Source organism: Equus caballus, chromosome 10, assembly GCF_041296265.1.
Source record: "Equus caballus isolate H_3958 breed thoroughbred chromosome 10, TB-T2T, whole genome shotgun sequence".
Taxonomy (NCBI): Eukaryota; Metazoa; Chordata; class Mammalia; order Perissodactyla; family Equidae; genus Equus; species Equus caballus.
This window is the reverse complement of record NC_091693.1, coordinates 75,274,431-75,418,609: the sequence shown is the minus strand read 5'-3', so window position 1 is coordinate 75,418,609 and position 144,179 is coordinate 75,274,431.

The window sequence follows — 144,179 nt, the reverse complement described above, 5'->3', positions numbered from 1 at the left end:
AAACCTTGTCCTATACTATGTTATAGAATAATTTACTTGTATTTTCTTTTAAACCTTATATAGTTTCATTTATTGCAATCATATCTCTGATTTATTCGGAATTCATTCTTGTGAGATATGGATCAAATTTTACCTTTTTCCAATGCTATCCACTTAGTCAGCCAACAACAATATGAATTAAAAAGTCAATCTTTGCCCCAGTGATCTGACACATCTCTTTTACAATGTACTAAATGTGCGCTAGAGTGTATTTCTCCTGGCCTGCACGTCTATTTAAGCCGCTGTACCAAGTAGTTTTAATTCTGAATTTGCACAATTCCTTCCTTATAGCTTTTCTTTCTTGATGTTTCCCTGACTACTCCTGAATATTTATTTTACCTTGTGAAATGTGGTATCAACTAGTTTTGTACACAAGCTTGTGGATAATTTTTGTGGGATAGCATTAAATATTTAATATTTATGGAGAACCGCAAGCTATATGATGTCATGTTATCTAAGAAGAAGGAATGTCTTTACAATTGTTCAGATCTATATCTGTGTCTTTCAGGAGTGTTTTAAAGTTTTCTCATATTGATTTTAAATAAGGAATTTTATTCCTTATTTAAAGGAATAAAACTTTATTCCTAAGTATTTTATCTTTTTCTGCTATTGTAAATAGTGTTTCTCAAACATTATATTCTATACTAACTGGTTATTTGTGTATATAAAGGCTATTGATTCTTCATATTAATATTTTATACTCACTGAATTCTCTTATTGTTTGAGTTAATCTTGCCACTGATTCTCTAAGCATTTCAAGTATCCTAACACATTGTCTGCCAATAGTGTTTTTCTTCTTCTTTTCAAATTCCCATGCTTCAAAATTATTCCTTTTGTTTAATTATATTAGCATCTACTTGCAGCACACTGTGAATAAGTAATTGCAAAGATTTCACAAGTGTGGGTATTGAAAGGACTCACAATCATCCACTTTCCTCCTCACTACATTCTAGCATCGCTGTGGCCTACTGTCTGCTCTTAGTGATGTGGATTCCTAGATGAGGACTTCCCATGTATTCTTCCCTCTGGATAGAATGGTTTCCCACTTGTTATTCATCTGGTAAAGTCCTATTACAGCCTTAGGTTTCAGTTCTAATGTTGGTTCCTTAAGACAGTCTTCCATGACGCCCATGATTCCATGCACATCTTAATTGATTGTATTTTTTTCACATCCCTGTGGTGTTCTTCCATTTATTTTCCCGTAAAAAATTTATAATAATTTTATTTCACTTTGTATACATATGCTGTGTATTGATTAGCTTAATGTCAATCTCTATCTCATTCTTTACTCATGAAGATAGGATCTTGGCTCTCTCATATACAGTTGACTCACCTGTGCCTAAGACAAGTTTACACTTTGTTGGTGCACAATAATTTTAAGTTGTTAAACTGTCCAGACTAAGCCCAAGATGGAGTCTCTTAAGCTAAGCCCCACACCAGCAAACCAAACTTAACTAAGGTTCTATGCTTGGCTCTCCCAGAAAAGGAAGGCCTAGGTCAACTAATTAGCACCTGCCTGCTCAGCACAAGTTCCTTCAGCTGGCTCCATACTTCCCTTTTCTCTGTATACGGAATGGAACCCTTCTTTAACCAATCAGCAAATGCCAGTACAATTCCTTGTTCCTACTCACTTTGGTCTATAAAACCCTCTTGCTTTGTACAATTCTTTGGAGTTCCTATCTATCTGCTAGATTGCACGCTACCCGATACATGAATTGCTGAATGAAGCCAATCAGATCTTTTCAGAACCTGTGATTGTTGGATTTTTCTTTTAACAAAGCAAACGAACAGACTAAACATGAAATTTACATGGTCATTGGTGATACATGCCAAAACTTCAACTGAAAATTCAACAATTATCCTTTTAAAACTTTTAAACTTATTTGCAGATAAAAATAGTGACAGTGCAGAGTTTAAAAGAAGGGACTCTGGAAGTAAAACATTTGAGTTTGAATCCTTTCACTTATTAATTGTGTAAACATAGCCAAAGTACTTATTTTTCTTCCCTTATTTTTAATAACAATATCTGTTCCGTGTGGTTTGTATAATGATTATATGTGTTAATACATATAAACATTCAGAATCCAGTGCAGAAGGAGCTCTCAAATCTGTTGAATTTCTTCCATTGCAAGCTGAAAACTTCTCAGACTGATTCAAAGCAATACTCAAGGTTTAGCTTTCTACTTTCTGTATGGAAAGAGATGGTTAAATATATTGTTTTAAGAAGCATATAAACTTTCTAACCTTAAGATTTAGTCTGCTTTAATTCTGTTTGTCTGTAGTTTCCTCTGCTATAAAAGACACACAGAAAAAGATGTGGTAAAGTCAATAAAGCAGTTAGACAAAATGGAATAAGGGGCTGGCCCTGTGGCCAAGTGGTTAAGTTCATGTGCTCTGCTGCAGGCGGCCCAGTGTTTTGTTGGTTCGAGTCCTGGGCGCAGACATGGCACTGCTTATCAAACCACGCTGAGGCAGCGTCCCACATGCCACAACTAGAAGGACCCACGACGAAGAATATGCAGCCGTGTGCCGGGGGGCTTTGGGGAGAAAAAGGAAAAAAAAAATAAAATCTTAAAAAAAAATGGTATAAATTGAAATCTCACCAGAATAAAAAGCAATAAAGGCAAAGCTAACCAGATGTGGCTGATTCATCAACACTATGAATTTGAAAATGCACGCTAATAAAGTTGGATATGAAATTCATTAACGTTTTGCCAACTATCCATCATTCTTCACATATATATGTATATATATATATACAATTAATGTCATTCTCCTATTTTCAAGTTTTTAACCTATGGTAAACATTATCAGCTATTTTTCAGGAAATTTATCAGGACATTTAATTCAAATAGTATTTACATGGATTGTAAACGTCATAACTAAGATTTGAACCTGTAGGGAATATATAATTTTATGAAATTAAATTAACTCAAACATTTCAAATTGTGAATCAACTTTAAAGACTGTGTTCTCTTTAGAAGACAGCATAATCTAACAGGATGAAAATGTTCTCTTTGCAGCTATTTTACCTTTAATAAATGTAATTATTGCAAATTATTGCCTACCCAATGTTCACTCTCCCTTCCTCATTTACTAACAAATCTTTAATTTTGACAGTATGTACATCTAGGAGTAACAATGTGGACAGAGTAGCAACAGAGACACACTTGTGCCACAGAAAAGTAAGCAGAAGACTTCTGGTTTCAGCTCCAATATCTAAAGACCTTAGAAGTTGTTACTCCCATCTTTACAACAACAACAACAAAGTCTGAACAAATTGAAAAATCAATGACTTTTCTTTATCAGAGAATTGAGATCCCATGGAAAATTGCCACCCCAAAATCTGACAAGATAGACAAATCAGAAAATTGCAGCTCAGAACTGCTCACCTGAAGCAGAAGTCACTAGAGCCATCACCTGGTAAAAATATTTAAATGGTAACATTGGTGATCTACTGGAGGTTGAATATGGACAAACTTGAGAGTGAGAAACTCCTGGTGACCCAGTCATAAGAAGGACCCCATACCTTCATGTGTTTCAACTGCATGAAACCCACCAGGTTCTCATGGTAAAGATTTGAGAAAAATCCCCTCCTGTTTCCAGCAGCAGGAGGAGTAAAGCAACCAGTTTGAAAATTTGCCATAGCATTTCTCATAACACAACCCTGATCTCCAAAAGAAACAACTCTATTGGAGCTTTTCCCAGCCCTCGGGGAAAGGGCAATTAGCCAAATTCAGGTCCCTGTAGCCACCCTGTCTCACCTAAGGGGATGGAGGGACACTATGAAGCAATTTGAAGGTCAGAACCCAGGGACTCAAGCCCACTAAAAGGTTTAATTATAGTCTTATAGAATGCTTCCTCTTTCTACACCTTGTCACCACAGCATCAGGGCTCCAGTATAATAGTGGATCACAACTAAAAGAAATACAAGGCACAGACTCTATTTAAGAAGGAGTACTCAGGGAAAACCAAAGACAATAAGGTTAAAAAAAAGGGCATTTGAGGAGCCTGAAGCCTCTGGCAACTACAGCTGCAGTAACATTAAACACAGCACATAACCTAGCCAGATTAACATAAACCTCATATTATATGCCTATTTACCTCACTTCCCATTGCATGACACATGCTCATCTTTCAACAAAATGTTACAAACCATGCTAAAAGGCAAGACAAAATACAATCTGAAGAGACAAAGTAAGCATCAGAGCCACATTCATACATGATAAGGATACGGAACAACAGGAACTTTCATTGCCCATAAAAACACAAAATGGTACAGACAATTTGGCATAAGCTAAACATAGTCTTACCATATAACCCAATAATCATACTGCTAGGTGTTTACCCAATTGAGTTGAAGAATTACGTCCACACAAAAACCTCCACAAAATTTTACAGAAGCTTTATTCACAATCTTCCCAAACTAGAAGCAATCAAGATGTTCTCTAATAGGTAGTTAGATAAACAAGCTATGGTACGTTCATACAATAAAATATTTTTAAGTGATAAAAAAATGAACTATCAAGCCACAGGAAAAGATGGAGGAATATAAATTGATACTGCTAAGTGAAAGAAGCCAGTCTGAAACGGTTGCAATTATATGATATTCTGGAAAAGGAAAATCTCTAGAAATCATTAGATTTCATTATTTGCCAGGGTTTCAGGATAATGGGAGTAAAACTATTAGGTCTGCTATTGAAATGGTGGATACATGACGTTTTGCATTTGTCAAAACCTGTAGAAGTTTGCAACAGAAAAAGTGAACTTTCAAGGATGCAAGTTTTAAAAGATCATTTAGGGGGTTGGGGACTCCAAGGAAAAACCATAGAGTGTGACAAGAGAATCCATATATATTGCAAATGTATGAAGAGCCTTACTGAAGGAGATAGGGAATAAGGTGATGATCTAAGTAACTTTCAAAATGAATGCAATCTGTAAGACTAAAGCTAAAAGGAATTGCAGATAAGCATTGTATTCTAGTTGATAAAACATTTACAGTGGAGGTATGGTTTAACAAATCTGGTACTGTTGTACATGTATGATGTAAGTCAACAATTGAGTAAATGGAAGGCAGATGATAGAAACCAGGATTCTCACTGTTGGAGTGAGAATATGCAGGTAAGCAAATGGAGGAGGCTAGAATAATTCATGTGGTAAAGGTTTAAAGTTGCAGACATCAGGAAGAGCTCATGTTTGTTTAACACAGATACAGATGGCTACATATAAAAATATAGAGAGATAGCTGTATTTACAAGGGCTAATATGCACACATATTGTTTTACTCTGGCAGGTGAGTGTTTCTAAAGGAAATGACACCCCAGGGGCAACAAACACACCCAGTACCCAGATCTTGATTTCTAATACCATTCTCCATTAAAAGGGACCAAGTTTTCCTGGAGAAATGGCTGATTCCAAGTCTAGAGCAAGGAATATACAAGATAAGCCTGGAGCATCATGTAATGCCAGAAGGCAGAAAGTGTTAAAAAATTGATGGAGACTTGTCAAAAGGGTACAGAAGCCAACTGAAAGAACTCCAATGGCCAAAGCTGGCATAATTCGAGCAACAAAAGGAAGAAAGTAGCATTGGATTATAAGTATAAAATAAGTGTTCACAAATCCTTCCTAATATAACAAATGATTGAAAAAATTAATATTTGGAGAAGAAGAGACAAATTTCTCAAGCAGAAGAATTACAAATAAATTATTTAGATACTCCATCCTGAAAGAGAAGGATCATAACTAGCCACTCCTTAAGAATGGGCTGTGTGTATGTCTTCCTTCCAGGGTATAGCATAGAAAGAGCGAAAAAGAAGGTAACTTCACTGTGGAGAAACCTGATGAACACAGTTTCAGCCAGGTGATCAAAGTCCACATCAACAGTCAGACAGCAAGTGATGAAAATGGCACCTTAACTCTGTGATCCCCAAAGCCCATGACCCCAGCCTAACGGTGAGATGAAACAGACAAATTCCAGTCCTGCAATATGCTTGACCAATAATCCTCCAAACTGTTAAGGTCACCAAAAGCAACGAAAGTGTCACAACAAAGACGAACCTGGGAGACACAACTGCCAGATGCACCGTGGTATCGTGGTATCACACGTGAGATTCGGGGGCAGAAAAAGGACATTACGTCAAAACTAAGGAAATTTGAATTAACTATGGACTTCAGTTAGTAATCATGTGTCAATATTCACTCATTAAGTGTAACAAATATACCACTGTAATGTAAGGTGTTAATAATTGGGGGGACTATGTCGGGGGGAATATGTGTGAACTCCGCACAACTTGCTCATTTTTCTGTATATCTAAAACTTCTGAAAAATAAAGTCTATTCATAATAACAAAAACAATGTGAGCAGAGGTCTACTAAGCGGGGCTTCTAGGAAAGCTATGGGAGGTTTCGATAAATAGGGAAAGACCTTCCAGGCACCACCTGCCTTTTACCTTGAATCCTATCTTACATCCTGTAGGGCAGAGATGCTTTTTAAAGTGAAGCAAACTTCTCAGGACAGTGACAAAGACAACTGGATGGACAGACGAGGACACAGGAAGGACTCTGTGCTCTCAGTGACTTTGCTGAACAATAGTAGCTATGGTTATATGGTGCTTATATGTTATATGGTGACATGACACTGCTTACAGCCATGAAATGTAAATGTTTTTAAGGGGAAAAATCGTAGTGTTTAATCCTACATGAATTAGAATTCTGGGGGTTCATTACTGGTATATTAGTGCACTGGAGCACAATCAAAGCAATGTTTAAGAATAATTTTTGTCCCATCTTGCATCTATCTAGACCATCAGTTTATTTCCTTGGTGTGGTAAAAGACCAGGAACTCCTCAACCTTCACAAGAAAATATTAACCTAATGCCCACCACTTTCAAACATCTCTGAGATAAATTCTTAGTACTCCTAAAATACATTTCAAATTCATACAAAATGTAAAATGAAAGAAACAATGTTTGGAGAAAACCATTTGAAGTACACCTGTTTCTCTTTCACATAATCTGATTTGATTCCTGATTCAAACTATAGCTCAACAGAGAGATGGTACCTGAACTTCTAGGATTGTTTGTAGGCAAAAATAGCTTTTATTGCTTTGCTTTTGGTCTGATGCCTTCAGCCCATGTTGAGTATCAAGGCAAGGGAGAGCCTTGGCAACTCCTTGTTGCATCTATCATTTTAAAAGCCATTGTACAACATAGCAAACTGCGCACACCTACGAGGATTTCAGCAGAATGGTTGTCTGAGAAGTGTTGTATTTCTTCCGAGTAATTGGATTATTTTTATGAACACTGTGAATTGTGCAATTATGTAGGTTTTCACTTTAACATTAGCTAGTAGAATGCCTTCAGTCAAAGTTTTGGATTATCTTAAGCAAGTACATAAATACAAAACTGCCAACTATGTGAAACCCTTTTGCCTCCATTCTGTCCTACTATATCCACAGTTTATACTAAGAACTTATCACAGCACCTATCCTGCTGAGAAACTATATGGTTTCTCAGCCAAGATGTATCACCAAACTATACGTCAGCCAAGAGTTTCAGTCAGTTATAAAAATTAATTAGACCAATTTGATGTACACCCTGTGGATCATTATCTTGTGCATATTGACTTTCCTGATTTCTGGAGGATTTTATGTTCCTGCGATTGTTTTCTTTCTTCTTTCATTTTTGCTTTTAATCTTTCACGTTTCAGCTAAGTAAGGGTGGTTTCTATTTGTTTCTGCCCCAAAACTGGACTTTAAGAACAAACAATACCCGCTAGTTTCAAAAATCCTCCTCATCTTATTTCAAATGAAACTCGTTTTTCTTTCTGATTGCTGTGATTGGTCTGAAGAAAACACATTGAAAGACAATCTCCAAGAATTATTAAAGAATATTTTTATGAAATGCTGAGTTTGCACAAAATAATACTTATAAAATATGTGTAAGAAATAAAGCATCACAACAGAGCTCTCCACCTCCTCCTCGTGTCTTGCCATGCACCGGGGTGAGAGGTTCTCTACCCTGTTTAAATGAAATGGAATCACCGGATATTAGAGCCTGCACTTTTTCAACTCTAGGAAGTAAAACCACATGTTTTTTCCCCCAAAGGGGCTCTACCAATTTATGCTCCACCCAGCAGTGTATTTCTATTCAACTTGTTTTACATCTTTGCCAACCCTGACTACTGCTAGGGCTTTTTTTTTCTTCCCCCCAAAATCTAGAGTTTGTGTAATGATAGGTCATTTTGGTTTTGCTGGTTTACCCCTTGTTGTTAATAAATTTGAGCATCTTTTCTTATATTTATTAGCCATCTGGGTATCTTCTTTTGCATACTGCCTATTCATCTCTTTTGCCTGTTTTCCTATTGAGTTATTTGTATTTTTCTTATTGATTTATAAGTTCTGGTTACTAATCCTTTGTCAATTTTAGGTATTATTCATAAAATTCTTCTCAGTTTTTTGGATTGTTTTTCATTCCCTTTATTATATCTTTAGATGAGAAAAATCTTTTTGATCTTACTGTACTCAATATAAATTATTTCATTTTGTTTTTGCTTTTTGTGTATTTTAAAGAAATATTCCCCTACTTTGATGTTATAAAGTTTTTTCTCATGTATTTTTATAAAAGTTTGATGCTTTTTCCTTTCACATGTAGGTCTTTAATCCCACTAGAATTGATTTTGTGTATGATGGAAGTAAGGATCAGTATTAATTTTCTATTGCTGTGTAACAAATTGCCATAAGTTTAGTGGCTTAAAACAATGCTCATTAATTATCTCACAGCTTCTGTAGGTCACAAGTCCAGGAAGGCATAGCTGAGTTTCCTGCTCAGGGTCTTATAAGGCATTTTCAATGTGTTAGCTGGGCTACATTCTCATTTGGAGTTCAGTATCTTTTCCAAACTCAGTGGTTGTTGGCAAAATTCATTTCCTTTAGCTGTCGAGGTGAGGTGAGGTGCCAGTTTTCTTGCTAGCTGTCCACTAGGGACTGCTCTCAGCATAGCACTTTACCTCCTCAAGGCAGCAGGAGAGCATCTGCTACTGCTTCTTGCCTCTTTAAGGGATCACCTGATTAGGCTGTGCCCACCCAAGATAATCTGTCTTTTGATTAACTCAAAGGCAGCTGATTAGGGACATTCATTACATATGCACAATCCCTTTTGCCAGTTACTGTAATATAATATGGGAGTAATATCCTACATATTCACAGGTTCAGCCAGCACTTAATGAGAGGAGATATTCAGCGTGTGTGCACCAAAGGGTGAGAATCTTTGTGGCATCTTAGAATTCTGCTACCACAGGGTCTAATTTCACTTTTATCCTTTTGGAGAGCCAAATGGCCCAGCCTCATTTTGTTTAGTTTATTTCTCACCACTGTGCGCTGACAGACATCTCATAAATCAAGTTTCCATATTATCTGGGTGTTTTTCTGGACTCTCTATTCAGTTTCATGGTCCAATTACTCTTGACTATACCATCTGAATTACTAAAGCTCTATAATAATTCTTAATATCAGGTCAGCAAGTCATCTAAGCTTATACCTCTTCAGAAAGGGTCTTAACTATTCTTGGCACTTTTCTTTTCTATTTAAATCTTAGAATTAACTGACAAGTTTTCAAAAATATTCCCATCAGGATTTGGAAAGAATTAACATCTTTAATAACCATAAATATTGTATTTAAGTAATTTTTAATTTATTTGAATGTTTTTAAATATCTTTCAATAAAGTTCTAAAGTTTTCATAAATATTTTTGCTAAATTTTTTTCCTATTTACTTTATATTTTGATGGTCTTGTAAATAGCATCTTTAATCAAATTACATTTATAAACTACTTTTTTATGAGTAGAAGGAAATACAATCAATTCTTACGTATTTATATTTTATCTTCTCCCTTGCTAAGGATTCAAAATAATTCTAAGACATTACAGGTTCTTTGGGGTTATTTACATAGACAATTATATAGTCTATTAACAACACGCTTTTGTTTCTCCCTTTATTTTGATGTATTTTATCTTTCTTTGTTTTCTAGGTAGAACTTTAGTAAACTGTTGAATGGGAGTGGTGATAGCTTGCATCCTTGTGTTGTTCAACTTAAAGCAAAGACTTTCAGTTTTACCGTCAACAATAATTCCTGCTGTTGTTTTATGGCCATACCTGATACTCCAGATGTTTGCTAATACTCGGGACCATCTTTATCCTTCTTAGATCATCCCTGACTCTCTAGGCTATAAAACCTTGAAGCTACATTTTCCAGACTTTCCTGTCACTAGAGTCCCAAATGAATTTCACCACGAGAGGCACTGGGATGATTTGCAGAGGATGGAAGAAAAAGAAAAGTTGGCAGCGATGGACAGAGGTGGGTTTGGGGTTTTTAAAGAAGGTGTTGGGTATTCTCGTGAGCACTAATCAGTTCATTGTTGATAGAAACTAAGACTCTTGGTGACAATCTCTCTGTCATCTCAACACATCTAGAATTTTTTGTAAATGGCCTTGCTGACATTTGCTTCCTCAGGCTTCAAAGTGTTGCCTAAGTTTTTGATACTCTGCACTAAGTGTCATTTTATTTTAAATACCTAGTATGACTTCAGTTTCCAGACTGAACTTAACCAAATCAACATTCGTTACCAGTGGTGATTCTAAAGAAACAACCCCAAATATGAGAATCTGGGATTCGTTTCTGATCTAGACTTGAAAGCAATAATGATCTCATTACCAGTATATGTAAGACACTGGTATGTAGTGGCAAAAAAAGAAAGGTTTAAATTTACATTAGTTATTGTTTGAAATGATGTGGTAATTAAAACAGGATTTGGATGATCATGTTACTGTTGCAATAAACCATGATAGTGGGAGTAATGAGTATAACGACTACGGATATAGGATGGCTGTCATACTGTAACAAGGAGCTTATAGAAAATTGTAAGTCCAGGGTTTAAATTCTCAAGTGAAGGTATAGCCAACAACCAGAGACCGGAGATCTCCTGTGTTTTCCTTGAGATAATTTTTCCTCATGTAATTGCAGACCAGTATTGCAGAAAACCAGAAATAAATTTTGATCTGTGGGTTGCTGAATTGCAGTACAGGTTGAATTCATAGCCTTCTCAAATGTCTATCCTCAATGTTAGAAATTGATTGGAAAAGAATAGTTCACTGAACTTTGAAATAGCGACATTTGTTTGGATTCCCAATAATACAAATATCTTGCAGTCCAAGATCCCGCTGAGCCTGTCTTGCCAAGGTAAGCATACCTCTTCCACTGCGTCTCCTTTCTAAAGACCCTATAACGATCTCATTTGAGCAAGTTGCCTTGTAAGAAAAGCTGATTCCTCTCAGGACCCATGACACCCACTCTCAATACTTATAGATCCAGATTTTCTGTTATATCCTAGCAACTCGCGGAGAAATTAAAGTCTGCCCCAGGGGGAGGTACACGTATACCAAACTAATTGCAAAATTTTTTCCGTATATATTGACAGAAAGCTTTGGAGTATGTGAAGCGATGGATTCTAAAGATATGAGATCAAGGAGGAAGTAGATAACTTTGAATTTGTCCAAATTTATTAGTTATGAGTAGACTTTCTAGAGATTCTGAATTTAATGTATAAGCTTGAGCAGCTGAGATTAGCACTCACAATATGCTTGGTTGCTCAATGAAACACCAGCAATACACGAAAGTAAGCTGAAATACCAGAACGTCTTTGCTATGATGTAGAAGAAAGACTTCTAATGGAGTAGAAATGCATTGGTGTTGGGAGAGCGCAGAAACAGGTCTTTGCCAGCAATTTCTGGACATCTTTCTGAGAAGAACCCACTCCACTTAGGTGCAGTAGGAAGCGGAAACCATCAATATTAGCTTTTATGTAATTCTGGCCCGTCTGAAAGTCGTCTATTCTAATCTTTGTTCTGTGTTACAAAAGTTTTATAAACCTCTATTTCCTAAAATAAAGTTCTTCTCCTATTGATTGCCCTGGGGAGCTTCTGCTTTTCTTATGCAGTTGTGACGATTTCTCCTTCCAAGATGCACCTTCACCTTGGAGCAGAGACACCAGCTTCTACCAGATGGTGAGCATTCTGATGTGTGAATATTTGGTATCCCAACGGCCATGTGTCCTGCCTAAGTAAAAGAAATTTTTGGTAGTAATAGAAAATTATTTCAGCACTATTAACCACAGAGCTTCGGGAAGGCACTAAAATCTCTGGTTTCAGCCATCCCTGCATCACAGCTGCACCCCTGCCCTTGCCATAGTTCGGTTATATAAGCCTGTGCATTCTCATTTTCCCCTAAGTCATTTTGAATAAGGTTGCTATCACTTGCAAACAAAAGCCCCAATAAACACAAACACCACACACACAAGCATATGAACAAGGTTTCTGACATATAGGCAACCTGTATATTTCAACATGTATAGGAATAAGGTTGACATTAAATTAATTCGTATCAAGGTTTATAAAACAGCTGATTCTTACCCTTTGCTCTATAAACTACATCAAAAATAGGAAATACCACTAATAAAAAGTTAATCTTATGACATAGAGGGTAGAAAAAGTCCATAAGATATAGTGAAGTTGATGATTCTGCAGTATAGAAATCTCAGAATATTTGGGTTTCTGCCAAGGATATGTGTATATAAAAATGTTATAAATATAATACACATAGTATACATGTTATTATATAACATATACATATTATATTCATACATCGTGTTATATAGATATGGACACATTTATAACTCTATTTTATATTTTGCTGCTAGTCGATCCCTGAGATGTAATTATACTTCGGATGTCAACTATGAGATTCAATCAATTAATATATTATCATAAGTTCTCTAAATGTACTAATCATAGAACACACGTATTTGAAAAACCAGTAGAGGTTACAAAATTTTCTGGAAGCTAAACAGAAAAAAATTCATATATAATAGACTATTCTGATCTCTTCAGGCATGAGCCCAGATCCCTTAGCTCTAAGGAAGAGTCATTGTTTCAGCTGCAACGTCTCGTTATCAAATGTAGGCCTAGAAGTCATAAAATGACAGAACTTTCCATTTGCCAAGTGATTCTTTTTCTACACGATGCAGTAACCCTTTAAGCTCTGTGTTCACTATGCAGAAGACAAAGCAGAACACTTCAGCATTTCTGATGATTAAAAGTATGCTTTCAATATAACTTTTAAGAAGAAAAAATAAGCAGCAATTTGCTCTGTATTTTTCTGTTTAGATAAAAAAAAAAAGTAGTAAAGTAACAAGCAAACATGGTCATGCACAACCTTGTCTTATTTTGGGACTTCCTAAACTTTTAGGAACATATACGTTTACATAATTTATTATTAATTATGCATTACGTGGGCAACAGCTATCTCTATCCAGTATAACACCTTTGAACTTAGGTTTCTTGCTGGGGAGATGATGAGAGGGACTGAATTTCAAGAGTGAAATTTGAATCTATATTCAAACATAAAAGTTGGAAGCAATTAATTCAGAGTGTTTAACAGTCTCTTTAATTTTGAATCCGTCCGTGCTACTAAAAGCAGATCACCTTATCTAGATGCACAGCAGACCAAATTAGCCTTTCTGGCCGTTAGGGCATTATCTCCAAAGCTACAGCCACATGCATTCAATGTTCTTCCAGTGACCTGAAAAGTAAATAGACTTCCAAATGACTTAATTTACATTCCATAAATTTGGCAATTTTTTATCTCTTTACTACATTATAAAAGGTCCCTTTTTACCTGACTCCTAGCTATCTTGCTTTTTATCTCTTTACTACATTATAAAAGGTCCCTTTTTACCTGACTCCTAGCTATCTTGCCCTCTTTATCCATCATAATTGCTCTCATCAGACTTTATGCTTTATGCTGTTGGAACACTGTTTACAGTTGCCTGAATGTAGCTTGTTCCTTTGACTTTTTACTTGCTCCTTTCTCATCATCCAACCACAGATATTTAGTCAGTTATTTATTCCCTCTTCTGTGATATACTGTTACACATACATTCACACACCCCCAGAATACAATAAACCTTCAAAAAATGTTGACTATATGTGATGAAAGGGATGTTTAAAGGGTTGTGTGAAATGGACTTCCTTATACTGTTATTCATATACACGTTTTATTAAATATATACTATGTGCAAAGACATGTAGGGAGTCCATGGGGAATATAAAAGTGAGTCAGAAGAGGGGCTGACCCCGTGGCCGAGTGGTTAAGTTCACACACTCTGCTGCAGGCGGCCCAGTGTTTCGTTGGTTCGAATCCTGGGCGCAGACATGGCACCGCTCATCAAACCACGCTGAGGCAGCGTCCCACATGCCACAACTAGAAGGACCCACAACGAAGAATGTACAACTATGTACCAGGGGACTTTGGGGAGAAAAAGGAAAAAAAAAAGTGAGTAAGAAGAAATGACACTGCCCTTAAGAGAGTTAGAAACTCAACCTGATGAGGTTTATAAGTAACGTTCATGTGAGACAAAATGAAATAACTTCCACCAAGCAGTTACTTACATCCATTGATCTGCAGTGGAAGGGACAATGAAGCCAACTGAGGAAATGGGGAAGACTTTGTGGGTGAACCATTTAATCCAAACCACGAAGGAAATAAAACTTCAATGAGTATATAAAGGAATAAATGACATTAGATAGCTTTTTTGTTTACTTGTTTGTTTTGCATTGTAACCAAATATTCAGAGGCATGCAAGAACACAGGGTAATATGAGAAAGCTTTTGTGGCTAGAACCCAGATGCACAAAAAAGATGGATGTGTTAGTGAGCCTGATTGTTTTCAAGTGATAGAAACAAATTGGAGCTGGCTTACAAAATAAAATTGGGATGGGACTAGGATAGCTTTGCCATAAGGAAAAAGAGTTATCTCACAGAACCCGATGGTGGGGATCTGCCAGGGAACAGAGAGACACTGTAAACGGGACATGGAAAGCCATCAAGGTGCTTTTTCAATCTCTTACCTTTTCTTTTCTCTGTATATCTGATTATTCTACTTCTTTCTCCTCCTCTGCAGCATTATGGAAGACCTAATACAATTAGACCATAGTTCCCAAGTTTCCATGTTACAGTTTTTGCCACAAAATGGAGAAAAATCAGCACGTCACTGATAGCCAAGTCTAATATTCTGGAAGATTCTGATAATCCTCCCATGATGGGTCAAGTCCACCACTGGTCTAATGGACAAACTACAGTGCATACAGTCTTACTTCATCTTCAGGATGAAGCCTATTATTATTCCTATGTTAAGAATTAGGCGATTGAGATGCCCAATGAGGTTCAGGAACTTATACAAGCTCATTCATCAAGTAATGGGGTCATTGGTACTACTAGGATTTCAACACAGTTTGATAATCAGACTGGGGAGATTGTACTTTTAACCCTTGTGCTAGACTGCCACTACTTCACAAACTTGGCCCATCACCTACCTGAGGGCAGAGCAAAGACTGTATGAAAACTGATTCCTAGAATAACCAGAGCAAGTTCACAGTCCTACTCTTTCCATTAATATCTTTTTTTAAGACTGCAATTGTCAGCCATCTCACATGGATAAGACACACGGCCACTGGTAAGAGTCACAAGAGTTGCATAGTGTAAGCTGAAGTGATAGCTTTTACTCTTTCTTCCAGTAAGTATATTATTTAAAAAATGTAAAAATAAAATAAATAGCAAATTCAGACAATTCACACTGTTATAGAAAAAAAAAAATCAATTTATGCCATGGAGCAGTTAATGAGATATCTCACCATATAGAGAGGCTTACCCCAAACATAGTATATAAAAGAGTTTAGATTCCAGAAATAGGGCTACAGACTCTCCAAATTAATTAGTACTCCAGGTGGTTAGGAGTAGGAGAGAAATTCCAGCACACAGGAGGAATGAGAAAAGGCATCTTCTCTTTATGGGAAAGACTTAGCCTTAGTTAGATTTCCATATGCTCAAGGATAAAGAACAGAATAGGTGTGGGGCCAAAAAGAGAAAAAAAATCTGCATGATGAAAGACAAAGACTACAGAATTCAAGAGGCTGTAGAAAGACAAACTTTGGAAGCCAAATACTTCAGTAAACAGGAAAAAAATAGTACAAAACATTTGTTTTGTACTTTCAATGCAATTCAGGAAAAAACATAGATCCTGCTGGACATGATATGCCCACCCGTTTCCATTTATATCTCTTCGCATTTGATGAGATGTGATGTGTCTTTCTGCCTTTTTTCAGTTGGCATTTTCTTTATGAGGAAAAAGCTAGGTTTGCCAAGAAGAAAGCTGTGAATAGGATATTCTCAATCTGGGTCTCACCTTATGATAAATTCTGCTTCCTCTCATTTATGGCATTAACTGTCTCTACCAGTCTCGGGTTTTAATATTATTTACTAAAGTTTTAATTGAGTTTTTATAATTATTTAATTGAGTAATTGGAAAATCGCAACCTGTACACTATTTAAGAAGACCTATGTGTGCTATATTTTGTGATTTCAAAGCTGGTGAAATCCTGGATGGTGTCAAAAACCGAGAGTAAACATGGGTGTAGGAGGCAGAATCCAGTGGAAGTGAAGTGAATTAAAGTGAAAAAAGTCAGAGACATGTAGCATAAATGTTAGAAGAATCATCTTCATGGATGCTGAAGCCCCATAGATCATGACAGTTGTTAGAATGAGCCACTGATGAATAGTAGATAATTAGCAGATAATATTGCAAGGAGGTACAGTTATAATCAGATGGCATGTCTGCAAAGAAAGAAGTTTTACATGAGAATGAGTATGTAATGGTCTATAGTAGTAACAAGAGCTGGAATACGCATTATCAGAGTGATAGTGGTACATGAAATAGGAAAATGAACACTGTCCACATAAGTTGGCTGCTTCAAAGAAAAGGCTTTCCTTTGGCACAGTCCAGTTAAGACAACAAAATAGACAATTATTCCAGTGAAAAGTTAATTTGTATCGATGCTGGACAGAGATTCCAAAAGACATGGCAAAGAAATTTTGAGATGGTGAATATACCTCTTAAATATTTAATGAACAACAACTCCATATCAGAAAACCAGAATTTGGCAAGTTCCCTTAAGATCTAAGCATTGGTTTCAGTGGTGAACATGGAAGGTAAAGTACCTGCCCTCAGGATGCTTAGTCTATGTCATACCTGTACCTGAAACTACGCATGTTTAAGAGAATAAAATGAGATGCATTTATTATATGTAATATCTCCTTAGGACAGCATTTTGAAAGGACTATGTTAATCCCAGTGATATCTACATCCTAAGCTCCTTTTCTTTTTCCTAAAATTGAAACTAAAAACTGTTTAAATCAGTTTCGATGGGCCAATGCATATAGACACCAGGTAAACATCAACAGTATTAAAGAACCTTAACATTAGATATTAAAAACCCAAATTCATGAGCTCCTGGTGAGTTCTAATTATTTCTTTAAAAAAAAAATTCCACAAGCAATTGCAAAGGAAAATATACACTCACATTTCTGGATTACACTTTTCCTATTACCACATTGTAGGCACTATCTCCCAAAAGATAGTGAGATAATTATTGTTAGCCTCAGAGGTGGTATAGTCAAAGGCACCATGTTGAGAACTGCATATAGAAAACAGCAAAGCAATCTCTCCCTGGAGCAGCGGTGGTCATGTGGGCAGCTCACTTGGCCTATTTTGAAGGTCAGATGTTGAACTTTGTGTCATCCTTGGATTCCAGTTTCATACCCCTGAAAATGACTGTCAGCTTTTTTATACAGGGTGTTTAAGAAAAGAGTACAATATCTGGGATACAAGAAAAGCTGGATTTGGCGGGGTTTTTTCCTCAATTGTCACTATACATTTTACAACCATACAAAACCACCATTAGCCCCTTTTACCTGAAGTAGGCTTTATAAAAGTTGGGTATCCATGAGACAATTACCTTATTACATTTTGTTTAGTTTTCACCAACACTTTTTTATAAGCAATTTGTATAGTTGCTACAGATAGAAGTTTCTATGTCTTATCTCATTAAGATAGAAGATGTTGGAGAGAAGCAACATAATTAGCAAAGGAAGAATGGTAAATGTGGACAAGAGCAGGAATAACAATTAAAGCCCAAATCTGGTGTAAAGATATTTCTCACCAACCATGTCACATAAGTCAGGACTATATGTAAAAATAAGTCTGGCTATAGGAAGAGAGTATGATTATTTTTCTCAAAAAGATCTGTAAGTTGTGATTGTGTTAACATTTCCTATGACCAGATTTTCTCAGTAAATTCATTGGCTTTTTGGTTAATGTTTCTTATTACTGGCTAATGCATTCATTAATAATTTCTTTATACGTCTATGTTGCAGGGAAACCTGGTAAGTTCCCTGGAGTGGAACTAACGCTTGGCAAATTCATTTGCAAAGCATTCAACATAAATTTTGCACACCAAACAGAAGCTCTCTGGGTCTGAATTACTGCAAAATTTACTTGCAACACTGGAAGTGCCCATTTACGGGAAATAAGAATCCTAACAACTTGTGTGTAATTGTAGTTGTCAGCAGCACCTATAACTTGAATGTAAGTTTTGAAGGACTACATTTATTATGTCAAAGGCAAATTAGCAGCTGCTCAAGTGGGGATGGTAGAATTTTAATATAACATCTGCAAAGCAGCTTTACATATCTACAATCAGCTTTTTCTTGTGCCAAAGAGCTTTCAGTGAATTTCATTGATAAACTTCTCACTCTATATGTCTTATACAATGTTTTATAGTCTCTATGGTCACAGCTATTTTAACCCGAGTGGCTGGGCTCAAAAACCTTTATGTCACTGAGACTTATCTATCTCTTTTATATCCCCTTCAAATAACCCCCAAGGTCAGTGTATTGTTTCTCTAATTCATAACAGTGTCTTACATTTCCACATTAGTCTCTTGTTAATATAGGCTTAGATGCTTGAATAAGCTGTGATCAGTTTTCTAGTCTCTAATATATTTCAAAATATATTTTTTGTTATGTTGCATTCTCTTCTCAATGAATCTCCCTTGGAATTCTAAGAAAATGATAGCCCAGTAATACAAGGTGTCCCAGCCCTGTCATGATAAAACAAAACAAAAATGAAATGAGAAAACTTTCACAATAAGGAAACTCTGGCATGAACATTGATAAATAAAAGTATTACTCACCCACATACCACAGGAAAACACAGTTTTTTTTCTAGAAACAAAGCAAAGATGGTCAAATTGAGCAAAGGATACAAGTCCCAGGCTGAGAGAATCGTTCCATTTTGTGACAAACTATAAAGAAATCTTGAAAATACATGAATGGAAATAGAGGATAGATGAGAAGCCTGGCCAAGCCAGAGCTGGCAAGCATGGAGCCACACCTGAAGAAAGCTGGCAGGCCAAGAGTATTTTCTTTCATTTGGATTTTCAAAATGTGGCAAGGTCATATCTGGCAAAATTGGCCACTCTCCTGAACTGAATGGTACTCTCCTTAGTTTAGTGGGGAAAGACTGAAAATGACTGATATGGGAGATTTCCATTTGAAGCAACTATTGTCTTGGCAGAATGAGAGTGAGCCTTTGGAGTCTACACAGTGTTGGACCAACATGTGCAGCAACAGGACTCAGAAATCCTGTGGTCTGTGCCCCTCCTTCCTGACTCTCCTTTCCCGGGCATTGCTGAGTCTTACCTTGACTTGGACAAGCACTTTTCTGAATCTCAAGGACAACTTCCAGAGAGATGTAGAGCATCACTCTGACTACAGCAGGAATGAAACCAGAACTGAGATAAGATACAGTTCCACTCCATGAGTTGAATAGAGAGCTGCCAAGCCTGAGAACACAAACTTGGTCTACAGAAGAGGGGATGCCAATGAGGCAGAGGACAGACTGTTTTCAGAACGAAGGGTGAAAACAAAAACAGGGCAGAGAACATATAATGGATAGAAAGCAAATGGTCACCAAACATACAGATCGAACAATCACTGTTCTTCTTCACCATTTCAGCTGCCAGGAGACTGTGAAGAAACATCTACAATGGCCAATGCCCCTCCCTTCCCAGGTTGACAGTCATTGGCTACCAATCCGATAATGAAGGGAGGGTGATATTGAAGTATCCTAGAATTATGATGAGAGTGAAAAGAAAACTGTGTACCAGTTTCCAAGATTGAAATGGGTTAAAGGAATGACCTAGAAATTAACAGAAGTTACCAAAAGAGGAGAGAAAAATAAACATAAAGCCAATTGGCATGAGCTTCAATAAAAGAGGTATTTTGCAAACAGATGAAAGATAAATGTTTTGGAAGCAACAACACTTAATTACAAAAATATAAACAGCTCCTGCTGTTTCAAAAAGAGGTACTAAAGGTGGAAGATTTTAAAAAGGTGTTGAGGGGAGACCCAGTTTTCAGTCAGAACAGTGATTCTGAAACCTGAATGCATATTTTATCATCTGGGGAGAACATTTTTTAAATGCTTAGATAGTGCCTGATTTAGTTAGTTGTTGAATGGACTCAAGCATCAGTAATTGAGAACCATTTAAAAGAAGGGAGTGAAATTAGGAAAAGAATCAGAGGATGTGAGCTTGCTGGCTCCAGACAGAGAATAATTGAAAGCACTTTAGGAGACACATGCGAGAAAGACCAGCATTGACAGGAGGCAGCAAGAATGGATGGGAGTCAAAAGGGCAGACCTGCAAAGGGAGTTTGTTTGTCTTCTATTGCTGTCATAAGAAATTACCACAAACTTAGTGGCTTAAAGCAACACAAATTTATTACCTTACAGTTCCATAGTTCAGAACTCTGACACAGGTCTTGCTGGGCAAAAGTCAAGGTGTCAGCAGGCTACGGGGTTTTCTTGATGCTCTAAGAGAGAGTCTGTTTCCTTGCCTTTTACAGCTTCTAGAAGCTGTCTACATCCCTCCATTTGCCGGCTCATCTTCCTTCTTCAAAGCTAACAATGTTGAGTCTCTGTGCATTTTCTTTCTTTCTTTCTTTCTTTTTATTTTTTGTTGGGAAATTTCTCCCTGAGCTAACATCTATTACTAATCTTCCTTTTTTTTTTTTTCCTCCCCAAAGCCCCAGTGCATAGTTGTATATTTTAGTTGTAGGTCCTTCTAGTTCTTCTATGTGAGCTGCCACCACAGCATGGCTACTGACAGATGAGTGTGTGGTTCCACGACTGGGAACTGAATCCTGGCCACCGAAGCAGACTGGGCCGCACTTTAACCACTAGGCCACCAGAGCTGGCTCTTTCTGTGTTTTCTTTACATCAGTTTCTCTGACTTTCTTCCTCAGTCTCCCTCTTACACTTTAACAGACCTTTGGGATTACATTGAGCCCAATCACATAATTTAGGATAATTTCTCTATTTTAAGGTCATTTGATTATTAATTTAATTACATGTGCAAGCTTAATTTCCCTTTGTCATGCAGCCTGACCTAGTCACAGTTCTGGGGAACAGGACCCAGACATCTCTAGGGAGGGGTAGGATTCTTCCTCCCACAGAGAGGTATTGTCAAGGAATAATAGGAAGTTAAGACTCATCCATGGCACCTGAGATCGAGTTGCACAGGTAGATTTTATTTATCTTATGTTTTTAGCTTTGAGGAAAACTGTTGCCATATCCGATTGAAAGCTGCCAGGAGCATGGGGCTGAAGTCCTGCAGACGGTGCCTCCCAACACAGGCTGAGCTGGTGAAGAGGTGAGTCGGTGACTCCAACTTGATATGGTGAGTGACTTCAAGGACAAATAGGAATGTGGGAGTCTCCAGTAACATCCTTGAAGGCAAAGGGGGAAAGAAGAGACTAAAACCCTAGAAAATGGAGACTGTGACACAGTTTGAAGAATGAAGCGTATGAAAGGAATAAAACAAGACATGAAAATCTAAAAAGGAAAAAGCATCTTTGGGAAAAGTTCTCAAATATAGAAAAACAGACATCATAAATGTCTCAACAGCTGGGTCAGGCAAGGCAAAATTGTCTATCCTCCTCATCACAATATTCTCCTCTGCACTCGTTAGTTAGGTAAATGATTAAATACCTCGTTAGTTAAATGGTTAAAGTTTGTCTTCTCAACTCCTCCTCTAACTCATCCCCTCATTTTCCCTGTAACATAATTTGTTAGTTACCAGTTCATAGCTCAGCTTCACTTTGAAAACTCGTCCAGAAAGGGAAGTTCTAAGTAACTTTTAAAAGCTAGAAATATTTTGGAAAAGAAGAGAGAAAAATCTAAATGAACTTGCACTTAGATTTCATAACTTGAAAATAGAAGTAAGTTAAGACCATAAATCCTGAAATATGATATTTAGAACTCAAGGTAAAAGAAGCATGATATTGGAAAAAGTTAAAGAGAAAACCAACTGCAAAGACATTAAAGAATTTCATTGTCTTATTTGAAAAAATGGTAAAAATTAATCATTTGAAAGTAAGATTTGTGTCCACACACGCGTGTTCTATGGCATGCTAACATCCAGCCATCAGGGATTGAGATCTGGAGAGCTTTTGAAGGATACTGTTAGTTGCTGTAACTTCATACTGAGTACGTGATAAATGTTATCTTTGGCAATTATTTTCCATTTTGATATGGTGTCTTCAGCTGTATTTCTGCCAGCACCTCGGTTCCCTCTAATGATGGGTCATGTATATATAAGCTCTTGGTACGTAGGCTTCCTTTAACAAGCTGCTGAGTTCCAGTTCGTATTGCCTTGGTGATTTATAACATTTATTATTTAATGAAATCTAGAGATTTAATGTAATCCAATTAGATTTAATTCATCTAAAGAACTCCTAGTGTCAACATGTAGAATGTCACTTCTTGTCAGGATGCACCTGCCCCAAGCAGCGTAATGCTTAACTAGATCTCAACCCAACCAGTGTATTCTTTAGCAAGAAACAAGAACGAGACAACTACCATCTTGCCCACGGGGACGAGTGTGCAGTATATCAAGGTATTTTACTAGACAGGGAGGAAGCAAGAATTGTAGAGATGACAAAGGAAGAGATTCCAGTGTTGGTTTTTTTTGTAAAGAACATAAAAGTAAGTTACAAATAATTACATCTAAAGAGAAAATGCATATTTTGTTTAAGCCTTTATTGAATGTTTTATATCAAGGAATCATCTTTATTCTTGCAATATTTGAGAATGGTTGTCCGTAAAAAAAGGAGTTAATCAGTTTTTTCCTTTGGGTATTTGCCAGAACTCAGTTCTCAGTAGAGAAAAACCTCAGAGTCTAAACTGTGGTAGGATTGCCCCGTCTGAGTAATATGAGGATCACTGGATGTTTATTACAAAAATAAATATTACCACTCTAAATGGGTCTTTAGAAATGGCTATTCTCTTTTATTCTGGGAGACATACAGAATAGGCTCTGGGGTCAGCCTACCAAGATTTAAACTCTAGCACCACCACTAGCTAGTATGAGACAAGGTACGTAAATTCTCATGTACAAACTGCAAATAATAGCAATATCAACCTCAAAGGGATATTATAAAGATGAAATGGAATAATACATATAAAATACTTAGAACTATACCAGTCACAAAATAAGTACTCAGGTAATTATTATTATCTGAATTTAAGATCCAGCTTATAATAAACATTTAACGTACAGTGAAGATTTTTTTAAATTACTAATGATCATACATTTATGCTTGAAAGTTTGGTTTCTTTGCCCTGAACACTATGTTCTAACACTATTGATTAGTAACCATTAACTTAACCAGCTATTTTAAGTTTTACTTTGCACAAGTACAATGTTCAAGTATGTTGCCATTTAATTCAAATTTCAAATGGAATGTTCCCTTTTTAAGAAGCAAATTAATTAACTGGATAGTTATTATATTGTGTTGTAAAACTTGAGTGATTGCTGTAATATAGCTGTACTTTTACAGAGTCCAAACCCAAAAAACGTTATATTCTGGTTGTGGTCCTTTGTCAATCCTTCTTTCTTTTTTCTCTTTATTTATGGGCTCAAGTTGATTTAGTCAATTGGAAAGTCATAAGGCCCCTAGTTAGTTGACTTTGAATTAATCAGAAGAGAGATTATCCTGGGTGGGCATGATCTAATTGGGTGAGCCATTGAAAGGGGCTGGGCTCTTGCTAAAGAGAGAAATTCAGAACCAGAAAGGTGCTCCTGCTAGCCAAAGGCTCCTAAAAAAATTGTCCTATGCCTCGTAAACTTCTGCTATCATTCAAAATCATGTCTGACTCACCTTTAGCCATAGAGACCACATCCTGCTAGGATCCAATCTCAAAAGTCTCCCCTTAAGTTTTTTCCATGCAGAGTATATGAAACTGCATATAGCCTCTGGCTTTCCATAATCCTGAGAACCCAAAATCTGTAGAGGTCCCCTTCCCAGCAGAGGGTAGAGCATTTCCACTCCACACTCTTCCCCCAGGCACTTTGCAAGACAAGACTGAAATGGTGTTTTACACTCAGAACAAAAGTCTGTTATACAAGTTTGTCTAAACTAACTAGCCTGCCGTTTCTAGAGCACACTTGTATGGTTTTCACCAAAAATGAATATATCTCTTCTTAATTACTTTAAGTGAAAGCAAAATTAGCATAGATAAATGTGCATATACACACACATGTATATCATATACACACATTGTACATATGTACAATAATTTAATACTATACATCATGTTACTATAATTTGTACATATGTAGGTGTCTATGTACACACTTATGTGCATATTGTATATTCATATATACATATTATATATACATACATATAAATACCTATATACATCCGTAAGTATATAACATACATATATATGTATACATATAGATCCTGACTGATAGCTTGGAAGCTGCAGCAATGAGTCGCACTGACAAAAAGAAGCAAGAAAATATTGGATGCTGCATGTCCACAAGCCATGCATGGCCTTTCACAAGGTGTCACTATCTGGCATTTCTGCTGACTTCCTTTCCCCAAGAGGCAGGCTTTGACCGGTCACACCTTCATATATATAAAAGAAGCTTCTCTCCCCACTCTCACTGACCCCTGGGCTCATGCACAGAATTTACTCAGAGGACATCACCCCTTGAAGCAAAACCTGGCAAGGAAGAGAACAACATTTTACATTGTCCTGTACGGCAGTTTACCTCCAAACTGATTTAAATGCTTCCAGTTCAGAAAAGGATTTTGGCTTTACTTCTAGATAATCAAAAGACCACTACAATATTTTTTCCCCAAAATAAACATTAGCCTTCTCCAAAGACAAATCAGAAAACATCTGTAGTCAATTTCAAATAATAATTTGTACCCATTTTTACTCTTACAGATTGCAAATATTGAAATAGAATCTCATTGATGGCATCACATTTAAAGTTTGATGTAGCTAGAAAGGTGTTTGAGTTCAAAAATCGAGACTGAAGTATTGCTAAAAAACATTTCTTAATTATAAGGCACTGTAATTTCATCATAACTATCATGTTATACATCTTCATTTATAGAACATAGGTGTGGGCTGTTTCTGTAATTTGGATTACTGAAGTAAAAGCTCTGTGTGTGTATAATTATATTTAATTAGCTCAGCTGAATTTGATATATAGCATCCGCTAACACCCAGAAGATTAGCAGAGGTTAGCACTGATAGTTAAAGTAGCTCAGAATGGTAATAATTCCAACGTGGTTTCTTAGTTGCCTCATTGCACCAACTGAATCACCCCCTCTGTCTCGAAACTTTTATCTCCCTTAACGGATTCTCCCATCCCTGTGGATAGCATTTCTTTGTCTCCTTTTCCTCATAAGCATCCAATTGCCCAAGAGTTGCAAATCAAGTGTCTCTGAAATGAGGCAGAGAACTTTGATGTACAAAGCCTGCTGGACATTGGATCTGGATGTTGAAGGGCTGTATTAAACTGGAGGATGCATATCCAAATTAAAGACAAGTAAATGTGAACTCCTTAGGACACTATGTAACTAAGTAAAGTAAAGCTGCAGAATGAATTTGGCCAAAAGATGCTAATTTCTATCTACTGTCACACTAGTAGTTTGTAAATTTGGGGGGTAAAAGAATCTTTTCAGATTGTAATGAAAGATTTTTCCCCATGGATTTCTCTCTCTGCTTTCATACTATATCTTGGATAATTTCATTCAAACCCACAGTTGCATTTTAACTATATTTTAATATTCAAACACACACATATATATATGCAAGTGTATGAATATTAAAATACAGATTAAAGTGCATGTATACATGTATATGTGTGTATATATATTTATGTACAATTCACTTTCATTGAAGTAATAAATGCACATGGTTTAAAAGTCAATAGTATCAGAAGGATTATACCAAAAATCACCGCTTCTCTGTTCCCACTTTCCCCACCTCTCCACCTGTCTCCTTGGAAACTATCAATTTTAGCTCAGATTCTTGTTTAAATTAGCACAATTTTTTTAAAAAATGATTTGCATTGCTAATTAAAATGATCAATCTGTACTTTTTATTTATTTATGGTATGATGGGTGAGGATTAAGTAATCTTAAAACAAACCCAACTGTTCTTCCTCGTCCTACCAAAGTAGCATGTCGCTATTTTCCATTAAAACTTAAAAGAACATTTATGGTAATATGTCTTTGTAAGTGTGGTTCACGGCCAAGCCAAGTAGAGTACTATCATTACATTTCTCTTCTTTGAATGGTAGTGCTTTATCTTTTCCGTGATTCTAATTGTCTTTTTTGGGGTAATATGTTGTACTTAACAATTCCATTATATCAGGCTTATTTTTCAACATTCTTAGTAGAGTTTTAAGGTTCTACATCTTGCCATGATTTAAAAAACAAACATGATAAAAAAACAAAAGAGGGAGAGCCGGGTGGTGTAGGAGTGGTAAAGTTCGCGTGTTCCACTTCGGTGGCCCGGGGTTTGGATCCCGAGCACAGGTATACACACCACGTATCAAGCTATGCTGTGACAGGTAACCCACATATAAAATAGAGGAAGGTGGGCACAGATGTTAGCTCAGGGCCAATCTTCCTCGGCAAAAAGAGGAGGATTGGCAGCAGATGTTAGCTCGGGGCTAATCTTCCAAAAAAAAAAGAAAAAGAAAAAAAGAAATGTACAAATATAAAAATAAAGAAGAGAAAGACTTCTTTTATGTCAGTCCCCCATCTGTGCATGTTCTGTAACAACCCCTCCATTCCATGTGCACATACCAGTAACCAGGGTTAGATTCTTGTGTAAACTATCAGTACACAAGCAAAAGCAAATATATATTCTTGTTTCTTCCTTCTGTTATATATTGTTAGTATACTATACATATTTTCTGACTCTTAGTTTTCCACTTTATATTATTTTTATCTACATAGAGAAAAATTAACTTTTTTATGTACATTTCTTGAGTTTTGATGAAAACATACAGTTGTGTTACTACACTATAATTGGTGTACAGAATCATTCCCTTGTGTGGCTGCTTCCTAATGCCACCCTTGGAAACCACTAATCTGCTTTCTTTCCCTACATATTGCCTTTTCAAAATGCCAAAGGAGGGACTGGCCTGGTGGCCTAGTGGTTAAGTTCCCATGCTGTGCTTCCGTGGCCCAGGCTTCATAGGTTCAGATCCCTGGTGTGGACCTAACACTGCTCATCAAGCCACACTGTGGCAGCATCCCACATAAAATAGAGGAAGATTAACACAGATGTTAGGTCAGCAACAATCTTCCTCGTACACACAAAAGAATGTCAAATGAATGGAATCATATAATATGCTGCATTTTAAGTCTGACTTTTTAAATTTAGCATAATATATTTGCGATTCATCCATGTTGTTGTACATTATCTCCTTTAATGCTTTTTATTTCTGAGTAGTATTCCATTGGGAGGATGGACCATAGCATGGTTACACATTCACTGCATGAAAGGCAGTTTGATTTTTTCTGTGTTTCTGATTATGAATCAACGCTTACTCTCCCAGCAAATACTTCACATCGTGCATGAGGATCACAACTAAGAAAGAGAACACAATTAATACTGATTATTGGAATAAATGAAGTAAAATAACTACCATTTAGAGATGTTACCCAAGAAAATGGGATCTAGGCTTTAGGTAGAAGCGTGGATAATTTCTGTGTGGTGGGGATATGTGAATATAGAGTGTGTGGTGATGAGAATGTTCTGTTACGATTGCTTCAACTTTCTCAGTGATACAGGAAACAAACGTATAGCTGACATATTAAAGAAGGGGAAGTAGGAATTGAAAGTTTGAGGAGAAAAGAGAAGATGCAAAATGGAAATAGATTGTAATGACTTGGAAGCATCATTTGAGGTTAATGGTCATGAACTGAGAGTGAGGCCAATCAGTATGGGGCTGAGTTTTCTCCAGCCACATTCAGTTGCATGAATGAGCTGCAGGGGAGCTGCAGACTGAGACCAACCAGAGGGGGATTTTTGCCTAATGTGCCTTGTGAAGCAAATGAGGGGCAAGAGGTGAATTTTAAATAATTGGCAAGAGATTTTAAACTGGTAAAGGAAAAAAGGAGGATGTAAAAGCAGAGAGCTACAAGGCAACATTGATGGAGTCTCATGATCCTCTTAATTTAATTGCCCTTTCTTTCAGTGGTTATTTCATCTTTACATTTTGTAGATGTACATATTCTCTTATTTACTTGATCAGTTTATCCAGTTTATTGGTTTTTCCCAAAGATCCAAAGTTGAAATTTATTGATTATTATTGGCATTTTTTCCATGTCCAATTAAATAATTTCTATTTTATCTTTATTTCACCCTTTTACTCCAATTCAGTTTACCTTCTTATTTACTAATTTGAAGAGTCAGTTGCTGAATTTCTTTGTTTTACTTATCTCCTTAATTTTTGATACATGAAATAAAAGGCTATGAATTTTCATGTAACTGATTAGCTGTATACCAAACATTCTCATATCTAATATTTCATGATTATTTTTTCTAGCATTAGTGCTATTTGATCTGTATTCCTCCTTGACCAAATAATTAATGATTATCTAAAGATGATGTCTTAAGAGAGAAGCATTGAATTTCTGGGTGAAACAGCCTGTTTGCTAGTTGCATTGCATTTTGAGCAGTGCTCTCAGTACTGTTTCTATTACTTGGACCTCATGGAGCTTGTCTTTGTCGCCTAATGTATCATCAATATTTTTAAATCTCTTTGGCCACTTGCAAAGAAGATGTGGGCTCTATTTTCAGGTAATGCATTTCAATGAATATCAATATGTTCTATGTTATTAGTTAGGCCTTCAATGAATATCAATTGTATATCAATATATATCAATAATACTTCAGTTGTACCTCAATAAGGTCTATCTTATTTGTTAAAACTTCTCTTTTTTTTATTCATTTAAAGAGGTCAAATAAAATCTCAAGCTAATAGTATGTTTCTATATTTTTCTCCTTATTTTTTCTTTAAAAATAATACTGATGTTGTCAGTAGATACTCCTAAATGTTACACCTTTATTGTGAATGATGAAAAACATCCAGCATTAAAGTGCCTGCATGTTTGTCTGAATCCTACCTTATGTAATATTAAGATCATGATCCCTGTTGCCCGTATTTTCAATTATTTGGTATATCTTTGCTCATTCTTTAATAATCAGCCCTTATTAATGCTTTGTTTCACGTGTGTTTCATGTGAACAGTAAAATCTTAGACTTTATCTTGTGATCCAATCTGTTGAAAACACTTTCTTTCTTTCTTTTTTTTGCTGAGTAAGATTTGCCCTGCACTAACATCTGTTACCAATCTTGTAGGTGAACCGCCATCGCAGCATGGCCACTGACAGACAAGTGGTGTAGGTCCATGCCCAGGAACCAAACCTGGGCTGCTCAAGTGGAGCCCACTGAACTTAACTGCTAGGCCACTGGGGCTAGCCCAAAAACACTGTTCTTTTAACAGATGAATTTAAATTTACTATCATGAAAGATGTATTTGGCCTTGGTTGTATCATATTATTTTATGTTGCATTTTTGGTTACCTGCTTACATTTATTTTGCAGCCTTTCAATATCTGATTTGTTTTCATAGGTGGATGTGTGTGTATCCATGTGTACGTAATTTTTCTGATATTTAAGTGGGTTCACCTTCTGGTTCTACTGACATCCTTTATAATTATTGATGCGTAATTATTTCTGTATCACCCTCTGTGGTGTAAGGCTTAAATTTAATATTATATGCTGCCTTGATATCTGAAATAGGAAGGGCCTAGAATAGCCAAATGCAATTTCCCCTCCCCACTCTGCTCCTATGAATAAAGTCCCCTATTAACCTCCTTATCAAATGGACCAAATCCAGTTCATGCTTGTACTCGAGGAGCAGGTTTCAGTTCCCTCTTGGCCCTTAGAATTAGTCAAACAAGCCTCCCGTGGGGCTATCAAGGGGCTCCCTCACCCTCCTGATACTATAAAGCCTGCCTCTCACGGCCCCTGGTTGTTCGCTCTGTTTCCAAGTGCACCCCATGGGGCCCTGCACGGCATGTCCTTCTCGTTTAACCATTGTTGAATGCCGTGTGTCTGCTATCCCCTTAATGCTAGTGTGGGAGCCCCTCCCTCACCAAAGACAAGCAACACCCTCAATCCTCTGTTTCTTTAGACAGACTTTTGGTTGCCTTCCAGTGCTAAAATTTGCATATTTCTTCTTCCTCACTGTTTCCACTCCCTTTCCTACAGCTCCCAATTTTAGACAGTAGGAATAGCTTATCATTGTACTGTAAAATATTCCGTGAAACACTATTGTCTGTCACTGCAAATCTGTTCACCTTTCTAGCTGGGCACATGGCAAATCCTGTTAGATATTACAGGTCTCAGTCCCCTCCCAGTGATTACGGCCACAGGATAGGTTCTAATCATTGGGATGTGAGCACAAGTGGTATGTGCCACTTATCATCCACTTAAAGATGCTTGTTCAGGTCTTGATTCTCCCCTTTTCACCCTGCTGGCTAGAAATGGCTCTAACTGAAGCAATCTTGAAAGTCAAGTGGCAAGAACTGCAGAGCCACTCTGCCAGCCTGGGTCCCCAGGTGACTTAGAACAGTCACATATACCTGCCCCAGACTCTTAAAATGAGAGAGAAACAAATTACTATTTTCGCTGAGCCACTACATTTTTGGATGTTTGTTACAGCAGATTAGCCTTCATACTAATGATATATGTTTATTTAAATACTTATTTTGAGATAATTACATATTTACAAAGAAGTTCCAAAACAGTGCAAGGCACTCCCATTTACTCTTAACCCAAATTCATCAATTGCTTACATTGTGTCCCATTTTTCTATCATAACAAGTAAATAAGTAAAAGGAGGGAACAGCCCAGTGGCGCAGTGGTTAAGTTCACACGTTGCTCAGTGGCCTGGGTTCACTGGTTCAGATCCTGGGTGCAGACCTATGCTCCGCTTATCAAGCCATGCTATGGCAGGCGTCCCACATATAAAGTAGAGGAAGATGGGTACAGATGTTAGCTCAGGGCTAATCTTCCTCAAAAAAATAAATAAACAAAAAGAAATATATTTACTGTATATTCATATATCTATGATTTTTATTAAATTTTTTTGAAATAATTGTTTTGTAGCTACATACGGCAAGTAAAAATTTATGTCTGCTAATGGAGAAAGTTTCATTCCTCTATTTCAAGTCTTTAAACATTTTAGTTTTTTTTTTTTTGTCTCATTACACTGGCTAAGACTTGCCTAGAAAGTTGAATATGAGAGATGACAGAGAACATCCTTGTCCTCTCATGATTATTACAAGGAAGCATGTCATACATCACTATTAAATATGAGGTTGTAGGATCTGGTAGCAAACCATGATTTTGAATTGTTTCTTTCAGATTTTAACAACAACGTTTGGTAATTCCACATACAACTAGCATTTTATTTGCACTTATATCATACATTTGTCACCAGTTTTTGATGTGAGAGCAGTCTTTTACTCTTAGCGTGGGTCCATGCTTTGAATTTGCAGGGTCTTTTCATTACATAAGCCAGCTAGTTGCACATCACGTTCAATTTCTGTGTTGTCTTCCTTTAAAGAGGAATGATAAAGTAATGATATTATAGAGCGCAGATTTCCTCTGAGATTTACAATCTACATCCAGGCTTTCATAGTTTTTCTCACCCACACATCACCAATAGCGATTTTTCATTGACTTCTATTTATTATATTTTACCAAAGCATTCAACTCGTATTTTAAATAAAAATTTTAACTCTTTTTCTTTCAAGCTCATACTTTTGCCATTTAATTATGAAATATCAGTGGCAAATACAATCAATATAAACATATTTTGGAGCATACACAGCTGATTTTTGGTACCACGATTTGATTTATGGTGACAAAAGTAGACAGCACATTAGAATTGAGGGAGAATTAATTTTGTGGAACTCTGTATGGCGTGGAAATTATTTAGTATATTTTAAAGGGAAAAGGAAATTGTAGGTTAATGTAGTCAGTTAAGAAGGGAGTAAGAGAACTTCTGGAATACTTTAAGAAAAATGTTTATATAAAAAGAATGGAGATTTAACCACTTTCTTAATTCTGTGAGAAAAATAATAGCCAACATTTATTGAGCTCATAATTTGTAACAAGAGCACGAAACAAATATTATCACATTCATTTCTCACAACAGCCTTCCCAGAAAGATTAAGTAACTCGCTTAAGTTCACTTAGCTAGTAGTTGGTAGAAGTAAAATTTGAACTTAGAAAGTCTGATTCCAGAGTTACTTTCTTAAACCTCTAAACTGATATTGAAATTTATTTTTAAAAAATCGGCTTTAAGAAAATTTATTTGGGTAGAATAAGCAAAATTAAAATAAGCAGTGTATTTATACTGGAAGCTTGAGGAATGTTTCCTAAGAGGAAAAAAGTTCTAACGGGATGACATAAAGGATCATTCAACTTGGACCACCAATCAGCTAAAGAGCCCTCAGGAATCAATGGTGGAGCTTGAACTATTAGGACTCCAAGAGCTACAATGCTCTCAAAGAGTAGCGACTGCTGCTGGGCACTGAGGATCTCATTAACAGGGCCAGCAGAGAAGAAATCTGATCTAGGAAATGGACAGACAATTTTAAAATATTTAAACCTTGAGTAGGATAATTACCATACATGGTAAATATTTATTCCAAAGCTATAATATAAAGCTTGCAATATGCAAGAATTTCTTACTCTAATAGGAGAAAAGCTTCATAAGATTCAAATCAAAGTGTATAAAATCAAGTTCATGGATTTAAATAAATCAGATGGATTCAATACATGTGGGGCAATCAAGAAATATCTTGGTCAAAATTCCTGCTTCTAAATGCTTTCAAAAATATCTCTTTATAGTTGTTCACAATTTACGAAGGAAAAAAAATATGGTGATACTTTTATATTTTGAAAAATTATCTTATAAATGCACTGTAGAGTCTCAGAGGCAAGAGTCAATCCATGCTTTTGAGGGAGTAAAGTAAGTAAGACTTCAAAAAGGATTTGGTTAGTTTTAATTCATAAGATAAGTAGATAAGAGGAAAATACACAGAAAGGCATAGCATGTGAGTGGCTTGATGTGGTCAAGGAATGATAAGAAGTTTCACATGGTTAGAAAATATTTTATATGAAGAGAACTGTTAAAGTGAATTGACATCAGACCAAATGACACGATAAGAGGTAGTAAAGAAATTTTAACTTTATCCTGAGTTCCATTTTAAGATTTACCACACTAATTATAAAATTGGGGTAGTTTACTGAAGTTTTCTGATTTCTGTAATTAGTAAAATGATATGACTGGACTTTGTCACTTTTTCTCAATCATGTCCATATATTAGAATCATCTGGAGAAATTTTTTAAAAGATGCCAGTACCCAGGATCATATCCAGAATGTCTGATTTATTTAGTCTCAGGCAGGGTTTCTTAACTCCAGCACTAATGAAATTTTGGGCTAGAAAATTCTTAGCTGTGGTGGACTATTCTTTGCATTGTAAGATCTTTAGCATCACCTTTGGCCTCTACTCACTAGATGCCAATAATACCCACCTATCCACCCCCCCCCCTTAATTGTGACAACCAAAAATATTTCCAGACATCCTTAAAAATCAAAATTCTCCCCTTTCTCTCACTGAGAACAATTGGTTCCATGTATATCCTGGATTCGTTGTTGTTGTTTTGGCATGTAGTAATTTGAAGCCATATTTGCCATGTCAACTTTTAAAAATCATCCTATTGAAAAAAATTCACATACAATTAAATCATACACCTTTTACATGCATTTTTATGAGTTTAAAAAATGCATATACCAATATAACCATATCAATCAAAATGTAAAATCTTTCAGATTTTGAAATAAACAAGGTAGCTTCATCAGGACCTATGCTGCTACAGATGATAATTATCAACTCTGGACAAAACAGAAAAATACAATGATCTAAAAACACTGGAAATCAAGAAGATTCTAGAATGTAGTATAAACTTGGAAGAAAGTTCCAGCACAACATAAGTTTCCCGTTTTCACAGTATTTAGTCTGAAAGCAGCACAAAGTCAGTTCCATGTGGGGCAACAAAACTCAGGAAACCCACAATCTTTTTTTCCCTGATGATCCAAAGAACAGAATTCAGGTAACCAGAGCCACCAGAAGCTGAGAAAGAAATGCTGGATAGGATAGATCCAGAGAGAAGGAGCCACCAATTTGATGTGTAAACTCTGCACAACTCTCTGGTGACCATTAAATAAATGATCATCTAACAGAGATCTGAGGTGCAGTCCAAGACGTAAACTTTACAATTTGAATTCAGCCAAGTAAATTGCCAACTAAAACAAAAACATCGATATGCTTTGGAAAAATAAAACAGAATCCAGAGTCTCTAAAATAAAACATTCACAATATCCAAGATTCAATCCAAAATTATTCAACATACAAATAACCGTGAAAATATATGTAACTCTCAGGTAAAGATAATCAAATGAGGTCGAATCCAAGATGATACAGATATTGCAATTAATAAACAGAGATTTAAAACCAATCACTATGACTATAAACTTAAGGAAAACATACTTGCAATAATTGAAAAGATAGGAACTATCAGCAAAGGAGTAAGAACTAAAAAAATAATCAAAGGAATTATAGAACTGATAATTACATTATTTGAAATTCAAAATCTACTGGTTTAGTGTAACAGCTAAATGCAGAAAAAAGAGGAAAACATCAGGAAACTTGAATATAGAAATAATCCAATATTAAGATGAAAGAGAAAAAAGGTGTTTACAAAAACATGAAGTACAGAGGGGCTTGCCCTGTAACCAAGTAGTTTAGTTCATGCACTATGCTTCTGGGGCCCAGGGTTCACTGGTTCAGATCCTGAGCACAGACCTATGCATCGCTCATCAAGCCATGGTGTGCTGGCATCCCACATAGAGGAACTAGAACAACCTACAACTAGGATATACAACTATATACTGGGGCTTCAGGAAGGGGAAAAAAAAAAAGAAGAAGATTGGCAACAGATGTTAGCTCAGGGCCAATCTCCTCACCAAAACTAACTAAATAAATAAAATTAAAAAGTAAAAAAAATAAAGTTCAGAGACCCTTGGTACAATAATAAAATGTCTACCATGTGCATGTAATTAAAGTTCCAGAAAAAAAGGGGGGAAAGAGAATGGGGCAGAAAAAACATCAAAGACATACTGTCTAAGAAATGTCCCAAATTTGGTGAAATATATATATTTATATACTGAAGAAGATCATGAATCAAAGTAGGATTTTAAAAATGGCTGGGTACATCACTGTCAAATTGCTGAAAACTAAAGATAATGAGAAATTTTCAAAAATAATAAGAATAAAACAAGACATTACAAACAGGGAAACAACAATATGAAAACTACTGATTTCTCATAAGACACTATAGAAATCAAAGACAGTTAAACAACATCTTTAAGGTGCTAAGAGAAAAATAAATAGACAAATGGACAAACTATAAATCCAGAACTCTATGCCTAACAATGAAGGCAAGATAAAGACATTTTTATGCAGAATAAAATCAAGACTATTTGTCACCAAATAATCTGCTGCATAATGCTAAAGGAATACCAAGTGAAAATATGCATCTACAAGAAGAATGAAGATTGTCATTGTCTTGTAGGGTTTATAATTTATTTAGACATGATACATATGAAAAACTATAGCACAAATGACCTGCACAATTGCAAGTTTTCTACATTTGATGGAAAGTAGTATAATTAATTATAAGTAGACTTTAAAAATATAAGAATATATATTGTAACTGCAAAAGCAATAATTGCAAAGAAAGTATAGCAAAAAAGCCAAAGACAAATTTAAATGAAATAAAATTTTGATATATAAAATTAATATAAACTATTAAATATAAAGTATAGAAATGCCAGGAAAGAGGAGTGAAAGATCAAAATAGCAGTAGGGGCAAAAAAATGCTATTAAAGTGGATGTAAATCCAGCCATATAAATTATTACACTAACTGTTAAAGCATTGAACACTCTAATAAAAATACAGAGATTTTTTTTCTGCCAACAAGAGATGTAATTTAAATAAAAAGACACAGAGAGGTTCAAAAATAAATGAATAGAAAAAGATATAACATGCAAAAAATAACATAAGAACACCAGAGTAGCTAGATCAGTATCAGACAAACTAAATTTTCAGATACAAATATTTCCAGAAATAAAGAGACATTCTATAATAATAAAAGGCCAGTTCATCAGTTCATCATATATACATATATGTATGATATATATATATATATATATATATATATATATATATATATATATATATGAGAGAATGATAAAGAACCCTCTCACAAAGAAAATGAAAAGCACAGATGATTTCACTTGTGGATTCTATTGAATAAAATATGTAAGGAACAATAAACAGCAATCTTACACATAATATTTTAGAAAAGAGGAGGAAAGTAAACTTGCCAACTTATGTTATAAATGTAGGATGGTCCTACTACAAAAACTTGACAAAAATAGAAAAAGTATATCATAGTCATGTCCCTCATGAACATAAACAAGAAAACACTTACCAAGATATAAGCAAATCAAAGTCCGCAATACATAAAAAGATGTATTATTAGGGTAAAGTAGTGTGTATGCCAGAATGCAAGATTCATATAACACTAAAAAATCTATCAATATAATTCATCATTACAAAAGAAATAAAGGAGGAAAAAAGCTATATGATTATTTAAAAGATACATAAATTGTAGTTGAAAAAATCAATATCTATTTGTGATAAAAATTATCAGCAAACTGGTAAAGAACACTTATGGAAAACCAAAAGTCAGCATCATATATAAAGGCAAAATATTAAATACTTTCCCATAACAATTGGAAACAAGACAAGGATGCCTTCTCGTCCCATTTGGATCCAATATCATACTGAAGGTTAGCCATTGCAATTAAAAAATAGTAAAGAAATAAAAGTTATTAAGTTTTGAAAGGAAGAAGTAAAATTGTCTCTATTAGCACATGACATAATTTTTTACATTAAAATCTGCAGAATATAGATGTTTTGTTTGTCTCCAAAACCAATGAGCAAAGTGTCATTAAAAAAATTAAAGATAGGTAATAGTTCTAACCTAAAATCTAATACATAAAGCTTTCAGAAGAAAATAGAGAATATTTTCATGAATCAGAAGTAAACATTTCTTAGAAAGGAACAGAAAATAATAACCATAAAAGTAAAACGTGGGGCCAGCCTAGTGGCTCAGCGGCTAAGCGCAAATGTTCTGCTTTGGTGGCCCAGGATTCGCCAGTTCAGATCCCGGGTGCAGACATGGCACTGCTTGGCAAGCCATGCTGTGGTAGGCATGTGACATATAAAGTAGAGGAAGATGGGCATGGATATTAGCTCAGGGCCAGTCTTCCTCAGCAAAAAGAGGAGGATTGGCAGCAGATGTTAGCTCAGGGCTAATCTTCCTCAAAAAAAAAAAAGTAAAATGTGGTAGACTTCATAAAAATTAAAATGTCTATTCATAGAAAGACATCATTAGTTAATAAATAATTAATGATAAGCTGAGAGAAAATATTCCAAAATATATATTTCACAAGGGACTGGAACCTGTTATATGTAAATTCCTACAACTGAATAAAAAAAGATAAGTAACCCAGTAAAAAATGGACAAAAGAGGATATGCAAATGGCTGATAATCACGTGAAAACAGTGTTGAAATCATTAATTATTAAGAAAATTCAAATTACAACCACAATAAGATATTGCTACATATCTACCAGAAAACCCAAACTTAAAAAAACTGGCAAAACCATTGGTAGGATTGTGGAGCACCTGGAACTCATACACATTGTTCGTGGGAATGTAAAAATATAAATACTTTGGAGAGGTCTGCCAGTTTCTTGTAAAACTAAACATACATTTATCATGTGACTGACAATTCTTCTTGTAGATATTTTTGCAATAAAAATAAAAACATATATTCATAAATGGATGTACAAAATGTTCATTGAAGGCTCAAGTTTGACAAAGTGTAGGTGTCCATGAATAGAATAGATAATATGGATGAATCTCAAAAAGAATGAAAGAAACTTGACACAATTGAGTACACATTATATTATTACATTTATAGGAAATTATAGAAAAGACAAAAGTAATTGATTGTGTAAATCTACCACACCAATGTTGCCACTGAGAGTATTTGGAGTGGTGATAGATAAGGAAGGAGCATATCTGTAATAGGAAGTATATTGATGGCTTCAATTTGCTTTGAAAGGCACCAGATAATTGACTCATCAGTGGATGGATAAAGGGATAGATAAATGGATAGATTTGTAACAAATGGAGAAAAGTAGACTATAAATGGTAGAATCTTGGTCATGGACATATGGATGTTTACTGTACAATTCTTTCAATTTTGCTATATATTTGAAAGTTTTCATAATAAAATGGTGGAAAATATATGGAACTTTGCCATTTTCTCTGTAAATTCTCTTTTGCCGTTTTATAGTCAACTCTTCCCCTCCCCTGCTCTAAGAAACCAATGATATGATTTCTCCTACAATAGCTTGGTTTCGCCTTTCCCAGATCTTGTATAAGTGGAATCATACAGTATGTATTTTATTCTGTCTGGCTTCCATTACTCAATACGTTGATTTTCATTGGTGGGTAATATTCTACTTTACAAATATATCACAGTAAGATTATCCATTACTTTACTGATGGTCAATTTGCATTGCTCCAGTTTCTGATTATTGTGAACAAAATTCTGTCAAGGTAATGATTCCCCAGGGATTCTAATGTGCAGGCAGAATTGAGAACCACTGGACTACAGGGCTATTAAGATTCTTTTCCATTAGAAAACTTGGCCTTATGGCTATCCAGGGAAAGAGTCAAGAAAAAATAATCAGCAATACAGTTTCAGCCCTGCTTCTGTGACACAGATGTCTCACAATCAATTAATATCTATCTAATTGGTATACACTGTCTGATTAGAATCAATTAAACTAAGCAAATAAATAGACTCAGAGGCCATATGTGTCAAATTTTAATGGATTCTTAAAACACAGTTGCTTAAAGTAAATGTGAAAAGATTATGACTTTCATAAGGCTAATCATATGAGCTTAACATTATAAATGTCTCAATCATAACTTTGTTTGTATAAAATAGTTAGGAATGCGTTCTACACAAAACATAGAGACTTCCAGGAAGTATGATTGAAAGAATTGGTTGGGAAATTAATCTTTATTTTAGTCTGTCAATTCCAACCAGTTCTATTATTTGAATAGAAGTAATAACAACAAAATAAAGGCCACTATCCCGAATTTGAAAAAAATAGTCAGGTAAAATGACTACAACCAAATTAAAAAGTAGTCCTTATTGTGAGATATTCTGTTCAGCAAGTCTCTGAAATTATAATGATTGTTTTTTTAATCATAGTAGTAAAATTCATAACATTTAGAACCACAAAATAAATTTATCACCATAAAGATTTATTTTTATTTATTTATTTATTTTTGGCTGAGGAAGATTTGCCCTGAGTTAACATCTGATGCCAATCTTACTCCTTTTTTGCTTGAGGAAGATTAGCCCTGAGCTAATATCTGTGCCAATCTTTCTCTATTTTGTTTGTGGGTCACCGCCACAGTATGGCTGTTGAGTGGTGTATTGCGGTGCCCAGGCTCTGAACCAGCGAACCTGGGCCACCAAAGCAGAGCATGCCAAACTTAACCACTACGCCATGAGGCCAGCCGCAAAGATTTATTTTTTAAAAATGACCTAGACAGACGCAAAAGATTCTGAATGAATCTTAGAAATGTAATAGTGAGCGTAAAACACATTCCTTCAAAGATTATATATCATGGTAATTTTTTTACAAAATTACAGAGAACTGAGACCAAAGAATAAACTTTAAAGGAATGAATATAGATAAAGTGGTCGATACAAAAGCAGAAAGCAGAGAATTTGGAGTTTTGGGTTTTTTGGTTCTATTTTTACCCTTGATTGGGAATACAGGGCAACATTACAATTTTGATCATTAAGTGAACAAATGTGTTGATACTATTTTGATGACAAGCATGACCTGAATTCTAGGAATAAGCGCTTTTTCAGTTCATGGGGTTGGAGAGAGAACAGGTGCAAGATCTTCTCCAAAGAAGAAGAGAACCACATTACTCAGTGAGCCACCAACTGGTTGGGGCTTCCACTCACTAATGGCTGGAAGGAATGCCAATCCTAGTCAACCATCCGTGACCTTCATCACAACAAATTGAAATCTCCAATTTTTCAAACTGATTGTAGGTAGAAAATGGAATAACTCCAGACTGACTTATAAACTGATGTGGATGACTACTAAAGTGTCCTCCACTCATGGGCTGGCAAAAACTTCAGAGTGACTTACAGCAAGGAGACTTTCATGCCCCCAGTTATTATATAGTCCACAATGGCAGGTGAACGTTAGTCCTGCTAGAGAACTCACGCTACTCCCCTTGAAATACTCCAGTGTTAAGTAGCTGGAGGCAAATATATGGGATGGAGGGAAGAAATATATGATTAGATGGAGATCATTGTCAAGTTATAGCTTTCATTTAGGGGAGTGAGTTCATAAGTGTTTAGTACATTACTAACAATAACTAAGTAAATAAATCTCTACTTCAATAAAAGCAGACTATGCACAGACCAACAATGAGTGTGCATCATGGACCGAGAATTACAAATTATCCAATTATGTACTCCTGAACTTAAAAAAAGTGAAAAGAATAAAGCCAAAATCCTTTCACAGTAATTTAAATTCCTGATCTATGAGAGACCACATAATCACACATTACTATATTGAATGGGGGGGGAAAAAAGTCCCAAGCCAGAATTTTGAGAAATGATTTTTTATACTCTATTTTTACAAAGAACCCACAACTCTGAAAAAAAACAACAATCCCGTATTTAACCAGGAGAACCTTTGCTTTAAGTCAAAACATGCCCAACATCTAATGAACCCTGAAACACAATTACCTATTAACACAGAGAAACCATCTGTTAAAAAGATAGGAAAAAGACCAAAACCTCACAAGAAAAATGGGCAAGAGATGTAAGTAAACAAATCACAGTATCAGAAATGTGATTACCACACAAGAAAAATAATTTGTAACTATGTATGGTAACAGATGTTAACTAGACTTATTGTGGTGATCATTTCACAATCTATACAAATATCAAATCATTACGTTGTACACCTGAAACTTATATGTCAATTATACCTCAATAAAAAAGGAAACGTGATGATCAAATAAACATAATGGGAAATATACAATCTCATTCATAATAATTGTTTTAAAAATAAATAAAAGCAATGATAAGATTTAATTGTTCATGACTCGGATTTGAAAAGATATGAAAGACTGAGAATACCCACTGCTGAAGAGGAAGCCTGCACAATAATACACCGTTGGTGGGAGTGGGAATCAAAGGTGCCTTTCTGTAAGGCAACTTGGGAATGCATATCCAAAAATAAAATGTGTATATCATTTGGAAAAAGTCGAAGCCTGCTATCTCAGTAGAATTCTTCGTACTTTGAGGGTGCCAACATCTCAGCCATGCATATTTCCTCCTTCGTATTCATTGGCCATGACTTTACATGCATAGCTCAAATGATAATGTTCAATTATTCAGATAAGAATTCAGAAAACAATCTAAAGTAAAGGCTATATCTTAGGAACATGATGTTTAGCTTACCAATAATATTCCGTGGGTTTCTGAAAAACAGTGTGAGTAGAACTGAATAAACAGGAAAACGTGCTTCAAGGAAAGATCATGGGTTCTTTTCATCCTTGGACTAGTAGAATTTAATCAAGAGTCAGAAATATTTTTGCACATTAGTAAAGGCAGCCACCAGAGGATACTAGTTGTAAGAATTTTAGCAGAGGAAAACAGCTCAGTGAAAATGTGCCATCACTGCTTCTAGCTTAAATGAGGAGGTCATGAAGTGATCATCCTGTGAGAATAGTCCCCGTGATTTTCCGATTTCTCATCACTGAAAGATAAACTCTTAGATGATTTTTTTTTTTGATGAGAGCAGGATCCAAAGTAGATTAATATCTTTTACCAAGCTTCAAAGAGGTATTTTGAATCAATCTACATGAAACTCAGCCAGTTTAGTAAATACAAATAGGTGAGCTCTGATGAGCCAAACAAACTTTGACCCTAGCGATTCTGACTTTGCAACTCGAACTGCAAATAATTAGCCAGTCCCCAGTTTTCACTCTTTCCCCAGTTCAAGAGCACTGCCTGAATACTGCTTCTAACTCATTTTGGATTTTATAAAAATCAGATTTCTCAAATGACCGAATGATCCAGACTAGAGGTGTCAGTCCGCAGGTAAAATAGGGTCTTTGAAGAAGTAAAAATATTCTTCTGGAGTCACTGGAATGTATGTAAAGTGAGGGTAAAAACAAGAGGGCTCCCAGTTATATTAAGAAAAAACTTTAGAATGTAGACAGTATTAACAAGGTTCTCCTCTGAAAAAGACAGAATAACGGCAATCTCTCAAGAGATAGAAGAGAATAAAAATAATACAATAACCATAACAACACCCATATTACACTACAAAGTTTACATTATTTTCAATACGTTATTTTTGTCCATCCTTACAGCAACCTTGTGAAGTACATATGATAAAGCTTGTGTTATAGTTGAGATAACTGGAAGACTTAGAAGGCATCCTGCCCAAGGCAATGAATGTGCCTCGAGTGAACGAACCAATCCCAGGTGTATTCATTTTTCGTTTACTTTGTTAGGTCTTAGATTCTCATGGGCCTCATGGTACAACAAGGATCCTACTGCTCATTATGCAAAAGAAGCTTCCCTTCTATGTCTTGTAGTGATTTCACAATCCACAGTACTTCATAATGCTCTTATATCTGAATTGACTCAGGTCTTCTACTGGGATTTTAGCTATTTGCTATCCTAGGAGAGGCTTCTCTATATCCTCAATACTCCTGGCTGTTTGTTAGGATCTCTTTGGTTTCACTCCCATGCCCATCTTACCACCACCACTCCCCTCAGCTATCGCACACTGTTCTGGCTGAGGGTATTGCTGTAGTCTGGACAACTCTCCCATCCCACCACATCCACTGTTAGAACATTTAACGACTGACAGTGCAGATAATGTGTGAGTTGCTCACACTCACTCTCTTAGACATTTTCATTTGGATGTATAGACAGCCTCTAAAGATCCACTCCGAAAGCCAGAGAAATGCATGTCTGTTCCAGACTTTCCATTCCCCAGTTTATACAAAGCTTCTATTTGCTGGCTGCTGCAGTTCCAGTGAGTTTTGCAATTGAATAATAAAGAAGTTGATATTTACTGAGTGCTGGCAATGTACCAGGCAGTGTACTCTTCATATATTTATCTCACTCCATAAATATGAACTCATCTTACATAAGCATTGGTATTATCTGCATTTTATAGATGAGGGAACACAGGCAAAAAGGAGCTGAAGTTCTTGCAGAAAGACAACAGATAAACACAGGATTTCAATCCAGGTATTCTGACTTCAAACTTTTGTTATCTTGTCAACTCTACATTATACTCCACAGAGTGAAACTATATGATTTTGATAAAAGTTATCACCAGTTAAGCTATTTCTTTAAGAGAAGAGTGCTCATCTTTCCGACAATAATTAGAAATCTTAGCCTAAGTTTTGAATTGAGACAGAGTCAAAAGGTTGGATCAGGCGAAAAACATAACTATGTGCCATGTTTGATTGTCCTTCCTTCTGGCCAGTGCAAAGCAAAAACCAAATGCAGCAGCATCTGTCTGTTCTCATATGATTGCCTTGGCCTTGCACTCATCATAAGGAGATTAGGAGTGACAGTGACATTATAGCACCACTGGATGTCACCTTCTGCCTCCCTGCTCCAACCCGCATCCTGCTTATCGCTGCCTTCACACTTCAAAACTCAGCTCAGGTTCATTGTCCCAGGAAGCCTTGCCTAAGCCCATAGGCCTGCCTAAGTGCCTTTCCCATACGTGACCACAAACCTTATAATGTAACAGTTTGTTCCACCTTGCTCTGAATCATCGGTACATATCTGTCTGGCCTGAAACTGAGAGCTATTTGGAATATTGCTTTTCTTGAGAATGTCACAGCATAGAGTGTCTAGTACTTTTTAGGAACATAAATAGCTATGCATGGTGATAGATGATAACTAGACTTATTATGGTGATCATTTCACAATACACACAAGTAGTAAATCATCATGCTGTACTTCTAAAATTCATATTATGTTATATGCCAGTTATTTCTAAAAAAAACGCTTTGCGTAAAAAAAGAAAACCTCAAACTTCTGGGTTTGTGTGGTAGGGGATGTGGGAGTTGCATTTATCTGGTATAATTCCCTTTGTGAAACTAGAAATATGAATGTCTGCAACTAATAAATTCTTAGTTACAATTACAAAGATAGCTTTTAATCATGGAAAAATTACACATTCTCTAATCCTCAATTTTCTCATCTGTAAAATGTGATAATTCATGGGATTCTGGTGAGGATTAAATGAGTTCCTTGTAAAATTGTGTAATACAATAAGCACTTAAATATTATCATCAAAACCTATGAGATTATAATTTCCTTTTGAAAATGGAGCAAGGAGTGCCTTTTTTGGCTATGGTTTGACAAGGCAACACTGGAAAAGATGAAGTAAATCACACTCTCTTCAATGTTCTCCTCTATTCATTCCGAAACCAAGCCAAAATAAGCCAGCAGGAATCAAGGAGAAAAGATGTAGGAAAAGATGTGGAAAAATGACACAAAGATCTCTGTTCTGTTAAAGTGAGTGGGTTTTCCTCATGCTTCAATAAATCTTTTATTCCCTTATTCAAGTTTGATATAGTGCTACAGTTTCATAATCTTAAGATTCAGTTTGAACACTGAAAGAATCTGATTTGCAATGCTTCAAGTATATCTTTCTCCTTCTGTGACCATTAGCCACAAATTTTGCAATGACTACAAAGACAAGATGTTTCATAATCATTTTGATGTGCCGCTGCGACACAATTTGAATGACCAGAGGGGACCTCAATGTTCCCTGAGTCATAGAAGGCATTTGGAGGCTGAACTTTCCCCAAAACAAAAGAAGCTACAATACATAATGAGTCACTGTGCTGAAAGACAGAGGTTAGTAGTCATATGAAATAATTTCTCCATAAAATTGCCCCTAATTTTAAATTCAATAATCTTGTTATCTCAATTGCGATCTGGTATATCTAGTGGAAATCAAGTAGAAATCAATTCTAGTTAATTCATTTATTATATAACAATTTTGAGTTTCATTAGGTTAGAGAAATTTTTCTTTCCTTCTAGCAAAATAAAATATAAAAACATCATATAAATTGCTTAATGCTGACTCCTTTTGTCACCAACAATAAAGGTTTCCTGTACAGACTATCAGAAAAAAATATAATGTACATTCCAATATCGTTCTTCAATGAAATAAAGCTGAACCCAAAGTAAGTGTGAGACACGCCAGATGTAGTAGAGATTGTTCTGGATCCAGGTGCTCTGGACAAAGCAGAGAAGGCCCTGGTGGTTGCAGATTCTGGAAGGAGCCAGAAAAGTTCATTTTTCCACATGTGCCAGCAAAACTTCTAATTTGCATATGATTGGAAGGGGGTATTCAAACTAGTGACAAAAACTTTCCTGGACTCATTTGGTTTTGTGAGAAGCAGAAAAAGCAGGGGGAAACGTGAAATCACACAGAAAGTCTATATTTACAGGAAGCAGTCTGTTCCTATGGCAGCAGGGTCTGGAGGCAAGAGAGATGACAAACTTTGCATAAGGAAGGACCTATAGCCGCCTACTGCCATTGACTGCACTAAAATTTAAGTTTAGCGAACTCAGACACAAAATTTTGCTAGCCCAGAATATGGCCCTAGTTCCTCTTTTACAGTGAGCTTACCAAATTAAAAACTTACAAAAAAAATTTTCAAAAGTAAGATGCCACCCAAGCTATAAGCAGTATTTGATATATCTGTACTCTCTGAACCAGGAGAGAGCTCCCTTCTTGAAATACTATTTTCACTTGACTTCCAGGATAACATCTTCTGGTTCTCCTCTTTTATCACTGGTTGCTCTTTCTTAGTCTCCTTGGTTGCACTGTTCAAGGGTTTAATTCTTAGACAACTTTCATCTCCAGTGACACTCACTCCTTATATTCTATTATCCACTCTTAAAAGGCTTTAAATACTACATATATGCTTATGAGTTCCAAATTTACATTTTCCGCTCACATTTCTCACCATGTTTCATATTTAATATGTTTAACAAGTTAAAACTTCACATTCAACATCTCCAAAACCAAATTATTTTTTCTCCCATAGCAGCTTCTTCCCTCCTTCTCCTTCATCTATATAAATGGAAACACCAAACTTCCGTTGGCTCAGAACACAAACTTAAACATCACCTTGACTCATATCTTTCCTTCACACTCCACATACAATCCCTAAGCGAATCTTGACAACTCCACTTTCCAAATGTATTAAAAATATAACAATTTTATGCCATTTTAACCACTACTGCCCTGGTCCAAGCCCTTTATGTTTCCCCTGGATCATTACCACAGCTCTGCTTCTCTCTTTTCCCTGCTCTTCATTCTCAAAATTGAGCCAGATTCGTGAAGCAAAACTCTTACACTCAAAGCTCTCCAACAGCACTTGAAGAAAGCACAATCTCTTTAGTGGTCTAGCAGACTCTATATGACACAGGACCCTGCTATTTCTCTATCTCATCTCCTATTTCTCGCCCTTTTGCTCATTTATTCCAACTACATTACATTTCTTGCAGTTCTTTGAACTTACTGAACTGCTACTGTAGTTCCCTCTGCAGAGCATAATTTAATCTCAGATATCCATGAGGTTCTCCTCTTCATTCTCTTTAGATCTTTCCTTAAATATCACCATGCCCCAGACACTTCTAAAAATAGCACTTCACATCCATTGTCCACCCACTCATCCTGCTTAATATTCTCTAACACTTTTCACCACCCATCATATTATATATCTATTTCTTTCTTTTTTCTTGTCCCCTCACTCCTCCTAAAATGTAAGATCCTTGAGGCAGGGAAAGTGTTTGTTCGCTGTCATATTCCATGTGCCTAGAGTAATACCTGACACTTACTAGATTCTCAAAAAAAATGTTTAATGAATACCAGATGCAAGAAAATATGATAAAAATTATTTAGGATGAATATGTCAAAAAGAAAGAATTAAATGTAAGGTCAAGATTAAGTGAAGTTTAACTGGAAGTCAGTTTCAGAGATAAGTTAATGTCCCAGGTACCTAACTGGGCTGACTCTGAAGTGGGAAGATATAATACAGATAATCCAAGTTAGCGTTCAGTCTGTGATGTCAACGAATGGCAGACATGCGGTTCTAGAGATATTCCTCTAAATATTATACCAATGGATAGCATTAATGTGAACATTAAGTGGCAGTCCATCATTCTGCAGCTACAAAAATATTCATGCGATTCTTGCGGCTACGGAAAGGGCTTGGGACAATAACGTTTTGTATTTTAAATTCTTTCAACTAAGATAAACTGATGAATTCCAAACATGGGAAAAATTCCATACACTGATGATCCAGGACCAAAATGTCCTCAGTAGGTAAATGGATAAATAAAATATGAAACATCCAGACAATAGAATATTATTCGGCACTAAAAAGAAAATGAGCTATCAATCCACGAAAAGACACGGAGGAATCTTAAATGCATATTATTAAGTGAAAGAAGCCAATCTGGAAAGGCCACATTCTATGTGACTCCAACTGACATTCCAGAAAAGGCAAAATTATGGGGACACTAAAAAGATGGAGGTTTCCAGCAGGTAGGGGGGAGGAAGAGATGAATAGGTGAAGCACACAAGATTTTCAGTTTCACAGAATATTTTCGCTATTCTGTAAGATACATATTGGTGGATACATGTCATTATACATTTGTCTAAACCAATAAAACGTGCAGGACCAAGGTGAATCTTAATGTAAGCTATGGTCTTTGAGTAATTAAAAAAAAAGTGGAGAAAGGCAGGGGTGAATTTTGGTGATATTATCTGGGCTATATGAAGAAGAATCTTGAATGTGAATGACAATTTAATTCAGTCCTGAATGTTATGATCCTTTTAGGTTGATTAAAATATTGCAGAAAACATAGGTACCTTCAACACTACAAACTAAATGACAACAGATGCCCCGCATGCTTTGAGGTCCAACTTAATAGTCATTCACTCTTCACCATGAATGTGCTGGTGCAAAAACTGCACCTAGTCCATAGAAATGAGTAAAACTGCTAGGCTGAGATGAAGGAATGTTTCATTCAATGAATGAGAGAGCACATGAAATTGACTTAGCTGGTACAGTAGACATCATTCTTATGATGAAAAGACATAAAAATGCAGCTGTGATTAAAACACAAGAAATAAACAACCTTTGAGTGATAAAAAATGAAGCCTGCTCTACCCTTCCAGAGAAGATCCATCTCATTAGTTGAGGCATCAGCGAAGTATTAAAGCAGAATATTAAGAGGTAGGTAAATGTTAACGATATAAAAAGGGGTAATCAGGAAGAGAAGGTATAATAGTCAAAGCAAGGAAGACACAAGGGAGCACTGGGGCTTTGGGGAGCTGCAAAGGGTTTGACAGAGTCACCATCAAGAAGAGTTTTGATGCCATGCCAATAAGGGTGAGCTTATCTTGAAGGCAGTAGCAAAATGGTTCTATGATGGTTGAAATCATAGGGAGAAAAACTAAAATCATGATTAATTTTACCATAATAGAAAGTTTCTTTAGAATGATATTACATACCTCAAACAGATTAGAAGAAGGAAACGTAAGTGTTCGAGGCATTTACGCTTTATACACACAAACATATAATCCACCAGATAACCACCTCTAAGTTTACTTGTTAATAAAATCAAAGGAAAGCTCTTACACATTAATGTACATTATAGGTAAAATGTATTGTTATATGTCAATTAATATTTACATATCAAGGTGAGGTGGGAAAATTTGTTTGAGATTGGAAAATGATGAGCACATTTGTGGCTCAGTAATAAAAACAACATTCAATGACATTAACCATGCATATATGGAATTGAGATTTAATCGAGAAGTGATGATAATAGGGGTATATTCACCATCTAAACATCTTTTCTTCTTCCTTGGTTACTTTAATAAGACGCTTAGCTTATTAGCATGGACTCAATTGTTTCAAGGCCCCAGTCACTGACAGAGATAAATGATGGTCCCTTTTTAATCATTAGTAAAAGAGTAGCAGGAAAAGTGCAGGAATCATTTAAGGAGCTTGAAATTTGAAATTTTTTATATTCCCCAAGTTTAGTTTACCTAATTGCAATTGGTAATTCCTCTTAAATTTTATAATATAAATCTATCATTATGCAACAATTTGACTTATACAAAATCCTGACATATCTTAAAATTTGTCCTCAATATTGACCTTATCTCCATCTAAAACAATCTCCATCAAAGAATCTAATCATTTTTGAGTGAACATATTTTTCTAAAGAAGCAGCTATTTTGGTAAATCCCTTAGAAACCATAATATATAAAATGTAAAATGTTTCAAAATACTTGCGTAAAGTGATATAAAAACAGCTATGATTTTGATTTTTAAAAGTGATGACTTGTTTTCCTTAAAGTTTTGAAGGTCCTAATGAGACTGTCCCCAACTACATAAAATGCCACACTTGCATTATTCCTTACTTTGAATCTCTACTAAATTTTACCTAAAAGCATGACATAATATAGGGGGTTTTTTTTGTCTTTAAGCAGAGTTTTCTAAGGTGTTAGTAAATACAGATAATCATCAAGCTAAGCTTGAGAAAGGATATTTGGTAAGAAAACCAAATTGACAAGCTTCATATTAATATGCCTGCACTGTGGCTACAAGTTTACTGTAAGACATTGAATTAGAGTCAGAACATGCACATTATCAATCTCCTGTGTCTTCTTTACAAAATGACTCTACTTTCGCTCACTCTTTAATTCAGAAAAGCAGACCACAACTGTATAGTTTAAGTGTTGCATAAATTGGCAACCGTGGAAATCATCCAATCCCAAATTATTATGGCAACATGCGTTCTCATGTAAATTACCTTATGCCAAATGCCAGTCATTAATATTTCAGAAATTCAAGAAGACAGCTGGAATAGCACAGGGACAAACTCACAATGGCACAGTGCAATCTAGAGAGCAAGCTATCAAAGACAGTCAACAGTCACTGTAGATAAACTAAAAGCAATCTGCTACACAACAACTTAAACAGTTGAGTGATACAGAACATGATCAGCAATGTTGTTGCATTCATATTATTCCAGAAAGTTTCACAGAGATTAATGGAATGATAATTGTGCCGAAACCAGATTGTTACTTAACTCTTAGGTGCAGAAATAAACATGTCCTTTAGACTCAGGGAAATTTCTTAGTAACAGCAACTAGTTTAAAATAAATGCCTTCATTTCTCGAAAGAAAGAGGGGGGAGTTCTAAAGATTAGGAAAAACAAAAAGTAAAAAAGTGAGAAGAATAAGGAGGATGTCTGTGACTATAATTTCTATGTTTTAACGAACAATTCCATCTACAAAACAGAGCATCATGACAGCATGCCCAACTAAATAATAAAGGAATAGGATCGTGCCCTTCTCTCTTTTGTCCTAATTACAAGGGAGTGTCACATTGGGATGGTTTTCTGTAGTCAGTTAATCTTTTCTTCCTTAATTATTCTAACTTATGGAGATAAACCTATGGAAAAAACAGCAAAGGAAAACTCCTTTCCAAGTGACCCCTTCAATAGAGAATGTCCAAATACACTTTTATCTTAGTGAGTCACACACAGTATAGACAATAAGTTTCCATGATTGTCATACTTTTATTGTGAAATTTACAGTAATTGAGATTATTTTTTTAAAAACTAGTGATCAACTAACCAATTATAAAGAAAACAAAAGGCATACATTAAAACAAACCTAATTTTTTAAAGCATCCGTTTAAAAGTAGTAATTGTAAAGTATAAAAACGATTTAAAGTCTTTCCTCATATAATGTTAGGAAAGTACATTTTGTAACTAAGTGTATAATTCAATTACTTCCACAAAAGTTATTTTGAATGTATGCTGTTATACTAGAGAATGTACAAAGGGAAGCTGAACAGACAAATCCCTTATAACAGTGTTCTTATTAGCATAAACACATAGATGAAAACCATGTACAAATATCAAAGATTTGCTTTAACGTTAGAGTGAGTAGTTTCGTGTGGTCAGAAAAAAAAATGAGTGCATTGTGAGTTACAAGTTTAGACAAGGTGAAAAGCAATAAAGCTATTTTCAAGATCCAAGGAAATCTGTAACACTTGAAGATTACTTTTTCACAAGGTGAATAATTTCTCTTTGGTTTCTATAATTTCTCCAACGTTTCAGAGGATGTGTGGATCCATAGTCCCTCATGGACATTCCGATTTAGACACCTTACCATTTTAAGCTCTTTCACAGAAATGCACATACAGGCGAAAAGCCTAAAACCTGTCAGAATATATTCATCTCATTTTAACCTGTAACGTCATCAAAAGGTTAATTTGAAGAGTGACTTTATTTTAATTGCTTTACATATTAGGCCAACTGAATGTTTTGGAAAGTTTTTCTTAGAGCACCTACTTTATGAAAAATATCGATTTAAAAATCATACAAAGGTAAAATTCAAACATCTCTATTGTTTTCCTCTACTCTTTTTTATTATACTTATTATATTTAAACTTCTTTGAAAATAGCATTCATTTATAAAAATGTCAAACAATGCAGAAGTATAGTAGGTAATGCTTAAATGCCCTGTTTCACCATTCCTCAATATATTATTTTCTGATATATATATATATTATTATATATATATTATCAGATATAATGTTGGAATAACCATCCAGGCCTTTGTCCATGCAATTGCACACACTTTTATACACACAGTCATATGGATTTTTTAAATAAAAATGAGATCATATGATGCTTACCTTCGGCAATTTTTTAAAAAATTCCCTCATGAAGCAAAAAATCTTGAATGTATTTCCACACCATCACAAATCTACTTCATTCTTTTTAAAGGGTGCAGAGTATTCTGCAGTACAGATGTACTATTATTTAACCAAACTTTTCCTAGAGATAGACACATATGTTGCCTTTGAAAATTCCTCTTAAAATATGTTACCCTGAATATTCTTATATAGAAGTAGCTAGGCTTATGTACTAGCATTTCTGTAGTTTGAATACTTTGAAAAGAATCTCTAATCCAAGGTTATGTGCATTTAAAATTTTGATACTTATTCATGAATAGACCTTAAAAAAAGATTTACCAGTTTACATTCCTATCAGAAATGTATGAAAATATACATTTATACTCATGTCTACCACGAGATAACGTCAACCCTTTATTTTTTCCAATATGATATATAAGAAATGATATTCATCGACGTGAAACAATTTGCCTTTCACCGATTTTCTGTGAGTCTGAACATTTTTTCCAGTACATATTGGCCATTTGTGTGACCTATTACGCAATTAGATACTATCAATTATCTATTTATGTTCTGCCTTCTTTGCTTCTAAGTTACTTGGGAATTTTAAATAGATTTCTAAAAGGTATTTATATATATAATGGATGGTATTTTATTTAGTAAATATTTCACAGATATTTATTCTCAACTTGTATCTTATGTCTTATATGGCACCTTTTATATTTTACTGTCTGATTTGAAATTTTGTATTGCCAAATTCACTGATCTTTTCCTTTATAGTTCCAAAGTTTAAGTAGAATGCTATCTTGTCCCTAATTATGAAACGATTTTCTTATATTCCAATTTAACACTTTCATATTTTTTTACACATTTAAGTTATTTGAAATCTTCAATTTCTGGTATAGTATTATCCAGAGGCTTCACATTATGTTTAACGCAAATAGAGAGCTAACTTTTCCAAAAGAATTTAATAGTTTATGTTTTCTCTTCTTAACCCCTTTAAAATCTCAATTTTCTTTAGCCCGCTTTGAGCCCATCTTAATAATGTATTTACATTTCCTCCTTAATTGCACTCTTATTTGTGCCTTAATTTATTTCCAAATCTACAAAAATCAAACATTTCTCCACAATTATGTAGCACATGGAGTGAAAAAGAGACAGGCAGACACAGACACACAATGCATTGTTTTTGATTCAGTCCCTGGGATAAAATGTCAGGGAGTTTACATGGCCATAAAACCAGAACGTGTATTTACACCCAATTATATAAATGCAAAATATATAAAATAATATAAAATATGTATAGTCACTATTGCTCTAGAGACCAACTCTGAAAATAACTGTTGATATTTTCCAAAAAGTCAAGGTTAATATTTTTCACTACAGGTCTTTAAACAACAAATTTTAAAAGGAAATGAGGGAAAGCAAGACAGCAATCAATTCAATATGCCTGTGCATCCCACTGCTGTGCAGGGACATTCCTCATTCTGCAGTGAATGAACTCTTCATCCTGCTTCTACCAGGGGGCATTATTGGGCCCCAACAGTGAACATTAAAGAAAAAGCGAATTGCAGGCTAGAAAATTAATAAGAGGAAATGAGAGAGAAGGAAAGCATTGTTCTAATCATTCTTTGAGTCCTTATAATTATGAAGTTAAATCATTCCTTGAGGGTTATTATGGTGATAGCCGTATAATGGAGAGGAAGCTGGCAGATTAAGATAAGATCTGTTGTTTCTGAGCTTATATAAAAAGTAAATTTAGAAAAAGAGTAACAAGAAAGTGATTTCTTTCACAGAGAAACATTATTTTGATGTTTGTCTAGCAATTCAACAGTTGTTTATTAAAAGAAACGTAGGAACTAGAAGCCCTTTTCAAAGGAATTTTGAGCAGATGTATAAGAATGAACATTATTATTGTTTTGGTCATTATTAATGGAATCGGGCCCTTGAAGATGTATTCTCCAGATGTTCATTATTCTAATTGTTATTATTATTATTAAAATGAAATGCCTTTGGCATTGTTCTTTATATTAGAGTGATTTAATCTTATTTTCAAATCCAACATTCATTGTTCCTAAGACTCAGTAACGAGTTGAAAAAGAAACCAACTTACTCAAAAATAAGTTTAAGATCTCATCCAAACTCTGTTTGCCATCACTCCACTCCTTAAACACATTAGCATATATAAATAAATATTTATCAACATTTGTGTTTTTTAACTAATTTATTGAGGAGAAATTCACATAACAAAATTAACCACTTTAGAGTGAATAACCCCGTGGTATTTAATACATTCACAATATTGTACCAACCATAGCCTCTATCTAATGCCAAAGCATTTCCATTATTCCAAAGTAAAACCCTTTACCCATTAACTAATTCCTCCCCGTTACGTCCTTCGCCTGTTCCTGTCTTTATGGAGTTATCTTTTCTGGGTATTTTCCATTAATGGATTCATACAGTATGAGACCTTTTGTGTCTCGCTCCTTTCATTTTGGAGGCTCATCCATATTGTAGCATGTATCACTACTTCATTCACTTTTATATCATAATAATGTTCCATTGTATGTATATACCAGAACTGTCCATTCATCTGTTGATGGACATTTGGACTGTCTCCACATTTTAGCTGTTATAGATAGTCTGCTGTGAACATGTGTGTACAGGTACTTGTTTGAATACCTGTTTTCAAAATTCTCTTTGTTATCTACCTAGGGGTGGAATTGAAGGGTCATATGGTAATTCTAGGTTTAACTTTTGGAGGAAACACCAAGCTGTTTTACGTGTAGGCTGAACTGTTCTCTCCAGCAATACGTGAGGATTCCAACTCTTCCACATTCTCATCAACATTTGTCATTTGCTGTTTTATTTGTTTGTTGTTGTTCTTTTGATGTTTACATACATGCAGAAATATTTAAATATGTATTTTGTATGTATATATGAATAACATTAATATAATAACATACTATATATAAATAATAAGTATATAAATATATATAAAAATACAATATTTAGGATATGTATATATCCTAAATCAACACCTCATTGTGGTTTGATTTGCATTTCTCTAATAACTAATGATGCTGACCATCTTTACATGTGTTTATTGGCTTTTTGTATATCTTCGGAGAAATGTCTATTTGACATTTGTATTCTTAAGCCCCAAGAAATGGAAAGTAACCTCCTTAAATTTAGTTTCTCTGGTATAATTCTTCAAACATCCGTTCTGTTCTTTTACTCTAAGAGCAAAAAAAGGCTCTCACTGTCGTATTTTCGATGATCTTTTACTTCAATTCAGAAGATGTAGGCAAAATGCCTCAGAAACACATAATTAGGAAAGCTGGATGAGCCTCACACACTGAGAAAGCACCCAGCTAAGCCTTTGGGGCCAATCAGGAAATTGTTAGCACTCAAAAAAGTTTTACCCTTTGTGCCCATGTGGTGAAATGGAAATGTAATTAAAGGAATTTAAGTCATAAGTGAATGGTAACAACAGCTGAGTGACAACTAATGTGGCATAAAATCTAGCAAATGGCCTTTTCTTTTCCTTGAATTTTAGTTGCCCTAAGGCATGTCTTGTTTCACAGTTAGAGAGAACATTGGAAAAACAAATCTTGGCTGCAATCTACCTCCACATATCCCTAGAAAGTCAGAACTGACTAGATACATGGAGAAGTTCCTCTGTCGTCAGTGAAGTGAATATCTTAGACATACATTAAGTCACATCATGGATCCAAATGTCTATCACTACATCAAGGACAAGCCCTTCCTTATGTTTCTCTTCCCCCAGAATTGTATTTGTATTATCTAGAAACATTCTGCCTTTCAAGTTGACTTAATGGCTCTTCTAAGGAAACAATTGTGATGGGTTTTGAAAATAACCTCTAATTGACCTGTTTTATTTTATGGTTTTGGTGAGGAAGATTGGCCCTGCTCTAACATCTGTTGTCAAGCCTCCTCTGCCAAAGTGCCTCTATTTTGTATGTGGGATGCCGCCACAGCATGGTTTGATGAGAAGTGTGTAGGTGTCTGCCTGGGATCTGACCCACAAACCCCAGGCAAGTGACATAGAGCACGCAAACTTAACTACTACGCCACCAGGCTGGCCCCTGTTTTTATTTTTTGTTTTCAATATTTTTTTATTATAAATTTAGTTACACTTACAAGCCTCGATAGCACAGAATGTCTCAGAGTTTCAATTCATCCATTTATTTATTCACTCAAAACTGTTTTAAAATATCTTACAGGGGCTAGGCACCATTCTAGGCATTGACGATTTAAGATGAATCCAGCAGAGCCCTATCTCTTAGGAAGCTCACAGTCTAGTCTATAGACAGAATAAGAAAACAGGCAGTAATAATATGGTACATTAAGTGCTAAGATCATGATAAACTCAAGGTGCTATAAGAGAAGAGTAAGAAAAAATAACCCAAATTGGAGAACTTATGAAAGTTGTTCAGAAAGATGAACCTGAGCTAAATCTTACAGAACAGGCAACTGAAATTCTCTTCATGAAGACGATGTCTTTGTTGCCCACAAATGTTTGACATGCTTTTTCTCATCAGGTACCACAAGGCTTGCCTTTTATTGTAGCTCCTGTCCTCTGCCCTGAGACTCCCATTGATGGCACCCATAGCACCACATTCTCACCCAGAATATGCAGGGTGATAAAATCCGAACGCCATCTAAGAGTCACAGTTGGTTTTGTTCTTACCAAATTCAAACTCATTAATTGATTAAGTAGAAGCTTCAAGAATACATAGATTGCCACCAAAGTTAACACACATACTGAAAAAAAATAAATAGTGTTTTGGCACTGATAACGTATTACTAATGGGTGTAAAATTAAGGCCAACTGTGCAGCCCTGAAGTAGTTATATATTAAGATAAAATCCATCATGTAGAGCATAAATTTCAAACTCATAAAGCAAGTCAGGATGATGATAAAAAAAGTAGTTGGTTCTAATCTTAAAACTATTTGATAGAAATCAAAACACATTTTGGTGTATATAAACCATATTTTTTCGCAAGCAATTAATATTGTCATTACTTTTCACCATAAATGAGATCCCTATTGTGTCTGAAATCCTTTAAAAAGAGCTTTAATTTTTCTAAATGTTATTTTCTAGATATTAGTTGACCCTTATTTAATCAATATGGATGATGTCTCTATATATCTACTCTGCATGGAAGCATTTCTTTCTCTTAGAAGAATAATGAGTACTTATTTCCCTGCTTAAAAATTCACAATATGAACATAAACAGACACACACAAAATGAGAACATCTCTTTCTTTCACTCATCTATTGCAAAATCTAATTCTAACCATTAGCAGCTTTCAGAGTGAATAAAAATTTGTTTCTATATCCATATTTTTTTGAAACCATTGAGTAACTAAACCTATAACTGGGCTTGGGGAATTTATGTATATTTGCATTTTGTCCTCAAATTAATGTCATAAACTTATACCTACTATTTGCCTTGAAGCACTTTCAGTGATGATATTTGTTATTTATCCAGCGTGAAAACCTCAGAGGCTTTCCTGATAACTATCAAAGTATCCCACGTGGTAAATTCAGAGTCAGAACAGATATCTTCCTTGAAAGAAAAATTAACTCCACCCAGATAACTGAGGCAAACTCATAACACTTTACAAGCTCACGTGGTTTACTGTACATATGTCAAGCCACCAAAGGCAACTAGAAATGGCAAGTGAAATATAAAAGTCTTGAGGCAGAAGATGAGAGAAAATAAAGGGTAATAGAACATACAGGGAATACATCAGTAACATATATTTGTTTTTCTCCTCTTGTTTAGAACCAAAAAGTAATCAATGGATTAGAGTAATTACAGTCTATCGGTTGTATCATAGAAGCATTAAGGAGGAATATTATGCTACTTTATGAAGACTGATACTTTACTCAGCAATGCAATTGGAAAAACACTATCTACCTAGTAGAATTTTTTGTGACCAGTAAATGATATGATGTGGCTAAACCCCTTGTACAAGGGTGTGCACATTGTAGGAGCTCAATAATTGATAAATTATTATTGATAAAAACAACTGATAAATAATTCTTAATGGAGGAATTAAAAATCATAATTTTCATAGAAAAATATGCCTGTTATTATAAAAGAACTGTTAGAATAATGCATAGACTATCTGGCCAGGGTTAAAGACCTAGAATAAAATATGAATAATTAAAACTCTTATTGCTAGCCACAGAACAGGCAACAAGAAGGATCTGATAAAGTGAGTAGAAAAGAAGCGAGTGAGTTTTAATAACAGAAAGGAAATATTAATATATTTACATTTCATGGGAAATAAAATCTTGGTCTTTTGGGGGAAAATTTAAGAAGATACCTGTGCTTCTACATTTGAAAAGATAAATATTATCTTAATAGTGGGTGGCTACTCTTGGTTTAGAAAGTCAGCACAGTGTAGATGGGTGATATTTAAACAACATTGCTCAATTGGTCTGGATAAAAAATTATCCAGACTTTAGAGATTTCTACTGGCAGTTCAGGGAAAAAACTGGAAAAAGAATGAGGCAGGGGAGGAAAAGTCTTTCAGAACAAAAGCCTGGAAAGTAGCAAGTAGAAGGTCCTAGAGCAAGGACATCCAATGATTTTGTGATGACGGCCAGTCAACTTTAGGAAAGAGCTGTCTAACAAAATTAATGTTGATGTTGCTGCTGTTCTGAACTGTGAAATGCTCTAATGTTCCTCCATAATCTCAGACCCTCAGGAAAGTGTGACACACTATATTTTCTTGTTGCTACTGTAATAAATAACCATAAACTCTGTGATTTAACACAACACAAATTATTCTCTTATAGTTGCGGAGGTCAGAAGTCCAATCTAAGTCTTGTGGGGCTAAAATCAACGTGAGGGAGGGTGGCTTTTTCTGGAAGTTCTAGAGGAGAATTCAATGCTTGCCTCTTTTATCTTCTAGAGACTTATGGCATCTTTTGGCTTGTGGTCACATCACTCCAATCGCTGCTTCCATCAACGTGGAATTGAGGACAAAACAATTTAATGTAAATGTTAAGGAAAACGATGCGCAGGGGCTTCTCTCCTAGCCTCCAAGATTCCTAAAATGTATTCTCATCTATGGTTGGATGTCAAAATCAATGTTCTGTGGGGGGATGATGGTAGAAAACTCCTATACTGCCATCCTGCTAACAGAAGATGCAGTTTAGATTAAACGATACAAATAGACTAAAAATAAAAGTCTATAAAATGATATATCAGATAAATAGAAACCATAAGAGAGCTGGAATGCCTAGACTAATATCAGACAAAGTAGACTTTAAAAGAAAAAAGTTACTAGAGATCAATAGGGATGTATTATAGTGAAAAAATATTTGATCAATCAAGAATATAAAAAATTATAACATATATGTATCCAATAAAAGATCGTATGTATATTGATATATTCTATATCAACAGAATAAAGGGAAAAAATCTGATCATATCAATAGATGCAGAGAAAATATATGACAACTTCATTTAATGATAAAAATGCTCAAGAATTTGGTAATGGATAGGGACTTCAATATGATAAAGGACATCTACAAACTCCACAACTAAGACCATACCTAGTGGTAAAGGACTCAGCGCTTTCCGCCTAAGATCAGAGACAAGGCAAGGATGTCTGTTCTCACTACTTCTATTGCGTGTACTGAAGGTTCTAGCCAGTGTAATTAGTCAAGAAAATAAAATAAAAAACATCCAGACTGGGAAGGGGAAATAAAACTATTTTTAGTTTTAGATGACATATTCTTGTATATAGAAAATCCTGATAAACCCATTAAAAATATATTTAAACTAATAAACAAATTCAGCATGGTTGAAGGGTAAAAGAGCAATACACATCCAGCCATCAATGGTACCCACCAAAATTGAAATTCAAAAAATAATTCCATTTACCATAACATCAAAAAATGTAAAATACTTATGAATAAATTTAACAAAAGAAAAGCTTTGAAAACTGCAAAATATCATTGAAAGAAATTAAAGAAGATCTAAATAAATATAAAGACACCTCACATTCATGGATCAGAGGACTTAATAGCATTAAGATGGCAATACTCTTCAACTTGGTGTACAGATTCAAGGCAATCACTATTAAAATCCCAGTGGTATTTTTTGCAGAAATGAAAAAGCTGATCATAAAACTCATATGAAATTGAAAAATACCCCAAAAAGCTAACAAAATTTTGAAAAGGAGGAATGAAGTTAGAAGATTCACATTTCCTCATTTCAAAACTGACTACAAAGCTACACTAGTTAGAAAAGTGTGGTGGTCCTCACATAGGAATAGACAGAAAAATTCAATAGAATTAAGAGGCCATTCATAAACATTCACATTTATGGTCAATTCACTTTCAACAACAGTTCCAAGACAATTCAATGGGGGAAAATAGTTGTTCCAACAAATGGTGCTGGGACAACTGAATATCAACATGCAAAAGAGTGAAACAGGACCTCTCCCTCACATGACACACAAAAATTAATTCAAAATGTATCATAGACCTAAATGCAAGAGCTAAAACTAAAGAAATCTTGGGAAAAACACAAAAATAAATCTTCAAGACCTTGAGTTAATCAAAGCACTCTCAGGATGACATCAAAACCAAAAGTGACAAATGAAAAAGTAGATAAATTGGACATGGTCAAAATTAAAAATTTTTGTGTTTCAAAGAATATAATCAAGAAAGGGCAAAGACAATTAACAAACGGGAAAAGCGTTTTCAAATCATGTGCTTGATAAGGGATTTGTATCTAGATTACATAAAAAAATCTTAAATTCAATGAGAAAGATAAATAATCCAATTTAAAAATGGGCAAAGAATTTAAATAGACATTTCTCCAAGAAAGATATACAAATGGCCAGTAATAAGCACATGAAGAAATGTTCAACATTATTGGCCATCAGGGAAATACAAATCAAAACCACAATGAGAGACCACTTCATACCCACTGCAATGGTTATTATCAAAAAGAGAGATAATAATAAGTGCTGACAAGAATGTGGAGAAATCAGAACCCTCATAACTGCTGTAGGAATGAAAAATAGTGCAGCCACTTTGGAAAACAGTCTGATGATTCTTCTAAAGCTTAAATATAGAATTACTATATGACTCAGTGAGTTCACTCCTAGAAATACTCCAGAGGAATAAAAATACATCCACACAGAAACTTGTACATGAATGCTCATAGAAGCATTATTGATAATATCCAAAATTTGGAAACAAGCCAAATACTTATCAACTGAGAATGAATAAACAAAATATGGGATATTCATATATGAAATATTATTCAGCAATTACAAGATACGAAGTACTGATACATGCTAAAACATGAATGAACCTTGAAAACATTATGCTAATGAAAGAAGACAGTCACAGAAGACAATATAATGTATGATTCCATTTAGATGCAATTTCCAGAATAGAAAAATAATTGGAGACACAAATAGGTTAGTAGTTGCCTAGGACATAGGGAGGAGAGCTTTGGGAAAAAATGGGAAATGACTTCACAAAGGATGCAGGATTTATTTTTGCGGTGGTGGTGAAAATATTCTAAATTTCACTATGGTGAATATAATAAAAACCGTGGAATTGTATAATTTAAGTGGGTTAATTGTATGGTATGTGAATTATATCTCAATAAAGCTGTTCATTTTGATTTTAAAAAGAGTGATTTTTAAAAAGAATAGGAGACACTATTGAGAAAGCTTGGCTGTAGATTTTTCTGTTATATTTCTCCCGGAATGAATTGAATCCAGTAAAAGTACAGACTGTTAGATATCATTAAAACAACAAAGCAAACCAAAGGGAAATATATAATTTATCTTTATTCTTTTATTAAACAAAAAGTCTACATCTGGGAAAGAATTTGCACTACATTCCAAGATGGAAATAATGAATTCAAAAAAAGATTAATGAAGACTTCCAGAATTATGAGTGACAATGGAACAGAGTAGGTGCATCTTACAGAAGTGAATGAAGAGATGTGAACTCTTGCATTTGGAAAACAAAAACTGGGGTGGGTATTATGGAAATCCGCAAATTCTCAAATGGCACAACTAAAGTCAACATAAACAGGTATGTCTAATGTTAATACAAAGGGACAAACTTGTAAATCAATCCAGTAATCAAAAGATAAATACAATGCCATATCTTGAAATTCTAATTAGACAGTACCTATTAACCCAAAATATCATAGCAGTAGAAAAAATAATTTCATTCAAAAAGAGTTAGACTAAAAAGACTATAAGTCTTCAGCAGACTTGTAGAAACTCAGTGATCTCTAGAGTTTATTTTGAGGTGGCAACAAAGCTCTTCTCTGTTGATAAAAGCCAGCTGGATAAGTCAAGTTTCAGATTCTGGAAGCTAATTCTGATTTTCAAGTAGATAAATCAAATGGGCCATTAGATATACAGGTCTGGGGTTCCAAGAACAGTTCTTGGATGAAGGTATACATTTGGGAGGCAATAGAATAATAGACAGACTTTAAAGTCAAGAGAATGGATGAGATTACCAAGGGAATGTGTCTAAATATATCAGTGTACTGGCTAGAGTATAAATAGATATAGGTAGTGTAAATGGCAAGTAATATGATTAACATAATCTATGATGTACAATGCCAGCCCCGGTGGTCTAATGGCTAAGATTTGGCACTTTCACCACCACAGTGCAGGTTTATTTCCCAGTCAGGGAACCACACCACTCATCTGTCAGTTGTCATACTGTGACGGCTGCATATTGCTGTGATGCTGAAGGCATTTCAATACCCGTGGGATCACACATGGTGGACAGCTTTCAGCGGAGCTTCCAGGTTAAGATAGTCTAGGAAAAAGGACCTGGCCACTCACTGCAGAAAAAATTGGCTATGAAAACTCTATGAATAGCAGAAGAACATTGTCTGACATAGCTCCAGAAGGTGAGAGGATGCTGCAAAAATCCTGAGCAGGGTTCCGCTCTGCTGTACACAGCGTTGCTAGGAGTCAGAATCTACTCAACAGCACTAACAACAAATAAGATACTAAAAGAATGGATGTGAGGGGATATTTCTTACTACTGAACTCATCAGGAATCAAGTAGAGTTCATGACATTGGACTTAAGGCCTGTTGACAATTTACTAGATGTAAAAATGGAGAGGCATTACAATAAAAAATAATATCAAAGCAAAGAGTTAACTGACTCAAGATTAATGTCTTGCAGACTGGCCTCCTTCTAAGAGGCTGGAAGACACAGCAATTGCTATAGCCCAGTAACCAAGGCAATCTATTCTGGTCAACTGCAAGTCTTACCCCACCGTTATAATGCCGGGGGTGGGGGTGGTCTCTACTTCCCCTACACTGAACGCTGATATGAACAATCCTGATTCCAGTTTCAGATATCCCACAGCTGAAGCTATAATAAGTCTAGGACCCCAGGCCCAGTATTATGCCAGGTAAGGAGCTAAAGTGTATCCAACCAGATGAAGCAAAACTAGGACCAGGTTTCCTTTGGGGAAAAATGGGTGGATGGGGTTATAAAGAGATATGCATTGCACTGTATACTTTTGGGCACATTTTTGAAATTTGTGCACTGTGAACATATTATCCAGACAATTATTTCTAAATGTGAATAATGGTTTCTATATCTTTAACAATAAAAAGCATGGCAACCACCTTATGTTTAGATAAAGCAATTTTCTCATGAAATAAGAGTAACTTGAAACATCAATTTGTTCACTAATGAAGTACAGAGCATTTGGTACACATTTTTAATCTGCTTTTCTCCAGCATCTCACTATTAATTTCCTTAGACACTCTCTCATGTAACTTTATCTATTTCTTCTGATCGTTATAAAATCACAGTTTAAACTCTTTCTTAGATTAATTTGGAAGATTTGAGCCTGATTTGAAAAATGAAACCTTATTTGTTGTTAGGTTAATATCGTCTTTTCTGAGACTGATTTTGTGCCTGCTTTGGAAGCTCTACACCTTTTAAAAATACAAATGAAGTAAGCAATTATTTTCATGTTTCATGTTACTTGTTCTTTTCTCCTCACAGGATTTTTGTGTGTGTGTATGAGGAAGATTGGCCTGAGCTAACATCTATTGCCAATCTTCTCTTTTTGCTTGAAGAAGATTGTCTCTGAGCTAACATCTGTGCCAATCTTCCTCTATTTTATGCAAGATGCTGCCACAGCTTGACTTGACAAGTGGAGCTAGGTCGGCGCCGGGATCCGAACCTGTGAACCTGGGCCACCCAAGCGGAGTGTGTGAACTTAACCAGTACGCCACGGGCCAGCTCCTCCTTGCAGGATTTTCTAATAAATTATGTCAATAATCTGCACACTGTTTTGATCTAACGTTATGGTTTGAAAACTTGATTTTTCAAGTTTGTCGTAGGAAATCATATCGTTCAGTATTTTTAACCATACTTTCTCTATCTCTAGCTACACAATAAGTGTTTTTATTCCTTTTCTAAAGTTCAGAAAATATTCGTTTTTTATCAGTATATAATTAACGTCTAATCCTAACAATTCTGAAACGTACATAGACCTTGAGGTTTATAAACTATGGACTACCAGTCTCTTGACCAACCAATAGAGGCCTACACTAGATATATGCACAGCAGGTATTCTCCAGTGTAAAACAGAAAGTAATATTATTCTGCCAGTGGTATTTCAATAGTTCTGGATGTGTACTAGGGTGTAATGGAAACAGGAATGTGGGGCTTTACTAGACAAACAACATCACTGCCAGAAGCAACCATTTTCTAGGCATCATCATTCCTCCTCTAGTACATGCTAAATGCTTCATACAATGTCTATGAAGCAGGTACCACCATTATCCCCATTCTGTTCTGAAAAAACTCCCAATATCGTACATAGCCAGGGAGTTTGGCACGGCCAGTATTTAAATTCCGATCAGCTGTCTGACCTCAGAGGCTATGCTCTGTACTAGGCAGCTTTCTAGAGTCGAGGAAGGTAGTCAGGAATATTCTAAGCCAGGATCTTCTGATTTGGAATAGTTCTCTGAACATCCCAATTCAAAAACAGACTTAAGGCAAGAAGAGATGAATGGACATCTTCCCAGGCAGCGGACAACGGCAAACAGGGCTACACCACAGTGATTTCAAGGTCACGGTTATTTCTGCGAGACCAGCGTTCTCACTGATCATAAACACAGTTTCAGATTTTGAAAAATTGATGCTGTGCTGTTTGGGTGTATTAGGTATGTGCTGACTGTGGTGAAGAATTCAAATACGTAGGATTTGTTTCCTCTTCAATGATCCTTGCCCTGTCTGTACCTTCAGCCATGAGCAAACAGCCGCATATGAATTTTTATCAGATAATGTGTTCATATCCATAAGACATTTCCCCAGCATTTTTATTGACATATCTTGGCTTAATCCACATATCTGCTCAGGAAAAAGTTTGTCCAAATCCCTAAAATAAAATTGTCTAGGAAATAACATTATTTGTAAGCATAACTTGACAGCTCCCCATTCACAACCCGTTAAGGTGTCCATGGTGCAATATACTTTAAGATGGCCTTCAGGCTTATCTCTACATTTACAAAATAAATGAAAATTCCGGGAGTTTACTAGTGCAGGAAAGCTATGAATGCATAATATTTCTGTTTCTGTGGAATTTTCTCACCAGCCGTATTTGGTTATTGGATCTACAGCTCCTTCATTCACTGTACTGTGTGAACCACTCCCCACAATAGTTGATTGCTGAATTAAAATCTGAGGAAGAAGAGAAATAAATTTGTGCACTGTTTGTACAGCAATATATTCAGCAGTGTACTGTAGGAAACTATGAGTTAAAGTAATGCTGTCGAATGCTAGCAACAAAGAATTTAGAGCAGACTCAGAGGGAACTCATAATCATAAAGTCATCCTCAGACAAGGATAATAAAAACACAGTTACAGTAAACAGACTGAGTCCTCAATAACACCAGATAAATCACAAGGTGAAAAATGCAAAAGCAAACTACAGACATCATTTGAGCAGGATAGAGAGAAATTATCAAACAATGAGGTAATAGGAATGTCACAACACTGGAGCCAGTGTTCATTACAACTTCTCTCTGTGCCGTTCATTTCCCTTAAAGGTCAAAGAAACTTTGGGAAGGATGAAACACCAGTTTCCTTTCCTTTTAAAATTTTTTCTTCTGTTTTCAATTCTTTCTGTAAAAGTCTTACCTGAGACCTGACTACAATGTTGCAATAGCAGCCCCTGGTTTGGAAAGGAAAGCTAATATATTTTCTCCTGAAATTGATGATATGACCCACTCTTCTTAAAAATAATTCTATTGTTGTTAGAAAAGGGAAAGAAGCATCAAGGTACAGATAATTTGGTTCATAGAAAGTCGCTGAGGAATTATCATGAGAAAGAAACTCTTTAATAATTCAAAGGCAGAATTCCCACTGTTATACCCTACGGAAGGTAAAAAATGGAATGCCAGGACACTGACTTTGTTTAGAAATCATGGATGACATGGATAAAATCAGATGTCCCTTGCCTTGACAAACTAGTGCATGTTTCTTATTTTAAGGGACCCCTAATCATTACTGCTCTTACCAGTGCTCTGTAATATGAACAACTAATACACCACGTGCACAATAATGAGAAAGTCTAGGAAAATTAGATCTGGGGTTAAGAGCCTTTTTAAGAGTCAAAAGTGATCAATCTTAACTGCCAGGGTCTTGGCTAAAAGGTAAAGAAACTAATTCAAGTTTCTATTTTATAATTAGAAATGTGAACTTTGACTTTAGAGATTATATCATTTTGAGAATATTTGATTAAATCTGTGGGTGCTAGTTACTTTTGACCTGAGTCAGACCACCAAGAGGCCATCAAGGGGCAATAAAACTAGTCGGAGAGGTCAGATAGGCAGTCAGTTGCTGCAATCCACTACTACCGGCTCTTGACCATTTGGCAGATTCTATCCAATTAACCAAGTTTAAGTTTCACATGCTATACCAAATTCCACGTGTCTATGAATTAGTTATGTATAGGCTAAGCTACTGAAAAAGAGACCCCAAAAGGTGGCAGCTCAAACAAGATAGTTTTTTTTTTCAGTCACTCTCAGAAAATAATCAGAGGAAGTGAGCAGCTCAGGGCAGATAGGCAAGTCTGCTCCACGAGAACACTCAGGAAGTCAGGTGAGCATAAAGACTCTGTCATCCTTATTAGATGCCTTTCTGCTTTTTCTCTCTAGGCCTAATGTTGCTGGCTTTTCCAGTCGTCATCATTTTCTACACAATGAGAGAGCAAAAAGAGGAAGTGGAGAAAAATCAGCATTCATTAGCCTGACAAAAGTACATACCACTTCTACTTGCATCCCATAATCTCAGGGCCACACCTAGCTGCGAAGGAAGCTGGAAAATTAAATGTCAAATTATGCAACCTTGAAACTGTCTGAATGTGTATGTGTGTGTGTGTGACTGAATGTTTGAAGAATTCTATTGCTGTAAAGGAAAAGATGAAGTAGTGAAGGAAAATAATCTGTCTCTGTCACGTATTATTTTCTGATTACGAAAACAGAATATTAAACTTTGAAGCTAACTCAGTCAACGTGCCTTGGCAGTAGATCTCATATAACATTTTCCAACAGGTTCTAGTCAGTATATATTCCAGGGAAAAAGATGGTGAGATAGGCTTAACCCAGAGAAACTAGATGTGGTGATTCTCTGCTTCCATTAGTAAGTAGCGATGGTACTATAGTTAGTGGAGTTTCTATATTTTCATCAGAATTAGACCCATCGACAGTTTCACAGCAAATTTTCCTGTACCAACTGTGATAAGAAAACTAAGTAGTACAGTATTTATTATTATATTAGTGAATCATATAAAAATGGCAATGAAGAATAAGTCAAGAACCATATATTTGCACCTCATGGTTCTGTTTTGTGTTCTAAATGATGCCATGATTTTTTGCCAATAAATTATTTTTGATCAATTTATTGTATCATTTATTATTTAAGCTCTTTGTCAAATTCCCAATGTCAATAAAGTGGATAAAGATCACTTAATGCTGAAGTACTTTCCTATCTATTTTAGATTTGAAATTTATAGGACAGTGATCTTACTGAGTCCTTGAATATAACATGGCGGAATGAATGACGGTCCCCAATTTCCCTGCCCCCCATAAGAGTATTATTTGCCAGCATTCATTTTTATGTGACTTGTAGTATATACCTGTAGTATAAGTATACTTTCCCACCAATTTACATCAGCTTAGCCATGTGACTTGTTTTAGCCAATAAAATACGGGAAGAATGGCCAGTATTCAAATTCAGGGCAAAAGCTTTATCAGAGATTGCGTGGTTTTGCTAGTGCTCTTGCCTTTTCCCTCTGCTGTGATGGTATCAAGTCTCAGAAGGGTGCTGCTCCTTCAATCTGAATCTTAGAATAAAAAAGAACTGTGCACAGGAGCTGAGTTGCTGTTCCCCTATATGATAGTTAATTTTATGTATTAAATTCATTGGGCCATGGAGTGCCCAGACATTTGGTCAAACATTATTCTGGGTATGTCTGTGAGGGTGTTTTGAGACGAAAGTAACAGTTGAATCAATAGACTGAGTAAAGTAGATTGCCTTCCCTATTGGGTGGGCCCCATCCAATCAGTTGAAGATTTGAATAGAACAAAAGACTCAACCTCCCCCAAGTAAGAGGAAATCTCCTCTTGCTTGGTTGCCTTTGAACTTGAACTAAAACACTGGCTCTTGCTGGGGCTTGAGCCTGCAGGCCTTTGAAATGGAACTATACTATTGGCTCTCCTGAGTCTCTAGCTTGCTGACTGTGTCTTCTGTGTCACTCTCCATAATCACACAAGCCAATTCCTTATTATCTATCATCCATCTATCTACCTATCTATCTATCTACCTATCTATCTATCATCTATCTGTCATTTATCTATCTGTCTATCTAATCTATCTATCCTATTGGTCCTGCTTCTTTGGAGAACTCTAACTAATACATCCTGAATCTGATATGTAAAATAAGCTAGAAACTAACTTTAAATGTATTAAGCCTTTGAAATATGACTGTCATTTGTTATAACAGCAAAACTTATGAGCAAAGGTTGATTTCTAAGTGTTCTTTTTTATGTTCCAGATAGAAGACCTTTGTCAAAATAAAAGATGCATTGCAAATATTTTCTCACTGACTGGAGCTTAAGTTAGCTTTTGAAGAATAAGCTTTTAATTCTGATGAAATTCAATTGATCATTTTTTCTTTTATGGTTAGTGCTTTTGTGTCTATCTAGGACATTTTGGTGTAACCATTAATATTTAATGTTATAAATATGTTTGCATTGTCTACTGTCTTGCCATTTCTTTTCTATTTGTCCCATCTGTTTTCTGGTCTTGTCTTTGTTCTTTTTTCCTCTTTTATAACTTTTTGTAGATTAACTACCTACATTAGTATTCCATTATTTTCTCCATTGGCTTATTAGCTATACTTTCATTTTTTCAATGGTTGCTCTAGGGTTACAATTCACCTCTTTAACTGTCACACAATCTACCTTAAAATAATACATTACGTCACACAGACTGTGAGACCCTTAGAAGAGTAAATTTCCATTTCTCCTCTTGCATCCTTTTTGATATTCTTGACATATATTTTATTTCTACATATATTATAAATCTAAATTACTTGATTTGGCTTTTAAACAGCCAGTTATATATTTGTTTGTCATTTTTTAACAGATTTCAGTTTTTACAGAAGTTTTAGGTCACAGCAAAATTGAGCAGAAAGTACAGAGAATTTCCACATATCCCCTGCACCCCCACACATAAAACTTCCTCCACCATCAACATTCTGCTCTAGAGTGGTGCATTTGTTACAATTGACGAATCTACATTGACACATCATTATCACCCAATGTCCATAGTTTACATTAGCATTCATTCTTGGTGTTCTACAATCTATGGGCTTGACAAATGTATAATGACATGTGTTTACCAATGCAGTCTCTTACAGAATAGTTCCTCAGCCCTCAAGATCCTCTGTGCTCCACCTATTTAATCCTTCATCCTCCCAAACCACTGCAAACCCCTGATCTTTCAAATGTCTCCATAGTTGCCTTCCCAGAATGTCATATAGTTGAAATGATGCAGTATGCAGCCTTTTCAGATTGGCTTCTTTCACTTAGCAGAATTTAAGGTTCCTCCATGTGCTATCATGGCTTAATAACTCATTTCTTTTTAGATTGAATAATATTCTCTTTTTTTTAATTTTTGGAAACCAATTTTTTCCTTTTTGTTTTTGAAAGAGCAGCACCTGAGCTAACATCTGTTGCCAGTCTTCTTTTTTTTTCCTTATCTTCCTCAAAGCCCCCCAGTACATAGTTGTACATTCTAGTTTTAGGTCCTTCTGGTTGTGCTACATGGTATGCCACCTCACCATGGCTTGCCGAGCAGTGCTAGGTCTGTGCCCAGGATCCAAACCGGGGAAACCCTGGGCCGCCAAAGTGGAGTGTGCAAACTTAACCACTCAGCCCTGGGGCTGGCCCCTGAATAATATTCTATCATCTAGATTTACCACAATTCATTTATCCACTTATCTACTGAAGTTGTTCCAAGTTTTGGCAATTACGAATCTTGGTTGCTTTGAACGTTAGGCAATTATGACTAAAGCTGCTATTAACATCCGTGTGCAGGTTTTTATACAGCCATAATATTTCAACTAATTTGGGCAAATATCAAGGAGTATGATTGCTGGATCGTATAGTAAGAATATGTTCAGTTTTATAAAATATAACCCAAACCATCTTTCAAAGTGGCAGCACCATTTTGCATTCCTACCAGCAATGAATGAGAGTCCTTGTTGCTCAGATCCTCGCCAACATTTGGTGTTGTCAGTGTTTTGGATTTTTGCCATTCCAAAAGATGTATTGTGGCACACATTGTTGTTTTAACATACAAATTGAGAATATCTTCATATGCTTATTTGTCACCTGTATATCGTCTTTGCTAAAGTGTCTGTTAAAGTCTTCGGCTCATTTTTTAATCAGATTGTTCATTTTCTTGTTATTCAGTTTTAACAGTTCTTTGTATATTTTGGATAACAGTCCTTTATCAGATATGTGTTGTGCAAATATTTTCTCCCAGTCTATGGCTTGTTTTCTCATTCCCATGACAGCATCTTTAGCAGAGCACATGCTTTTAGTTTTAATGAAGTCCAGATAATCAATTATTTTTTCCATAGATCATGCCTTTGGCGTCATATCTAAAAAGTCAACACCAAACCCAAGGTCATCTATATTTCCTCCTATGTTATTTTCTAGGAGTTTTATAGTTTTGCATTTCACATTTAGGGCTCTAATCGATTTTGAGTTTAATTGTTGTGAAGAGTGTAAGACATGTGTCTTGATTCTTTTTGGTTTTTTTTCGTGTGGATGTCTCAATTATATTTTTAGTTAGCTTTATTGAGATATAATTTACATATAATAAAATTCAGTGACTTCATGTATCATCTTGATGACTTTTGTCAAATATAAAGACATTTAAATGCCCTCACCCAAAACAATTTCATTGTGCCTACTTACTTAAACAGACATTTAAATGCCCTCACCCAAAAAAATTTCATTGTGCCTACTTACTTGAATCCCTTCCACTTAACCCTAGATCCTAACAACTAATCTGCTTTCTATAATGATAGCTTTGCCATTTCTAGAATTTCACACAAATGAAATCATGCAGCATAGAGTCTATACTGATTGACTATCTTCTCTTAGCATGAAGTTTTTGAGATTCATCCATGTTGCCACATGTATCGATAATTTGTTCCTTTTCATTGCTGAACAACAATCCCTTATGTGGTAAATATTTCCCAATTCACCAGTTGACAGACATTTGGGTTGTTTCAAGAATTTTGATATTATGGGTGCAACTGCTATAAAAATTCATGTACTAGTCTTTCGGTGGATATGTTGTCCATTCCCTTGGATAAATAAGGAAGAGTAGATTAACTACATCGTATGACAAGTACGTGGTTAACTCTATAAGAAACAGCCAATCTATTTTCCAAAGTGGCTACACCATTCCACATTTCCACCAGCAATATATATGAGATTTCCACTTGTTCCACCACCTCATCAATACCTGTTCTTGTCAGTCTTTTAAATCGGCTAGTATTGTGTGTATGCATGGTATCTCAACGTGGTTTAATTTGCATCCCCAGTAAATAACAATGGTAAGCATATTTTTATCCACTTATTTGCCAATTTGATGCAAATACTATTTTTCTAACCATGACTTTAGATGATCAGCTTTTTTAAAATTTCATTAATTAAAATTTATCTATTTTTTTATAGTTTATGCTTCTAAGCCCTATATAATAAATATTTTCCTAAAACAAAATCATTAAGATTTTCTTGTATTTTTTTTCAAAAATTTTCTAGTGTTAGCTCTTAAATTTATAGCTCTGATTCATTCCAAGGTGACTTTTATGTATGACATGAGGTAAAAGTTGAAAAACTGGTTTTATTCCAAAACAGATTTGCAAGTATTACAGCATCATCTGTTGAAAAAATTGTCTTCTCCCTATTATATCTCTGTGGCATTTTATTCAAAATCAATTACCATCTGTATGTTGACTTTTTCTGAACTTTGTTCTGTTTTATTGATGTATATGTCTATCCGCACACACAGAATTCACACATTTCATAGTCAGTCTTGAAATCAGATAGTATGTTTTCCACATTTGCTCTTTTCAAAATTGTTAGGCTACTTTACGTGTTTTTACATTTTCATATGAATTTTTGATCTGCCTTATCAATTTCTACAAAATAGTCTGCTGGCGTTTTTATTAAGAACACATTAAATCTGTAGGTCAGTTAGAACCAATATTGAGTGCTCCAATCCATAAACATAAAATTTCTCTATTTTATTTGTTTTCTTTGATTTCTATTAGCAATATTTTGTAGTTTTCACTGCACTTGTATTCTTTTACATTTATCCCTAATATTTCTTGCTTATTGATAATATTACAAATAATACTTGGTTTCAATTTCCAACTACTTATACATGTTATATAATAATACAATAGATTTGCGTACTTTGACCTATATCGTGCAACATTACTAAACTCATCTAGTAGTTTATTATAGATTCTTTCATATATTCTACCTAGATTATCACATTATCTCTAATCTATATGTTGTTTTTTATTTATTTTCTTGCCTTACCTTGTTGCACTGCCTGGAACTTACAGTAAAATGTTGACTATAACTGGTAAAGATCGATATGATTGTCTGGGTTCTGATCTTAGGGGAAAAGCATCCATCTTTCAGCATTTAGTATGATGTTGGCTATAGGTTTTCCTTAGGTGAATTTTATCAGGTTGAGAATATACTCTGTTATTAATATTTTACAAAGAGATTTTATTATAAATGAATTTTTAAATTTGTCTAACGCCTTTTCCACCTCTATTGAAATGATCTTGCCATTTTCTATTTTGGTCTGCTGATGAGGTGAATTACATTAATTAATGTTTTGAATGTTAAATCAATCTTGCATTCTTTGGATAAATCTTACTTGGTCATAATGCATGATAACTTTTTGTATATTTTTGGATTTGGCATGCTAATATTTTAATAAGAATTATTGCATCTATATTTATTATGAAAACATTGTAGTATCCTTTACTTATAATATCTTTTTCTGCTTTTGGTTAACTTTTGTTCCTTGCTAATTTGTTACCTAAATGGTAGAGTACTATATCTTAATTGAGCCTAATGTCTATCATGCAATCATACTCTAAATGCACTAGGTAGATAAACATATCGTCCTTCTTTTTTCCAAGATATCACATTACTTTTAGTCATCATGCCTCCTTAGACTCCTTTTAGTTACGACAGTTTCTCAGACTTTATTTTTTGATGACCTTGATACTTTTGAGAATTACTGGTCAGGTATTTTGTAAAATATCCCTCAATAGGTATGTGTCTGATGTTTTACCCATGATGAGACTGGGGCTATGGGTTTTGTGAGAAAGACCACGGAAGTAAAGTACCACTTTTCTCCCATAGTATGAAGGGTACATGCTATCAACTTGACTTATTACTGTTAGTGTTGCCCCTAATCACTTGGCTGAAGCATGGTTTTGTCAGATTTTTCCACTGTAAAGTTACTCTTTTTTCTTTTTCTCCCTTTCCATTGTGATCTCTTTGGAAGGAAATCATTACGTGCAGGAATGAGGAGCTATGTTCCACCTCCTTGAGGGTGATATAGCTACATACATTTTTTTGAATTCTTTTATAAGCAAAAACTTTCTCATCCTTCATTTATTTACTTATTCAATCACTTATTTGTATTAGTATGGATTCATGGATATTTATCTTATATTTTGGATCACAATCCTATACTATTTTATTTGTTACTCAAATTGTTCCAGCTTTGGCCGTTGGGAGTACTTTCAGCTGGTTTGAGTATCCCTTTAACATAACCACATAATTGTCAAGTTTTTGTTTCTACCACCTTCTTACCTTCTGATACTATAAAATCCTCCAGGCTCATTGTATATTTCCTACCCATACCCTTCAAAGAGTCTTGTACTTGTTTTTATGTGTAGAATTTATGTATTTATAGAACTGTGGGCCTTGGTCCTTTCAATAATGATCTACATTAATAATGTATATAAACTATATAGTATCACTTTTTATAATATGATTTCAAGTACAATAAATTAAAAAGTATTTCTACTATAAATAACTTTCCAAAATTCTTTTTCTTTCAAAGTTCATATTTATGAACTATTGCCTTGATGCACTAAAGGCAATTAAGGTATTTATAAAATGAAGCTCACCTATAAAAATTCAGGTAATTTAGGATGTCAAACACCTTCAGATCTCCCACTTTCTGGCATCCCTAAATTGTTACTTAATATTTTTTTATCTCCTTTATTAAAAGTTTATGGCTCTACCCATCTCATTTTATTAGCAAGTAAGCAATGCCTTTATACGTACTATTTTTACAGTTCTTCAGCATTCTGTGCATATAAGCAATATATTTTAAATGAATTTATAGGTTTATAGAATCATTTACATAACGTGGTATAACATAATGGTCATTATTCATCCTATTTAGAAATTTAAAAGTCCATACCATGTTCACCTCATACCAACAGAAAATCACAATGTACAAATTGAAATATTAAACATGGAAACACAATGCATTTCAAAATTGGTATTTTTAAAGAAATGTTGTGTAGGTGATTTTCAATAAGTACAATCCCTCAATCTGTCACTACATTGTCCAAATATAGTATTTGACTTTCAGATTTCATTTCATAGTCTCTTCAGCATCTTGGTCATTACTGAGTTAGACATGTCATTCTGTGAGCTCTTTTGTCAACAAAGCTGGTAAGAGCGAGACTCAGAGTCTAAGTAAATATGTCAAATTAAAGCTAAGTACTTGAAATTTGTCATTAATAAATGGCCTGTTGCAGTTTCTATTTGTGGGCAATCAAAAAACATTGAGGCTAAATAAAAGATGTCCATGATGGCTCCAGGAAAGAGTTTAATGTTTATGGACATTAAAGTTATAAAACACATAGGACAGGAAACTGAATGAGATGCTTATATTTCTTAAGTTACATTATGATATAGGAAAATGCAACTCCTGTGCCTATTTGCAGAACACTCTCAAATATTTTTCTCCCATTTGAGTGTCAACTGAAACAAAGAGTCTAGATAAAAGTTAATTAAAAGAGTTTATATGATAATCAAGGTGAGGAATTCAAATTCCAGGAAACAGTCCAACAGAGCATTCTAAGGAACTGCTCTGAGGCCTATAGATCTGAGTGTAGCTTACACAACTTTGAACAAAGCAGTGTACATGGAGGCAAGGGCTTACGCATCTAATTGCCATCTACTTCAAGGATAACAAGAACTTTCTGGTTATGCATCAAACAAGGATTGTAAGGTTGGTGCTATCTATGTGTGGAGAGGCAAGGACCATGGTCATTACTTTTCCCCTCAGTCTTTAAGAAATGCAGCTGAGAAATGTGACAGTGAGGTACCATTGTCTCTCCCTGTTGCTGATTCATCCTGCTGGCATCTTCAGTCATGAGACGAGGGGCTGCAAGTTCATTTAGACACAGGCTTAGGAGGCCTGCACGGCTGCCTCACAGCACAGCATGGATTTCTACTGACCGACTTTAAGCCTATGCAGCTTGCTTGTCAGATTCGCCTGGTAGACCAGGGAGGAGGGGTCCCAGCTTTGTTCACAGAAGTAAAACTCTCGGGGTCTATCCGGGAAGCCTTTCCCGTTAACATTACTCTTCACCTTGCACTCAAATACTTTGTGTCCTTAAAACTGGCCATCACCTTCAAAACAATGTCAAAAGGTTGTAAGATAAGAGTTTTTACCTTGCCAAGAAAGATGGTTTATTGAGGCATTTTCAAGGCAATTTGGCTCTTTCATGAACAAGACAGCCTCTTAAATTCAGACCTGGCCAGATTACAATCCTTTCATTCAACTCTCTGTTAAGTATTTGTCTTTTAAAACTCAAATTCTGCGGCAAGTCTTCTCCATTAGTCCCTGACTAAGCCTCTCATAAGATATTTCATTCACTACATTTCCGAATCCAGGTGAAGCTAGTCTGTCAATCTGCTTAGACAAGGTGCAATTAGCCGTATTTTGGATGTCCTTTCTTACTTAGATTCAGATATTGCATATCTTACCAAAAAAAAAAAAAAAAGGTATTTTCAGATCTGCAATCTTCAGACTATGACGAGCATTCAGCCAGTGGTTATTCTCTTGTTTGTGACGTAATTTATACATAATTCTACTTCAGTGTGCCTTGTTCTTGATTTGAAACACAAATTTTGGTCCCTGTCACTTTTTTATGTGAGTGTAGAGTATTGTATCTTAATTGAGCCTAATATCCATCATTCAAATACACTTAACACGAACCATCTCAAAACCACTCAATGTCGGCTGTTTTCTTTTTCAACAAAATGAATTTATGTTTCCGTTCACTGATACCAGATTTTCCCAGCACATAAGCTACTCTCTTGGGACGTATCTCTCAATTTTGGAATCTGCGTTAACACATTCCATAGCTCATTTAGGGCATAGGAGCAATGATGTTTATTAAGTAATCCAGAAGTAATCTAGTGAAATAGGGAATAATAGAGTATCTTGAAGAGATCTCAGAAGACTACTTAAACATTGAGGGCATCTGACTAAGGCAGTGAAAAATCCAAAGGTAATTGCTCAGCTATTTCCTCCTCTGGATATGAAGTGACCTTCCTAGTAGACTTGCATCCGATTATATGCCTCTAGGTATTTCCAGTGGAAATTCAAAAATGAGATTAAGTAGTCATGTTCTTATCCAAGGCCTATCTTGTCATTTTTAGACTGACAATAAAAAGTACATATATAATCTACAATCTATAATTATCAATGTACTACAAAACCTCCATATGCCTAAGAACGCATACCATAATGCCTGTACTCTAAAGTTTTAAAGTCATGTAGAAAACCATAAATTTAAAGAGAAAGAAGGAAAGCTATTAAATAGTTAGACAATAGGCTTTACAAGGGAAACTTAATTGAATTGAAATTATTTAAACTAAAGAATAGTGGACTGCAAGGTGACTTACTGTTGAATATAGATAGTATAATTATGAGGAGAATGCCAATTTGTTCTGCATACATCAAGAAAAAAACTAGAAATGTATTACATTTGGTGATTCCTTATTCCGTCTTTCTCTCACCCCCACCTCTATTCTCATCTTCATCTTATGGATATAAATTGTAAATAAGACAATTATCATTTCAGGGCTTGTGTATCTAATCTTCCAACCTACAGTGAAAATATTTGTCTTCTACGTGAATACAAGATAGTATGTAGTAAATTTCTTATAGTATGTTTAAAAGGAAAAGGCTGGTCATTGAAGTTATTCTTGTAATAAAGCCCTATATTTTGAAATGAAAAATTAAAAAATAATCAAAAAATTGAAATACAATATTTTTTTGGGATATGAAATGAATAAATTATTTGAAACAAGTAGAAAGAGAAAGAATGAAAGAGAGAGAGAAAGTTGTTGAGGTAGATACTTCCTGTCCCATAAATGTCCCCAGAGACTTTCTTTAGAATAGTGTTTTGTTTGTTTGCTTGTTTGTGTTTGCTTACTATGCCTTCCTAAAACTTCTGTTTCTACAAATTGCACATTTCTCATTGTCAATCTGTCAACAAATCACTTGCAGGCCCAAAGCTCTCTTTTCTGTACTTATTTCCTTTAATATTGTCTGCTAAATCTGGATATATATATACTTATAGTTCAATCTCAAGTCTTTCCATACCATTTTCTGCTTGGAATACTTTTATTTCCATACACCAGGGTTCTCAAAATCATGTTGTGCTAAGTAGAATTTTAATTTAGCCCCCAAGATTCACATGCCCCTAGTGTACACACCCTGTATAATCCCTCCTATCAAGCGTGGGCATGACTATGTCATGCTACGGCAAAGGGATTTTGCAGACAGAATCAGGGCAGTAAATCATTTGATTTTGATTTACTCAAAAAGGCCATTATCTGGATGGGCCTGACATAAGCAGGTGGGTATCCTTAAAAATGAAGAGATTCAAAGAATGAGTAGTATTCTCCTGCTGGTCTTGCAAACACAAAATATCTCGTTGTGGAGAGGGCCACAACTTAGGCAACTTTGAGTCTTCTAGAAGACGAGAGCAACCCCCGGCCAACAGCCAGCAAGAAAAATGGGAACCTCAATCCTACAACTGCAAGGAACTAAAGTCTGCCAAAACCATGTGATCTTGGAAGAGGACCCTGAGCTCAAGGACAACAGCTTGGTCAACACTTCAATTTCAGCCTGTGAGACTGAGCAGAAGATCCAGCCAGGCTGTGCCAGGACATCTGACCAACAGAACTGTGAGATAATAAATGTGTCTTGTTGTAAGCCACTAAGTTTGTTACACTTAGAAGAAATTTGTTACACAACAATACACATGCCCAGATGAAATCTAGAAGTCTAAAAGTATTTTGATCCTTCACATTCTTACCTATAAATCACTCAGTAATCAGACACATTTCCTCCAAAAAATAGTTAATTAATAAATAAATTAAACGACAGAAAAGGAAGCCCTATTGACATTCCACTTCTGTACTCCAAAATGTCAGCTCTCAGTATCTTTAGTCAGCTGTCTCTTGTACATAAATAACGCGGGCAACTAATCAAAAAGAGCTCTTTAGGGGATGGAGAATAAAAATAGCTATCCAAAAATGACGGTTGTTGAAAATCTTAATAAATTTGAGATTTTAAATTTAAAATTACAGGTAAGTTTGCCTTGGACTCAATCATGCCATGCATGTAGCATGGACAGAGAAAAACTTAAATTGTGGCCAGTGTCGACCTTCCTGCTTATTTCGTTCCACCATACCTAGATGCAACCTCACAATGTTCTAGGAGGCCTGCCAACTTCTACGACTCCCACTGGACATAAACTATGACTTCTACAGTTAGTCACCCTTCAAGATTCAAATCCTATTTCCATTATCTTTGTTACTAAATAGTTGTTGGCAGGAAGCAGAAAGAGAAAAACAATGGTAAAATATACCAGCTTGGCCACCCTGCAATGGTTTTAATTTCGTTTTCCCTGTAAGCTCAGTAAACTGCCATGCCAATGATTTCGCCTTCTCTGCTCAACAGAGCACAGCTAAAATTAAGATTATTGGCTTTCCTCTTTTAAATACACCCTGAAAATATTCTAAAATGTTATCTCTAATAAATTTCCCCTTAGACAACGTGACATAGACATTTTCCTGACATTTGATGCCAGGAATGGATTGACAAAGGCCATAGCATCAAATATGGATACGGATATAACACGACACTGCAAATATGCCTGGCTCCCTTCGAAAGTAGTCAATAGAAGCTCTTTGACAATGATGAGTCTAAGCAAAATGTGTTTCCTTAAAATTCCATTTCAAAATGCAATTCTTTAAATTTCTGCCAAATACCCCTTAATCTACTCCTTACTCTTCTCTTACAAATCAATTTTTTTCTCATCCCCCAAAGAGGAGGATGCTGACAGATTACTGACATTGTTAAGTACCCTGCTGACCCAGATGATTCTAATTAATTACCATAGTGCCTGTCAGCAAACATTTGGCCTTAGCTGTCGTAATTATGGAAACCTACATAAAAAGTGAATCTGGTTACTAATGTAGGAAGTTATTTCTGCGACTTTGGATCAATGGATTGTTGCATTTATGACTAGACTCTGCAAGATAGGGAAGTGAGAGAGTATTCTCAATTTCATTGTTACAGAAAAGCATTAGGAACTACATAATCATCACATAGGAAGACCATTAACATTCCCAGAGTGAATCCCATGAAAGCGTGTCATATTTGTCCAATCCAAAAAGTAGAGAAAAGTTTCCTAGCAGCTGAATTTCAAAATGACAGCTTCTGCATCAGGCATTTTGGTGTGGAAAAGTCCTGCATATATTCATGATGTACTCATATGCTGTAAAATAAGTGCTTTCCTGATTCAAAACGGGTGACAGTCTTGATAGCATTTTGGCAGAAATTATTTTCTCCTATCTTTTATGAACGACTTCTGCATTATATCAGTTCTTTTAATAAGTAGTGCGAAATGTCAAATGCTGAAAGGAAAAGAAACACATTTATGTATTGTTAGCTTAGCAATGAATTCAGACCCACATGGCAAAGATATTATAACTTAAATCCATCTTACAAAAGCCCGACTAGATTTTCAGAAGAGGAAATGAAATATCTGATTGCACATTCACACAAGCAATCAGCTAGCCAAAGAAAGAAAGTAGAAAAAGACATTTCCTAATGTCCAACAGCATTACGTCTGCTTCCAGGGATGTGTTCCAGGCCTTAGGTCACAATAGTCCCTCTGCCTGCTCTGTCCCTGGCCTTCTACTGCATATTACCTCTTCCCTGTTAGTATTTAAGTCGAAAACACACCTGCCTAAATGCCTAAAGCTTACTGCTAAATGCCTGCACAATACAGCTAAATAGGCTGAATGCAACCCAGCATAGAACCTTCCAAACATGTGCTTGAAATGCACTGAGAGAAGCATTTTTATGCAAAAATGACAGAAAATGTAATCGAAAAGAAAACCTCTAACAAAGCCATAGCCAGATGGTGTCCTTTATTGGGGGCCAGCTCATATTTCTGAGCTTTTGAAAATGTCACCGCTTATTGCTGCTCGAGTCTAGATTTGCATCCGAAATTTGGGAAAAACCCTTCTCCTGTGAATATTACGATCCCTTTCACATTTGTTTTGTAATTTACCATTCGGAAAATGCTGTCAATTTTTGAACCAATTTTTTTGTACAATTTTGTATAGACGATATATGTTCATCATGGAAAAATAAGAGGCAATCTGAAAAACCGTAAAATTAAAATCTTTCAGAGAGTGCTATTGTTTGTATTTTGCTTTGAATGTTGTTTCTTTGCATTTCGTAAAGTATGTTAGAGAGTTTACAAAAGGGAAGTTAAACTATTAAAGATTTGCAAATTTTCTTGTTAAATTAAAAGTCGAATTGTGACCATTTTCCTATATCAACAAATATCAATTTCAAATCAACATTTTAAGAGGTTGGGTACTATTCCACTTTAAAGTTATCATGTAATATATTAACCAGGACAATATTCTGGGCTGGTTTTGTTTTGTTTTGTTTTGCTATTTCTAACAATGCTGCAATAAGTATTCTTGTACATATAAGTACATGTACTCTTGTTATAATGTTTGTTTAAAGTAAATTCCTAGAATTAGACCCGCTGGGCCAAAGTGTGTTTGTAAGTTTAATAACATGTATTGCCAGTCATCTGGAAATTTTCCATTCTTTCAAAGATCCAAAGAAATTGTAAGAGTTCTTATTGCCACAAAGCCTCAAGAACACGAAGCATGCTCACATAGGCATGTTAAAAACAATACAACAGGCCCAAAATGGAGTGGCTTATGCTAAGTCCCATGTCACTACAACAAGACTCCATTACAGTTTTGGCCCTTCCAGAAATGGAATCTTAAACCCGGAATTGCTTGATCAGTCTTAGGTAATTTGCCTGACAGACCCCCACGCTACCCCTCCTCTAGACAGAAAGGAACCTTGCAATAACCAATCTGCTTTCTGTGAGTAGTGTAACTTCCTTGTTCCTGCTTCCTTCTGGCTATGAAAGACTCTCCTTTTGTATAGCTCTCGGAGCTCCTTTCTATCTGCTGGATTGGATGCTGCCAGATTCATGAATCTTTGAATAAGGCCAATAAGATCTGTAAAGTCTACTCGATTGAATTTTGTTTTTTAACAAGCAGAAAGTGGTAACTGCTGTTTTTAATTCTATTTATTTAGTCATGTGATTAAATATTTTCATGTATTTTGACTAAATGTGTGTATATATTTACTGTTTGTGTCTCTTTTTCTTTCTCTATTAGACTATTTGTCTTTTGCATATTGACTTGTATGCATTTTTTATTGTTACATCTCTGCTTGTCATATATAGTACATTTTTTCATTTAGTTTTTTGTATTTTCATTTCACTTATAGTACATTTTACTGTATTTTATATATCAGATTATATAGGTTTTCTTTCATGGTTTCTTGTGTATCTATTTGTAACTTCAAATCTTTCCACAAGCCAAGTTTATAAAATTAAGAACTCTATTTTTTTCTAGGATTCATTTTGGTAAATCAGTTATTCCAACACATTTTCTCAGTGATTTAAGATGTTATCTTTATTATACATTAAATGCTTATATTTGCTTGAATGGATTCATTGACTTAGGGGTTTTCTACCATAATATTTTAATTACTATAGATTTTTAAGACGTTTTCTTAGCTCATCAGTTATGACCCTTCTCATTAATCTCGTTTTTTCAAAACATCTTTTAGTAATGGAGAAGCGTAAAAATAGTTTTTTTCCTCTGCCTTCATTGATATCATATAATATTTGTTTGGTCCTTTGTAATACAAAATTTTTGGCCATATATATTCAATTTTGGGACCTGAGATTAATTTTTACTAGTGTGTAATGTTAAAATTTACAATTTGAAGATATAGTACTCTATTCTTTATCAGCATATTTCCATCCATTACATATTGGATCATAACATCTGGGTCATTTGTGTTGGTCTCTGCTTTAGAAAAAAATATATTATCAATATCATATCTCTCTTGTCTATTCCTCATATATCTAATCTTCTTTCCACCTTATTTTTCAGGATCATTTCACAAGTGTGTGTTCCAATTCATGTTTCAATTTTTTCACAGCCTTTAGTTTTAGATTGATTATCTCTGTAATGGTGAGTTTTAAAAATTTTTTTTTGTTTATTTCCAATTCTTTTATCATTTTATTGAGCTTACTTTTATGTCACTTCTTTGCCTTTTCTCTGAGCTATTTTTCTCCTTTAGCATTTATGCTCTTAACGTGTAGAGGGTATATCTTCTTACACACATTTAAGGAAGCTAAATAATTTAATAATGAATATAAGCTCATTTTAATAGCTATGTAGTTACATTTTTCTAGGTATTCTTTTAGTTTCTTCTAGAGTAATCTTTTTTAAGACTACCCCTGATGTTATTGAAGTAGATACGGGTGCTCAGTTGTAAAATCACAGAAAGAAACTCTAAAATATAGCAGAACTCTGAATTCAGACTAAGTAATCATTCCCCTACAAAAAAAAATACAACTGGAAATGATGCAAGTTGTGTTATGGTGTGGTTTATGTAAAAAAAGATGAAGACAAACTCTAGTCTGTGGATCTATAAGTGCAAAAGGCCTCTGCCCTCCATGAAAAGATTTGAAACACAAAGTTTTACATCAAATGACAGATGATTTGACTTTTAGGGAGAGAAAAACCCTCATGATATTTAGGTATTGAGCATGATATTGGCAAACTATCCACTGGTCAACTTTTTGCCCAAAATTTATGATATTATTTACCAAGAAAGAAAACTTGATTGCTGAGTAATTCTGCACTATACATGAAATAGCTCTAAATTATGTGATTTTACCTACTAAATGACACATAAAGTAGAGCATACATAACAAGATAGGAAAAAAATTAATGAAAGAACAACACTAGCTGCCTAAGGCAATTCAACCAGAATTCACAAATTGCTGCTTCTTATTATTGGCAATTCAAGAAATTCTAAAATGTTATAAGGGAGAAATTATTCTTTACCAGTATACTATTCGTCATAAAAATTAACATGAATTGACTCTGATTTAGTCAAAGTTTCCTTTTTCTAAAAAGTACGTTATGAAAAAGAACACTTAATGAACATTTTAACCAAAAAGGCTTTAAACCTAATAGGTAATTTGGCTCCCCAAACCAACTTTGAGGGTCTTGAAAAAAGCAACATAAAGGTTATGTTTATAATCCCTAATGTAGTCTAATCGAAGAAATTTTGGGTTATTTAAAGAAATGACTTAGGCAAAAAGTTTAACTTGTGTTTGGGGGAAAAAAAACAAAAATCTGGATAAACAGAGTCATGAGAACTCCTCCAATAAAGACATTGTTTATAGTGTAATATTAGTATAAAATCACTTTTCCAAGAAAAATTTGGTGCATTGATCATTATCAAGAAGACAAAATCAAGTGCGGAGTCAAAAAATTGGATATGCAGAAGCCAAGAAAATATATAGAAAAATTGGATATGTATGTAGAAATGGGTACATGGAGAGACACCCTCCACATATTTTATTGTTATATTGAAAAGAACTGAATCAGTAGTCACTGATGTTGATGAATAACTGGAAGGGCTATAATGCAAAAACCATGTATCTTCTTATGAGCAAGGGATAATTATTAATTTTATTAAATGTATATTCATGTATGTGCTTTACATTATAATTAATTACAATGAAATATCTAAATTGCTGTTTATGACTACGAATACGGGAAATTTCTCTAAGAGCAGATTTCAGGTACTCTCATCACAAAATAAAAATAGTAACTATATGAAGAGAAGATATATTAATTAACTTGACTGTAGTAATCATTTCACTATGTATATGTATGTCAAATCATTGTGTTGTACATCTTAATGATACACAATTTTTATTTGAAAAATAAATAAATTTTTTAAAATTTAAAATAAAACAAATAAAAAAAACTTAACTAGCCAGTCAGTGGATCCCATTATATTAGATGAGTGTTTAAGCTGTAATTGCAAATAAGCAATGCTGTGAAAGTGTTTGCTGTCCGCCCACAACACTTCACTGATGGAATCACAGCTCCCGGAATCTACTCGCCCAGTAAATCTACTTCATCCAGCCCACGGTTTCTTGGACGTTGCAGTTTTTCCCCAGGATTAAAACACGATGCAGGACAATAAGTAGGAACAGCGTTACACCGCATAGACCAACACCCAAAGAGTAGATAATGATTTTGTTTTTCAGTTTAGTAGAGTCCTTGCATCTTCGAATCAGAGGACTGATTCTATAGGAAGTATGAAGCTTTATTCAAATTTTTCTCTGGTAGGAAGTAAGATTGAACTAAAGCCTGGTAATGATTTTCTCAGTCCAAAAACCTATTTCATAATTATTTTTTCTCTTTCCTTTAGTAATTATATTATCTTTATGTTTGATTATGCTATTTTGAAATTTTGTCTTTTAATGCATCTTCTAGAATCTTTAATTGGGAAAGGCTGTATATTATAAACTGTAATCTAAAAATTGTTTTGAATTGGAAGTCCAGTTGTTTCCCTATGAAGCTGTCAAAACTTATTTGGTATACAAAGCAGTGATACATGCTCACTATATATGTGTCAAACCTGAAGGCAACAGTGGGTCAGTGGGTTGTGCTGATCACATAGCTGGAAAAAGATGGAGCTGGAGTTAGAGATCAGATACTGTATATGGTTTTCATTGTAAATATTTTCCAATTTTACAAATGAGAAAAAATATGATGTGAGACATGATGCATATTGCTAAGAGTAACAGCAATAATATATAGCAAGAGGACAATGGTAAGAAATTACTAGAACTGAGTGATACTTCTAAGAGTCTCTAATCCTTCATGGTCAAGAAATGACAAAAACCCATTATGTAATTAAGACTGAAATTTAAGATACATAGTCAAAATATAAGAAGAAAATTATTCCATGTGTGCCATTAAAAAGGAAAGGGAGTATGCAAATGCATAGAGTTCAGAAGTAATGCAATTAAATAAAAATTATCTTTCCAGGTCAAAGTGGCAACAAATTTACAGTCTCTGCTATACTTTCTCTGCAGATTAAAAAAAAAGTCAAACGCTTTCCAACAGCATCTTTAAGTAAGAATACCAGCCAACCTTTTCCAAAGTAAATTTAACTAATTCTAGCACTGATAAAGGTAGATTAAGGAACAGAGCCAGGTTGCAGAGTTTTCCACTAATATACAAGGCAGGGAAATAATCAGAAGACAACAACAAACTAAGCCTACCTATGTATATCTTAAAGGTCTAGGGTCTATATCCAAAAAGAAAAGTTTCTTCCATAATCATCACCACACTACATTCTGCTCCCCAATTCAGGAGAATCACTTTCTGTAGCGATCAGAGTCACAACTGGCTGTAGATTGAAATGTGTCTTCCAAAAATTTCTACGTTGAAGCCCTAACTATGAGTGTAATGGTGTTTGGATATGGGGCTTCGAGAGAGAATTAGGTTTAGATGAGGTTATGAGGGTTCAACCCTCATGATGGGATTAGTGGCCTTAGGAGAAGAGAAAGAGCAACCAGAGTTCACACCGTGGCATGTGGCAAGAAGCAGCCATCTGGCAGCCAGGAAGAGGCACCCACTGGAACCAAATCATTGGCTCCTTGATCTTGAACTTCCTCACCTCCAAATAAATCTACTATTTAAGTCACCCAGTTTGTTATTCTGTTACAACAGCCAGAACAGACTAATATACGTACCCACCGTCTCAGTTTCTTTTTCACATCATCCATTTAGATACTTTCCGGTACTCAAGGCAGAAATAGAAATTAGGATAGTATATGGGAATGCTCACAGAAAAGATCTGTAGCTGTGAGAAGAAATTGTTAAAACCCTAGATGGATTTCTGTAGAATTATACAGTTTTTTGATGCTCTGGGATGAAAATTATCTTATTCAGTCATTCTTAGTGGGGGTGCGACTGGAGAGAGAAATAGGAGGGAGTGATAGATCCTCTGGAGACCTTTATATAAAATAAGTAGATTCAAGGTAGAACTCAGACATGTGTTTTGAATAAAGTTCTTCAGCTCAGGGCTGGGATTAGGGTACGGCATGTAAGGCACTCTCCTGGAACACAACATTTAAGAGGGCATGAAAAAGTTCAGTAATCTAGATATATATTTTATTGTAATATTTTTTAAATAAAAAAAAATCAATGATGGAAAAATATCAAAATTTTATTTTATTCATTTATTTTTTTTTTAAAGATTGGCACCTGAGCTAACATTTGCTGCCAATCTTTTTTTCTTTTCTTCTTCTCCCTAAAGGCCCCCAGTACATAGTTGTATATTCTAGTCGTAGGTCTTTCTGGTTCTGTGATGTGGGACACCACCTCAGCATGGCTTGATGAGCAGTGCTAGGTCCACACCCAGGATCCCAACCAGCAAAACCCTGGGCCGCTGAAGCGGAGCATGCAAACTTGACCACTTGGCTACAGGGCCAGCTCCTCAAAATTTTAAATAAAGCCAGGATGTGACCCAGCACGTGCATGACCCTGGCTCACTCACCTCATCCTAATGACAACCCTTGTTCCAATAAAACTTTATAAACACAGGGACCACTCCTACACAATGCAATATATTTCTATACAAATATTATTTGCCTTGATTTTTGAGGTTTTTGGCAGTCTGTTAAATTTTGCACCCAGAACAAAGTGTCTCACTTGCTTCAACCTATTCCAAAACCCAGAGAGAATTTAAAAGCACAATGATTATCTTTTTTTTTTTTTTTTTTTTTTGAGGAAGATTAGTCCTGAGCTAACATCTACTGCCAATCCTCCTCCTGGGATCCAAACCAGCAAACCCTAGGCCACCAAAGCAGAGTGCATGAAATTAACTGTTGAGCCACCGGGCAAGCCCCTCTGCTATTTCGAGAATCAATTCTCTAAAACATTAAAAAAGAAAGTAAGCTAGGCAGGGAAGAAAATTACAACTCTAGCATAGAACAATGTAAGATCAAAGCCTGTAGTTACCAGAAATTGAACTATACACTATCCACATCAACTCACTTTTAGATGTGAGAGTCTCTTAGCACCCACGTACATGAAGAAGGCTCTAAAAGCAATCAAAGCATCCTATTTTTAGCAAGTGCTTGACATAAAAATATTTAGCCTCTTTCATGTATAAATTATTAAACTAGGGTGGAAACTCTTAAGAGTTCAGTGCAAAGGAAAAGAGTAGCATTATTATTTCAGAGGAGAATCAATCTCTTGAAAATAATTTAACATAGAAAATGTGAAGATTTTAAAAAATATCTGCTCTGTATCTTCAAAAAGAATCGGCTTTAAATGTCTGTATGAACCAGTATTAAAATATCACAAAGACAAGTAACGCAGATGAAGGCAATTAGCTAAGATGAAGGCTGAGATGAAAGAGTAAGTTAAGAAAATGATTTTAAGAACACAAAAATATAAGAGATTAATTTAAATCTACTGTAAAAAGAATTTAAAGAGCAGAAATGACTCAGAAAATTAACTTTTTAATATGTGATACAAAGACCAACTTCAAAAGTTTTTCCAGTTTCAGAGGAAGGAAAATAAAATAACAGATATACCAATAATAAGAAAACATAATAGATATCAAGGAAGAGAAACTTTTCCTCTTCATATATAGGAATTCGAGTTGAAAATATATGTCCCAAAGAATTCAGCTAAACCAATAAGCAAAATAATTAAAAATAAAACTCACCAAAGTTAGAAAAACAAAAAGAACTAAACACACAGCTCAAAATAGTTCATAATATAAATAAGTGAAAATTAAAACATAATTGTATGTTGGTAAAATTTTTAAATTTCAAGAAAAGTGTGTGTGTGCAATTTATATATATATAGAACACAAATCAGACTGGCTTAATCACAAACGTATGAGAGTTGCTTAAAGAAAGCTATGAACTTTTAACTGTGAGATGAAGGAAACAAAGGAAATGGTAGTATTTCTAAAACAGAGTATAAATATTATGACACTATTTTTCCCTAAGGTAACATAGGAATTTAATAAAATTACAAACAAAATCTCAAATGGTATGTTCTATGAAAAATGATTTGAAATTCCATAAGAAAGAATTAGTTATGAGGATGTTATGAAATTATTTAAGGAGTAAAATAATGACACTCTTGACAGATATTCAATATATTTTGAAAATGTAATGATTTCACATAGGAATAAACATTCAGAGTAAGGATAAAATCAAAGATAATGAGAAACAAATATAATGGTCCATGCTAAAGTTTAATATAGGTTTTACAAAGGAATCACAAGTTTATGTCCAGTAACACATTACTTGTTAAAGGTTGCTTAAAAATGTATCAAGCTTAATCTCATCGTATAAAATATACCATAATCAATCGATTCAAAAAATTAAGAATTAAAGAGCATGTAAAAACTAGACAGAAATCAAATAACTAAATTTAAAAGAAGATTGCAAAACGTTAAAACAATCAGGAAAGAAAAAAAGAGAAAAAAGGCAAGGAACACTGTCATGAAACTATAAAACAAAGTAAAGAGCAAGAAAATATTTTCAAAAAAAAAACATAAACAAAAGGTAAAAGTCAGATAAAGTACAAAAGTTGTAATAAATGTAAATGGATTAAAATATAGGCTCTCATATTTGGGGATATGAATAAGGCATTCTGCCAGTAAGGGAAGATCTGATTTTCCTTCCTAACCCCAGGTCAAAGGAAGGGCTGGGAAAAAGCTACCCAATTTTAAGTCTATATGCGGAAAACTTGATCTACAATCCCACCTTCACATCCATGCACAGAATATCAGTCTTTTAACCATGCAGAGGAAAAGAAAAAAGAAAAAGAAAATCTGAAGAATTTTTCTCCTATGAAATCATAAAATCTTTTTGGAAAGAACTAGAAAGGCTAAAAGAGGCACTGTGTCTCCCGGGAAAAGCCTTTAACTTTATAGTTTAGGAAGACCCAGATCTACGTGCATTTTCCATATCTCATCTCAGGAAAATCAAGCTCTAATGCCTATGGCCTTAAGGCAGTAATAAAATAAAACAAACTGAGTATGTTTCAAAATAGAAGCTTGCACGAGATTAGGTATCGTTTAAATTTGTCATTTCAAACGTAAAGATTAAAAATAAAATATTTAAATACTATATGTTTTGTACTGTGTTATTCCTTCTATATCAAACAGGAGACTGGAATTTTTCTCTCTGCCCCAAAATGTCAATAACAAGTTTTGGTTTTTGGAGAATAAATATGTAATAGAGAACCGGGGCTTAAATCTTTCCCTAGGGGCAATATTTCATGTCATTCAAACATTTGCATAATTCTTATACTCTAATGCTGTCATACTTGATTTACACTACCATCTTGTACTGTAGTTCAATAACTTCTAAGTCTTTATTGATATTACCAGTAACAACTGAGAAAGCAAAACTCAACCATGATAGTTCCATTCATAATGGTTTAAACCAGAGATCCATTTTGGAATTTAGTACAGTAGTCCCCCCTTTTCCATGGGGGATACATTCCTAAGACCCCCAGTGGATCCCTGAAACTGTGCATAGTCCCACAGCCTATATATACTGTTTTTTCCTATACATACATACCTATGATAAAGTTAAATTTATAAATAGGCACAGTGAGGGATTAACAACAATAACTAACTAAACATAGAACAATTATTATAATATATTGTAATAAAAGCTATGTGAACGTGGTCTCTCGCTCTCTTTCTCAAAATATCTCATTGTACTTATGGTGCTCACCTTTCTTCTTCTCGTGATAATGTGAAATGATAAAATGCCTGAGTGATGAGAGGAAGTGAAGTGAATGACCTAGGCATTGCGATGGAGCCTTAAGCTACTATTGACCTTTCCTTCTGATGATTCGTCAGAAGGAAGATCATCTGTTTCCGGCCTGTGATTGACAGAGAGTAACTGAAACCAGGGAAAGCAAAACTGCAAATAAGGGAGAACTACCGTATTCACAAATAGTTGAATTTTGAATAAAGAATTCAGGAAGTCATGTTTATTTGAAAAAATAAATGTCAACACAGAAAAGGGAGTGAAATGAGTTTCCCAAATCTGTATGTCTGATGGGGACAAACAAATGAACTTATGCGCTTATGTAAACACATGTGCACATCCTTGCAGAGAAATTGTATTTGGAAGAATATTTAACTATGTGTGTTAATGTCAACCAAAATGATCAGTTACGTAATTCAACATTTGCTGGTGTGCTGAGGTGGGGATTTTGCTCTGGTGACATAAACATGTTGATTTCTTTCAATAGTTCAAAAATTTCTTTGCCTCCATACATATCCTTGCCAAGCCAGATAACGTCCATACTATAACATTGTGCATCCAGTCAATTAAGCAAAACCCTGAGTTGACTAAGGTTTATGATCTAAAAAATACCCAAACCACTTGGTTCATTTAGTCACCCAAGAAATACTTACTGACTATCTTTTATGTTCCAGAAACTTTTCTAACCTCTGGTAATGAAAAACAAAAAAACAAAACAAGCAAAAATAAAATTAAAAAAACAATATATGCTGTCCTCATATTTACTTTCTAAGCATGTTTGTGGGTATAAGTGTATTAGGGGGTACAGAAAATAAAATAATAGAGGCAATAAGAATGTATGGCTATAGAGAAAAGGAAAGAAAAGCAATAGGATGTGTGTGTTGGCAGGTGGCAGAGGGTGGGAGGTGCTGTGTTATATATACCAGCCAGGGTAAATATCACAGAGAAGGTGGAACTTCGGGAAATATCCAAATGAGGTAAAGGAACTGGCCTGTAGCTATTTGTAGGAGAATTTTGCAGGAAGAGGGAAGATCAGGGGCAAAGGTTCTGAGGCAGAGGGACACCTGGCCCCTAAAATGTCTGAAGTGGATTAAGCAAGAAGGAAAGCATTAAGATATGAAATCCAAGGGCTGGCCCAGTTGTGTAGTGGTTGAGTTTGCATATTCCGCTTTGGCAGCCCCAGGTTCAAGGGTTCAGATCCCAGGTGCAAATCTACACACCACTTGTCAAGCCATGCTGTGGAGGCATCCCACAAACCAAAAAATAGAGGAAGATTGGGACGGATATTAGCTCAGGAACAATCTTCCTCAAGCAAAAAAGAGGAACATTGGCAACAAATATTAGCTCAGGGCCAATCTTCCTCACCAAAAAAAAGAGAGAGAGAAAGATGAAGTCTAAGAATTTAGTGTGTGTGCGAGTGGCATTAATTGTGAAGCCTTTAGGCCATGGTGAGGTCGTGGCTTTTACTCTGAAATGGAAAGACAAAGTTTTAAGAAGAGGAGATTAAGTGTATTATGTGTTCTATTCTTAACTTTTTTTTTTTTACACAAAACTATTTCTGGATAATAATTGAATCTAAAGACATAAGTTCTATGTCTCTACAAAATGTTATCACTTTGTATTTAAGTTTAAAAATCTAACATAGATCATTACTTAAGCATTATCTGTAAGTACATTTATTAATTTTGACCAATTTACATTAAAACTCTCTCAAGGCTAAGAATTAAGTAATTCTGTGACTGTCACAGACAACATCTCCAAATGTTATTCAGTCACATATAAATTTTTACTGATGATGAATACATCTAAATAGTTGGCATTATTTATAGTCGTGTTAATAACAGCTACAAGAAACAAAGCCATAAATGACAACTTTTTCTTCTTCCAGCATAGACAGTAAATTCCTAGCCATATCTCCAGTTTGACTTATATTTTCCATGCTTGTTTCTGTTCAGGACATATAACTTCTATTGCTTCCAAAAGATATTTTTTTATAAAACTACCATCTATAATAAAAATGCCATCTGGGCCATTTTTTAACCTAATTCATAGTAGCATCACTTACTTTATGTGCATTAAAAAATTAAGCCTGCAGAAATTTTAGTCCATATTTCAGTTCATTAAGTTTTTCATCATGAATCTTTCCATATAACTGTGATAAGCCTGAGTTTTTAAAAATATTTATAATGGCACTTTCCATTATATTTGTTCAACAGATATTTTGTTAATACAAAAACATGTAGGAAAATTCTTTATTTCCACTAAGAAAAAGTCTTTCATTTTTCTTGAAACAAATTGCGCTTTCTTTCTTGTGCCCTCTTTGAAAGATATGCAAATAGAGAATATCTCTCTTTAGTTTGAAAAAATGGCATAAGCATGATGATGCATAGAAACTAATACCTGAGTTTAGTTAGGATCAAGACGACCAAGGCAGGAAGAATGACAGGGACAATATGAACGAGTGCATCTCATCTAAAAGCTCACTTCTTGCCAATTACTGTCATCTGGAATGCAAGTTCAGTTTGCCAGATCTCCCAATTTGCCCAAAAAAAGGCAGAAATCTGTATTTTTAGGTGAAATCAACCAATTTTAACTATGTGAATCATTTTCAAAGCCTTATGCAGACTACACAAACTAGGTCTGGAAGCTGTGTCTAGCCTTAGTCATCACTTTATGATGTCTGCCTTAAAATAAAAGTTCCGTATCTATTTGATCAGATTTACAGGATGGGAAAATAGAGGAGAGATGGGAGAAGGCGTGTTCAACAAAACCCCAGAAAGACAGTTTCCTAGCAATGAAGAAAGATACAACTCTTAAAACTAAAAGGATTTTAGCATTTTAGGAGCTAAATAAGAAAAATAATAGCAAAAACAAAACCCACACCTAAAAACAGAACAAATATGAAGACAAAATACTAAAAAGGTTCCAGAGAGAATGGAGGAATAAAAGACTACATAAAACAATTACAATTATATGGACCACAAAGTTGCCATTGATGACACTGGAAACAGGAAGACAAAGAACTAAAGCTTAAAATTCTAAGAGAAAATGGCTTTTAAAATAGAATTGTATACCCAGCAAAAGCATTATTTTCAGTACTCAGTACTGAAGTACTCAAAAATGCTACCACAAATTTCTTAACCCTAAAAGCAAAGCTAGTGGACATTTTCCAAGAAAAACAGAAATGACTCATAGAAGGATGGTACAGAATTTGGTAAAGATTCTTTACCAATAGTTTGATGTGTAAAAATCGATATAAAAATAATTATTTTGGGGCCAGCCCAATGGCACAGTGGTTAAGTTCGCACATTCCGCTTCTCGGCGGCCTGGGGTTCGCCAATTCGGATCCCGGGTGTGGACGTGGCACCGCTTGGCAAAAGCCATGCTGTAGTAGGCGTCCCACATATAAAGCAGAGGAAGATGAGCATGGATGTTAGCTCAGGGCCAGTCTTCCTCAGCAAAAAGAGGAGGACTGGCAGTAATTAGCTCAGGGCTAATCTTCCTCAAAAAAAAAAAAATTTAAAAAAAATAAAAAAGAATTATTTTAATCACAAGCTGATACTGAAATTACAAATAAAATCAACCTGAGATTGACAAAAACTAAGAATGCATGCAGTTCTTTTCACTTTTGGGGGAGGATATAGTCTAATTTTCCATAATCCTCTTACAAACATAAAATTTAGCATCTGCATTAAATATTTAAAATTGTCCCAACAAGTGAGGAAAAACAAAGTGCATCACCTCCTCCAAATTAAAGGATAATTATTTCTAATAAGAAAAAAATTATAGAGCAGAATAGAACCCTAAGTCAGAATGGAAGAAAAAAACAAACAAATTTTAGGTCAGTAGAAAACGATAAGTGATTAATAACAAAGTCGAGATAAATTGGCTATCAATTTCTTTAAAAATCAAAATTAAATCCCTGTATCGTCACATAGGACAAAAAATGAATTTCAACTGAATTAAAGACCAACATATAACAAGAACTCTATATGTCATAGGTATACTGCGGTATGTTATTAGAGAATATGCTTATAAATCTGGAGTAGGAAAGAACTTTAAGATACAATGAGCAGCAAACAGGTACACAAACAGATACTTGTACACAAATGCTCATAGTACCAATATTCACAAGAGCCAAAAGGTGGAAAGAAGCTAAACGTCCATCTATGGATGAATGGATAAACATTGTGAGTGCGGATAAACATGAAATATTTATTTTGCCATAAAAAGTTATGAAGTACTGATATATGCTATAATATGTATGAGCCTCAAAAACGTCATGCTGAGTGGAAGAAGCCAGACACAATAGGTCATTTATTGTACGATTACATTATATGGAGTAGCTACAATAGGTGAACCTATAGAGACAGAAAGCAAATTGGTGGTTGTCAGGTACTGGGAGGAGGAGGGAAAGGCGACTAACTCCTTAGTGGGTACAAGGTTTTCTTTTAGGGTAATGAAAATGTTTTGGAACTAGAGAGAGGTGTTGGTTACATAACATCACGAATACAGTGAATAACACTGAACCGTATACTCTAAAACCATTCATTTGTGCTATGCAAATTCCATCTCAATAAAAAAACACACAACTAGAAAAATAAAATCATTTTTATGATAGTTTAAAAATATAAATCATTTAATATGGTTTTGGAATCTCAAACCGTAGCAATGAGCAAATCTGAACAGGCTACTTACCAGTAAGAAGTTTGAATCAGTAATCAAAACTTCTCAACAAACAAAAGTCCAGGAACAGAGGGCTTCACTGGTGAATTCTACCAAACATTTAAAGAAGAATACAAATCTTTATCAAATTCTTCCAAAAAATAGAATAGCAAGGAATACTTCCAAACTCATTTTATGAGGCCAGAATTACCCCGATACCAAAACCAGACAAGGACACTACAAGAAAACAAGATTACAGGCCAATATCCTGGATGAAACATGTAAAAATCTTCAACCAAATATTAGCAAACCAAATTCACAACACATTAAAAGAATGACATACCATGATCAAGCGGGATTTACTCCAAGGATGGAAGGATGGTTCAACATCTGCAAATCTATCAATACGATATACCACATTAACAAAACGAAGGATAAAAATCATATGATCATCTCAATCGATGCACAAAAAGCATTTGACAAAATCCAGCATCCATTCATGATAAAAACTCTCAACAAAGTGGTTATAGAGGGAATGTACTTCAACATAATAAAGACCATATATGACAAGCCCACAGCTAACATCATACCCAATGGTGAAAAGTTGAAACTTTTTCTGTAAGACAAGGTTGCCCACTCTCGACACTTTATTCAACCTAGTAGTGGAAGTTCTAGTGAGAGCAACTAGGCAGGAAGAAATAAAAGTCGCCCAAAACAGGAAGGAAGAAATAAAACTGTCTCTATTTGCAGATGAGATGATATTATACACAGAAGCCCATAAAGATTCCACCAAAACACTACTAGAACTAATAAATGAATTCAGGAAACCTGCAGGATCCAAATCACCGGGCAAAAATAAATTGTTTTTCTATACAGTAACAATGAAATATCAAAAAGGGAAACTAAAAAAATAGTCCCATTTACGATTGCATCAAAAAGAATAAAATATTCTAGTTCCAAGGAAACCTGCCCTTTTTCCCTATGTGGTATTGTCTTATAACAAAAGGCCTATGCCACTTGAGAGCCAGTGGTTTTTCATCCTGGATATTGTGCCAACAATACTCTGACTATTTAGCTCTTCATATGAAATTTCCAAGAATGCAGAATATGCTTTTGAGCTTTTTAGAGTGATGCAGATTGTGACAAAACCCCAAACTGACCTCTTCCACAGCAGGAGAGCACAGGCCAACGTACAAAAAAATCCCTGGGCACAACACAGGAAAAAAAAGAAGAAAACCACCCATTATGCTCTCAAAAGAAGTCAAGTCCAAGATCTGATGCCCACTGTTCATCAAATAGCCATTGATATATGACCCTTAAGACAGATAGTGTGGCACTTTCATAACTAAAGCAACTACAAAAAATACCAAGTTCTACAATAAAGACAATAAGCCTCCACACAGAACTGATTGGGAGAGAAACCTATACATCCTTTCTATTTTTCTCTTCAGTGAACTTACGCAATATATTTTCCTAAATGTATGGTGCCCAGAACTTCCAAGTGCAGGAACTTTGTAAAACAACATATTTTGTTATAAAAATAATACATAAACATTATAGAAAATTTGGAAAATACAGAAAATCTTCAAGAAGAAAACAAAACGGATCTAAATATCTACCTTCTGTAGATAAATAATGTTAAATTTTTCAAATATATCTTACTAGTATTTCATTTAGTCATGAATTTACATAGATTTTTTCCAAACAAATTGGGCTTACATCATTCATATTGTTGTGTAGGCTACCTTTGCTTCTTTTCACATTACAATTTACCAGGAACATTTTTTTTCCAAGTAGTTATCAAACTTTAGCAGGCATTACAAAAAGAAAAAGAATAAAACAGCTAGGAAAAAATTTAACCAAAGAAGTGATCTATACACTAAAAATCATAAGACATTGTTGAAAGAAATTGAAGAAGACAGAAACAGATGGAAAGATATTCCATGCTCATGGATTGGAAGAATTAATATTGCTAAGTTGTCCCTACCCAAAGCGATCTCCAGATTCAATGCAATCTTTATCAAAATTCCAATGGCATTTTTCATGGAAATACAAAAAAAAATCCCAAAATTTCTAAGGAACCACAAAAGATCCCAAATAGCCAAAGTAATCTTGAGAAAGAGGAACAGAGGTGGAGGCATCACATTTCCAGTATTCAAACTGTATTATAAAGCTATAGTAATCAAAACACTATGGTATTGGTATAAAAACAGACACATAGACCAATGGAACAGAATAGAGAGCCCAGAAATAAACCCATGCATATAAGGTCAATTAACTTATGACAAAGGAGCCAAGAATATACAACGTGGAAAAGATAGTCTCTTCAATAAATGTGCTGGGAAAGTTGATCAGCCAAATGCAAAAAATAAAATCAACCCTTATCTTACACTACACACAAAACTCAATTCAAATTGGATTAAAGACTTGAATGTAAGACTTTAAACCATAAAACTCCTAGAAGAAAACATAGAGGATAAGCTCCTTGACATCAGTTTTGGCAATGATTTTCTGGATTTGAGACCAAAAGTATAGGCCATAAGAGCAAAAATAAAAAAGTAGGACTACATCAAACTAAAAAGTTTCTGCACAGCAAAAGAAACCATCAACAAAATGAAAGGGCAATCCATGGAATAGGAGAAAATATTTGTAAATCATATATCTGATGAGGGGTTAATATCCAAAATAAATGGAGAACTCGTATAACTCAACAGCAAAAGAACAGATAATTTGAATAAAAGATGGGCAAAGGAACTGAATAGACATTTTTTCCAAAGAAGACATACAAATGGCTAATTGGTAAATGAAGAGATGCTAAACACCAGTAATCATCAGGGAAAAGCAAATCAAAATTACAATGATATCACCTCACACCTATTAGAATGTCTATTATCAAAAAAGACAAGAAATAATGTGTTGGTGAGGGTGTGAAGAAAATGGAACCCTCATGCACTGTTGGTGAAACTGTAAATTGATGCAGCCACTATGGGAAACAGTCTGGAGGTTTCTCCAAAAATTGAAAATAGAAAAACCAAATGATCCAGCAATCCTTCTTCTGGGTATATATCTAAAGGAAATGAAAATAGGATCCTGAAGAGATGCCTTTACTCCTGTGTTCATTGTAGTATTGTTCACAATAAGCCAAGACGTGGAAAACACCTAAGTGTTCATCAATGGATGAATGGATAAAGATGTGATGGAATGGAATGGGTTGACTGGAATGGAATATTATTCAGCCATGAAAAAGGAAAGTCTTGGCCCTTGGGACAATATAGATGGACCTTAAGGACATTATGGTAAGTGAAATAAGTCAGACAGAAAAAGGCAAATACTGCATGGTATCACTCATATGTGGACTCTAAAAAAAGTAAAAAGCCAAACTCATAGAAACAGAGACTAGAAAAATGGTTGCCAGAGCCTGGTTAGGTGAGGTGGGAGGAATAGGGAGAGATTGGGAAAAGTGTACAAAATTTCAGATATGAGATGAATAAGGTCTGCGAATCTAATGTAAAACACAGTTACTACAGTTGCTGACACTGTATTGTATAATTGAAATTTACTAAGCGAGTAGAACTTAAATGTTTTCACCAAAAAAAAGAAGATAAATAGGTAAAGTGACAAATATGTTAATTAACTAGACAGGGGGATCCTTTTACAATGTATACATGTATCATCATGTGCACTTTAAATAGCTTAGACTGTTATGTGTCAATTATACTTCAAAAAGGCCGAAATTTTTTAAAAACTGAAATATGATTAGCAGCGTTTGCATTTAAAGGTCCGATTCTGGTCTGAATATAAATGTCAACCAGTTTTCTAGTGCTCATATTTCTTAAAAAACTACTTTTAAAATGATGGTCCTATCAACAATTGCACTTGTGGGCATAACAACAATGAAGGAAAGAGAAATCTTGGTTTTCATATCTGTCTTCTGGGCCTTGCAGAAGGTGCTAGTTTTTGCCTGGACCAAGTGAGCAGGAGGACCTGACAATGGTGCACACAGACGTCTGCCATCTTCATGACTGCAGGTCTTGCCTCATTGCCATATTTTGTATGAGAAGTATAGAAAGTGGAAGCAGAGTCCTTGGAGAGACATCTATCTGCCCGTATAACAAATAAACTGCTCTGAAGTGTCATTTCCATAACCAAAAGCTTTCAAGCTGGCCACTTCCTTCAAATGAAGCCTAAATTCATTCAAGACATCCATAGCTGGCTCCCAAACTACACCTTCATTTTCTTCTGCTATTTTCCAAATACTCCTTCTATTATCCTGCATGTCAATGTCTTCTCAGTGCACTAGAGCACGCCTGATGCCTTTGCTTTTCACATAACTCTAGATGAAAAGCCTTCTCTAAAATGTGGAATATTACCTTATCTTCAAGACCCGGCTCAAGTGCCATCACCTTCTTGAAGCCTAGTGTGCCAGTACACTTACAAGACTCTTGCCTTTAATGCCTCTCTCACTATACTGGAAACATTTCAATGCCATTCACTTTAGGAATGAGCCTCTCTCTCTCTGTCTGTCTCTCTCTCTCTCTCTCTCACACACACACACACACACACATACACATCACTCATCCAAAGTCCTTGTCTATCCCCTTCTTCAGTGTGAGTTATTCCAACAGTTACAAAATCTCATGCAGGGTTTTTAAGGTGAAAACATAATTACTTACTATAAGCAATGAGAAAAACATTTGTATAAAATAAATGCACATATGTGGGCTAGACGGAGCTTAGTTATATTTCTCATTCATCAATTGCTTTATTCAGCAAAACTTGTTGAGAACCTACTATATGTCAAACGCTTTTCTAGGTTCTAGGGATACAGCAATAAACAAGCTTAGTGGAAGACAAATGATAAACATGTATATATAACAAATTTTCAGGTGATAGTTACCGTTTGGGTGAAACGCTCATCAATGTCCTTTCGAAGGAGGTGACAAATGAGCAAAGGAAGAATTGATGTCTTCAGGCTGGTTACCTCTGCCCAGCTTCCAAGTCTAGTCTATTTCTGGTCGGTTATCTTTTGGTTGAGTTCCTTGAAACAGTTTATCCTTGAATGTTCTAGTCAAAATCAGGCTTACTCTTCAATTCTGAGCTATTCAATTCTCGTGAAAGAGACGCCTCCATAAAATCCAGTATCTTCAGCACTTTCAAACCAGATGCTGAGTTATTTTATTTTATTTTATTCTTTATATGCAGATTCACCTAGTGTGAACTTTTTTGCATCTATTTTTTATCTCTGAAATCCGAAGCATCTTAGAATCACTCTCAGCCAGAGGACAGCCACAGCATACTCATTGCCATGCAGGTACAAACTCCTCATCGCTGTTCTTATCATCACCACTTTGAGTTATGTGGACTGTAGATAGTTCATGTATTGAATTTAATTGCCATTTCATATAGTTTCAAAAGGATTACACTCTGCTTCTGCTTTAAAATGAAATATTATTTTTACCCAAAAATGCTCACAAAAGAAAGAGGCAGGGCATAAACGTGAAGAAATATTTGTCATTGGAGGAACACAGTGTGCTGGTCCACATGGTCTCTCAGCTCCCAGCAGGCTACATGGGCTTGTTCACGTGGTAGTAGCAGACGTCCAAAGAGAAAAAGAAGACACGTGCAAGTACTCTTGAGGACTGGGCTCCCAATCAATACAGTGTCACCTCCACCACAATCTGTTAGCCCAAGCAAGTGACAAGGCCAAGGCAGATACAAGGGCTGGGGAAGCAGACCCCTTCGCTTGATAGCAGGAGCAGCAACCTCAACTGTAAGGACTTTCTATTTGGGGAGTAGTTGAGGATTGAGGTTATTTCACAAGAAATTTACCTAGTATCACATGCCACTATCTCAACCAAATGCAGAAAAGCTGGTAAATCCCTTGAACAAATGAAAGAAAGTGCAAAACTTTGAGAATTTGGAGTGACTAAGTCATGTGACTCAGGTGTTGTACAAGACTGTCTATCACTCGGAGATCTTCTCTGGCATTAGATTCTTAGGGGATGGGAGTGGGTGTGGAGTCTAGAATCTACTCTTTGAACCAGTTACCCAAATCATGCTTATGCACCAGGAACCACACTTGGGAAAATTTGTCCTAGACATTTTTCTCTTTTCTCTTAAACTAGGTGGGATATAATGTTTTAATAATGACCATTTCATAATAAGAGCTACAAACACTGTTAATAGAAAGACTTTGGTTTCTTGTACTTGTTCTCTTTCAAAATAAGTATTTTTAAAAAGGTATAAAACGCGGGGCTGGCCTCGTGGCCGAGAGGTTAAGTTCGCGCGCTCCGCTGCAGGCAGCCCAGTGTTTCGTTGGTTCCAATCCTGGGTGCAGACATGGCACTGCTCATCAAACCACGCTGAGGCAGCATCCCACATGCCACAACTAGAAGGATCCACAACGAAGAATACACAACTGTGTGCGGGGGGCTTTGGGGAGAAAAAGGAAAAAATAAAATCTTAAAAAAAAAAGGTATAAAACACTAGAAGGAAAGATACATATCAACTTTAGGCTTATTTTCCATTTTGTGGGGGAGGCTAGGATTGAGGAAAAGTATAAAGAGATGTTTCAACTGTAAGATGTTTTATTTATCTTAAAAAATTATTTGTTTCGATCATTGCAAGTGTGAGTCGGCCTAGTGCACGCTCCAGGGGGAGCCACAGCCTAAGTAGTGGACACGAAGAGGACCCTCGCCTCAATGTTGTCTGCTCCATGGTCTCTATAGTCATATGCAGAAACGCTGGTAAAATGCTGCCTTTTGTAAGATACATGTGGGGTACACTATAGTATTATGGTGTTACATTATTCTCTAGGTTTTATTTGAAAATCTACATAATTTTTAAAAATTAGCAGATACCAAAAAACTCATTTTATTAGGTGGAACTAAATGAAATAGCCAAGAATTAATCATTTTGGACCGACAGAAAGTGCAATTTCATGTGGTTCAACCCAGTATATACACTAGAGGAAAATTCGTCCTAGCCAGTCAATTTTCCTGATAGCTTGTATAATTAACGTCTTCCTAATCTGGACTTGAAACAAAATAAAACAAAAAGAAAGAATTTGCTCAAGATTCATTTAATCATATGTGATCTTCAACCTTGCACTAAACTTACTTACTGTCTAAAGAAACATTACAAATTGATGTAAATATAATGTACAATTTGCATTCAACACGGAAGACCCATTTTTCTTTATACAGAGAGAGGGCAAATATTGTCTGACCAGGAACCTGAGGGCAGTGTCTCAACGCTTTAAGCTTGATTGTTGTCATTTAACTTCTTGCATACGTGTTAGAACAGATTTTCAGCACTTCTTAATGTCTGATTATTATATTACTAATCCTAAGGAGTTTTGATTATTTGCAGACTTTACAACTCTGTTCTTATATTCTTTCCTTACTGTATACACTTTTAATTTTTTCTTCTGTATTTTTTTATTCCTAGTTTATTTTTTTTGCCTAGAGTTCACAACTATTTATTCAGTATCTACTATGCAGCAGCCACTGTGCTAGGCATTATGGATACAAAGTTGAACAAGACAGCCCCTCAGCTTTCACGGAGCTGATGTGATGACCACCCATACTGCTAGTACTTTGTTTTTCACCCTAACTGGGCTCCCTGTGCTGAACTTGGGGTCATTCTACTGCTGGAATGAGCTCCCATGATGGACAACGTACTTCCCCGGAGTCACTGTGCTTTCCATCTCTGTACTACTGTTCATTCACAGAGGACTCTCTTAAGCCCTTTGGATACCTCCCCTTAAGACTCAGCCTCAGTGTCCCCATACTGGCTATCCAGGCTGTCAAAATGTGACTTTACAAAACAGATTAATGTAAACTCTTAACCAAGGTACTGACTCTAAACCTACCCTGCAGGAAATGCCAAAAACTGAGAAAGAGGGATGGGCATGGTGAAGTACTCCAGGAAAAAGACATGCTGTCTCTGTGAGCATCCTGGTCAGCTGACCACTTTGAAGCAGTGACTCCTCAACTTCAGTGAACCTCAGAATCGCCCAGAAGTTATTAAAGCACTGATTGCTGGGACCCACCAGGGAGTTTCTGAGGCAGAGGGTTGAGGTGGGACTGAGAATTTGCTTTTTTTTGGGGGGGGGGGGGGGGATGGGAAGACTAGCCCTGAGCTAAAATCTGCTGTCAATCCTCCTCTTTTCGTTGAGGAAGATTGGCCCTGAGCTAACATCCATGCCCATCTTTCTCTACTTTATACGTGGGACGCCTACCACAGCATGGCTTGCCAAGTGGTGCCATGTCCACACCCGGGATCCGGACCAGTGAACCCCGGACCGCTGAAGCGGAACATACGAACTTAACCGCTGTACCACCAGGCTGGCCCCAAGAGAATTTGCATTTCTCTTCCTCATCTGAGAACCACATTTTGAGAATAATTGCCAAAGAACCTCCTGAAATTGTGGAGAAAAAGGAAGAGTGGACACTTTTGCACTCTAAATATGGAGATTTTTGCTTTTAACTTTCATTTCTAGTATGAGTGGTTTTTACACTTAGCATTTCCTCTAGATCATTTTCTGCAAGTTTCTAAACAACAGAAAAATTCACTCAGCATAATGAAATGAAATCAGTAGAGTTCATGTTTTGTATCAATAAAACAATGTAAGATTGGTCTTTGCTTTGTCCATTTGTTATGAACATTTCCAAAGATTCTCTTTCAGTCTCAAGCTAAGATGTTTAGATTCCTCTTATGTAAAAATTAGAAAAACGTGTGACACACTGTAAGTGCTAAATGATAACTGAATTTTACTATTTTAGTTCTGTCTTGGGTAAACAATAAGTAACATTATATAATTCTTTTCGACTTGGTAGAGCTGGGAGAATTATATCATCCTATTACAAGGCTAAAATGCTCCAAAATGGAGAGATGATTGATGGACTGCTGATACTAGGAGACAAGATTAGTGTTCAAATGATCGATAATCTATTCCCTCATTTTTATCACAGAAATTCACTTTTAGATTGAGGACAAGTTGAGGTTATTTGAAACTTCAGAGTTTATGAGTATTTTTCAATGCTCTGAGTCAGGTGAGTAAAACATTTACATTAAAGTATAGTCTAAATAATTCTTAGGAGTCATATTTCATTTTCCAGAATAAATTAAATATTTTATTTTTAAAAACATCTAACAGATATGTTACACATTGGGAAGGTCATTTCCAATATAGTTTCTGACAATGAACACAGCAATAATAATGTTGGCAAAATGAGACTGTGGCAAGCCCTTTCAGTTCTTCAGAACAGACCACCTCAGGGGCTATGGCAGGGATGAGGGAGGGGCCCACTTGCGGTGCTCTCATCATTTAGGGAATGAGGAATCTTTGATTCTTGAATAGATATGGGGGCACCCCATTCCCTGATATGGAATGGTAGCTGTGCTGATACCAGCTGCTGGAGGTAAGATTTACCAATGGAATTTAGAAATGATGAATCTAATTCCCAGGGAGTTGGCTCACTAGGTGCATAAGGAAATGCAAAGTAAAAAGAAAAAAGCGAAGTGTGCAATCCCTTGGTTATTATAATTATTTCTTTAGCTATTATAATAGTTAAAATGAACGTAAGGGATGGGCCAAGCTCAGATTCTGGCTGGTTCAAACTATAGCCTTTAGTTTTGGGGCACCTTCCAAAGGAATGTGTTGGAGCAGAACCTGACACTAAGTCAAGTTTAGATTGTGGATAGTCTGAGACAGAACCACTAGCCTCAGAGCCATTTCCAAAGAGAAAAGTTATGCTGAAACAACAGGCAATGAAGAAGGCTAGACTGAGTCCCAAGACAATGGGAAAAAGCAAAAGGAAGCATCAAGGGATTCATCCCAGCAGAGTGGAAATCTGTAAACGGCTATTTAATAAATGGAGTGAATAAATCACTGATGGAGATAAAACAAAGTGGAAAGAGAAGGGGGAGAATCAGGACTTATCCCAGGACGGTGGAAATCTTTAAGCAGTTATTTTAAAATGGGATGAATAAAGCAGACATTGATGGATACAAAATGAAGATATTAATGTGGCACTCTCAAAGGGTTGGTGGACTAATAGGAGCCCCTGTTGGTCCCCCAAACTTGAGGGATGCTAATCAAATCTGCTTTATTTACCCTAGTTTGGAGGAATTGAAGAAACTTGTCCTCAAATCATGTGGTTCATGATCCTTCAAGATCTAATCAGTACTCTACAAAAGGAGTAATTGTTTTATTAGAAGGATTGATCCCCAACTTGGGACCCAAGGTCTTATGCACATGAATGGGTAAAATGACCAAGAGGTGGAGAAGAGACTTTTCTGGAACACCTTGATACAGGAGCTCTATGCATTTTGGTACCAAAACCCGATGGTGAAGCTCTAATAGGAGCAGCTATGAATCTGAGAAGATATGGAAATGTAAGGGTTGAGAGATTAACGTGAAAGTTTTACAAAAATTGCAATATTTGAACAGACTTTATGTGAAGTGGTAGCAACTCCTTTACCTGAACGTATTATGAGGATGGGGATGAAAGCAGTATATAGAGTCTGACTGGGGGAACATTTCCTCTACATATTACTGTAAAACAGAAGGCACATAAATCTACCTTTCAGGCAATATTAATTGGACATACTTAGTGGGAACCAAGAAGATTGCCCAAGCCCACACAAGTCATTAATTTCAAACAGTGTAGAATAGAAGTTGAAGCATCGGTACAGACAAGTTATCTGTAAATTGCCTATGCTGAGCACAGATGGAGTCTTTTTATTAAAGCTTGTGAACATCACTCAGCAATAACCCCTGGGATTTTGGACCAGAAAGCATCTATTTGAGAGAAAATTCATAGCTGGATATTGGGTTTTGATTGAGACTTCCCCTACAATTCAGCCTCAACTTTTCCTTTTTTTCCATATCACTCCAATTTTTTCCCCCACCTGATGCAGCGGTCCCAGGACCAGGACTTTAACTGCAAGTGTCAGCAGCAAGGATGATCCATGCTGGAAGCAAGAAACTGTGATGATACCTTTAAACCCTTGTATCAGAATTCCTAAAAGGGGTGGATTGTTCCTTTAGCCCATCTGGCAAAACTGGGTTGACAGGAAATGCAGCTGTATAGCCCAGTGGCCGAGGCAGCAAGTTCCCTATTCAAGTAACTCTACCATATATGGAGGGAAGCAGACAGAAGGGGAGGGGCTTGCTAGACTAACATTGCTTCCCTCAGTTTAGACCAACACAGTGGTCAAGCCTAACATTCCTTCCAAAGGCAAAAAGTTTGACTGTAAGTTGAGAGAAAGAGGAATAGCAGCTGAGGGTAAAGGCATGACTAAATAGATTATGTAATGTGGGTAATCCAATATAACATTAATGCCTCCAAGAGGCTCAGAGCAAGAGATGATACGGTCTCTTAGCTCAATTACACCAGATACCTGAAAGATACCAGCCACATATTGCTGAGAACAGTCTTGCTTTGAGAACCTGACAAGATCTAAATCTACAAACTTTAGCAGGCTCATCCTATTTTAGTCACATGATATGATGGTGGAACGGACTAATTATTAATGACAGAATAGGACTCTAGTAAAGCACCAAAATCTTTTGACCCTTGTTTTTCAGGTTATATCTATCATACTGCACTATGGTGGAACTCTGGCATTGTTGTTAAGATTATAATATTGATATTGATTGTTGAGTTTGGACAAACTATTGGTATAATGTAATGAGAAAATAAAGCAGGGAAGGTAGATAAGCAGTGCTGGTAATGAGGAAGTATGTGAGTACAATTTTAAATAAAATGTTCAGGAAAGGCCTCTCTGAAAATGTCACTTCAAAGTGAAAAACTAAAGAAAGTAAGAGAAGAAGTTGCAAAGATGTCTGGGAGAAGACCACTCCAAGTCCAGAGAATAAGTGCAAACTTTCTGAGGCAGGAACTTGACCTAGGCGGGTCAAGAACAGAGAGCTAGGGTCACAGTTGTAGGAGATGAAGACAGAGAGGAGAATAAGGGAAATCCAGATTGTGTGTAGTTAGAGGCCACTGTGATACCCTTGGCTCTTACTGAGAGCATGACGAGAAAGATTTTGAGTATGAGAGTGACATGGTCTCACATATCTTTAAAGAATCCCTTTGGTTGCTGCCATCAAGGGCAAGCAGGAAGGTTAGTTAGGAGGTTACCGCCATAATTCAAGTGAGAAATATTGGTAGTTTGGACTAGAGTCATAGAGGGGGAGGTTGGCATAAATAGCTAGAAGGCAAAGGTGAGCTGACAAGATTTCCTGACAGAGGTGATATGGATGCAGGGGATAGGAAGGAGTCAAGGACAACTCCAAGGAATTTGATCCAAGGAACTAGAAGGATGGAGCTGCCATTCCCAGGGTTGTGGAGAGCACCCCTACTGCAGGAACAAGATTGGGGGTGAAAATCTGGGCTCGTTTGGACATACCAGGTTTAAGAACATTTTTAGATATCCAAGTGGAGATGCTGACTAAGCAGTTGGATACACAAGACTGGGAAGACCGAAGAAGTTCAGGCCGGAAGAAGAAATGTGGGCGTCTTCAGAATAGAGACGATTTTTAAAGCTAAAATGGACTGGAGAAGATCAAAGGAATCAGCGTAAACAGCAAAGATAACAGAACCAGATGGTCGAGCCTAGGCACTTCAGTGTTTAGAGTCATGTAGATGAGAAAAAGGAAGCAAAAGGGAAGGAAAGTTGTAGCTTTGAAGTGAGAGGGAAAGCGAAGTGTCCTGGAAACTCTAGGAAGCCCTTGTTTCAAGGAGGAGGGAATGACCAACTGTGAAAAATGCTGCTCACACGCTGATAAGATAAGACACTGACATAGTCACTAGGAAGCCAATGACAATCAATGGTTAAAAGCCAACTTCTAAATCAAAGGCTAAACCATAAAAAAATTCCTATAAAACTGATAGCTTCAAAGCAACTCTCGAAAGCATAACTTTATGATGCTAATTAATCACCTAAATTTGACACAATTTCTCAAATAGTTTCCAGATGTTCGGCATTATACATGTAGAGACATAATTCAAAAATCTCCCTTTGAAATGTACGTTGTCTCTGTCTTGAGGGACTATTTGTTATTCAATTTCCTTTGAATAAATTTGCATGTTTTAATAGTTTTAGTAAGGATCCTCCATTGTTCTTACATCACTACATTCTGTGAAAATTTTTCTTTTAAAATTCTTCTAAGATTGCTTTCTAAAGACTCAAATGGAGGATCACTGTAGGACAGTTTTTGCTGGTTTTACATTTTATTAACTCCTGAAATTTCATTGTTACAAAAAAAAGTACGTCTTTTAACTAAACTATAAGGGTGACTTGTGCCTCTTTATTCCTAAAACAAACCATTTTATTTGAAGAAACAATGATGCAGAACACATTTTTGTAAAGTGGTCATTAAAGATTTTCTATGCCTCATGGGATGGAACCTCTTCAACATGTTCAGTTATTACCACTCTAAATAACTAAGGGAACTTTTTCTCCAGTTCGCTCAGAACTGAGGGGTTTCAGAAGATGCGAGACTGCCAGTGCCTATATAGGCACTGTCCTGGGCAAACCAGAACATGCGGTTACTCACTCCCCAAATGTCACCTCCTCAGGGTGTCTTTCCTCACCTGATTATACCACAATGGTTAAAAATCACAGGCTCTAGATTTAGAGGACCTGGGTTTGAATACTGACTTCATCCTTTGCTTAGTAAATGACTTGAGAAAATTAGTTTATCCCTAGGATTAAGTGAAAGACTGGTTATAAATGCCAAGCCCAAGGCATGGCACAGAGTAGGTGCTCAAGAAATTTTAGATCTTTTTATTATGGGTTGCAGTGACACAACTTCTTTTTCATAAGGAAGTTAAGGCCTTAGACAAATAATCATGACCCTAAAAAATAAAACTAAATAAAATGTGAAAATAAGTAACTTAAACAGGTGAAAGATATCCCTATTATAAAACCTCAATATACCATTAACAGAAGTTTTAAACTCTCTTTGGAAGTTCAGGAGTTGGAAGAGAGAAGATGTTATGAGAACAGAAATTCACGAAAAAAAACAATAAAATTTTAGAATTGAGTTGGCTGTACTAGAGTGTAATACCTAATTAAGACCTAGAATCCTAGAAATCAGATCATCCAATAAATTTTTTCATTTACATCTGAAGAAGTGGAAGGCCAGAGAGATCAACTGATTTTTTTTTTTAAAGATTTTATTATTTTTTTCCTTTTTCTCCCTAAAGCCCCCCAGTACATAGTTGTATATTCTTCGTTATGGGTCCTTCTAGTTGTGGCATGTGGGACAGCGCCTCAGTGTGGTTTGATGAGCAGTGCCATGTCCGCGCCCAGGATTCGAACTAACGAAACACTGGGCCACCTGCAGCAGAGTGTGCGAACTTAACCACTCGGCCACGGGGCCAGCCCCACAACTGATTTTTTTCAAAGGCATCCAACCAGTTAGCAACAAAGGCAAACTTAGAGCTGCCCAGGGGCAGTGATGAGTCCTGCCTGTTTTATCTCTGCATTCTTTGTGCATTAAAGAGTTACTGACATGTAATAGGCACCAAATAAATATGTGTTGACTGATTCACTGACTGACTGACAGGATGAAAGAATAAATAAGTGAATGAATGAGTAAGTCAATGATAGAAACCAGAGGAAAACATGGGTTTCTTGATTCTCAGCCCAGAGTTTCTCATTTCATCCCTTCTGTGCACCCAACATTGATCCGAAGACTCTTTCTCAATATGCCTCTGCCTTATTTCTCTCCAACCGTCTCTTAAGTCAGTGTACAGCACGCAAAGAGTAGAGTGCAAATAAACACATTTACCAGGAAATAGGCTTTCTACTATAAACAGAGAGTAACACTGAAAAATGTTTTTGATAATGTGTTGGTGGGTGAAAGAAAAAATGTTCAAATAAGTTTGTGATCCATTGAGAAGAGAGGACGCCCATAGTGCTGATTTACTTTACCAAATGTCTCATCAGTCCATTTATCTAGGCCTCCATAGCTGTGCTCGGCTTAGACTTTTTTGCAAGAAAAAGATTTCTCTACAAACCCCCTGCATGATTTTCCTGGTGTGAAAGGACTTATTCATAAAAACTCAATTCAGAAATCAGTTCTCTGCACCGAATAGAAGCCCACGCTATAAGCCGAAGGCAACCCCATTCCTTAGTGTGCCTAAATGTACCTGTGTGGATTGAAAAAGTTGTCACAGAATTACTGCTCATGTAGAAGAGAGAAAATTTAATGGGAGACCATTTAAAGAAAATTACAACTAATGGAAACACCAGATTTATAAAGTCGCTGCTCTGCTTCAGAAATCCGTTAGTGTCTCTTAAGCCTTAAAGCACAGACCGCCTAATGGATTCAGATATGTTTCAATTTCAATCTGTATACCCTTGCCACTTTGTTGCAAGGGTAGAGGAAAGGATTTCTATAAAAGTTGTTGTTTTCTTCTTTCCTTGTTTTTTCCTCCCTATAAATCGTGACCCTAATGTTCAGTTTTATAAAGCTATGCACACAGTGAAGCACTACACAGCTAGTTCTTGTCTATGGTCACAAAAACAAAAACAAAAACAAAAACCCTTTATTCTCACACCTGATATCTTAGAGTAAGAAAATCAATGAGGGCTTTATTATTTTCTTCTATTTGCTGATATATCCTGAGACCCAACATGTTACTCTGCCACAACTTGCATTTTGCATGTAGAGTGCTTAGTCTTTTGGGGGGATGGGTTATTACCAACATGAACACAACAAAATTTTTCTCTATTTTCCTAAAACTAATTTTTCTGTAAAGGAATAGTATTCTGCCAAAGGGCATGGAAATACCTATGTACAAAAATGCCGAGAACATCATGAAATACCTCAATGGTATGTACGATTACGGTCAGAACTATTGCTGGAGGGCAAGCGAGAACCAAGTCAGTCAACTGGAAACAAAGCTGATGTGTTTGAAAATTACCAGGAATTTGGGAGACTGCTGTAATCGTAGACCAAGGGGATCAAGCAGGGTGGCAAGTGGGGACTGGTGAGAAACACACTTGTGGAGCTCCTGAGATCTTCAGTCAGATGACACAGGTTCCAGCTCCACCTCTAACACTTTCTGACCATGTCAGCTTGAACATGTGTTCATAATCTCTCTGAGCCTCACCTTCTTCTGATAGGATTATTACGAAAAATAAAAAACATAAGGAATGTAAAACACTCAATATAGTGCTGCTATATGGAACATATTCAATAAATGTTAGCTATTGTATCGATGTTAATGCTGCTGCTGGTGGTATCGTCTTCTACAGATGAAAGGCTTAAAATATCTTCAATTAGCACTAAAAAAAATATTGACTGAAATTCCCAAATTATTGAGTTAAGCACAAAACTCAATTATGAAAATATAAGTCTTTGCCAGAATATCTCTGAAGGTTTCTCACTGAAGGACTCAGGTGGACTTAAGTCATAACTGAAGAAGAGTACTGACCAGCCCAGCAGGCAGCAGTTTGCGGGTCCCAGATGACTAGAGTCCATCGAGCTATCACTGGTTGGGTGAAAGGCAAGAGTGTGTGATGACAGAAAGAGAAACAGAGGAGACTACCAAACACCACGCCGTCCTGCTGAAAGGTTAGCCTGGGGGCTTCTCTGAATACAGCTCTTCATCCCTAAGGCTGTGAAGATCCAGTGATTAACAAACATACTGAGAGCTTGCTCTGTCTCAGGCACTATACTAGGTTCTCAGAATACAAAAGGCCCCTTGCTCCCCCCAAATTCCCCAGATATCAGTATGATTCACAGCAGCTTCCAAGAACTTTGGGAGAGTGAGTATGAATGAGAAAACAGATCAAAGGAAATGATGAGTTGTCCTGAAAATGAGGCTTACTGGTGGATGACAACGGCTTTCAGCATGGGAATAATTATGAGGAGAAAACAGGCCTTCTCTAGCGCTTCTCACAGCCCCAGCTCACATGGTAACTGCCAATTTACTTACCCATCGGCCCCACTGAATTCTGAGCCCCTGGAGGGCCGGTTCTGGTTTCGTCATCATGACTCCCAGAACCCAGAATAGTATGTGACTGTAAGAAAATGTTCCTGAAACTGAATTATCTGTAGCTTTCTTGGGTTAGCTCAATCTGATTGAACATTATTTAATTTGCTTAACTAGGATTAGAAAAGTCTCAAGCTTTAAAATGACAGCAACCCGTAAAAGGATTATGAAGAATGATATCAATAAGGAAGTGAGAATTAACAAATATTTTGTCAACATAAGCTAGAAGAAATCTATGGGTAAGGAAGGAAACAGAAAACCAACCAAATTTGAAAACAGAACTATTATCACCTTGTAATTCAAATATGAGAGTGTCTGTATGGGATGTGTATGCTCATTTAGAATGCAAAGCAATCCAGGAGAACATGTTAGAACTTCTTTCTCACTGGTTGTGTAATTAAAACAAATGTGTTTCCATTCACACAAATCCTGCCTAAGTTATTTCGGAGGTTCTATTTAGAAGAGAAATGGATAACTTTAATGTTTTTCAAGCACTAAAAGATATGAAATGAGCATGCATGTTTTTCCCTAGAGAAGGTTGTTTTATTAATAAAGGACCAAGGTCAAAGTAAACAAAAGAAAAATGACAAACAGAGAGAAGAAGACAAAGAATTACAAAAACACAGATTTTCATTTTAAAAATAACTTGGGCAGTATACTATCTTTTCAACACCAACTTGCAGACGTGGTTAGCTATTGATCAAGACAAAGAAAAGAGGAAACAAATCCTTCCCCTCTCTCATCAGCTGAAAATACACAATGGTGGCCCTTTTCCACCAATCTTCTCTCCAGAGACTTCGATTTCTGTGAAGATCTTGTCTAAATGTCAAAAACAAAGGAGTTCCAGAGGGGCCTGAGACGTCTTAGCAAAAAATACTAAAGAATGTGCCAAAAGAAATAAAATCACAGACTCTAAATTCCAAAAGCACTAACCAGAACTCTGAGGAATCAAAAGACGCGGAAAATTTATGAAGAGGATTAAAAGCCTGGTGTGTAGCTGGTCATGCTTTCCTTTAACTCACGCAACACATAAAAAGAAAAATTTACCTAAACAGCAAGCAATTGCAAATTTCAATGACAGAACATCCAAGGATATAAGGGATTTGGGAGATACCAAAAATCATGAAATATAAAACATCTCATCATCGCACAAGGAATTTTACAGTCCAGAAGGCAAGGTGCTGGAGGAAACTTAGATTGAGGCCTTGACCTGATCCATCATGGGAGCTTACATTATTTTTCCTTCACTTTACTCTAGAGGCAAAGACTATATTTATCTATAATGGAATGCTAACGAATGCAAATGTTGCAAGACCATAAAATAATGCTTTGCTAAGACATCACAAGATAACTCCTGAAGGAAAAAGCAAATAAAGAAGATAAATTAATTCTAGTTCAGGGAAACCCATACTTTAGCACTTATCTCATCCTTAAGAAATATGAAATAAAAGGAATAGGGTTGGTATTGAAACCTCAAGGATGTAGGTTAGACATAAGGAAAAATTCTCAACTGATAAAGCAATGTAAATCAGGAAATTGGTTACCAAATTCGGAGGTTGAAGCCGTGCTCTGGAGGAAGAATACTGTTTGTTTGTATATAACAATCATATTTTTCACACAAGAATGACAAAGTGCACTTTAGATCCTTAGAATAATTGTTTTTTTAAAAAACCGTGCATGTATTTGCATGAGTTTGGGTATTTTTTCTTTTTATATTTTTTTGAGGGATATATATATTTTTAGGACAGAAAATGAGATGAAACGTGGAATGATTTTTTTTCAAGACTGGCAGACCTACTTTTTCCTGGGGATACACTGGATGTCTTGTCTATATTATACCGTTTAAATGACAAGACTGCCCTCTGAGGTATATCTATCTATAGATTTTATTATCTATACCTTGAAGACAAGAAAACTGAGGATAACAAAATTTAAGGTAATGGTTCAAAGTCACATAGCTAGGAAGTGGCAGAGCAGGGAGACAAATCTGTTTACCCATCTCTCAAAAGCTCATGCTATTTCCCCTGTATTTTGCTGTTTTTTGATATGATCCTAAAAGCTGTTTCAAGTCCTAGAATTTTGAGTGATTTACTCTAATTGAGAACATTTATTTCTTCATTCCTGCAAAGGTATGAAACTCATTATTTCCCATTGATCGCCTTATAATCAAAGAAAAGAGAAGTAGCCACTGTGGCAGTGGTCTGGGTGAAAGATGCCTCCATCCTAAACCAGGAAAATAAGATACAAGGGGAGAGAATGACAAGAACTAGCAATCAATTGAAATGGATGAGTCGGGAGATGAGAATAGCTGATGATGAAAAACAGATATAACGGAGAAGGAGCAGGTTCAAGGAAAAGATAATGCTTCCAGTGTTGGACATGAGCACTTAATTATGAGATATTCTGCTGCATCAATAATTAAATCTACGGGGATAGGGTCTAAAACGGACTTTCCTTTCAATTGTTCTTTATAGCATAATGAGACACCAGTGACTTATTTTTGTGAACCAATAAGATGTTCAAGCAAGGCAAATATTTGACATTTAAAATGTGTTCTTTATAAACAGCAATATATGCCATACTTGTGATTACATCTATTAAACGTAAAAATAGTTCACAGCAGATTCTAAGTTAATAAATTCACCATAGCATTGAAAATGTGCCTCCCACTTCCAGAAAAATCTCATACTGCATATTGAATACTCCCTCTAAGAGAGAGAAAACATAGCTAATCACAACAGGGAGGTAATACCTCCAGTTCTGCTAAGAAAGTTCCTGAATTTTAACTTCTCTGCAGCAGCAGACTGAGGAGACTTCAAGTAACACTTTGTCTAAAACTGCAATATGTACAATGACTCCACGGCAATCTTATAAGACTGGAAAATCCAACATGAGGCCAAGGAAGTGATACTTTGTTATATATAAAATTCTATGCATTCTGTGAATATGGAAATATTATAATGAGAAACAATTTTAGGAAAATCCAAGATAGCCCATTGGTTTTAAAAGTCAGCATAACCTGGCTGCCACTCATTGGTAATATCATCAATATTATAGATTTTATTTTATAGCCTTGGCCATATAATTCTTTCCGTGCTTATGATATATCAGCCCTTTGATGATAAATTCCATTAAAGAGCCTAGTGTCTGGCTCTCTCTTCCTACAATCTTTTCTCTCTAATAAATGGTGTGAAACTCCTGCATGAAGCGGTACTCTTTTAATTGTCCCTGCCATTGGGGTAATTTTTATCTTAAATGATTCAGGTAATAATTTCATATTTGGTATGCAAGGGGGATAAAAGCCTCTTTTTGCCTTACGTTTCTCCCTTCAGTGAAGTGTCATGGAGACCTAGGTTTGACTAAAAATGTGTACAATGATATTTAAAAATTGACATGCAATTTCCTGGATGGTGCGAAAGAAAATATGTCTAGAAATATGGTGGCAATAGCATTTTCTAAACTGGCAAAGGTGAAGGAACCATGTTTTACTCTTAAAAAATAAGAGTGGTCATAGGAATTTAATTCATGGGCACCAATTACAAGAGTTAATCATCAATATAAGGAGATATTTTGCTCCTCTCTGAAGAATCACATTTCTGAAAGAGGAGTGAGGGAGCAGAAAGGAGATTGCCCTAGAATTTAACACTTTAAAATAACCCCATTCAAAAAATCTTAATGCTCACATTACAATCAGACGCATTTTGATGGATGGGGAAGGAAGGATGAGAATTCCTAAACATTTTGTTCATTGTTTTGTTTCTAAGGGGGAAAAAGCCTTTATAGAAGTACCAATAAAATGTTTGGAGGATTTTTTTTTTCCTTTAGAGTATAGCTTTTTTCACAAGAGTACAAATTATTTAAAGATTATTAACTCTTTAAACAGACAAGAATGAATACTGACTTCAGATCAGGAAATTCAATCTTAAAATAGTTAAATCATCTGACTGCAAGGCCCGCTATCCACACAAATTTCTGTGTACCTTCAGAATCATAGTCCAGCAATTGTCAGTGCACCTTCTAAAGGGAAGAGTTTTTCTCCCTTAAATTGTATTGTAGTTGGAGAATTAAAAAGAAACCTGGGTAGCATGCTTGCTGTAGCATGGTGATTTAGACCGCAGGCTCTACAGTCAGAGGAACCGAGTCTTTCTCTTCACTTAGAGTGATGACTCTTGGGTGATTACTCAACCATCAGACTACTGCACACTATGGCTTGCTTTCTTCAACTCCTTCCTCATCGGGTTGCCGTACCACTGAAGGAAAACATTTAAAGCACTTGGAATAGTGACTGGCACATAACATGCTCCTCTAATTATTTTAGTCTTTAAAATACAATGTGAAATATAACAACAAATAATATTTGTTGAATGGGCTTCCCCCCCCACCCCCGCTTTTCTAAGGTTGAAAACTCAAATCTCTACAGAGGTCAGGCAAACTAATGTGTCAGGTTGTTTTTGTTTTTGTTTTTGTTTTTGAAAAACACTTTTGCATGTTAAACATATAAGGATTTCGTTCATTTCCACAAAGAAATGTTATTTTCTCATTTGTATTATATGTGGCCCTCTCTAGCTACCTCGTCTTTCGTAGCTACAAGAAATATTTGCTTTCACTTATTGTAAAAGAACCAATAATACACATGCTATGATGGAAAGACGACTGAAACATGGCCTGTTTGAGAGGCTGGAGTGTGAAGGGACTATGCCAAACTGAAGACACGCACCACTAACACAAGGGGAAGCCGCTGCTCCACTGCAAGGATTGTTGCCTCTCAAGAATATGAATTTCCAGATCATCTGGCTTTTTAATAGGCAAAAACCCTGAACTTTTAAGTGTAATTTTTAAATATTTGCAAGAGATTCAAAATAGTTCTGTGCACGACATTTGGCTTGACTGTGGCCAATGCACAACCTTCGCTCTGCATTGTGATCAGCATCTGTGATAAACAGAGCATAGATTAATGACTTTTAAAGCTGTCTCTACATACGTTCATTTAAAAAAGATTTTCTTTATTATAGACATATTTTATTTTTATAGCCTTCAACTTAGCTATTCTGCATTTTATTTAACATTCTCCTCCACCACACACACACAAACCTTATTATGAACATTGCATGTAGGTTTCATCAAATATATTGGAGGAAGTTTGTGTGCATATGTATGGGTGGGGTGTAAATACACATATATTCATAGTTTCCCTTGGTATATTTTTATATTGTCCCAACTTTTGATTATAAAAATTTCCAAATATTCAAAAAGTTGAAAGAACACCATGAGTACACATGCAATCTTCACCTGGATGTAAGTTATTTTTTCACATATATATATATTCTGGATATACATATATTTATTCTGAAACTCCTTTCAAAGGATTCAGGAAATAAAGATACATATCCTTTTTTGGGGGATAAGATATTTATCCTTTTTTCTGAGTCATTTGAAAGGAGTTGAAACATTATGACCCTTCCTTTCTAAATATTTCAACATGCATTTCTTCCAGATTTTTTAAAATCTGAACATTAAATAGGCAAAGCAGTTCCTTGTTTCCAAAATTATGCATATTATTGTGTCTTTTTATGTTCCACTCAGTTTTGCATTAATTATACATTAACTCATGTAATAAACATTATCAAGTGCTTTCAATTTGTCTAATGCTGTAGTAGGCCCAGAGATAAAAAATCTGACACTGGCTCTCAAAAAGCTCACGGTAGCAAAAACAGGTCTTTGTGTAGTGAGACGTAAGTGCTGTGGTAGAGGCAGGAAGAGGGCAGTACGCATTCTAGGAGATTCTCAGAAATCAGGAGTAAGGGAGAGGAGACAGGGTCAAAGCTGAGTCTATATTGAGGAGTACTTTAGTTGAGACTTAAAAGATGACGTGGAGTTAGATGGGTGAAGAACTTGAAATAGCAAATTCTAGGTCTTGGAGGAGCATGTGGCAAGGCACTGAGTCAAGATGATATAGCATGAGATGCCGAGGACACAACTGTGGGGACCTCAGAGCAGCTGAAGCACTTAGTATGTGCCAGGGAACACCCCAAGTACTGTCTGGTCATTTTCAACTTGGTAGCATTCAGTTGTGAATAACTATCATGGTCCAGTGTAGAAGGCATTTCAGATATTTTAGGCAAGAAAGGATTATAAAGAGAATTAAAGGCTTTCAACACATTAGAAAGGTTGAAGCAGCAAATCAAATCCTGGGCCTCCAGGAACAACCCATGAAATTATATAGAGCTGTTCCCCCTAGGATGCCTCTGGAGCTACGTTGACTCATCCACTGCTGCCATGTCCCAGCCACAGGACTCCCAGGAGCCTGTAGGATGGGCCGTGGAATATTGCTGCAGGAAACCCACTGATTCCACAACTATACCTGCCAGTGACAAGAGCTAAATGTAGGCCAAAATATAGCCTCTGTCTCATTTCTACCTTCTAATATCCACACAAATACATCTAATTGGTGAGCATATTTTCCCCCAAGAACCCCAGTCACAATAGAGTCTCAGAAATGCAGACTTCAGCTCTTTACTAACTTCTTCCAGAATGAGGGTAGAACAGAATTTAAGGAGTCAATCCAAGACATCCAATAAAGTTCTTCTCTCTCCTAACCAGCCTGCTTTCTGAACTGAATGCACTTCTAAGACCACTGATTAAGCACTAAAAGGGCAGATTGTAGCCAAACACATTTCTTCTTGCTTTTCTATTCAGAATAAACTGCATCAAATTCATGCACGAGGATAAACCCACGATCTTGACCTGTAAGGCATAATCATGGAACAAACTGAATTTAACAACCCATACAACTAACTTTTCCCTCAATAACTTTAAATATGTGACCTTTTATTTTGGAAGATTAGAAAGCATAAAAATAGGTATAAATGAATGAGAAAGTTGTCATGCCATCCTGAATTTTAAGCCAAAATAAATACATATTTATTGTCGTAGAATTATTGACTAATAGAATTTTTACCACGTCTACAAATGTGATTAACTTCAAACTCTGCAAGACCAAATATTACTCTTTGGGATGCTGAGATTAATGTTATGAAAGTTTCAAGGCATATAACTGCGATTGATAAGGATCATAGAAGTTGTACATTTTAAATCCTATCAGATGTATCAATATTCTTATGATATTCATTTCACGTGGACATCCAATCTCTGCTTGAATATTTTAATAAATCAGAAACTACTTGCCTGCTTTGTTAGCCTATTCCATTTTTTACTAAACTAAAGTAAAATAAGTCCCAAATTCTAGCTTGCAGTCCGAGGTCTGTCTTTTGGAGCCATTAAGGTTAAGTCACCTCCTCTTCTGAATTATGACCTTTTAATGAAATTTGCAGTCACATTCTACCTAAATCTCCTCTTCTACAGGCTAAATAATCAATTGTCTTTAATCATCATTTCAGGCCATCATGACATCTTCCACTGCCCTTTGGCTTGGTTTCAACGTGGTGAGATAATTATAGAAGATAGCATAACTACATTTAGCGTAGCTAAAGCAGGAAATAGGATTTTGGAGGTGATATCACACAATATGTTGCTTTGAATTGAGCTTATTAGTAACTAAAAATTATATATTTTTATATCAGATCTCTCCATCTTATTCATATTCAGCTTTAGCATCTGGAACTAAGTTCCAGAGTTTATTACTATCAGTATTGACCTGCTATATTACCTGCATCCTTAGCTTGGTGATTTATAATCTCATGGTCAAAGATACAGATGCTATACTTCTGCACATCACACCTTACTCCCAAGAGTAAGAAGTGAGAAAGATGAAGGGCAAAAGGGCAGTGGTGAAAAGTTTTACTTGTATCTTATTGATCAGAAACATGTCAAATATCCACCCCAGCTGCAAAAGAGGCTAAAAATCAGATATTTTGCTTTTAAGTCTCTATGGTATAAAACTATAAGAAATCATAAGCCAACCTATAATATTTGTCACAACATACAATATATGAACCTATGTTGGCTCCTGTGTAACACAGCTACTTGTACTAAATACTTATAATGCACCCTTTTAAATATTCATTCTGGAAAGTTTTCTATTATTTTCATTCTCACTAATCTAAAGTTTATAGAAATCATTTTCTTACATTCCTTAAAAATAAGAATAACAGTGATTGGTGTCCAGTCTTCCGTCACTTGCACCTTACTCCATAATTTTTAAAATCTTTCTTAGTAGTTCACTGATTTTCATCTATAAACTCTTTCAGGAAACTAGCATGCAATTAACCCAGTCCAGAAAATTAGAACTCATTTAGAGCAATTATATACATATTTACCTCCTTTCAATAACTTGGCTTCATTTCTCTATTACCAATACATTTTCTATCCATGTAAATGTGAAGCTTATTCTCTCCAGCAGAGAAAAGATGCAAGCAAGCAAATGAGAGTTATGCACTAGAGTTCACTTTTCTTCTATTTTCACATCCCTCCCCAAACCTAGGCCTGTCTTCCTTTTCTTCTAGATGCAAATACAGAAAAATCCCTATTCAATCTTCTCTCCTTTTGAAATCTATGATCAATTTTATCTTTTCTCTGAACTTGTGGAAATGTCTGCCAAAGTCAAGTTAACACAGTTCCACACTCCACCACATCTAGCATAAACTCTAATATATTTAGTTGATTTCTCCACTTACACAAAAATTTGCACCCAGAATTAAGTCCAAAGGAGTAGTAGTCCACATCATTTCTTAAACTCCCAGGTTAACAAATCATGAACACACCAGGTCACGTTAGTATAGAAAGAGGTAATTGGTAGATTATAGCCAACGGCATTTTTATCCTATCCGTTTCCTGTAAAAGGTCAGTACATAGAGATAGGAAGATAAAAAGGTTACAGAATAACAAAATTCTCATAAGCCCTAGAGTGTTGGCCTCAGGTTGAATGTAATTGGACATTCTAAGTCTCATAATTTGAAACTGGATGAAATTCAATGGGTAATGAAGCGTCATGAGTCGTATTAAAGTAAGTAAATTTCCTTCATGTTCTCATTGTCCAGAGAACAGTCTGAAAATGACCAAAATGGCTATCCTTCCCTCTAGTGGCTAAACCTCTGCTAAATAGCATAACAGACATATTAGAAATAAACAAAAAAAAAACCCTACATGATTAAAAGTCTTTATAATAATAACTCTATTTAATGCTGTTCACCTTGAAAAGAAAAAAACCACACAAAACAACATCACATGATTAATGAGCCTGAAATTTTTAGCTTTATGGAAACAAGTTTGCTCACCCAATTTTTTTGACGTCAGTCTTGGCTCTTGCAAGAAGAAAGGGTTCTACAATATGATAGTCTAGTGAAACTCAATTCTACAATTATGTAAAATTTTTCAAAGTGCTAAAATAACATATTATAGTAGCTGTACAAAATTATGCAAACTAACAGAATGGATACTGCAAACAATTTCATGTATATTGCCTGACAGTTGAGGTCAATATCTCCACATACATTTAGGAGGATGTTATGGTTACCAGTTGTAAATGTAATCTAACTTGTAAATAGATTGAAACCAGATGGCATAGGTGCACACTGGTACCTATTAAGATGGGGTGATTTATTTTTAAGTAATGAACTTCAGAATATTATGACAAAGTTTATTTATACTCATAAAATGCTGTGAAAATTATTTCTGAAAAAAATAAACCTTGGTTCTTGTTTATATATGCTCACCTTGAAAAAATGCCCAAATCACAATAGTGTGTGACTTGCATATACTGAACACAAAATCAATTCTAATGAGAAGAGAATTTTTTAATATTTTCAAGGCTACCATGTACACAACGCCTTGAGGAAATTACACCTCTTCAATGATACTGAATAACAATTTGTTGCTTTCTTAAAGGTTTAATTTGGTTTTTTGACTCTTGTCAAAAATAATCATAACAAATTTTGTTTTCTTTTTCCTGAGGGAGATTCGCCCTGAGCTAACATCCATTGCCAATCCTCTCTCTTTTTTTTTTTTCCCTTGAGGAAGATTTGCCCTGAGCTAACATCTGTGACAATCTTCCCCTATTTTGTACGTGGGACACCACCACAGCATGATTAGCAAGTGGAGTAGGTCCACTCCTGGGACCCAAATCCAGGAACCAGGCTGCCGAAGCAGAGCACGCAGAACTTTAACCACTTGCCAAGAGGGCCGGGCTCTTCCCCAGTGTATTTTGGTCTCACATTTTGAGGTATAATGTCTCAAATTCTACAAGACTCTTGTAGAATGGTATTATTAGCCCTTTTCTAATAACAAAAATCTTGAAACTTACAAAGATATAAAGTTGTTTCTCATGATCACCCATCTTATAAGAAGCAAAGCAATGATTTCAACCCTAATCTATCTCATTCTAGAGGGCACGCTCTTTCCTGCATGCCATTATCCCTCAGCTACAGCACTAATCTAAGTGAACCTGAGGCCGGTACCTCACCCTCTCATCATAAACTCTCTATAGAATTGCCTTCTTATTTATTTATTTTTGTATGTGTCCATATTGGCAGCCAAGAAGTTAGTTTTTTGGGGCTGTAGAACGTATCATACAATTCTTTATTCTCCTCAGCACCAAGAACAATGCTGAGTACCCACTGGACAATTGGTTAATGAATATATCTAGGACAGTGATTGTTTCAACAAAATACAGTAATTTGTGAAAACTCTTTTATTGTTTTCAATTTGCTTTCAATCAGCTTGACTTAAAAATAAGATACTTGGTAAGAATATAGAGCAAACTCTATCATCACTGCTCTCAAATATGTGAAAAAAGTTAAAATCATAATCTCTACCTCCCATAGAAAAAAACAGAAGTGGGAAATTTTAATCACTAAAGCAGTAATGAATGAAGTAAATGGCAATGGATGGATAAGATTGTAAGAACTAAGGCTTTAGTCCACTGAATGTATGGCACCAAGAAATTCTGTGAAGTTACAGTATGATGTGTTCATTACAGTGCAGATTATAATAGAAAAATAAAGCAAAAAAGAAATGATCCAAGTATACAATAGAATATTATTCCATAAATCATAAATTACTATATACTAATTAAAAATGACATACTATACTTTTTAATGATAAAAATGTTCATAATATATTTAGTGAAAAGCCAGCTACAAAATACTATGTAAATGATGATCCCATTGTATATCTATGTGCACATGTGTTTCTCTTGTGTGTGTAACAGGATAGAAAAATGGGCATCTTTCTGTGTCAGTTCTAACTGACGCTTCAAGACCATAAGCAACAAATAATGCCACATTCCAGAGGCAGTCACGGATATACAAAGGGAGTGATTAATATGAGTTTCATGAACCTTAGTAGCCACTTCATCTGAGTTCCAAGAACCACCAGCACCCCACATGGGGTCTGATAGGAGGTTCCCTCCCTTTTCCTCAAGCCTAGCACTAGGATGGCTTCAGAAAGACCAATCAGAAAGCTTCACATGTGACCTAGGGATTCAAACGACAGATTTACGCTGGAATAAGTCTAAAGCACCCAAGACTGGCTGAAATAGTTTATGACCACAGAATTGAGGGCTGTGTTTGGGATGCAGCTGCAGTACCACAGACCAGGGCAAAAGTGTATGTTTCCTGTAAACCAGATGTGGATAACATGATAATGAGTTGGCCTGGGGTTGCCATGGATCTTGTCATTATCAGACACCCATTGCTGCATCACAAGCAACTACAAAATCAGTAGCATTCAAAATCAAGATTTGTTTGTATGTATTTGCAGCCTGGCTGGAGGTCAGCTGGGAGTCAGCTGGATAGTTCAATTTTAAGCTGTGGGCCAGGTGGGCTGGCTCCCAGCTCAGTTCTGCTCCACATATTTTCTTTCTGAGGCCCAGGCTTCAGGGGCAGGAGACAGCCAGTGTTGGTAGATGGATTTATTGTTCAGGTATGTTCATTCCTTCCCACTCGCTTCCATGGGAAGATCCTTTGCCCCATACACATTGGATTTTTCCATGTGACTTCTTTGGCCAACGGGATGTTAACAAGTGTGCAGTACTGGAGATCAGAAAGTGCTTGTGGTTACACCAGCTCCTCTGTGATCGCCATGAGAAACGCATTACATGGGCTATCCTGCTAATGCCGGAGGGGAGTGAAACGACTAAAGAACAAGATGAGTGAAAAAAAAAAAGAGACACAGGCTTGTCTTCTCCCACCTTTCCCACTGAAGGCATCTCATGTGGAATGAGTCTGAGGCGGGGAAGGGAAAGGTCTCATGTCACTTCAAAAAAGAGACACGGGACCTAACATTTCAATTATGGAAGTAACTGCCTGGTGGTGAATTTTTTTGTGAATACTTCTTGTTATCAATGAACTAGCAGAAAGCCTGCTAAAAATGTTACCTAGCACCACAGAGGATTTTGAATAAATTGGGTGGGGCAGAGGAGAGGGAGGTCGGGGAGTGGTTTTCTGATTGTACCTTATGAGTCCTGCTTGTTTTGTGAATTATTTTTTACGTGGGTGTATATGTATACTTGGGTTTATGAGAGAGGTAGGGACTGTAAGTAAATTTGCACAGTAAAATCTCTCAGTTAACAGATTTCATTGTATATTTTATATAAACTAAATCCATTATTATTTTCGTGAAGGGAAAAGAACATGTTTTTAAATTATGCTGTTCAATAAAACCCCTGCCCTCACCTCTTTTTTTGACTCCACGGAAACAATAATAGGACATATATTCTAAGCAATTTTCATATTTTTTAAATGTGCAAAAGTTTTTGAAGAAAGAAGATGAGAGATAACGTTGCGAAAACATTAGTAATCAAACAATCTTCAGCATTATCCCCTCATCCAACAGCATAAAACATCTCAGTCCTCACCGCGGGTGGGGGGGCTTACATCGTTCAGATCTCTCTCTGCTGAGTACTATTTGGAGAAACTAATTAAGCCTGTGGGATGAAAAAATACCTTTCCCACTGGCGCTAATTTCTCAGACAGCATACATACCACAGGGACCTTCTGAGGCTCGTGCTTTGTACTGAGTCAAGGCATTAAATGCACTAGGTCACTTGGGAGAGGAAAAAAATCCATTTCCTTCTACATTAGCTGAGGTTGCTCTATTTGATTAAACCTGTTTGCCTCCATGCAGCCGTGGACAGGGCCTGGAACGGGGTTACAGGGTCCTTTGCTCACAGAGGAGAAGAATCTGGAAGATCCAGGGCATGGCCTTCACTGAGAAACCAACTTGCAGCTTCTAAGAGGCACTCAGGTGGCAGGGAGTGGGGGAAGATGGAACGAACAGTGACAGGAAGAATGATAAAGAGAACAATATGCCGTACTCAACAATTTTCCTCAGCCTGCCCTGCCAAAGAGGCCAAAATGAGCTATGTTGCAATGTAAAGTACAAATTAGACTGTACCTGAGAGATTGTGAGTAGAGAGGTAAAGTGATTTAGAGCTCTCCATGCTAACCCTTAGGGAAGAATATGCGGCTACATGCTGTGAAAGAGTCAAGTCCACAAATGATAAAAGATGACAAATAGAAATTTGAAATGATACCACATCTCTCTCTCTCTGATGCTTTCAGGAGCTGCTGCCAGTTGAGCCAAAAGCTGGAAGAGGAAATGTTGCTGAGAATGTGGCTGAAGAGAAGTCATTGGATCTCAACACAGTTCCTTTTTTTTTTTTCTGTTTTATCTCCCCAAATCCCCCCGGTACATAGTTGTATATCTTAGTTGCAGGTCCTTCTAGTTGTGGCCTGTGGGATGCCGCCTCAACGTGGCCTGACGAGTGGTGCCATGCCCGTGTCCAGGATCCGAACCAGCGACACTCTGGCTGCCACAGCAGAGCGCACAAACTTAATCACTCGGCCACGGGGGTGGCCCCTAACACAATTCCTTTTTAGCACCAACTTTCTCTCCAAATCAAATGTCCTGTTCACAGAGGTTCAAGTCAAGCCAGCTAGAGGCTATTATACAGTACATTAACTTATACCCAGTTATTAAAACAAATGCCTCATGTTGGCACTGTGTTCTGTCTAAGGCCATAAGGGAGAAAGAAATGAAATCTTCTGCCACTTTGACAAGAAACACCTTCAAGTGAAGGAGAGAATCAGAATGATATTTCTTCCTTAATTTGGGATGATTTATCTGGAAAGGTGGATCATCAGTTTTTGAAGGCTAGAGCCAATATTTTAATTCTCAAATAGGTTGTAAATGTCTGTTCCTTGCTTTAGACTGAACTCCCCATTTCCATCTTAGGCCCTTTCCACAAGGGGGAAAGTGTTTTTAAAGATTAAACTTATATTAACACAAAGACTTTAAACCCCAATTGTGTGTGAGTGTCATTTTCTTCGCATGGTAAATATATTTTATACTTCATATGTTGGACAAACAATACAAAATCAACATGTACGAATTGTTTTATTGACCTTCCCAGTGCTTTCAAACCTAAATCTTCTAGACAGATGTAAGAAACATTTAGGAAGATGATCCATGAAGAATGATCGCTTTTTTTAATGGAATCTTAACCGACTGCTCTGCGTTTCTTCATGGGTTCTTATAGAAAGAGAACAAAGTCTGTCAGTTGTCACCCTCACAGCACCAGCAGAGAGACTGCGAATGTTCACGATGTTAATGAGCAATTACTCATACGTCATTACTAGGCTGAAAGAAATTCATCTTGGTGAAGGCCACAAAGCACCAGCCTGGATTCTTGGTATAGCTGCTTATGAGAAATCTCAGTCCGGGGCCTGAGAATTTCCATGACTCAGCCTTCCAGTCAGACGTCCTGCACCTCCTTCACAGAGTCTCAGAAATCACAACTGCAGACCAAGATTTCTCCGGTGGAAGCTGTCTGCACGTCAAAGTCAAAAGACAACAAACACCTCAGAAATGAGACCTTCGCTAGAATGCCTGGTGCTGTCCTTGGCATCCTTAGTCACCCACTGAAATAATATATAATAGCAATACAGGAGACTTCCTGGATAGAAGACAATTTGAAGATACAGACCTTATACACACACAACACACGCTCTCTTTCATCAGTAGTATGTGATTATTTGTGGAAAGGAATGTCAGAAACTTTACTGTCATTTAAGGGATACAAGAATTATACACAAAGTTATGAAAATGTGCCAACTATTTACAAAAATAAATAAATAAATATCTGAAACTTCCGGGCAAACTATGCATCAGAAAAATAGAGTCTATGCCTAAATTTGGTCAATCCATAAATGGTATAGTTGACAATACAGAAAAAATATATTCGGAGTGATAGATTAACTGTCACACATTTTTAAAAACAAAATCATCCAATTTCAAAATTTTGTAAATAGTTTTTAAAAAGTAGATAAATAGCCTGAACTAAGAATCTGGAAACTGCAGCCAAAGTGCCCAGGTAAGATACCAGGTAGGATTTCTAGGCAGGAAAGTGGGACATGCTGCCAATCTGAAGATTCTGGGAAAGGAAGAATGAGAGGCTAGTAAGCAATAGATGTAAACATCGGAGTGGCTTTCTAAATGTAAGGTGCAACACTCAAGCAAGCTCTCAGCTTCATGTACCCTATTGGAGTAGATAAGGATAAGTGGCAGTCACCAAAGTAGGTCCAAAAACAAGAGAAGATGTCTAAACATCAGCTACAGAGGAAAGTTCTGAATTTCAAGGCAGCTTTGTTTGACAGTTTGAGGTATTTTCATATAAATTTTTATATCATGGAAGAAACACATGTGTGTATGTTTCTTGAAGGTTTGGGGAACTACGTTTTAAACAATTTGCCATACTGGTAGGAAATGGAAAAGTAGAAAGATGGCAGAGTATTTTTCTGACCTATTTCTGTGATGGTGCAGTTGAGTCTTCTCTTTTTCTATGGCAACACAGAAAGAAGCTTTGCTATGGACTGAATTGTGCACCCCCAAAATCACATGTTGAAGGCTTAACCCCCCATGTGCCTGTGTTTGAAAATAGGAGACAATTAAGGTTAAATAAAGTCATAAGTGTGGGGCCCTAATCTAATAGGACTGGTGGCCTTTTAAGAAGAGGAAGGAAGAGAGGAAGAGAGACCTCCCCCTCACCGTGCTTCCCCCTCCACCCATCACACCCCCAGCTCCCCCACCCCTGGTATGCACAGAAGAAAGATTAAGTGAGGACACAGCAAGAAGGTAGCCATCTGCAAGGCAGGAAGAGAGAGCTCACCAAGAACCAAATTGGCTGGCACCTTGATCTGGGACTTCTAGCCTCCAGAAGTGTGAGAAAATAAGTTTCTGCTGTTTAAGCCCACCCAATCTATGGTATTTTGTTATGGCAGTTCAACCAGACGAATACAGGCTTCCTTCCCAGTGACACAACAGAAAGTGATGCTAAGGCAGAGGGATTCCTAAGACACAATGGGATGAGGGAGAAGCGAATAAGGTTATGCCTCAGAGGTAGACCGTTTGTAGACCTGGGCAGGGAAGGCTGCTAAGAGGGAATATCACCTTGCTAGCTGGGACAGTTCAGGGTCATTACCTATTTCAAACTAGCAAGAAAGAAGGGGGAATGCTCTTCTTCCTCCTCTGCATCTCTCACTTCTCCAATTAAAATCATCTCTTAGGGCCGGCCCGGTGGCACAGCGGTTAAGTTCACACTCTTCAGCAGCCCGGGGTTCACTGGTTTGGATCACCAGGACCTATGCACTGCCTATCAAGCCATGCTGTGGCAGGCGTCCCACATATAAAGTAGAGGAAGATGAGCACAGATGTTAGCTCAGGGCCAACCTTCCTCAACAAAGAGAGGAAGATTCGCAGCAGTTAGCTCAGGGCTAATCTTCCTCAAAAAATAAAAATAAAAAAAGTTAAAAAATTAAAAAAAATCATCTTCCTGCTCAGCTCCCCCTTCATTTTCTCCATATGCACTTTTGATCTTTATTTTGTCTTCTTCTCTCCTTTTTTCTTCTTTTTTACCTCTGTTTACATTGTCCTTTTTGTTATTCATTTCATTTATTCATATATGCCCAAATAAAACAGACTTTTTACATTATTTTGTTTGGACAATCACATAGTGACACTGGCCTTCTACAATGAAATGTCCAGGACAAATGTAACACTTTGGATGTGAACTGTAGATGATTTACAGAGTAAACGCTGGAGATAGGAAGAGTTAGTTTGGTCATTCACTAACGTGGAACAATCAACCCTATTTTACCCATTTAAACCAACAAAGTGAATTTCCCAGCATACAAATGCAATGACCTTACTGTAATCAAAGTGCATGTCCTATGTGGAAGTGCAAGTGTGTGTACCAAATCAGGTCTGTGTAGGAGTGGAACAATAAATGCTTGTGCATAGAGGGCACAAGCAAAGCACATATTCCTCTTACCAAAGCACTGAGGACACAGAAAGCATTGCATCTACATAATCATATGAACACTCAGGCAAATGAAGAATCTGGTGAGATAAATCATTTTCCCATGCATAGCTAAAATATTTGAGAACCCAAATTTAGTGTTTAAATCTTGAAAAGAGCCCCATATTGTGAGGCAATAGGGTTTCAGTTTCCAATTTCCATAAAACAGAGAAATTATCAAGGTGTTTGCCTTGCAGAACATGTCTACCAGCTGTGAGGCACATTTTTGGTTTGAAGCCTTCCAACGCTGTCTAGCATCTAGCATCCCCGTAGGGCAGCAACAGATCCCAAGTCATAATGCTGAAATCATGCACATCGGCCATTCAGATGCAACTTGATGAATATGACATCACCACATGTAACCTACACTCTCCAGTTATCAAAGCAAATGGCCTTGATGAAGATAGATCATTTTACAATTGGTTTGCTAGTTATCTTTGCCCTTTTGTGCAGTGGTATTACACAAAACATAGTTCTAAACACCAAGTACTGATACTAGTGAAACTTATGTCCATCACTCCTTGCTACTGAGGTTTTGCTTCACTCACCAAACACAAAATCATTTTTGCAACTCTTGGACCTGGCCTAGAAGTGGCCTTTAATGGCACTACCAGCTTTAAATCCTGCTACTTGTAATATATACTTACTGAACTATTCAAGGCTGAGATCATGAAATTGACAGGAGTGTTTTGAAAGAGTTCCTATACATAAAGGTTATCAGAAATATCAGTGTAAACTGAGCCAAAGTGGCGGAATAGCATCAAAGTGGGTTTTATAGGTGTAGTTCAGTGTAATATTCATCACAGCCATTCATACAATATTATTAGAAGGCTAATGTCATAGGCTTTTAGGCAAATAATGCAGGGGATCAAAGATGCTACTCTGGACAGAAGCTTGAAAATCATGCCTGACTGCTTAATATATCTCATAATAACAACAAGATGCACCTTAGTCAGTTCAGGCTGTTATAACAACGATACCGGAGATTAAGTGGCTTAAATGACAAACATTTATTTCTCACACTTACTGAGGCAGGGAAACCCGAATACCAGCATGGTTGGATTCTGGTGAGGGACCTCTTTCTGGTTTCCACACATTGGAGAGACAGAGAAAAGTAAGCTCTCTTGTTCCTCTTCTTACAAGGGCACTAAACCTATTCTAGTAGGCTCCATTCTCCTGATCTAATTACTTCCTAAAGTCCCCACCTCCTGAGACTATCACTTTGGGCATTAGGATTGCAGCATGTGAATTTCAGGAGGACACAAACATTCAGTCTATAACCATATGTATGACAATGAGGCCACACCTCAGAATTTACAAAGAACTTTCAAACACATAATCTCTCAACAATTTCTCACTCACCAGAGTTGGTATTACTGTGTCTCATTTTGAAGATTAGGAACAGAAATTGAGGAGTCGAGTGACTGGCATGCATCCAGCAAGTACCAGAGTACGATGCTGACTTCAGTTGTCTGACTCCTTGTTCAGTATCTTTCCACCTTCTCCAAACTTTGATCTAATATGAACAAAGCTGCATGTTAAGATTCCTTACTTTATACTTCATAATCTGTGTGTTGATCATCTGAGATGCTCTGTGATAGACAGAAAGTGGTAGTTTCTTATCCAATGACATGAAATCCCCTACTAAATATCTGTGCTGAACTGAATGAGTCCCAGACTCTTGGCCAACTCCTTTGCAACATGGAGGCACAAGTTGACAGGAATGGCTGCAGTTCAGTGTTACGTACAGCTGTGATGTTTTGTTAACTGTATGCACGATCTATAGATATTAATATTCACATTATTTTATTTAGCACTTAATTTCATTTTTCATGGAGTAAACCCATTTTCTGAAAGAGTGAGATCCATCATTAAACCTCGTTTTTTTTCCCCCTGTGTGGAAGGAACCAGAGCATCTCCTTGTTTTAAGAGTAGTTAGAACACAGCATCAACATAATTGGAAGCATTCTGTACTGAGGAAATAAAACTTACTTAAACTACACATTTATATGAATACAACTGCCCAAATGATAGGCAATGGATTTTACCTTGTAATGCCTACACTTCTAATTTTTAAATTGAAACTGAAATAATCTCTGCATTGTGTCACTTGTTGGAGCATCACAATCTTTAACTAATGCTTTGTTTTTTGTGCCAATGAAAAAATATTTCATTCTTACTCAACTAATGTGTAAAGACATTACTATTATAGAAAGCCTAGTGGGGTGTTCTACCCCCACAGATATTCAATAGTATTATTGTTATATACAAAATTGTGTCATCATGGATCACAAGTTTTAAAAGAAGAGATCGTGGGGCTGGCCCCGTGGCCAAGTGGTTGAGTTCGCGCGCTCCGCTGCAGGCGGCCCAGTGTTTCATTGGTTTGAATCCTGGGCGCGGACATGGCACTGCTCATCGAACCATGCCGAGGAGGCGTCCCACATGCCACAACTAGAAGGACCCACAACGAAGAATATACAACTATGTACCGGGGGGCTTTGGGGAGAAAAAGGAAAAAAAAATCTTAAAAGAAGAGAGCATGGTCTAGTCTGTGCTAAGTTTTGATAAGTACATACAGTCACTGAAAACTAAAGGAAGAAATTACTAGTTGAAACATGCTGGGGGAAAGTCCTCAATTACAGAAGGCCCTTTTGGTAATTTGAGTACTGTGTATAATGTGCAAGAATAAAAGCTGACATTTAACAAACATTGTGTTTAATATCCGCATCTGTAGGCCTGAAGCTTGCTCACGTGTGTTTTTATGCTTTACAGTTTCTGCAGCAACTAACCCACAGTTGCAAACACATGCTGACTGATTTGATGATGTCCTAATGAAAATTTTGTCAGGAAATTTCTCCAACATTTCCCACTGAGATCAAATCACCATTGGACTTTCTTCTACACGGTATCTTCCATTTCATCCCTTAATATTCTACTGTGCTTTTCATTTTATTTAATTAATCCTACAGAGGGCCATCTTTACTGCTGCCACCTGAGAGAGAAGGGATGAAGAGACAGGCTTTTGCAGGCATCCTTGGCTCAGAATCCTCTCCAGATTAGGAACATATGTGCGCTGTTGGATGCTTAAGATCACACCCATCTGCTCAGACGGTGAGAAATCTGCAGGGAAGTTGATTGCTTCCTTGACTTAGGGTTTAAGTGTCACAAAATGATGGGTATATATGAACAAGCTGTAGGAACTTTGACAATGCCTCTGTTTCACCTGGACCAAAGAAGGGCCCAAACTCCTCCTCACATGCTGCTCTGCAACACTTGCCAAAATATACTGGGAAAGGAAGCAAAATTGTGAGTGTTTTTAGCTGCCAGGAACAACAGTGCTACAGGTGCCTTGGAAACTTAGTCAAAACCTGAAGCTGAGTCCAGGTGAAAATAAACACCTGATGTAAAGACACTCAAAGCCAGTGCCGCAAGGCATAAAATGCCGAGTCTTGCTCTATCAAGATCCCTTTAAAGAATATACGGTCATCCTGTATAATCTATATGCAACTCACATGAGCCACTACAGAGCTTGGGAGGTAGGGAAGAGCTGGCATGACCTAGAGGAACAAATATCTGAGCTTAGTAGTAGTAGTATTGTCCACAGTATGGTATTTTTGTATTTTTAAATTCTATCTTAATGAAAAAAATTATAGTTCTACCACTGTGTTAGTCAGGGTTCTCCAGAGAGAAAGAACCAGTAGGATAATATATATACATACACACACGGACGCACACACACTTACAGAAGGAGAGGGAGAGAGAAAGAGAGTGAGAGAGAGATTTATTATGAGAAATTGGCTCACATGATTATGGAATCTCAGAAGTCCTATGATCTGTCGTCTACAAGTTGGAGACCTAGGAAAGCCTATGATGCAATTTAGTCCCAAGTTGGAAGGTCAGAGGGGAGCCAGTGTCTTAAATCCCAGTCCAAGGGCTGGAGAAGATAAGATGAGATGCCCAACTCAAGCAGGCAGGCAGGAAGAAAAAGGGGCAAATTCCTTCTTCCTCTGCTTTTTCTTCTGTTCTGGGGCTCAAAGGATTGGATGATGACCACCCCCACCGGGGAGGGCAATCTACCTCATTGAGTCCACTGATTGAAATGCTAATCTCATCTGGAAACACCATCACCTCACAGACAAACCCAGAAATAATGTTTAATCTGGGCCCCCCGTGGCCAGTCAGGTTGACACCTAACATTAACCATAACAGCTTCATTTCCTACATTCTTATTTTTTTTTATTCTGGACTGTCTAGATGTTATGTTGTGATGTTGCCGGGGGTGGTGGAAGATGTTGGGCTATGGGGCTGACAAGGGTCATCTTCCACTTCCAACAATATACATACATACAACCTGCCAAATATCCTAATAATGGCTCTTTCCAAAGAGATCAGGAGCTCTCAGAAGAGGAAAAACAGCAAATAAAGCATTTTAGTAATCCAGCTAAGAAAGAATGGGGGTCTGAACTAAGGTTACTAACAGTAGAGGTAGAGAGCAATTGACTAATAAGATACATATTATGAAGGTAAAATCAGTAAGACATAGTTGCAGGTTAGATATGGAAGAAAGAGAAAAGGATTCCTAAACTTGGGCAACTGGATAAATGTTGGTGCCATTGACTGAACCAGAGATTTCAAGAGGAGAAACAGGTACAAGAAAAAATATATATAGTGAGTTTTATATAACCCTCTTAAATTCAAGGTACTTTGAAACATTCACATGAGAAAGTCCACTGCCTGGACCAACGACCTGGGCCGGATGATGCTCTTTACGATACTCCTTTGTTCTGAAGGAGATAAAACCCTTCCTACTGACAGGCCTTGGCCTGAGTTCCATGTGTCTTTTAAAATGTAGTCTAGCAGAAGTGCATGGGGCTTCCTAACTAGCCAGCAGACAGATCACTACCTCTAACTAGGCAGTTTTAAAGGGAGCTGCTGCTAAATCTCAGTTGTTTCAGTTCCTTGGGTAATTAAGAGTCCACTTCTGTTCGAAATAGTTACTTCCTGGCTTCCCTGCCAGCAGCCACTGCAAAGAGCACTACAGACAAGAGAGCACTTCCTTTCATTTGTGCTGACACCATGGGCTCCATCAGAGACCATGGAGAGGAATTTTGGAAGCCCAAAATATGAGCCTATTGATGAGAAGATTAGGATGTGCAGAAGGATGAGTCTGGGCACTTGTGGGGGCTGATTACAGGGCAACATGAGTAAGAGTGGTCTGAGGGACAAATCTTTCTAGGGGACAAATCTTTTTTTTATGCCTTTAATACCTAATAACCCAGAATTGATCTAACCCATTAAAAATAATCTGGGAAGTTAAAAGGGTAAGTGTTAATTTTAGATAAGACAGAGATAGTAGAGGGAGCATATGCTCCTTGAAAAACTAGTATATTTGATACCGAAATGACAAGATCCACTCGACCAATACAATCTGTAGATTTAAGAAGGATGGAGAATTTTAGATTCCATATGTAAGTAAGATCATATAGCATTTGTCTTTCTCTGCCTGGTTTGTTTCACTTAGCATAATGTCTTCAAGGTCCTTCTATGTTCTTGCAAATGGCAGGATCTCCTTCTTTCTCATGGCTGAATAATATGCCATTGTACATATATATTTATACATCTTCTTTACCCATTTGTCTGTTGACTGACACCTAGGTTGTTTCCATGCTTTGGCTATTGTGAATATTGCTTCAATAAACATGGGAGTGCAGATATTTCTTTGAGGTCCTGTTTTCTTTTCCTTTGGATATATACCCAGAAATGGGATAGCTGGATCATATGGTAGTTCTATTTTTAATTTTTTGAGGAACTTTCAAACTGTTTTCTGTAGTGGCTACACCAATTTGCATTCCCAGCAACAGTGCACAATAGTTCCCTTTTCTCCACAGCCTTGCCAAAACTTATTACTTCTCATCATTTTGATGACAGCCATTCTAACTTGGCGTGGAGTGAGACCTCTTTCTGGTTTTGGGTTGCATTTCCCTGGTGATTAGTGACGTTGAGGACCTTTCCCTATGCCTATCGGCCATTTGTTTGTTTTCTTTGGAAAAATGTCTATTCAGTTCCTCTGTTTTTGTTTTTTGTTTTTTTTTTTTTGCTGAAGAAGATTTGCCTGAGCTAAAATCTATTGCCAATCTTCCTGTTTTTGCTTGAGGAAGATTCATCCTGAGCTAACATCTATGCCAATCTTCCTTTATTTTGTATTTGGGTCACTGCTACCACATAGCCACCAACGAGTGGTGTGGGTCCATATCTGGGAACTGAACCCAGGCTGCCAAAGCAGAGCACACTGAATTTAACCACTAGGCCACAGGGCCAGCCCCTGAAGAATTTTTCTTTTTTTTTTTTTTTGGTGAGGACAATTTGCCCTGAGCTAACATCCATGCCAATACTTCTCTACTCCATATGTGGGATCTCTCCACAGTATGGCTGACAAGTGAAGTAGGTCCATGCAGGGATCCAAGCCCGTGAACCCAGGCCACTGAAGTGGAGCACATAGAACTTTAACCACTTGGCCATGGGATCAGTCCCCCCCGAAGATGTTTTAATTGTATTGTTTGGGTTTTTTTCCGCTATTGAGTTGTATGCATTCTTTATATATTTTGGATATTAACCCCATATCAGATATGTGATTTGTAAATGTTTTCTCCCATTGTGTAGGTTGTCCTTTCATTTTGCTAGTTGTTTCTTTGGCTGAACAGCAGTTTTTTAGTTTGATATAGTCCCACTTATTAACTTTTGCTTTTATTGCCTGTGCTTTTGGTATGATATCCAAAAATATCACTGCCAAGACCAATGTCAGGGAGCTTTCCCCCTGTTTTCTTCTAGGAGTTTTATGGTTTCAGGTCTTATGTTTAAGTCTTAATCCATTTTGAGTTAGTTTTTCTGAGTGGTGTAGGGTAATGGTGGTTCTGGGACTGGGGGTAGAAGAAATGGAGAGATGATGGTTAAATGGTACAAATTTCCAGTTAAAGACAAATAAGTTCTGGGGACCTAACGTACAGCATGGTGATTACAGTCCTGCACCACATAGTGACCTTTCAGTCAACAACAAACTGAATATACGACAGTGGTCCCATAAGATTGATGCTATAGAGCCTAGGTGTGTAGTAGACTATGCCATCTAGGCTAGAAAGAAGCAGCCATTGACAGTGTGAAGTGTCACACTGATTTCCATTAAAATCTTCCAGTTAGATGTGAAAACTCTTAATGAAGGCAGACCCAGTACTGTCCTGAGGACACAAGCAGCTGACAGGATAAAGTAGGATGTAGAAGCAGCTCTTCCTCTCCCTTTTCTCTCCCTGCGTTAGTCTGCCAGGGCTGCCACAATGAAATAGCATAGCCTGGGTGGCTTAAACAACAGGAGTCTATTTTTCACAGTTCTAAGAGGCTAGAAGTCCAAGATCAAGGTGCTGGCGGTTTGGCTTCTCCTGAGACCCCTCTTCTGGGGTTGACTTCTTTCTGTGTCCTCACATGTCCTTTTCTCTGTACATCACTGGTGTCTCTTCCTCCTTTAAGGACACCAGGCCTATTGGATTAGGGCCCCACCCTTAGGACCTCCTTTAACCTCAATTAACTTAGATTAAAGGCCTAATCTCTACATATAGTCACATTGGAGGTTAAGGCTTCAACCTATGAGTTTTGTGGGAGCATTATTGATTCCATAATATTTCCCTTTCCTTCCTGAACAATTCAATCCAAAAGCTTGTGTTAGGGCCAAACAAGACAGGCATCAGACAAAGGCTTGGGGGAAGATAGATTGCAGCGGCCTACTACAGTGTGTTAGAGCCCATGTGGAGTGAGGGGAGTGACCAGAAGACAGCCACATATAGGGTGTGAGGAGCAGAGAGGTGCAGGTATCAAAGGCCAAGTAGGTGGAAAAGGACATCCATGTTGGCGCGGTTGGGGAAGATGGCCCATCATGGGTTTTTGGTCCCCAGACAAAGTGAAGCAGTGTTCCACCCAGCAGGAAGGCCTGGCATAGGAGTCAGAGCATAGGCAGAGGGAGGGGAGCATCCTTGTGGGATGAGTGACAACAGAAAGCACAAAATATTTGAGCTCAAGGGGGATGAGAAGGAGAACCATGCAGGTAGATGGGGTGCCTTGAAAGGGGTCTCAGAGCCCTAGTGGTGTGAGGAGGCACAGCAGTGGCAGTGTGGCACAGGTTGTCTGAGTGTGAGTGGCGTTGAGAAGGATTTCCATGTGGGGAGACAGACATGGTCGGAATGAGATGGGTTACATGAAGGAGAGTTCATCAAACAAATAAAAATGTTAAGAATAATGGGAGCCAATTTCTCACTATCAGGGAAAGGAATTATAAATATGGAAAAGGAGAAAACTAGAATGAACCCTGTGGTGTTGGATTAGAATTAGAAGTTTCAGTGGGAACTCATGATCTTTAATATATAGAGAGGAATACAAATAGATACAAATGAGTGTGTGTGTGGGTGTGTGGGTGTGTGTGTGTGTATTCTTGCATATATTTGCTAATTCTCTCCACTGAGGGCAGCTGGAAGCAGTGATACACTAACAGTCATGAGCACAACCAGATCTTCTTACTAAATTATATCCTCATCTTAAAGGAATCAAGTCTCCTTGGAGAAATGTTTGATTCCCAGCCTGGGGCAGTAAAAGGTGACTCTGGATCTTCTGTTATGCCAGAAAGGAAGTATCAAAGAAGAATGAAGACCTGTCAAAAAACAAAGAAGCCGGCTTGAAGGAGCTGTCACTGGCCAAATCTTTGCCAATATGAGCTTTAAAATGAATAAAATAAAAGATTTTAATCCTTTGAATAAAATAGAAAACCAGAGTTCATACAGATGAAGAAAAAGATCATTTGAAAGTTTGATGAGGAACAGGATATTTACATAGACTCAAATTACCTCGTCGCAAAACACTCTGTAATTACAAAGGGAACAAGAATAATTTGCAGTGGAGAAGGCTGGCAGTTAGCACCTTAATCAGGTGGTCCATGTGAACATCATCAATAATGGGATGAATTAACGTCATGAGCCGCGATAGGATGCAATGAAAGGAACACAGCATCACCCCTGTGATTGTTCTGCCTAACATGCCTCACTTGAAACTACTCATGAGGAAACGCCAGACAAACCAAATTGTGAGATATTTTGTAAAACAATTGGCCTGTACTTTTTAAAGGTGCCCAAGTAATAAAAGTCAAAGAAAGACTGAAGAATAGTTCCAGATAAAAGGAAACTGAAGAGACATATAATTAAATGTGATGCATTATTCTGAACTGGATCCTTTTGCTCTAATAGGCATTTATGAGCGACACTTGAATGGATCCTGAGAAAAGAGATTTAGTGATGCTTCAATACTGATTTCCTAATTCTGATGGTTGCCTTGTGGTCCTGCAGGAAAATGTCTTTGCTGGAGAAAAAACACACTAACATATTCAGACTTATGGGGCAACATGTTGGCAATTTAATTTCAAATGATTCAAGAAAAAACTTTTTGCACTGTGCTTACAAAATTTTTGTGAGTTTGAGATTGTCTTAAAAATTGGAGGAAAAAAGACAGGAAATCTAGAATCTACAGTTAAAGAGACCAGGCAAGTGATCGTGGGGAAGGGTAGGGCAGGGCAGGGCAGGGATTTGCTGAGAAGGGACATGAGGAAACTTTCCGGGGTGATTGACGGAAATGTTCTATATCTCGGATGAAGTAGTGGTTACTTGGATGTATATAGTAGTCAAAACCTATCAGACTGTGTATTTAAGATCTGTGCACCTTGCTACATTATACCTTAATGAATGAAGTAGTAAGCATAGAAACAATGCGGACAGTGGGTTCAGCTAATTCATTCAACTTCTTGGTTTGGAAAAATAGAAGAAAAATAAGGCATAGCTAGAGAGCTATTTAGAGTTAAAAAGAGCTTTCCTTTTGTTTTGTCTCTAGACGTGGCTTTAGGACACGTGACTATACCATATGAATTATCTGAGCGCGCCAAAGGAAAAAGTACAGAGAGAGAGGCTGGAAGTAAAGCAGAGTCCTGGCGGAGATGAGAGAGTGGAATCTGGTCAGAGGTACACCTCCTTCCTGGGATGAAATGAAAATAAGACTTTGAGATGTAGGAAGCTGAGAATCCTCTTATTAGACATTCTATTTTTTCTTGTGAAATAAGATCTGGGGTTATCTTTTGAATACGAAGGGTTTAAAATAGCTAAGGGGGTTTTAAAATGGGGTACAAGCTTGAAATTGCAATAGGGGACCAAGATAACGCTCTGACTAGGAATTCTAACTATGTAATGAGAACATCGTGGCTTTGCCCACTAATCCAGGCTTCAGCTGGGAGAAAAGATAATTTCCTTGGATCTGTGCTTAGTCTGATTATGCAGCCTCAATCATCTTAATTCCTTAAATCTCTCTTACAGAAGAGCAATATGATCAAATATAAAGGATCTGAAGGAAAGAAAGCGATAGGTCTGAAGAAATGCATCATATCCTGACCCACTCAGCAATCTGCTTAATTTCATGTGATTAATCTCTCAGTAAACCTGATGATGATATGCATTTTGTTCTCTTATCCACAATGCAAGGAAGTGTGGGAGGTGTGGAAAATTACCCTTGAAAGGACTAAGGAAGAAAACTTTGATAACTGTTTATAGACTCGTACGTTTTTCTAGCTGGTGACAAATTCTGCTTTCAAAGCTTTTTCTTATTTTTCTTTTTTTGGTAACAAATTTACCGGGAAGTTGTACACAACATAGGTTTTTATTGACAGCTTTACTAGTTTAATTAGGATTCAGAGTTCAGAACTACTTCTTAAACAGCAAGTCAGAATGTCAATAGAGGAAGTGAGATTTTTCCAAGACTGTATCAAAAATGCAGCTGGATGGCCTCAGCTTTTTGCCCTTCTGTGAGTATCTTTCACCTTCTGAGAGGGGAATGGTGCTCTCATCGCTCCCCAGGAACACTGCTCTAATCCACTGGGTCTTCCACACAAGTACTTCCCATCCCGTAGGAGCCTACAGTATCAGTTAGACGGCTTAAGTATTCCGTTTGACCAAAATTCAGAATATCATAAGTAACTAGCATAGATTTATGACAATTCTAAACAAAATGATTGCTTCCTTTCTGAAACTAAGCTACAACAGTATTTCCTTCATTCAAGCAATGTGTTTTCTCCATAGAAAAACAAAAAAACTGGTGAGTGCATTTAATTTTATTATTGTTATGGGAATTATGTAATGGGAATAATAAGAAAGGGATGTTTTGTTTCTGAGTGTATTCAAGCATACCACTCAATGACATCACTGGGAGAGATGTGTATTAAAGTTACATTAAGAGCTAATTTAAGGAACAGGAATTGTGTCTGTTCCTTTACGTACAAATTTCTCCATTGATGCAATTATGAAATTGTTTTATTTGTGGGCTTTTTCATTTTTGTTGCATGATTTGGTTGAATTGGAGAACATCAGGCAATCACTTCTTTACAGCCAGCTTGGAAACCAAACATTCTTTTTCCAATCTTTGAAAATACACGAAATTGAGAAAAACATTATTTTCAATATCATCGGATCCAGAATCTCATAGTGCTATTCATCCTACAACTCTCAAACCATATGTGGCTCACCGAATATTGCACGCTGCTTTCTACTAAGTCACATTATGGAGCCAGACAACTTCCTTTGGATTGTGATATAACAGTTGACCTGAAAATGAGAGATTTAAAACAGTCATCGCAACAGACACAGATGGACTCACACCAAGGCGAGTGGGAGGAATTCATGAAGCCAGCTGTCTAGAAATGAATGACAGACTCTCCTTGACTGATCTCTCCTTCAACCTAAAATAATACTTGCCACATTGTAACCTTTATTTAACTGTTTTGATGAGCTTGCTTTTAAATGTAGTTGTACATTATAATAATAATAATATATAATAATTAGGCTGAATTCTTCAATGATTTCTCAGGGTGCCTGATGGTAAAGAAGGGAAAACGTGATCCTTGGATATTAAGGAGAGGTAATATGTTATAAGAAATAGAGCACAAGATTTAGAGACAGACACGGGTTTCATTCTCAATTTTGCCACTTACAAACTATAATCTCAGTTTACATATTTGTTCTCTAAGGCCAGTATGAACTGCTCAGAGATGCTGTTAAGAATCAGAGGCACAATGTATGTACAATAACCGGTATGTCAGTGGTGCCAAATAATTGGCAGTTATTATTCATTTACAAGATGCCTGATTCATCTTTACATCTCCTAGTACCTATTGGTGTGCCTTATCTACTTAATAAATGAAAGATTAAATCAGTGATTTTTAGTGAGTTCCTGTTACTCAACTAGAATAAGTAGTTTCATATTAAGGGCATTTAATAGGTGAATCCAGAAATTAAAAAGAAAAGTCTGAACCTGGCTCACTCAGAAAAATACAGACTGAAACATTCCAAATAAAATGCTAGTGGTTGTTCTGATACTTTCAACGTAATTCCAATCTTATTTAAATGAGTGGAAAGTCATAGAAGATAAGCTTCTTTTGAGTTTTCACTGGCTTTTCTTTTGCTTAAGAATAGAAATCACAGAGTCACAGCACTTTAGAGCTGGAGATGGGCCGTAGAGATCTCTAATCAACCCCTTCATTTTACAGATGACTAAACTAAGGCCCGAGGAGGCAAAGTGACTTGCACATGATCATAATGGCAGAGCCAAGATTGGAAATCAGGTCATGGAAATCTCAAAGCAATTTTCTTTATTCTACATTATACTGCATAAAATCAAACCTAAAATGTAGTGGTATGCTTTGATGCTCTAAAAGAGAACTCTGCGGTGAGCTCTCATGGAGCAAAAGACATCTGGGACCAGTGCAACTCAAGGTGAGAGAAAAATGGCATCTTATTCAGTCAACATTTTTAAGGGAAATAATAAACTTAACATCATCTTCCTTCAGCCCTTTGGCATAGCATCTATGTATCATTTTAACATAAAAATTTGGATCTTACAAAGTTATGGGTCTTGAAAGCATGTTGGTCTTTCCGAGATAACAGTAAATGGAACTTTTGAAAGAAAGAGAAAAACTATTCTTCAAAAGGAGTTTTGCTCTTTGGCGATTAGTCAGTTGTCTGGAAACATTCAAACATATTCTTCTCCTTCAAAGTCAGAGTGTTTAGCCTCAGCATGCTTACTGGGTGATCTTCGGAGGGTACTTAGTTGAGTTGTGCCCAAGTTTGTACCTCCATTCACATTATGATAGTAATTATATAATTAGCATAGGAATTAGTTGAGATAATATATGTAAAGCAATTAGAATGAAAGCATAAAGTAAAAACTTAACAAATACCACATTCTACCATCACTGTTTTTATCATCATCATTATCCTTACCATACACTGTCAAAAACAGGTAATATTCACATATAGCAATATTAGAGCCTATCCTCTGTCCTCCTTACACTTCATGAATGTGGCTCTCCCGTCTCAGGTCCCTCTAAGATCTGATTAAATGATGCCATGACATTTTTTAATCTTAATCAACATCTACACTTTTTGTATTAGACTTAGAAGCTTCCAAAGAAAGCAACAGTTAATAATATTCACGCTTGCTTCAATGGTCCCTGAATGCTCTTTGAAAGTCCTCTTAATCTTCTCCTCTTAATACATTTCCAAATCTGCCCGGCTTCCCTTCATTTGGACATCAAGATGAGCATAAGAAAGGAAAACTTGTTAGAAATCTGAACAACATCAAAAATA